Here is a 144,179-nt window from a genome sequence, read left to right as displayed (position 1 = left end):
TGTCAACACATGGACACCTACAACTTTTTAGAAATTGTCAATAGTAGAGAGAATAAAAAACGACACAAAATACAATCATCTCCATAATTTTCTAGAGTACCAACTCCCAAGCACACATGTTGCACCAACTAATGATGAGATCTGAATATAAGAGGTGGTGGTATACAACTCGCACCTTCTATTGGGTCCTGCTCAGATTTGATTTTGGGGTGCCTCGCTCGACGAGAGATCCCAATATGTTTGTGCAGAGACAAAGATTAGAGAATAGACGAGCGAGCGATCCATCCGATCTGAGATCTGTCAGTCAAATCTTTACTCTCAGTGCACACAGCTGCCGGATGACCAGGATCGATGAGGATGGTCTTTGACTCTTTGTCACAAAGGGAAGTAGAGCTGCAGAGGAACGACAGGGAGTAGCTTTCAACATCCTCGGGCCTCGGCGGCCGCAGACGTTTCTTTTTAACAAAAGTTATGCTAAGTGTTAACCGAGTCGCATTACACTACATTCTTCTCGATTTAGTAACCAGCGCACTAGCAGCTAGCGTCCAGCTAAATTGGAGTATAGGGCAGACCAACAAATAAACATTTCGATGATGGCGTGAAAAGGCAGAGAAAATATCTACAAAGTTAAAAGCACTAGTTTAGTTTTACATAATTAATGAAACCTATATACTAACCTTGCAATCTAAGTGATGTGTGAGATAGATTGGTACACCTAAGTTGTGGAGCATGATGGCACTCAAGTGATGGTGATGATCACATGAAATGAAGAGATGGCCACATGTGATGATGATCAAGTGCTCAAACTTGAAAAAGAAGAAAAGAGAAAAACAAAATTCTATGGAGATCAAGGCAAAGGTATAATAGGGATTTTATTTTGGTAATCAAGACATTATAGAGAGTGTAATCACATTTAGGATAGATGGCCGTACTATTAAGAGGGGATCTCTACTAGACAATTCGGTATCTAGTGTCACTAGGTGTTGGACTTCATGCATTGCATTTAGGCCTAGTGCGCAATCGTAGAGCAAGCGAAAAATATTTATTGAAAATGTATTTTGAGAAATGCTAACTTGGATCTAACATGTTTTGAGAAAACACTTTGAGAGTTAGCATCGTTTGCGAAAAGCTGTTCGAGTTGTCGTGGTTCGAAACGTGACAAAGTTTACAACTTGGAGAGCAAGTGGTGGTGACTAGGTGGCACCGCCACCCCCTGTCCATTGCACCGCCACCCCTAGGGCGGTGCCCAGCTGGACTTGGTTTGGAGCAGCGAGTAGTGGGGTGGTCACCGGACGTGACTGTGTTTACCGACCCTGACATGGCGGTGCACCGCCGGGGGCTGTCCGGTGCCACCACCTGATTTATCCGGAGACCAGCGAAAACCTGAGTTGGGCCGAGAGGGCACCGCCTGTGGGGGGGGGGGGGGGGTATAACCCTCGTCGTCAGCTAAGCTGGGTGAAAGGATCAAGATGCCCAAGAGGGGGGGTGAATTGGGCTAATTCGAAATTCTCTTGCAATAAACAAATCCTACGGATGGCCCAATTAACCCCTTGTGCCTAGAAAAGTGTTTCTATCAAACTAATGCACAACGAACTCACAACCTATATTCAAGCAAGCAATTCTACGGATGTAAAGCAAGTATTGAATTGCTCAAAGTAAATACTCAAAGTAAGTGCTCAAAGTAAATAGGGAGAGAGAGGAACGCGGCGATGTTTTGCCGAGGTATCGAAGAGTCGCCACTCCCCACTAGTCCTCGTTGGAGCACCCGCGCAAGGGTGTAGCTCCCCCTTGATCCGCGCAAGGATCAAGTGCTCTCTATGGGTTGATTCTTCGACACTCCGTCACGGCGAATCACCCAAAGCCGCTCACAACTTGAGTTGGGTCACCCACAAGCTTCACCGGGTGAACACCAAACTCCCAATCACCACCAAGCCGTTTAGGTGATGGCGATCACCAAGAGTAACAAGCACGAACTCTCACTTGACCACGCGAAGCCTAATGAGAAGATGGATGCACACTTTGCTACTCTTGATTTGCTAGTGAGGCTACTCTCTTGGATTCTCAAATCACAAACACCTCACTAGGACCTTGCTCTTCTTGGCACTCACAAACGTGTTTCTCAGCTGTTGGAATGAGCAAAAGTTACTCCACTCACGAGTGGAGCTTCTATTTATAAGGCAGCCTGAAAAACTAACCGTTATGAGCTTCTGCGGGGTGACCGGACGCTCCGGTCGTGATGACCGGACGCTCCGGTCAGTTCAACCCGCGAACCAGTTTTCAAGTGATGACCGGACGCTGCCAGGGTCCGGTCAGTACCGACCGGACGCGTCCGGTCGCTCTTGGATGCTTACTGTAAACGACCGGACGCTGGATACATAGGGTCCGGTCACACTGACCGGACGCGTCCGGTCACTCTTTTCCAAGTCTGGACCCTTACTGGAGTCGACCGGACGCTAGCCCTCAGCGTCCGGTCACACGACCTTCCAGAGTCCGGTCACAACAGACTTAACCACCTCAGTCAAACGAACTGACCGGACCCTGCGGCCAGCGTCCGGTCGCACCGGAGCCAGCGTCCGGTCAGTGTTTGACCCTCCATTCACTTCCAACTTTCGAACATATGTGAATGAAGTTCGCTCCAAAGGATCTTAGGCATTCATAGGAGCTACCTCGAGCTAGTTTTAACAAGTGTGCACCACACCTAACTCACTAGACTCAACTATGTCAAGCTACCCGTTCATACCCCCCTTCATAGTACGGCCAAAGGAAAAACAAAGTCCTAAACTACTCTAAGTGTCTCTCCAACTCCAATTGACACTTAGAACTAGTTATCCTTAACCTTGTCGTCCGTCCTTTGAAAACCGAAACGATATCCATCGTAGGGGCATGATAACCTCGATTGCCCAATCGATCTCCATTACCATGACCTAACTTAATTTGCCTCTGCAAAACACACGTTAGTCACAGTAATCTTGTATTGACATTAATCACCGAAATCCAACTAGGGGCCTAGATGCTTTCAATCTCCCCCTTTTTGGTGATTGATGACAATACCACCTCGAGTATATTATGGAGTGAGGTTTTTGACGGGCTTGGTTCATATAAGCTTTTGTCAGTAAGAACAAAAGAGTTAGTCAAGCTTATATGACCCAAGCCAACACAATGTACTCAAAGGATATGAATTAAGCATGAGTACAAATAACAAAGCTCATTTGCTTCGAAGTATAAGCGCGGAAGCAAAAGCAAATGAGCATAACACATGTGATATGACATATAGATAAAGCAAAGTTGAAGTCACACATGTCAAATATCACAGCCACATAGATAGCACTATCACATATATATATATAATAGTATGCATGAAAGTAAACACACGAATGCATGAGTAATAGTGTATCACACAAATAAAACTCCAAATGAATATAATAAGCTAATACTAGATAACTAGCTCCCCCTAAAGCTCGCTCCCCCTGAGTCTACATACTCAAACCCTCTCCCCCTTTGGCGTCAAACACCAAAACCTAAGGGTCGGTCGGCGGTGCTGCAGCGGATGAGTCGGGCGCTGAAGTGCGTGGAGCAAGATGGAACTGGGCAGCATCATCATCTGACCCTGAGCTCTGAACTGACTGACCCTCTGAAGCAGGAAGAGTCGCTGATACGGTCTGGGTCTGAGCTGGGGCTGGTGCTGCCTGTGAAGCTGCAAGTATGTCTGTCGTAGGATCTGACGAGGCGACAGACGAAGGGAGCCTCTGAGTAGTCATGATAGCAGGAGCTGCTATAGATGGACCGGCAGTATGCATGTGTGGCGGAGTAGGCATGCTGGTCAACTCGCTGAAGGATGCTCCAAGACTCCTGGAAACTGACGTCTTAGGCACGTATAGCGAGGAAGTCTGCTCTGGTGAGAATCCCGTGTGGTAAGGAGTGAACTGCGGGGCTACACCAGGTGAAGCTAACCACTGGGACACCTGTATAGGAGGTGAAGTAAACTGAACTGGAGGCTGTCCCTGACTCTGAAGCCCGATGGGCTGTACTGCTGGAGTCGTCGAAGTGGTAGGAGGCTGTGCAAGCTGAGGCGAAGTCTGTGGCAGTGGGATCCCAATGGCTGTCACTACATGCTGCATGAATCCCATGAGCTGCTGCTGCATAAGTAACTGCTGGTGCTGAAGGAGCTGCTGCTGCCGCTGAAACTCGTCCTGACGAGCCTAAAACTGAGCGAAGTTTGTAGCTGTCTCCTGTGCCTGTCGTGTCTGATCCTGCTGCATCCGCTCAAGAATAGCAATGAGAGCGGGGTCTGTCTATGGAGCAGGTGGAGCAGAACTGGAGCTACCTGCCTCTGCATCGTGTCTGCGTGGAGGCATCTGAGGTATAGGCTGGTAGTCGTCGTCAGAGCTGTCACTGTACTCACTCACTTCCTGCTGTGCCTCTAGCTCCTCCTCCTCAGTGGCTGCAATCCCTCTGATGATCTCGTCCTACTGAGCTGCAGACTCTGGCACGTCGGGGCGATGGCTAGGCTGACTGGGTGCCTGAGGAGTGGCGTGTCTGATCCTCTGTGACAGGTTGTAAGCTCTGAACTCTGTAGTGGCACCTGTATACTCATCCATCATGCTAGGGGGCTTATCCATCACAACTCTGCGAATGAGGAACGTGATCCAGTGAGCATAGGGAAGCTGCCTGCGACCCTTGAATCCCTTAGCTATAGTATCCTCCATCTCAGAAAGAAGGAGATCCCAGATGTCAAACACTGTCATCTGCATGATGGCATTGAGAAGCCAGAGCTGTAAGCGAGTCAGACCTTCCTTGTATCCCAACCTGGGAAGCAGTGTCCTCCTGATGATGGCCTCTAGTATCCTCGCTGTAGGAGTCAAGTCACTGGGGTTCCTGCTCGACCCCTCTCCAAACGGCTCCTTGAAGCAATGCCGCACTAAGTCTGTAGGGGGCACTTGCCCTCCATGAGGACGCCTGGGAGGCCCCTGCTGACCATAGCAAACCTCATGCATCTTTACAGGCTGCTCCTGTAGTCTCAGTATCTCCCTGGCTCTGCCACTGGTCACTCTGTGGTCTTTGCCGTTGAAAGCAAAGTGAATGAATCTGTGATGAGGATCGATGTAGAGCGAGGCATAAAACTAACGGACCCAAGAAGGTACATATATCCCTGTCCGTCCAATCAGATCTGACAGTCCTGGCAAATATGACAAGTGTTGCCGAATGCCCTCTCCGGCTGCTGCCACAATGGACTCTATCTGACAGACCCTCTGTGATCTGAACACTGCCCCACTGTTAAGATATGCATTGTAGAAATCCTCATGCAGTGGCGTGTAGAACCCCTCAGCTGCTCTCTCATCCCTCCTCGGAGGAAACCATACCTCAAACTCAACAAACCGCAGCTGCTGAACCTACCTGGCTGTAGCGGCCCTCAAGTCGAGGTGAACCACTGGAGGCGGACCCTGAGGTCTGGGTGGAGGACGTGAACCCCTGCGCCGTGTAACTGGCCTCGGTGGAACTGCAGCACTGGTACGACTCGAGCGACGTAGCTGAGGTGCCGGCTCGGTCTCCTGACTCTCCTGAGTCTCCTAGGCTGGCTGAGGCTCTGCTAGTGGGAGCTGCTGCTGTGCTGACGGACCCTCCTCAATGGCAACCCGTCGTCCTGCCAACGTGGCAGTCCCAGCTAGACTACCATGACAACGCTCAGCCTCCTCAATCGCAGCTCTAACTGCGGGTGAAACTGGCTGATCTGCAATGACAACTCCGCTGCGGGTACCACCTCTCTCGGCACGCTCTGCGGCCTCTGCAACAGCTGCTGCTCTCGCTGTCTCGGTGTCAGGGTACTTGCGCTTCTTGGATGTCAGCTGCTTGGTTGACTTGCCTTTGGATCCGGCTGGCTAACGAGGCGGGGGTCTCCGATCATCATCGCCTGGGCCACCACCAACATTCTTGGTGCGAGCCATCTGAGCTGACAAGATGGTGAACTGTCGCTGAAGAAGATCAACTGTCAAACTGCCGCTTTCGAGGCTTGGCCTCGATCCTTACTCGCGAGCTTGGCTCCGAGTTGACTGCCAACTGCCAGACGAAACACAACGGAACTGACTCGCTGCACGATAGAATAGATGGATATACAAATAAATACCATATTGCTAATAGATGCGAAACCCTAGCAGAGAAAGCAATGGAGATGCGAAATTGAATCGAATGGCTTTCTACCTGACGATCAGCGAACCGAGAAGAGATGAGATGTCACGCGGGGGATTCTCGGAACCGGGCTAGGGTTAGGTCAAACGCCCTGAATGCAATGGGGAATCAGTGCGATTAGAATTTGATCTAGGTCACAATTTGAGATTAAGATTGAAATACAAAGATTGCCATACCAATCAATGGGAGGATAGCCCTGGGCAACGATTGGGCAGCGAGCTTGGGCGCGAGGTGACCGGCGAGGTGCAGCAGAGGCGAGCTGGCGCGGTGGCTCGGCTGGAGCGCGACAGGCGAGCGGGGGCCGAGCGAGGAGGCGCGGCTAGGCGAAGGCACGACGGCGTGGCTAGGCAGGCGCACGGAGGCGCGGGCGCAGGCTGACCGGAGTAGGTGTCGCGCGGCTGGGCTGCGACGGTGGCTCGGGCTAGGGCACGGCGGCGCGGGCGCGAGGTGAGGCGCGAGGAGGCGGCGGCGCAACGATGCGGTGGCGACTTGGGCGCGGGTCACGGGTTAGGTCAGGGAAAAAAAACTTGAAGGCCCGTTAATATAATCCCCCAAACCGTGACAGAGAAGGAAATCGAAATAGAGACTTGAAGTCGCGCGAGATCCACTGACCGGACGCTCCGGTGGTAGCGACCGGACGCTACCACCCAGCGTCCGGTCGATTCCAGAGAGGTCCAAATCCTCTGGAATCGCGACCGGACGCGTCCGGTGGTCCATGACCGGACGCAGGCAGGGTCCGGTCAGTACAGCTTGGTCATCCTTCGATCGACCGGACGCTGAACCCTTCCTGACCGGACGCACAGACGCAGCGTCCGGTCACTCCTTCAACAGCAGTTCACCTCCTGTGAACTGACCGGACGCTGGACAGCAGCGTCCGGTGCAGCGTCCGGTGCACCTTTTCCAGCAATCCTTCAACCTTCTTTGCGCTGCCTGTTCCCAATCAAGTCCCAACTTGAATAAGATCCAAATAAACACCAATTGGGACTGATGTGAGTGACCTCTCTCAAACCCTCATATTTTTCAAAATATTTTGCCTTAGGCTATAATTCTTTTTGATAAAATAGGCAACAAGAGGGCAAATGGAACAAAAACGACAAAACAACATTCATGCATATGTAACACTTGTAAGTAAATCTAGATGCTTGTCAAGTTTGAACCAAGGTTAAGCTTCTTCACACGCTTTTCGGCGGTTATCTTAACCATGTTAGACAAGCCCTATATGCATTGCCATAATTTAAACATGTTGTATATTACAATGAATGCAAGGGACAACACAAGCTCAATTTTTAGTGAAGTTACTAAAATCAAGTACATTGAGCTCATTCCGCAATCTACAAAATATAGCTTCATCTAGCGGTTTAGTGAAGATATCCGCTAATTGATCTTCGGATCTTACACCTTCTAGTGATATATCATTTTTAGCTACATGATCTCTTAGAAAGTGATGGCGGATATCTATATGCTTGGTGCGAGAGTGTTGAACCGGATTATTTGCAAGTTTTACCGCACTTTCATTGTCGCACAAAAGAGGTACTTTCTCTAGAGCTACTCCATAGTCTAGTAAAGTTTGTTTCATGTATAATATTTGTGCACAACAAGCACCCGCGGCAATGTATTCCGCTTCGGCGGTGGACAAAGCCACACTATTTTGTTTCTTGGAGGACCAAGACACAAGTGATCTACCAAGCAAATGGCACCCTCCGGATGTGCTCTTTCTATCAACTTTGCATCCGGCGTAGTCCGAATCGGAATAGCCAATTAATTCACATAAAGCTCCTTTGGGATACCAAAGACCAATGCTTGGTGTGTGCTTAAGATACCTAAGGATTCTTTTTACGGCAATTAAATGTGTTTCCTTAGGACTAGCTTGAAATCTAGCACACATACACACACTAAACATGATGTCAGGCCTAGATGCGGTTAAATATAACAAGCTACCAATTATAGAACGGTAGAGAGTTTGATCAACCGAGTTACCTCCCTCATCTAGGTCGAGATGTCCATTTGTAGGCATTGGGGTCTTGATTGGCTTACATTCATCCATCTTGAATCTCTTGAGAAGATCTTTTGTGTATTTCTCTTGAGAGATGAAGATGCCTTCTTTCATTTGCTTGACTTGAAAGCCAAGAAAGAATGTAAGCTCACCAATCATTGACATCTCGAACTCCTTAGACATCAATTCACCAAATTCTTTGCATGAGTCTTCATTTGATGATCCAAAGATGATATCATCAACACATACTTGACAAATGAAGATATGCCCATCAAGCTTCTTGGTGAATAGTGTGGTGTCGATCTTCCCAATGGTGAAGCCCTTCTCAATAAGGAAACCCCGAAGGCGCTCATACCAAGCTCTTGGGGCTTGCTTAAGCCCATATAGTGCCTTGGACAACCTATAAACATGATTAGGATATCTAGGGTCTTCAAACCCGGGAGGTTGATCAACATAGACTAGTTCATTAATAAAGCCATTTAAGAATGCACTTTTCACATCCATTTGATATAGTTTCATTTCATGATGTGATGCATATGCAAGAAGGATACGGATGGCTTCTAGTCTTGCAACCGGTGCAAAGGTTTCTCCAAAATCTAAACCTTCAACTTGAGAGAACCCCTTTGCAACTAGTCTTGCCTTGTTCCTCACAACAACACCTTGATCATCTTGCTTGTTGCGGAACACCCACTTTGTTCCAATGACTCTTGCATCTTTTGGTCGCTCTTCAAGATTCCAAACTTCATTGCGAGTGAAGTTGTTCAACTCTTCATGCATGGCATTGATCCAATCCGGATCTTTAAGAGCATCTTCTACCTTGGTAGGCTCATAGCAAGAGACAAAAGAGTGATGAGCAATAAATGAAGTAAGTTTTTGAGATCGAGTCATCACCCCCTTTGTTGGACTCCCTATGATGAGATCTTGTGGATGATCTTGTAGGAGAGGTGTATTTCTTCTATTGACCACTTGAGGAGGGGGTTGTGGAGCATCAACATCTTGTGCTTGTACCACCATTTGCTCATGGGAGATATGAGTATCTTCATTTTCTACTCTCCCAACTTTTTCACCATCTTGTGGTACATTTGATGAAGAGGGTTGATTAATGACTTGTACATCATCTTCATCATCTTTTGGCTTGATGTCTCCCACCAGAATATTCTTCATAGCCTCCCTCAATGGTTCATCACCTACATCATCAAGATTCTCATGTGCTCCTTGGGAGCCGTTAGATTCATCAAATTCCACATCATATGTTTCTTCAACCAAGCCGGTGGCATGATTAAATACTCTATATGCTTTGGACTTCAATGAGTAACCAACAAGAAAACCTATATCACAACGCCTTTGAAACTTCCCTAGGTGTTGCCGCTTCTTGTAGATGTAGCACTTGCAACCAAACACCCTAAAGAAGGAGACGTCCGGCTTCTTCCCATTGAGCAACTCATATGGTGTCTTGACAAGGAACTTTTGAAGAAATAGGCGGTTGGATGCATAACATGCGGTGTTGATTGCTTCCGCCCATAGAGCTTCGGGAGTGTTGTACTCATCTAGCATTGTCCTTGCAAGAGTGATCAAAGTCTGGTTCTTCCTCTCAACTACACCATTTTGTTGAGGAGTATAGGTTGCGGAGACTTCATGTTTGATTCCAACTTCATCACAATAAGCTTCTATATTTGTGTTGTCAAACTCTTTGCCATTGTCACTTCTTATCTTCTTTAGCTTCACTTCAAATTCATTTTGAGCTCTCTTGGCAAACTTCTTGAAACATGATGCAACTTCGGATTTGTCATGAAGGAAGAACACCCATGTATATCTTGAATAGTCATCCACGATCACAAGACAATAGAGATTTCCTCCCAAACTCTTGTATGTTGTTGGTCCAAATAAATCCATGTGTAGGAGTTCTAGCACTCTTGTGGTTGACATGAAAGCTTTGGTTGGATGAGTGTTTGCAACTTGCTTGCCGGCTTGACATGCACTACAAAGCTTGTCCTTCTCAAACTTCACATCCTTCAATCCTCTCACCAAATCATTCTTCATAAGCTTCTTGAGTGAGCTCATCCCAACATGAGCAAGCCTTCTATGCCATAGCCACCCAAGTGTTATTTTGGTGAATAGGCAAGTCTTCAAGTTTGCATCTTCGGAGGTGAAGTCTACTAGATATAAGTTGTTGTATCTAAATCCATTGAATATCACTTGCTTGTCATCTACCTTGGATACAACAACCTCCTTCTCGGTGAATAAACATTGAAAGCCAAGATCACACAATTGCCCAACGGATAGCAAGTTGAAGCTCAATGAAGCAACATAGAGCACATTGGAGATGGAATGATCATTTGATATTGCCACTTTGCCCAATCCTTTGACCTTGCCCTTTGAGGTATCTCCAAAAGTTATTTTCTCTTGACCATCTACCTCTTCATCTAGTGAGGTGAACATACGAGGATCACCGGTCATATGTTGAGTGCAACCACTATCAATAACCCAATGACTTCCACCGGTCTTGTAGTTCACCTACACACAATAGATTCAAGCTTTAGGAATCCAAGCTTGTTGAGGGCCCTTCACCTTCTCAACAAGTGACTTAGCCACCCAAATTTTCTTAGGCCTACTCTTGTTGGGGGGACCTAAGAACATGACTTTCATCTTTCCACTCGAATCTTTTCTAAGCATGTAGTGAGCATTGAAAGCAAAGGGTCTAGCATGCTTGGGCAAGGGTTGTGGTGGTGGAGTTTGACACTCATGAGCAAAGTGGCCTTCTTGTCCACACTCAAAACATCTCTTTGGCTTTGGCTTTGGCTTTGATTGTTGGTGTTGAGCTTGAGCCTTCTTCTTCTCTACACTTGCCATATATCCAATGCCACTTCTATCCATCTTCATGACGGTATTCATGAGTAGCTCACTTTGGAGATGCTTGCCTCTAGCAAACTTGCTCAATCCCACCTTGAGATGCTCTTTCTCCATCTTGAGCTTCTTGTTCTCTTCCTTGAGAATATCATTGTTCTTCTCCTCCTTGAGTTTCATGATTTCTTCTTTTAGCTTCTCATTCTCAAGGATCACTTCTTTGTCATGATCAAGAGTTTCTAGCACAATGGTGTTGTGACTTTTCATCTCTTCAAGATCTTTCATGAGCTTCTCATTGTCACTCTTGAGCTTTACATACTCATCATAGTCATTGCACTCAACCACTTGCTTGCCCTTGCTACTAGATCCATGCTCAATGCTCTCATCAATTAAATCATCACATGAGGTAGCTATATCAATCTTAACAACATGGTTAGTAGCATCATGTGGCTCATTTGGTAAGAATTCTTGTGCAATAATAAGAGTATCATAATTGATCTTTAGAGTTGTATATTCATCTTTTAGCTTATTGTGACTAGTGATAAGCTCATTGTGCACCCACTCAAGTTTATCATTTTTATCTTTAAGCTCTTTCTTAGAAGATTTGAGCTCCTTGAGTTTGGATGATATAGAATCATTTGTTTCTTTGAGCTCATCATTAGCCTTTTCTAATGTATCACACTTAGCTAAGAGTGAATCATTTTTAGCATCAAGTTTTTCATTTGTAGCTCTACTCTTTCTAATGATCTTAGTATATTTTCTTAGTATTTTGACAAGATCATCATATGTAGGTGAGTCATCATCATCGCTATCACTATCATCATCACTAGCATGTTCATCATCACTACTATCATCACTCTTAGTTACCTTGCGTTCACCTTTGGCCATAAGGCATAGGTGTGTAGAGGATGATGGCGATGGTGGCGGTGAAGATGCAAGATCAATAGCAATGGCGGCCACCTTTTCATCGTCACTATCATCATCGGATGATCCACTTGATGAATCAATGTCCGTGAGCCAATCACTGACAATGTAGGCCTTGCCACTCTTCTTCTTCTTGTAGAAGTCCCTCTTTTTGCCATCTCTCTTCTTGTATGGCTTGTTCTTCTTCTTTTCATCTTCATCACTTGAATCATCTTTCTTGCCCTTGTTCTTGAACTTGTCTTTCTTGGGCTTTGTGCATTGATGAGCTAGATGGCCAAGTTCGCCACAATTGTAGCAATCCATCTCGGAGATTGGCTTTCTTCTTGAGCTTGTGAAGAACTTCTTCTTCTTGCCATCAAACTTGATGCCACTCTTATTTAGCCTTTTTAGCATCTTGGTGGTCTTCTTCACCATGAGGGCAAGGCTTTCTTCATCATCTTCATCACTTGAGTTCTCATACTCAAGTCTTGCTTTGCCCTTGTCTTGGCTAGCTTTGAATGCTAAGTCCTTCTCTTTCTTCTTTGTAGAGGATGAGCCATCTTGTGGTGTGATGTGCATGTACATCTCATGAGCATTGATCTTTCCCAAGATTTGTGTCGGTGTAGCGGTGGAAAGATCACCTTGATGTAGCACGGTCACAATGTGCCCATATTTATCAATGGGGAGGACACTCAAGATTTTTCTCACAACATCGGATGGTGACATTTGAGTAAGTCCAAGCCCATTGACTTCCTCTACAAGAACATTTAATCGAGAATACATCTCATTAGCACTTTCTTTGGGAAACATCTCAAAAGAATTTAGCTTTTTAATCACAAGATGATAGCGTTCCTCACGCTCACTCTTGGTTCCCTCATGGAGCGCACAAACGTCCGACCATAGAGCATGGGCGTCTTTGTGGTTCCTTACACGATTGAACACCTCTTTGCAAAGGCCTCTAAAAATGGTGTTGCGCGCCTTTGCATTCCATTTTTCATAATTCACTTCATCGCCTTGAAGTTGTGCGGCATTCCTAGGTGCGGGGAACCCTTGAGAGGCGGCTCTGAGAATTCCAACATCTAGAGCTTCTAAGTATGCCTCCATGCGGATTTTCCAATATGGAAAATCATCTCCCTCAAAGATAGGAGGAGGTCCATCCCCGTGAGACATCTTGCTCTAAGCGATTAAGCTTATAAACGTGAGCACGAGGCTCTGATACCAATTGAAAGGATCAAGATGCCCAAGAGGGGGGGTGAATTGGGCTAATTCGAAATTCTCTTGCAATAAACAAATCCTACGGATGGCCCAATTAACCCCTTGTGCCTAGAAAAGTGTTTCTATCAAACTAATGCACAACGAACTCACAACCTATATTCAAGCAAGCAATTCTACGGATGTAAAGCAAGTATTGAATTGCTCAAAGTAAATACTCAAAGTAAGTGCTCAAAGTAAATAGGGAGAGAGAGGAACGCGGCGATGTTTTGCCGAGGTATCGAAGAGTCGCCACTCCCCACTAGTCCTCGTTGGAGCACCCGCGCAAGGGTGTAGCTCCCCCTTGATCCGCGCAAGGATCAAGTGCTCTCTATGGGTTGATTCTTCGACACTCCGTCACGGCGAATCACCCAAAGCCGCTCACAACTTGAGTTGGGTCACCCACAAGCTTCACCGGGTGAACACCAAACTCCCAATCACCACCAAGCCGTCTAGGTGATGGCGATCACCAAGAGTAACAAGCACGAACTCTCACTTGACCACGCGAAGCCTAATGAGAAGATGGATGCACACTTTGCTACTCTTGATTTGCTAGTGAGGCTACTCTCTTGGATTCTCAAATCACAAACACCTCACTAGGACCTTGCTCTTCTTGGCACTCACAAACGTGTTTCTCAGCTGTTGGAATGAGCAAAAGTTACTCCACTCACGAGTGGAGCTTCTATTTATAAGGCAGCCTGAAAAACTAACCGTTATGAGCTTCTGCGGGGTGACCGGACGCTCCGGTCGTGATGACCGGACGCTCCGGTCAGTTCAACCCGCGAACCAGTTTTCAAGTGATGACCGGACGCTGCCAGGGTCCGGTCAGTACCGACCGGACGCGTCCGGTCGCTCTTGGATGCTTACTGTAAACGACCGGACGCTGGATACATAGGGTCCGGTCACACTGACCGGACGCGTCCGGTCACTCTTTTCCAAGTCTGGACCCTTACTGGAGTCGACCGGACGCTAGCCCTCAGCGTCCGGTCACACGACCTTCCAGAGTCCGGTCACAACAGACTTAACCACCTCAGTCAAACGAACTGACCGGACCCTGCGGCCAGCGTCCGGTCGCACCGGAGCCAGCGTCCGGTCAGTGTTTGACCCTCCATTCACTTCCAACTTTCGAACATATGTGAATGAAGTTCGCTCCAAAGGATCTTAGGCATTCATAGGAGCTACCTCGAGCTAGTTTTAACAAGTATGCACCACACCTAACTCACTAGACTCAACTATGTCAAGCTACCCGTTCATACCCCCCTTCATAGTACGGCCAAAGAAAAAACAAAGTCCTAAACTACTCTAAGTGTCTCTCCAACTCCAATTGACACTTAGAACTAGTTATCCTTAACCTTGTCGTCCGTCCTTTGAAAACCGAAACGATATCCATCGTAGGGGCATGATAACCTCGATTGCCCAATCGATCTCCATTACCATGACCTAACTTAATTTGCCTCTGCAAAACACACGTTAGTCATAGTAATCTTGTATTGACATTAATCACCGAAATCCAACTAGGGGCCTAGATGCTTTCACTGGGGACTCCTCTGCGTTCAGATTCTTCGTGCAAGCATCGTCAGCTAAGCTGGAAACTCTTCGGCGTTCAGATTCTTTGTGCAAGCGTCGTCAGGTAAGCTGGGGACCCCTCGGCGTTCGGATTCTTCGTGTAAGAGTTGCCAGCTAAGCTGGAGACTTCCTTGGCGGTTGGATTTTGCTACATCTCATCGGTGTGCTATCAAGTTGCTCCATGCTATTCGGATCAGGGTGCTGATATTGGGCAACACATCCGGGGCCTTGATAAGTGCATGGCATATGATGTTGGCAAGCTTTGATTAACTTTGACCCTACTGCAAGATTTATTTTTTTTTATCTTCTAGCAGGCTTGGGGACTACAACATATACACTGCATCTTGCGGTGCATGTACTAATTTTTCTTGTTAATAGTTTTCAGCTAAGCTAGGGACGGGCTGTGATCGGCTACTATACGGAGTCTTCTCTTTTTTGACCCTGGCACTACGTGAATTATTCACCTACCACCATGGTCAGGGACTAAGTGGCTGCACTTCACCTGACGGTGAATGCAGTGTTTTTTTCTGATTTATCCTTCTTATTGACTAAGTCATGGATGATAATCATCTAGCCTCGTAAACGGAGTCAAGTGACTATACTTCTCTTAAGGGGAAGAATTTTCAAAATTAATCTTAAGCCCCTTATATTATTTTGGCAAGTCTAACTTTGCTAAATTCAAGATTTGTTAACCGGTTGAACTGGTCGGCATTCATTTTCATTATCTGATAACCATTTCGAGGGATGACCGAGCAAGCTGCTGTGGCCGATATTTCTTTCTGACCTATCGTTTCGAGGTTCCGTGCATCTGAATCGGAGACACCGTTTACCTATTCTTGTACACTTGCCGTTGGCAACAAAGTACATGCTGTCATGTCTATACGACCACATACACACGTATGTATAGGGCTAAAAGTATGTCAATAGACTTTCTAAATCTTACTCTGTAAATTATCATTTAAAGAGTCATTTACATAAAAATCATTTTCTATATCTTTAGACTCTCCAATAGTTTTTTTTATATCTTATGCACACTCTATAGAGTCATTCTCGTCTTCTATTTTTTACTAATGAAAAATCTAGTGTATTTAGATGATCATTTAGAAAAGCTGTTGGAGGATAGTTTTTCACTAAAACCTTTACTCCTGGCATTTAGGAAGTATATAGAGCATCTCTTGCTCTGATGTACATTAGTATGCTGGCTGAGTGGTATATGGGCCAGCGACGATCTTGGCCCATTTTGTGTATAATATTCATCAATCAGGTACAATATTATATTATCTAAATTGTGTCCAAATATTTAGCCATTGTTACTTGTAAATCTCCTCAACCAAGGATCAATTTCCCTTTTGTCCTTACATACGTGCTCACTATAACTAGCTAGCAAAAGGAAAACATGTATAACACTTTATGGAGCCCAAGCTATGCCAATAATTTTGATTCCGGCCAGCTCATAATACACACCTCTTTATTATTTATTAATTGACACAACTGATTTATGGGGTAATCATCAGAACACTTGTATCCTAGCCGCACCTATGAATCATCAAACCAGCTCAACCATGAATAAATACACCACTTAGTACGCAAGCATTAGTCTAGGTAATGCAAGTTTTATAGACGGGCATAAATATTAATGTCACGTGTAAAATGTTATAAAATCTCGTATTACAGTGTTATTGAGTTACCCTCACTTTGGGTATGTTCTTGTGGCGCCCTAATGAGGGCTTGGTATGGTGCCAATTAGCTCGCGAACCAACAAGTGCGTGGTCGACACAACGGAGACTAGCGTGCCGGCAAGCACATGAACTCAAGATAAAAATCGTGTGTCATTTGTCCCTTGACATTCACTTGGATTTCATTGATTGATTGATCATCTCACTTGCCACGTGCAGTACTCTTGCATTTACATTTCTAGTGATATCTTGTGTAGAGATAGTTAAGTAGCTAGTGTAGTTTAGTTGGTGATCTAGTTGTTTTTAGCTTGCTCACTAGTTAGTGAAGTAGAGACATAGCCTTGTGTGTGCTTAGTGATCATAGTAACTAGAATTGTTGGTATACGTGGCTTGCAACTCTTGTAGAGCTAGGACAAAATTGTATTTCACCATTTAGGTTACTAACCATTTGCTCTAGTGAATTTGTAGATAATTTTTATAGGCTATTTATCCCCTAGCCGTTTAGGACCTTTCAAGAGTGTAGTGACGTAGGAGTGTAGAGTGATGGATTGGATCGGATAACAGCTTGGCATAGTCAAACGCCAAATAAACAGCTTTAGCACGACTGCGTAGTGAATATCGGGGACGACTACAGTGGGAGGTGGCTGGTGCGATGTAGGTCGGGGAACCGGCGGCGCGACGCAGACGGCGTGCGTCTAAATGAATATGAGTCACGACTCAAGACTCAAGAGACATAGGCACACAGTTGCGTAGTGAATCTTTGGGGACGAATGTAGTGGGAGGTGGCCGACACGATAGGTCAGGACACTGGTGGCACGCGCGATGAAGACACCATGCATCTAGGTGAATATGAGTCACAACTCAAGACTCAAGAGTGAGTACCGGTGGCTAGAGAAGTAGGGGACTTTTTTTTCCCCGGGCAAGCCCCTTCCCTCGCCTAGCTCGACAAGAATTGCTGTTTGGTAGGGCAAGAAACCCTTGCTTCGCTGTGCAAGGCAAGGATATCCTTGAGTTTGGCTCTCCCGCTCAAGCAATCTTTGCTCATCCACTTGAGCACAGACTCCTAGTCCCAGTCCTCCACTAGAAAATAGAAAATAGAGAGAGGAAAAGATGGCAAGGCAATTGAATAAGAGAACCAAACAACTTCCTCTTTTCTTGCTACGCCTATCTTTGCTAGGTGAGTTTTTTTAAGACTCATCTTTACTAGGTGAATTGAGGCAGACAAGGCTATGCGAGCCTAGCAAAAGATCCAAGCAAACCCGTAGAAACAGGGCATGTTTGGTTGTCGGGCGAGCACTCGCCTTGCCATGCTTGGCAAGGAGACAACTATTTGGTTCTCCAGTCAACTTTTTCTTTCTTGAGTGAGCCAATTCAGCTCTCCTCTGCTGGCAAGGCTAGCCATATCTAGCGAAGCAAAGCAAGGCGATGGAGCGAGCCATCTAAGGCCCCCTTTGGCTCACGAGTGAAGCCTAGGAAAAATGTAGGAATCCAAAAACATAGGTAAGGAAGCATCATGGTCGTTTGGAATGGAGGAAACTTTCATCGGGAATACTGCAGTGAGATGCCGATTTGACAGGACAAAATATCATTCTGCAGCACTTTCTCTTTCCATAGTTTAGTTGTCGATGAAATACGTCCAACAGTCTACCGAGGGGTATGCCCACAGTAGTAGATGAATTGGTGGAGGTGCGCATGAGGGAACCAGATGGTGACACAAAATGCAAGAGACAACAATTAGGCAGGTTCAGGCCATCAGCTTGACATAATACCCTATGTCATGTGTCTTTGTGGATTGTATTATGAGAGATTCAATGAAAACGAGGGGGTCCCTACCCGCCTTATATAGGCCGGGGTAGGGTCATAGGTCAGTTGTTTCTATCCTGATCGGTTTACAAGATAGGAATTACAGAGATTGCGGAATCTAGCATACCCGAATAGATCATCCTTGATCGCTAATGATCTTCATGCAGTCTTGCGGGTCTCACCGACCTGTACCATGCTCCGCGCGGCATAGTCTTATGGGTTGGGCCTCCCCTGGCGGCTCAGTCCATGTACAGTGAAGCACCCCTGATTATCCAGGAACTCAAATGTGATATAAATACTAATCCCAGGAGGCTAGTAACACATTTATTACATCAGATAAGTCTCAGTGCAGTAGTTTCGACAAACATGAACAATGAAGACATGCCATGATTAGAAGTAACCATAACATAATATAGGTCCAACAGATCTAGAAATAAAAGGAATCGTCGAACATCTAGCAAATCCTAATGCCACGGGCTTAGTTGGGTGCAGACACGAACTTATTCGTACGCCACGTCAGGGTTGAATTCCAGATCTTCCTCTGTTCAACAAAGCAAGGGTGAGTACAAGGTACTCAACAAATCTGATCTTACCCTACGAATTGGGATAACAATATCTCTACTATAAGGGACCAATCAAAACTATATTAGGTCTCCCCAAAAAAAAGTCCCCTACTGAGAGACCACAACCATTGTGCACCAACGAAATTGTACCCAGAATTACCGTATCATTAAAATCTATGGCTCCTAATCCTTTCTCATAGGCTTCAACTTGATCCGATGACCAGCGTTATTTGGATCTCCCCCACCTAGGCTTCAATGCTTGCCTCACACATCCCGCAGGCTACGGTAAAATGGAAACGAATAGAAGTCAATCAAGGCAAATAGGAAGGAGGGATCTGTGACTCCGATCAAGGCAATTTCTAGAATTGTCATTATAATGGAAAAACCCACGCCGAGCCTGGCCCCATCTGACGCGCCCCTTCCAAAACTCTCTATGTTGTTCTGGTATTGTGTCAATAAGGAATGGCGACAGACCTGCCAACATACCCACTCGTATGTTTCCGTCAAGAACACGTGGGACCTGGTTTGGTGACCCCACGCGTCAGTAGGAGCAGTGGAGCGTCTGCAGCGTGGCTAAACCTAGAAAGGTCTACCCCTTTCTTCTCATAAAATACCAACGACGACACCCTAGACAAGGAAGCAAAATGGGTCACTTACAGTCCGGGACCATAGAGAGGAGATCGATGAAGAGGTTTAGCACATTTGGTTTTGCCTATTTAAAAAAATAGAAGAAATATCTGGTTTCATCCTCCAAAGAGAGGAGTTAGACCACTGTGTTACAAAAGTAACACACTACACGCCCCGACTGAGTTTACAAAATAAACAAACCGACTTGACATGTGATTATGCAAATATAAGGCCATTATGAAATAGAACACACAAGCTAGAGACAATTAGTTTTGTTCTAATTTTTAGATATATAGCTTTTGCTATGCACCTAAATATACATTATGTCTATATACATAGTAAAAACTACTTCCTACATTCCAAATTATAAGTCGCTTTGATTTTTTTGGTACATCCATTTTGTTATGCATCTAGATATAATAATATATCTAGATACATAGCAAAATGGATGAACCAAAAAAATTAAAGCGATTTATAATTTGGAATGGAGGGAGTATGTATCTAGAAAAGCTAGAACAATTTACAATTTAAAACAGATGGAGTACCTAAAACTTACTTGATAAATCAGTTGATTATGCCAAGAAGAAATGCTTTTTTTTCTTTTGTCCAATAATTTTCATTAGTTAGCTTTCTAATACTCGAAAATCATCTGAATAACGAAAAACAGGACGGAAGAGAGGGAGAAACCGAGGAACGACCAGATAAATATTAATGTAGACTAGGCCCGATCTTCCAAAAGGTATGATAGCGTCGATTGGTAGAGACTCAACGTTCACGATCTAGGCTTCAAACCAAGAATGATTCGGACCCCCACAACTATTACACCACTGCTCTGTTGGTTATCAAACACGCGAACGCAATTGACCTCGCCAAGAAGGCTTTTCTGCAAGCGAATCGAGAACACAAGCAAGAACGGGATGAACGGAATCTAAAATTTCAAATAAATATGAGGCTTATGATAACAAGAAGGAGTCCAAGTCTTTATTCGAAAGGACTAATCGCCACAGGCGAACAAGATCAAGAACTGGGGCCCTAGTTCACAGCAAGCAGCCTTGGCGGTACAGTTGCAGCAAAACGATGTCTGTTTCACGAGGAAATTAAAAACTAAACAAAACCCAAACCCTAAGTATAGAGTGACAGCTGCTATTTATAGAGTCTTGGGCGTCACCCCCCTGGACGTGCCTCCTAATGGGCCCAAACATGATACACGGTCCTACGGACCAAAAGACGGTGTTGTAGCACCCTAACAGATTTTGGATGTTGACTTATTTCGACGATTCCCATTGATTCCGAAGGTATTTTGACATGAGACCACTTGGATTGGTTCCGTATCAAATTAGCTTTCCAACCATATGTGGATCATCGAAAACGGAGTCCAGATGCGTCCTGGGTGACTAGTTTAAGGCAGACTGGTCCTGGAACTCGAGATGGGCTCCAACTTCAGTTAGACTGGGCCTCCACCATGAGAAAGATGAATTGGACGCACATGCTGGTCCTCCTCCTCTCTTTGGCTTGTATATGATGAAGAAGTGATGTCCTCATCATCCTCCCTTTCTTGAATTGAAGTCATCCTCGACTGAAGTAGATCGTCTCCTCTATTAGATGACATCAACGATGGCTCTGGAAGAAGACGTTCATCTTGGCGCCCAATCCTTCGCAAAGGCGGCTGCCATGGTGGCTTCCCTGCTGGGAATTCATCCTCCTCCTGCAAAAAGTTAGTACCAACAAGAGGCATAGCACTAGAAGCAGGACCAAGTGGACATATAGGCGATGTACAAGTTAAAGCATAACAAGGTTCATCATGATCAGCAAGAACATATTTAAAAGCAAATAAAACTTCTTTCATGTTACTTGATGGTTCATTTGTTGGTTTGCTAAAGTCTTTATCATGGCCTTTCTTTTTCTTTTCAGCAAGTTCCTTTTCATATTGCACAATTTCAGCAGGAGTTAAAGGAAGTAAAGCAATGATCTTTCCCTTAAATATAAAAGTATATCTATTTTGCCTACCATGATGTAGAACATTATTATCATATTGCCAAGGGTGGCCTAACAAAAGTGAACAAGCTTGCATAAGCACGACATCAAAATCAGCATAAGCATGGTATGATCCGATAGAAAAATGCATACGAGCAGATTGTGTTACCTTTGCCTTACCACTATTGTTGAACCACTAAACATGGTATGAATATAAAAGAGCACGTGTAGATAAACCAAGGGTCTTGACAAGCTCAGAACTTACCAAGTTATTGCTGCTCCCTCCATCAATTATAGCACGAACACGAAAATTATTGACAATAAGGAACATTTGAAACAAATTATGGTATTATAGCTTGTCTACTGGCTCAACTTGTGTACTCAAAACACGCTGAACAAGGATTGATTTATAGTTTGCAGTGCATGTCACACTATCAATTACCTCGTCAGGATCTTCAGCACTATCCATAAATTTATCTGCATAAAGATCAGTTGCAAGTACAAATTCATTCTCTTCATCACTAGTACTAGCATACCCACCATCATTAGTAGCAATATAGGCACGTTTGCTAGGGCATTCTTTAGCAATATGTCCCATGCCCTTGCAGTGGTGGCAAACAATTTTAGAAGAGTTGCTAGAGGAAGGTGTAGCAGATCTACTGAAAGAAGGTGTGATAGAAGAACTCTTCTTTACAAACGCTGGTGATGTCTGCACATCAAAAAATTTACTCACCTTAGTTGGATGTGAAGGAGTTGACAGAGTCATGAAACGCCTAGGTTGTCATCCCTGTACTTCCCTTTTAGCTTTAAGAGCATAATGATATAATTAGGAAAATCTAGTCCATTCTTTATAGTCAAGAACATCTTGTATTTCACGACGCAAACCTCCAAAAAAATCTAGAACACTTATCTATTTCATCCTCTTGTATGTTACTATGTGCTAGACCAATTAAAAGTTCCTGATAATATTCCTCAACAGTCTTACTACCTTGATTTAAACGTTGTAGTTTTAATCGTAGATCACGCTGATAGTATGGAGGAACAAATCTCGATTTCATTCATCGTTTAAGTACAGTCCAGGTTTGAGGTATTTGAGCATTAGCATTAGCATTAACATTATTGCAAATATCATTCCACTAGAAAAGAGCAAAACTAGTAAACTCACTAGTAGCAAGTCCAACTCTATATTCTTCAGGGACTTGATGGGAGCTAAATTTTTGATCTACAGCCATCTCCCAATCTAAATATGCTTTAGGATCAGCAGAACCAGAAAAAGGAGGTATCTTAAACTTGGTTTTAGAGAAAAGATCATTATTAACTTGGTTATTACCTCATATACCATGTCAGTTAAAGTTCAACCGATTACGATTACGTGCATCCTCAGCACGTCGTTGAGCTTTGGCTTCAGCCTCCGCGTCGCCATCATCCTCCTTAGAGAGATCATCATCATCATCATCTTCAGGACGTGGTCTAGGATGTCATTGTTCAACATCTTCAATCCTCTTGGCCAAGTTGGTGATTTGTTGAAGGATCTCATTGAACTTGTCATAAAGAACGACACGAAGCTCATTCTTAGAAACACAGTCATTGAAATCTGTAGGTGTGTCCCCGTTTCCTTTGTCGTTGCCTTCCGCTTTTCCTGACATGGTTAGTAGAAAGAAGACAACACAAATAGTATTATCCCTACCAACTACTTAGGTTGTGGACAAGGAAAAATAAGGCACTTAACTCTCAAGCGTCTTACCACGATCTTACAAGTGTTCTTACCAAAGCAATAGGCGGTGCAATCGGTCAGTGACTGTGATACCGTTATAGCTTGAGTGTAACAGTTGCAAGGCGAACCTGTACTTGATTAGAAGAAAGTGGAGCTTGGATAGGCACAATATAGTAGCAAGAAATAGCAAAATTAGCAACTAAATAGCAAAGCTGAATAAGTATCCCAAGTACTTGTCTTAGTTGCTGGCCTACTACGTTCCAAGTATCAGATGTATTAAGTGATGTGAATAGCAGGAATATGATTAGAAACAAGGCAGAAATCAGCACACACAAATACAGCTCAAATGGCGCTCTCTATGTGCTCATCTAGATATTATTCTACTTTTGTCCCTCTCTTTTTTCTCTATTTTGGGTTGTTGTTTTTTTGGGATTCTTTGACTTTTTATTTTTATTTATTTTTTATATTTTTTCTTCACTTAGGAGCACAAAAGAAGTAACCACAGAAAATATGAGCTTAAACAAGTAAAAGACGTGGCCTGTGGAAATTTCAGAAGACGTACTCAAAATCGATAAAAAGCTTGTGACCACGAAAAGAGGATCTTGTGACCAGTTTTTGACCAAAATAAAAATCTCCGACCCCCACAAAGTAGGGGATGGACGGATCCGATTTTTTTTCTAATCAATTTTAATATATGGAACGTCGAAATCCGAGTTCGTATGCGAAAACTAGACCAGTTTTACGAACTGACTCCGAATTAGAGGACAAAACAGGAACAATGCATGCAAAATTAGTCACGACAGTAAGGATTTGATGAAAACAGTGAAGACAAGTATAACAAATTAGATGACGTAGACTAGGGTTTGATGGATACAAAGGAAACACAGCAAGACTTGAAGGTGTTCACGGATTATAATGAAAAACAAAGGAAAAAAACACAAACTGAACTAAAAAACGATCTAAAACCAGCAACCAAAGCTTGACCTAGGGCACAAACTCAACCACGCGACATAGAGACGAAATTGCATGACACAACGAGGCTATAGGATAGGGAATATGTGACAGTGTATATTTTTTGGCTTTTTGTGAACTATAGGTAATACAAAAACAGTAACAATCTAAAGAGAAAAACAAAGTTATACCTAACGGGCAACAAGGGCTCTGATACCACTTGATGTAGACTAAGCTCGATCTTTCAAAAGGTATGATAGCGTTGATTGGTGGAGGCTTGATATTCACAATCTAGGCTTCGAACCAAGACTAATTTGGATCCCCGCAACCGTTACACCACTGCTCCGTTGGTTATCAACCGCGCGAACGCGATTGACCTCGCCGAGAAGGCTTTCCTACAAACGAGTCGAGAACACAAGCAAGAATGGGGTGAACACAATATGAAATTATAAATAAATATAAGGCTTATGATAACAAGAAGGAGTTCAAGTCTTTATTCGAAAGGACTAATCGCCACAGGCGAACAAGATCAAGAACTGAGGCCCTGGTTCACAGCAAGCAGCTTTGGCGGCACAGTTACAGCAAAACGATGTCTGTTTTATGAGAAAATCAAGAACTAAACAAAAACCCAAACCGTAAGGAGAGCGACGACTGCTATTTATAGAGTCTTGGGCGTCACCCCTAGACACACCCCCTAATAGGCCCAAACACGATACACGGTACAACGGACCAAAAGGCGGTGTCGTAGCACCCTAGCAGATTCTGGATGCTAACTTGTTTCAATGATTCCCATTGATTCTGAAGGTATTTTTATGTGAGACCACTTGGATTGGCTTCGTTATCAAATTAGCTTTCTAACCATATGTGGATCATCGAAAACGGAGTCCAGATACGTCCTGGGTGACCAGTTTAAGATAGACTGGTCCTAGAACCTGAGATGGGCTCCAACTTCAGCTGGACTGAGCCTCCACCATGAGAAAGATGAATTGGATGCACATGCTGGTCCTCCTCCTCTCCTTGGCTTGTATGTGATAAAGAAGTGATGTCCTCATCAAATATCCATCGCAGTTGCACACATATATTTACAACTATATCTCCTACAACTAAAAAGAATAAAGTGTGGATATTTTTTGGTGCGACATTTATTTTGGTTCGTTCGTCTGCCCACGCCTGCGATCCTACGACATCTTAATTACTGATTAAGGACTTAGACAGAATATAACTTAAATGGTTATATAAGAAAAAACTTTACTATGACTTCTTAGTTTCCTGAATTGTATACGTGCTCAAAGATATTGTGTAAAAGTTGAATTATAGAAAAAAAAACATTGGTTGTTTTTATGTGCGTCTCCAAGATAAATCCATAGCGTTAGCACGGGCACTATAGAGGAATCATGACAAAATAGGAAGTAGAAAATTATTGTGCTGTCTATATACACATTGCATGTTTGCATGCACCAGCATACATGGCAACGAGCAAAAGGAAAGAGAACTAACACAAAAGGAAAGAGAATTAAGACAAAAGGAACATCTTTGCATTTCTGAGAACCTTGCCAAATCTGGCTACATTTAATTACTTCCCCTCTTAGATTTGCAAATGGGACAACTTTTTCCTCCATTCATTTGGTTTCACGCTCACGTGTTTCATCGCCCTCGCTTGTTGTTTCTTGCCTGAACCATAGTTGATGTCATCTGTCTTCCATGGCTCAGCCTCCTAGTCCCAAGAGAAGGTCCCTACCTCTCCCTGACTGGAGATCCGGCCTACCAGAGGATCTCCTTGAGTCCATCGGGCAGCGTCTTGTGTCAGGCCATGACGTGGCGTCCTTCCAATCTGCTTGCTCCCCATGGCGCGCCACCGTCCCATTTGCGACCTTCGAGCCACTCCTGCTGCTCCCGTTTGACCCTAACTCAGACCGCGTCAGCTTCTACTATGTCCTAGAAAAGAAGGTATTGTCCAAGACGCTGCCCGACGTGCGCGGAAAGGTGGCATGCGGCTCCTCGTGTGGGTGGCTGGCGCTCATGGACGAGGCGGCGTCCGTGATGCTGCTGAATCCATTCGCCAGTGCCCGTGCCCGTGCTCCCCGCGTTGAGCTCCCGCCAGCAGGCGAACATGTCGCGGCGGTGTCCTCATCGGAACATGTGTCTAGGGTCCATGGTCGGTGGGTCCTCCATCCCACCAACGGCTACGGGGACACGAATGCCGTAGGCAGAGCCATCAAGCTAAAAGACATGAGGGACATGTTCTTCTGTGAGATCGTGCTCTCGGCGCCGCCTGACGCCATTGACCGCGAGTGCGTGCCATGGCCATGCTTAGATGCTCCACGGAGGTCGCGTTCTGCCGGGTTAGAGTCGACAGCGCATGGACACTGCTCGACACCAAACTAGAGTTCTCCATGGCGATCGATTGCACTGGAGAAATCTCCGTTTGCAGCAGCAACACCGCCGATGCTACTCCAACCGTGATGCTACTGCCATCGCTGTTGCCACCTGTGGAGCTCTACCACCGTAGCTACCTAGAATCAAATGGTGAGCTGCACATTGTGGGTGCCATGGTGAGCATGCTCCACGAGACATAGAGCTTAACCTACAACGGTGTGATCTACAAGTGCAACCTCCACAACCATATGCTGGAGTGGTCCAGGGTGAGGAACATCGGTGATCAGACACTGTTCGTGTCTAAACATTTCAATAAAAACTTTAGTGGAACAAGTGTATCCAAGTAAAAGGAGAATAAAATCTACATGTCTGAGCCATTATATGAGGATCCATACGACTTGGTCCATCGACTGGAGATCATTGATATTGCTACCGGCGCATCCAAAGTGAAGCCCGTCCAAGAAAAGATGTAGGATTTTGAGGCTCTAGGTTGGATTCGACCCAATCTCTAGAAGCTCTAGAGTTTGTGAGCCTACGACGCCGCTCACTTTGTGACTGTGTTAAATTCATAAACTTTGCTTTTTGGATTAAATGTCACTTTAACGTTGGTATTTAATTTAATAGTACTATTATCTTATCGTGCGATCCGTGTGTTTTTAGTATAAATTGTTAGTTATCCCATAGCAACGCACGGGCACACTACCTATCTACTATTTAATTTTAAAAAAAGATCAAATATAATTTTTTCTTTCATTTATCAAAAGTGAATTATAGAATTACTTTAAGAAGATATATCTATTTTAAGAAGCTTGGTACGTCATCTTTGATTATTTGGGACGAAGTTTGCATGAAGTGACCATGAAGATCTCCAAGACATGTTTAAGGAGTTAGGTAGATTGTAAATTATATGGTTAATACGAGAAATAACTTTATTATGCGTTGTTACGTGTAAATGTTTCCCGAATTGTATATACATGGTCATATATAATTGTGTGAAAGTTAAACTCTGAAAACAAATCGTTGTTTGGTTGTTTTCATGTACATCCCTAAAATGAAGCCGTAGCGTTAGCACGGGCACTATACTAGTATGCATATTGATAAATCAAGGATAAGGCTTAGTTTTATTTGCATAAAGCTATCTTTTTGACACATGCATTGTTTTATTTCACAAATACCTTTGCAAAAAGACATATTTTCTATATATAAGAGCAATTATGAAAAAGGGAGTTTATCACAATTTTAAGTGCTGCTGAACACTCTGTTCCCACAACACATGGTCGGTAACCACTTGTTTCCAAAATCACACACGCACATGTTTTCACTCATCCCAACCCATCTAGTTGTTGAAACCAAACCATAACCCGTCCCAGACCATGGACACAGCTATCCGGATAAATTTTACACTCTGTAGAGGTTATACACTTTCACCACAAGTAGAATACCGTAACTTAACACCGTCCTAAAAAGCACAGATCCATTAGAGCCATTACCCTCCATAGCTGAATACTGGCGCTCACCACGGCACAGTAAGGCAACAATATCATAATACAACAATTTGCAGAGCTCATTACATTTCATGCAATTCCTCAGTTTCCACAGACATCTCTTAGTGTCCCGTTGCACACCTACCTCCAAGTGATTACCATACCAACTAGGAGGATTTAGACTAAGCCCTGCCACATACAAGGTCGAGTGGTTGTACGATAAAATGAGTTAGGTGAGATGAATTATTAACTCAGTCCTTAATCGAGACAAGACGGATATCTTCATGCTTAACCACAAAAGGTACAAGCCACAACACCACGACATCCCACAAAAGGGATCCGATCCGCTCTATCTCTAGGGTAATCCCCATCTATAAGTTGTTCATTAATCCTTTCACAATACCCATAACTTATCCTCACCACTCACACAGTTTTCATTTAAAATCATTGTATTTCAGAAATCATAGTGATGAGTATACATGATGGGTACCAAGTCCTAAGCATACTCAATAACGATATTTCATCATATCATATTATTTATTCTTAGGTTTGAACAAGATATTTATTGGTAATATTGATTCAAGGATGGCTATTCAAACGGATTTAGCTAAACAACGAAAATATCTCGTGCGTATATTGTACATGCAGTATTTAAAATGGCTTCCACGGGTTTGTTTAAAAATGAGATCAATATGCATCAAGGGGATTAGATTGGACTTACCTCCATCGGTGTCCTCGAGAAACTCCTGCTAGTAGTTCGGGTCCTCGGCGTCGAACTCGCGGTACTCGTCTCCGACGTCCTTGTTCTCCGGCCCTCGTTCACTTCGTCAGCTAGAACGCGCAAACAAACACAATCAAATATAGACACTTATTCAAATGAACTCTAAAATCATAAAATTTATATGGAGGATAGAGTTTGGATAAATTTAGAAAGAAGAAACGATGGAATCGGAGTTTGGATGGTGGGGATATGGATTTTAGAATATGGTTGGTTGTTTGATGAAAAGTGATTATTTGTATGCACGTGATTGGCCAGGGTGGTGGGTTCGTGCACGTGGCTGCTGGAGAAGTGATCCTTGTGCTTGCTGGTTCTAATAAATGGGCTTCGGCCCTTTGGTTTTAGGCCCACATGTGAGAGGACTTCGTTCTGGCTGAAAAAATAAGCCAGTCGGCCAATATGAGAGAGAGGGGGTGGCTACGGAGAACAGAAGGGGGTACGGGTCCGGCTTTGTCTTCCTCGCTCTCGTCCGCCATGAGCGAGTTCTGAAGCTCGGTAGCAGCTCGGCACAGGCAAAGGCAAGGAGGGCTGCGACTTTGGGGAGGTGGAGGAGGGTCTGGAGGTGCTCACCGTGGAAGAAATCGGGGGAAGACTGCCGGGCGTCGGAGATTGACAAAGCGAGCTGGGGCTCGGGAAAAACAGGGAGGGCTCGATTTGAGGAGGGAGCAGGTGAGCGGCGGAGCGGGACGGCTCGGAATCTCGGCGTGGTGGAGGAGAGCAGCTCGGCGTCGCCTTTTATAGGCTAGAGGAGGTCGTTGTACCACCCGGGCTCAGCTCGACGTCCAGCGCCCCGGCATGGCCATGGCAGTGTGGGTTCTCGGAAGGACGGCCACGATGTGCGGCAGCAGCTCTTGCAGGGCGACGGGACAAGGTGAGTAGTGGGCGGCTATGGCGCTGAGGCGACGACACAGTTGACGCCGGGCAGCACGACGTGCGGCAGCGGCGTCTAGCGAGGGCAGTGGCCGGTCGGCACGCAAGCGGCTACGAGCATGGGTTCTGCAGCTTGTGTACGTGATGCTGGGCAACGTGTGTGCTTGATAAATGCTAGTGTACTGCCTGTGCGCGTTTACTTGCTGTATGAGGGCTCTGAGCTGCTTGCGTCGTAACTGCTGGTGCTGCTCCAGTGCGATGAAGAAGGGAGGGAGTGGGAGGAAGGGCCCACGATGTCACGGTGGTGCACAGGCACTGTGGTCGGCGAGGGGGTCTAGGCGTGGGTGCGCCGCGGCCGTAGTGGCAGGGCCAGTGCACGTGGGTGCTGTCGTGCCACGGTGAGCGGAGCGCGCATGAGTGAGAGAGGTGGGAGACGGCACGAGATATTCTGGGGCCACGTGCAGAATGTATATTTGGACGAAGGGACAGAAAGTTATACATGAGGTGGATTCATGTAGTAAGAAAATTTAAATAGAGTTCAAATGATTTTAGTTTTTGAAATAGGTTTTGAAAATATTTTACGAGTGATTTTAAGATTTGAATTCTCCGACGTTACAAACCTACCTCACTTAAAAGAAATCTCATCCCCGAGATTAGACTGCCTCCTAAACATGTGGGGGAACTCTTTCTTCAGGACATCTTTTCTTTCCTAGGTAGCCTCTACTTTGGTATGTCTGCTACACTGAACACGACAAATTCAAAATGTTTTCATCCTGGCTTGCTTGGTGACTATGTCTAGGATTTTGATTGAAACTTCTTGATATCTGAGATCATATTGTAAATCGACAGCATCTGGTGATATTTGTTCCTCCGGTACTCTAAGGCATTTCTTCAATTGAGAGACATGAAATACATTGTGTATATCTGACATTTCTTCAGGTAGTTGAATATGGTAGGCTACTGGCTCCAATCCTTTGCAACACTTGGTATCATCAGATATACCGAGGTGCTTGTTTACCTCTGATTTGGAACCTTCGAGTCCCTCGAATATGAGAAACTTTGAGATACACAAAATCTCCAACTACAAAACTTAACTCCCATCTTATTTTATTAGAATAGCTCTTCTGCCGTGATTGTGCTTCCTTCAAATTTTTTCCTGATCTCAGCCACACGATCTTCTGCTTGCTTTATGAAGGCAGGTCCAAGTAAGGTTCGTTCTTCAACTTTTGACCACATCAATGGGGTCCTACATTTCCTTCCATATAGGGCTTCAAAAGGTGACATACCTAAGCTTGCTTGGTAGCTATTGTTGTATGAGAACTGTGCATAAGATAGGCTTTTCTCCCAATCTTTACCATAGGTGAGTACACATGTGAAAGGTCCTAATATGGCTAGAGGGGGGTGAATAGCCTATTTAAGATCTACAAGTCAACTAGAGCAATTTGATTAGTATGACAAATAGCGAAATGCAAACTTGCTCTAGCTCTACAAGGGTTGCGAGCCACCTATCCAATAATTCTAGTTGCAATGATTACTAGACACACAACTTGCAATGTTACTACTCACTAAGAGCTCTCAATCTTGCTACTCTAAAGAGCTCCACTGGATGAACTTAAAATAACAAAGCAAGCTCTCAATTCTAATTACACTAAAGAGCTAGCCACAACTAGTTTACAAGAATATAAATGAGTGAGTAGGGTGATTATACCACCGTGTAGGGGAGTGAACCAATCATAAGATGAATACCAAATCAATCACCAGGAGAATATCAAAGAGCAAGAGACAATCAATTTTTCTCCCGAGGTTCACGTGCTTGCCGACACGCTAGTCCCCGTTGTGTCGACCAACACTTGGTGGTTCGGCGGCTAAGAGGTGTTGCACGAATCTCGTCCATACAATTGGACACCGCAAGAACCTACCCTCAAGTGAGGTAACTCAATAACACGAGCAATCCACTAGAGTTATTTTTTGGCTCTCCACCGGGGAAGGCATAAGACCCCTCATAATCACCACAATCGAAGCCAGAGACAATCACCAACCTCCGCTCAACAATCCTCGCTGCTCCAAGTTGTCTAGGTGGCGGCAACCACCAAAAGTAACAAGTGAATCCCATAGCGAAACACGAATGCCAAGTGCCTCTAGATGCAATCACTCAAGCAATGCACTTGGATTCTCTCCCAATCTCACAATGATGATGAAACAATGATGGAGATGAGTGGGAGGGCTTTGGCTAAGCTCACAAGGTTTCTATGTCAATGCAAATACCAAGAGAGTGAGCTTGAGACGGCCATAGGGCTTAAATAGAAGCCCCCACGAAATAGAGCCGTTGTACCCCTTCACTGGGCACAACTCGAGGTGATCGGATGCTCTGGTCAGTTCGACCAGACGTAGGACCCCAGCGTCTAGTCACCCGATGCTTGCCACGTGTCATCGGCTTCAAACGTCGATCGCCCGATCTTAATGGTCAAGTGATGACCGAACGCACTGCGGTGAAGTGACCGGATGCTGGACCCCCAGCGTTCGATCGTTTCCAGTAAGCATTCATTCATGGAAATCCACAACCAGACGCGTCCAGTCATGCATGACTGGACTCACCCGGCGTCCGGTCACTCAACGTTTTCTCTATGCGCCTCATGTCAGCATACGTCAGCACTGACCGGATGCACCCAGCCAGCGTCTGGTCACTCTTCACGCCAGCGTCTGGTCATAAGACCGAGATGCGTGTTCACTATTGCTACTGTCCAGACTCTAAACCCAGCGTCTGGTCACTACACCACCAGTGTCCGGTCACTCTGTGAACCTCTGTCTTTTCTGTCTAGGGCGCCGGTGGCACCGTCGGACTGTCCACACTCTACAGGCGGACACTCCGCTAGTGAAGTTTCTAACCCTTGCTCAAATGTGCCGACCACCAAGTGTATCACCTTGTGCACATATGTTGGCATATTTTCACAAACATTTTCAAGGGTGTTAGCACTCCACTAGATCCTAAATGCATATGCAATGAGTTAGAGCATCTAGTGGCACTTTGATAACCGCATTTCAATATGAGTTTCACCCCTCTTAATAGTACGACTATCTAACCAAAATGTGATCACACTCGCTAAGTGTCTTGATCACCGAAACAAAATGGCTCCTCTAACCGCATTCCGCGTCGCAATATTGATCGCCGTGAAGAACGGTGCTATGACGACCACGACCGTCGCCATGATGACAGGCTAAAAAGCTCGAGGGTCAGGCAATTTTGTTGATGCCGACCAGATAATGTCATACGCCGCCGATCAGACATTTTGACTAAAGCTAAGTACATCTACTATATTTGCATTTAATACAGCTTTCTCCAATTATTTTCTCTGAGTTTTCGCCATGCTCCTCTAATTATTATTTCTCCGGTTATTTTCCATAATTAAATGTCTCCATGTTTAATATCTCTGTGTTTAAGATATTCCATAATGCAATAACCGACTAGTTGATTAGACTATTCGGCGCTGACTTAGTCATCAACCAGTTGGTTGGGCTACTCGGTGCTCAATTCTTTGCCAACCAACTGGTCAGATTGCCTATCGCTTCATCGTCAGCTACACTTAGGGAGAACCAGATGGGAATTTTCTATCATCATCACCATCTACGCGATGACTCGGCTCTGTGAGACGGTGATCTCAACTCAAGGCTCCAAGGCACATCGCTCTTTGTAAGAGTTCTCTAGATGTCCAACGCTGCGCTTCGTTGGCACCAATCATGTAGGCAGCTACATGTGGCAAGACAGCAGCATGTAGGTCAACTTCAAGAATTTGGCTACATCACCCGACATTGACTCGTCATCATCCTTCGGCGGTGCTCGTCGGCCCTCATCAACGGCTCGTGTGGTCCTCGCTATTGACTCAACATTACAAGGCAACTCACGACGATGCATTGTGATTTTCACAAAGATCAACATCAAAAAGCAAAGGATGACCCTCGAGCATGCATGCAAGAAATAAATTCCCTTGCTATCGATCTACACTCACAAAACGCAACCCCAACGTCATCAATCCAAATGAGCTAAGTCATGGTTTTTTCCATTGTATATTCTAACATATATATAACTTTATCTACCTTGATAACTGCAACAGCAACGGTGGCCCTATGCTTTCTCTATTTATTTTCCATATTTTTTCTCAAATTACCTATTTCTCCATGCTAAACATCTTTAAGATGGTGTATACTATCGCCATTCAAATCGGACTACGCCCTCGCCTCGATCGGACACGCTCAAGGGCTTAGCCTCCCCACACGAATTGACTCCACCAGGCTCCGATTACGCCAATTTGCCTATGACTCTATGTAGTCGTTGAGCCGATGAACCGCCGTGTCGTCATGTCACCGAGCCGCTCATGCCACCGTGCCACTGACCTACCAAGTCACTTGAGCCATCGTGCCCCCATGCCGCCGTGCCATCGAGCTACTCGAGCCGCCAAGCAAGCTGCTAAGTGAGCCACCTAAGTCGTAAGCAAGCCGCGCCCTGTGCCACGATGATGATAGCCACGAAGAACGGTGTTGTGACAACAACGACCGCCATCATAACAATAGGCCAGAAAAGCTTGAGGGCTGGGCAATTTCATCACCGTCGACCAGTCATGCTTTCATTTGTGTTATCCAGAAACAGCCATGTCCTTGACTTAGCACCTAAATGTGCACGAGCAATAGCACCCTACGTCATGAGCAGGCGGCAGTGGCTCCTTGGTGATGCCCATATTCCTTAGAGTGCACAAGAATCTTGGGATAGAATGCCCCACATGTCTCGTCGGTATAGTGCTAAGCACTCTCCATGTTCTCCAATTTCACCACGGTTAAATGCTAAGCACTCTCCAATGATCTTCATGTTCTCCAATGATCTCCATGTTCTCCAATATTCTCCATGTTCTTCAATTTCGCCATGGTATAGTGCTAAGCACTCTCCATGTTCTCCAATTTTGCCATGGTATAGTGCTAAGCACTCTCCATTTTCTCCATGGTAAAAGTGCTAAGCACTCCCCATTTTCTCCACGGTTTAAGTGCTAAGCACTCTCCAAATTTCATCACGGTTAAGTGCTAAGCACTCTCCAAATTTTGTCATGGTTAAGTGCTAAGCACTCTCCATGTTTGCCATGGTATAGTGCTAAGCACTCTCCATGTTCTCCAATGGTAAAAGTGCTAAGTGCTCTCCATGTTCTCCATGGTAAAAGTGCTAAGCACTCTCTATTTTCTCTATGGTTTAAGTGCTAAGCACTCTCCATGTTCTCCAACGGTAAAAGTGCTAAGCACTCTTCATTTTTTCTTTATTTTTAAGTGCTCGGCACTCCAAATTTTACTCCAATATCCAGTGCTAAGTATGGGGATTTTGTCCTTTTCACTTGTTTCTTTGATCCTGCTACAAGATACTACTCTATCTTATAGCAGGCTCGGGGACTAAGTGTGTACACTTTACCTAGCCATGAGTGTATTGTTTTTTCTCTTACTGGTCTTCAGCTAAGCTAGGGGCTCGCTATGTGCTCGGCTAAGCTGGGGACTCAGTTATTCTGATTAATTAATCATAGTACTTCTTTGATCCTGACACCAGGTGCATTGTTCACCTACTGTTAGGCTCGAGGACTACAATGTATACATTACACCTTGCGGTAGATGTATCAATACTAACATCCTCTTTGACTAAGTCATGGATGATGATCATCTAACTTCGTCAACGAAGCCTAAGTGTGTACACTTCACCTAAGGTTGATGTCTCCGGCAAGCTTCGACGTTGTTTTCTCCGCCGATCAACTGGTCGGACCGCTAGGTTCATGACCTTCATCGCCAACTAGCTGGTCGGACTGTTCTGCACTCACTTCTACTTGGCGCTCACTTCACCGCTGACCAGTTGGTTGGGCTGCTTGGTGCTCGATTCTTCGCCAACCAACTGGTTGGATTGTTCATCGCTTCATCGCCAGCTAAGCTAGGGACTCAGCATTCGGATTCTTTGTGCAAGAGTCACCAGCTAAGCTGGGGACTCCCTTGGCGGTCGAATCTTGCTATGTCTCATCGGTGTGCTATCAGCTTGCTCCATGCTGTTTGGATCAAGGTGCTGATCTTGGTCAGCACGTCTGGGGTCTTGATACGCACATGACAGATGACATTGGTAATCTTTTAGACTTATTTTCTTTAACTGATGTGCACATGTCTATGCAGCACGTGTAGCAAGTTGTTGTGGCCCGATTTTCTCATAGGATCTGCGAACTTGATAAATTGTCGTTGCGCAACCTGGTGAAGAGGCAATGCACTGCGAGGCTATCCACGCGATGAACTACCGAGACAATCACCCTTCCACGTACCGACGAACAGCCCATGCAATCATGCCGTATAGACATGAAGGCACAAACTAGGTGAACCGCAGTTCGGCGTTCTACAACTCCCTCAGGAATCAAAAGAACAAGTTTGCAAGCCTCTCAAGACTCATGCTGGAACAAGAATTCCAAGAGTTAGTATTTCTGAAATTGCAATAGTTCCTGTTCACGTCATCCATTACAGGGATATATAGCACTAGTGGAGTTTTAGTTTGGTGGAAAATAATTGAGAACATGTAGTGGGAAGTTGTAGCACTACTTTTATTAATAACCAAGCCTACTAGGGCGCCTAGCTAGTTGGTATTCTCTGCATGCATGCTGGAGCATGTGTGGACAGCAACCCAGTTGCTAGTTGCATGCATTCCTAACTCCCAAATTATTTGCTTGCACTTCAACGGCTGATATTCATGGTAGTTGAATGGCCTTTCCTCTCTCATGCACGTCCAGGTTCCATGCATATATTTGGCGGGTAGAATCCATCATCATCCCATGCTTGTTCGTGCACTCCATCATTCGTAAAAACATTGAAACAAGTACTCAAAAGCATAGGTTCATTCAATGTAATCTGATTATTAAGCATAAGGTTAGCGTTCACCTGAGAATGAATTTCCTTCTCCAATTGTTTAGCTCTACTCCTTGTAATTGGACCAGCTATATCAAGTGTAGCTTCATTTGGAGATGAGTGAATGCTAGGAATGTCTTCATTAGCCTCCCCCTCTTGGGAAGGAGTCGTCCTCGACTCAGGCTCACCAGGAAATGGAAGCAAGTCTTTGACATTGAATGTGGTACTTACATTGGAATATTCAGGTGGCAGCTTAAGTTTGTAAGCATTATCATTTATCTATTGGAGAACCTTGAACGGACCATCACCCCTAGGGGATAACTTACTCTTACGCTGTTGGGGAAAGCGATCGTTGCGTAGATGCAACCATACAATATCTCCTGGCTGGAATGTAACCTTCTTCTTACCTTTGTTTGCTTGCTTTGCATATTGTGCTGATTTCTTCTCAATATTCTTTCTTGTCTCCACATGTAACCGCTTGATAAAGTTTGATCTTTTCGTAGCATCCAAGTTAACTTGTTCCTATAATGGTAAAGGCAAAAGATCCATGGGAGTATGCGGTTTAAACCCATAAACAATTTCAAGGACAAGAGTTTGTTGTAGAATGGACTGCCCTGTTATAAGCAAATTCAACATGTGGAAGGCAGTCTTCCCAAAGCTTCAAATTCTTTTTCAACACAGCACGCAACATGGTTGACAAGGTACGGTTGACAACTTCTATTTGCCCATCCGTTTGTGGATGACAAGTGGTTGAAAATAACAACTTTGTGCCAAGCTTAGCCCACAATGTCTTCCAAAAGTAGCTGAGAAATTTTGTATCCTAGTCTGAAACAATAGTCTTTGGAACTCCATGTAAACGAATGATCTCCCTGAAAAACAAATCAGCAATGTGTGAAGCATCATCGCTCTTATGACATGGGATAAAATGTGCCATTTTAGAAAAGCGATCTACAACAACATAAATAGAATCCCTCCCCCTCTGAGACCGAGGTAACCCCAGAACAAAGTCCATAGATATATCTTCCCAAGGTACATGTGGAATAGGTAATGGAGTATATAAACCATGGGGATTGAGGCAGGACTTAGCTTTCAAGCAAACGATGCAGCACCCAATGTGCCGCTGGACATCACGTCGCATATGTGGCCAAAAGAAATGATCAGAGAGCATGTCCAATGTCTTTTTGACACCAAAATGACCAGCCAGTCCACCTGCATGTGCTTCCTACAAAAGAACTTGATGAATCGAACAAGCTGGAATGCATATTTTGTTAGTCCAAAACAAGAAGCCATCATGCACATAATATTTATCCCAACCTTTTCCATCAATGCAACAAGAGAAAGGTTCGTTAAAATCAGCATCAACAGCATAAAGTGTTTTAATGGATTCCAAACCAAGCACTTTTGTATCTAGTTGTGTAATCAATGCACATCTTCTAGACAAGGCATCGGCAACAATGTTATCTTTACCACGCTTATGTTTGACAACATAGGGAAATGTTTCAATGAACTCAATCCATTTAGCATGTCGACGGTTTAGCTTGCCTTGGCTTTTAAGATATTTCAATGCTTCATGATCAGAATGAATTACAAATTCTTTAGGTAACAAGTAATGGTGCCAAACTTCCAAAACACGAACTAAGGCATAAAGCTCTTTGTCATAAACCGAGTAATTCAGATGTGGGCCATTTAGCTTTTCAGAAAAGTAGGCAACAGGTTTACCTTCTTGCAGCAATACACCTCCTATGCCAATACCACTTGCATCACATTCGATCTCAAATGTCTTACCAAAATTAGGAAGTTGTAGCAGTGGTGCTTCACAAAGCTGTGTTTTTAGTGTGTGAAATGCTTGGTCTTTGTCATGGCCCCACGTGAATGGAACATCCTTCTTTATGAGATTGTTAAGGGGTGCAGCGAGGGTGCTGAAATTTTTGACAAAACGCCTATAGAAACTTGCAAGACCATGAAAGCTTTGAACTTAGCTCACATTTACCGGTGTAGGCCAATCCTGTATTGCTTTAACCTTCTCTTCATCAACCTGAATACCATCTGCGGAAACAACAAAGCCAAGGAAAACAACACGGTCTGTGCAAAAGGTGCACTTAGCAATGTTGCCATACAATTTCTCTTCCCTCAAAACAGTAAGTACTTGACGGATATGATCAAGATGTTCAACAAATGATTTGCTATAGATCAGAATATCATCAAAATAAACAACTACAAACTTGCCAATGAAAGCTCGTAAAACATGGTTCATTAAGCGCATAAAAGTTGAAGGAGCATTTGTCAAGCCAAATGGCATTACAAGCCATTCATAGAGACCAATTTTAGTTTTAAACGCTGTTTTCCATTCATCACCAAGTTTCATGCGGATTTGATGATAGCCACTACGCAAATCAATCTTGGTGAAAATGATGGAACCACTCAATTCATCTAACATGTCATCAAGTCATGGAATGGGATGGCGATATCAAACAGTTATAGCATTGATAGCACGACAATCAACACACATGCGCCAAGAGCCATCTTTCTTTGGAACTAAAAGAACGGGAACATCACATAGTGATAAGGATTCACGAACATACCCTTTGTCCAAAAGCTCTTTTACCTATCGCTGAATTTCCTTTATCTCTATGGGATTGGTGCGGTAGGCTGGACAATTTGGAAGAGAAGCACCTAGTACCAAATCAATTTGATGCTCAATTCCACGAAGTGGAGGAAGTCCAGCTGGTATCTCATCGGGAAAAACATCTTCGAAGTCCTGTAAGAGATCAAGAACAACACTAGGCAGCGATGAAGGTAAATCGTTAGTTGAAAGTAGGACCTCCTTGTGCAAGAGCACAAAGAATGGGGTTGTGGTGTTTCTCACTTCTCTCATATCACTCTTGCTCAAAAAGAGACACTCAGTGTGGCGTGGCTGTTTAGGATTGGCATGAGTCTTTATGTGGCTAGATGGGTTAGAACTCTCTCCCTTACTTGTGTTGGGGATCTCACTCAATTTTCTTTTGTCAGATTCCTCTCTTTTCTTGCGAGCCATATCTGAAGCATGTATCTCCTCTAGAGATAATGGAATAAGAACCACCTTCTTGTCATTGTGAATGAAAGTGTGTTTGTTAGATCATCCAAAATGCACCGAGTCCACATCAAATTGCCAGGGCCGACCAAGCAGCAAATGGCATGCTTGCATGGGGACAATATCACAATCCACCTCTCCATGATAATCACCAATGGAAAATGACAAACGAATTATGGCTGAAACCTTAACTGTCCCAGAATTATTCAACCATTGCATATGGTATGGATGTGGATGGTGACGTGGCTGCAAGCCAAGCTTCTCAACAAGCAAAGCACTAACAATATTATTGCAGCTCCCACCATCTATGATGAAACGACACACTTGTCCTTTCACTTTGCATCTGGATTGAAACAAATTATGGCGTTGTCCTTGTTCAGCAGCAACAAATTGAGTGGAAATAACTCGCCTCACCACCAAAGAAGGAGATGGTGTGTTCATTATAGAACGCGTCAAATCAGGAAAATCAGCAAGCAACTCATCAAAATCATCACTAGTAATCTCATCGAAAGATGGAGAAACAACATCTTGTAATAGGTCATTGTGAGCAAAAGTTGGAATAGGTTGAATGGCTAAACAATTTAGACCTAGTTCAAATGTACCATCCTCTGCTGAATACTCACAAGTGTCAAGATTAAGATATGCAAATACATTGTTAAACTCATCCTCCTCTTCACTTTGGGAATCATAAGAACCATCAGCAAGTGCAATAATAGTACGACGATTGGGACATTCAGCTTGCTTATGCCCATGACCACCACACTTAAAACACTCAATCTTGCTTGTCTTGCGTTGGGTGGCTGCAGTAGAAGAAGTGGGCTAACTTGAACTCATAGCTTTACCTTTCACATCCAATTGTTTGGAAGAAGTTGGAAGATATCTATTTGCTCCACGAGATGAAGATTTGGGCGTTGTAGCTCCTTGCTGTTGGAATTGAGGCATGACATCCCCTTGCTGTTGGGAATGATGCCATGAAGCATTGTATTTGTAAGACGTAGCAATTTGCCTTTCAGCCCTCTTTGCAAAATGAACCAACTCGGTGAGACATGTGTAGGTTGTCATATCCACTTTATCAGCAATGGGTTTATTGAGGCCAACTAGAAACCGAGCCATTGTGGATTCCTCATCTTCAGTTATCCCTGTACGAAGTACACACATTTCCAATTCTTGAAAATATTCATCAACAGTACGAGTACCTTGCATAAGATGTTTCAGCTTCAAATGTAGATCATGAGAGTAATATGCTGGAACAAAACAACGTCGCATTTCTCTCTTCATGTCTTCCCAAGTTATACGAACATGCCCAACTCTCTGATATTCAGTATAGACCTTATTCCACCAAGTTATGGCATAGCCTTTAAACTCAATGGCTGCAAGCTTTGCCTTCTTTTCAGCAGAGTATTCATACAAATCAAATATTTGTTACACCTTGGTCTCCCATTCAAAATAAGCATCAGCATTCTCCTATCCACTGAAAGGGGGAATAGACACTTTCACGTTTCTTAAACCATCATCATTACGACGACGATGGCGGTCACGATAACCATGATGGACACCACCATGTCGATGATCATCCATGTCGGACAACATATCATCATTGTCGACGAAATATGGTCGGCAGTCTACCTAGGGGTATGCCCAAGGTAGTAGATTATCGGCAGACGGTGCGCGTGATCTGGAACCAGATGGTGACACAAGGCGTAGAGACAGCGATTTAGACAGGTTCGGGCCGTCTGATCGACGTAATACCCTACGTCCTATGTCTTTGGTGTATTGTATTGAGATGTATACTGTATGATCTGTCCCTGAGGGGGACCCCTGCCTCTCCTTATATACTCTGGAGGAGGAGGGTTACAATTAAAGTATCCTATTTGGTACTATTACAATATATAGTACAACTTGTAATCTTGCTATGCATGCCTTGATCTTACGGGCCAGGCCACCTCGGATGGTGCGGCCCATGTACCATCTTGTGGTACCCGAGGGTATATCCCCCATAGCTAGTCCCCGAGCGCCATGTATTCTGATGCGACACGCCATTTCAACCTTCTCCGAATAGTGAGGCTTGAGTTCTTGACATCTCCGACCACCGTTGTCGCCGGAGAAGGAGGTTGTCCGAAGAATGTATGGTGCTCTTAAGAAAAAAGAAATAGATTTCCGTCCCAGGAAGTGTGCCCACTTGTATTTCTGAAAAGAAATGTAAGTGCGTCTTGAAGCGTAGCATCTTTGATCATCAGAGGCGTAGTGGTCGAAAAACAAGCACATTCACCGCAAGGTGAAGTGTGCCCACTTAGTCCCTGAGCCTGGTAGTAGGTGACTTAGGCACGTGGTGCCAGGGTCTAAAAAGAATTCCCAGTTAAATTGAGAACCCAATCGTCGTACAGGCGATACGAGATGCACCGACAGGTGCATCGTACCGATGTAGTCCCCGAGCTTGCTGGAAGGCGAGGTATGAGCCTTGTAGCAAGGTCTAAGTGAGAAAAAATATCCCAACTATATGCGAGTCGCCAGTCGCATGTAGTCGAGATGCAAAGTCCCCGAGCCATGGTCGGAGAGTGGTCGAGCAGTCCCCGAGCACAGGTCGAGGAGCGAGCGACGAAGTCCCCGAGCCGTGGTCGAGGCAGTCCCCGAGCACAGGTCGAGGAGCGAGCGACGAAGTCCCCGAGCCATGGTCGAGGCAGTCCCCGAGCACAGGTCGAGGAGCGACCGACGAAGTCCCCGAGCCGTGGTCGAGGCAGTCCCCGAGCACAGGTCGAGGAGCGACCGACGAAGTCCTCAAGACGTGGTCGGAGCTCAGCGGAGCTGCTCAAGATGTGGTCGACGTGGTCGGAGCTCGGAGTGATCTGGCGAGAAGTCCCAGAGCACGGAGTGGTCTGGCGAGTCCCCGAGCATGAGCGTGGTCTGGCCAGAGTCCCCGAGCACGAGCGTGGTCTGGCCAGAGTCCTCGAGCACCGTAGTGGTCTTGGCGAACCCTGAAGCATGAGCTCGCTGATCGAACTGTGTTCCTGAAAAATAAACACCGAGAGCGGTAATACATGATGGTGTACGAATTATATTGACCTCTCTATAGGAGGTGAAGTAAACACTTGGTGTTCGGTTGGCGATGAATTATACTTGGTGTAATATTCGAAAAATAACATTAGCTGTTTTTAGCCCTTTTGTTATGTAGAGGCGTAGCGCGATGTATTAACCTATCCTGAAGAATGCGCCAGCCCTGGGCTGACCAACATCTCGTAGCGGCAGGTACAGAACGTTGCCGCGCGTAGAGTGCCAGTGTTACCAGGGAGCGACTGCCGACTACCCGTAGCGCAGAGGGCGGACTCTCATGCACGCGTGGGGTGGAGCCGGAGACAGTGCCGGCTCTGGGATTCTCAAGCAGGAAGGAAAACATATCGGCGAACCGTTGTAAAAACTTATACATGTTTTGGATTGTATGTATGGAGAAAATTCGACGCAGAGCGCACCCTAAGGGTGGTCGGCGGAGGTATATGATGATCGAAGAAAATTTCAATTAAAAATAATACTTAGCTTTATTGACGACCGGTGGGTGTAGTTGGTGTGTTGCGATGTTCGAGAGATGGCTTGACGTGTCGTTGGCGATGAAGTTGTCCAGTCCTCGAGCTGTCGTCATGACTGTGGTCGTGATTGTCGTAGCGCCGTTCTTCGCGGCGATCATCATTGCGACGTAGTCTTGTGGTCGAGGTGTCGACGTGGTCGGAGCTCGACGGAGCTGCTCGGGACGTGGTCGACGTGGTCGTGGTCGGAGCTCGATCAGTTCGGTGGTCAGAGTAAGTAGTGTGTATGCTCGGAGTCGGCCCTTGCATGCTCCGGGAGATGGTGCGTACGTGCATGCGCGCATGCAAGTGCCTTGGAAATCTGTAGTCGGCTTGCATGTCTTTGATTAATCTGTACGTGCATGTGCTAAAGCCTTGCATGCATCGTCTTCATGATTGATGCTGTAGTAGATAACTTCCTTGGCTGACAGCACTATTAATCCTTGGCTCCCAGATCAGGAACAGCGGCGTAGCATCGGGTGGACAAAGCCTTCTTGCCTCTGATCCTTGGCTGACAGCACGAACGGCTTTACGTAGATAAGAAATTGCGTCGTCGAGGCGCAGCTGAGGGCATCGAATCGGATCTGGTGGCAGCAACACGAAAACCGACTCCGTCTTCAACTCGATAGCAATAAATTGATGAGATCGGCGGAAAATAGCAGATCCCGTTGACGACAACAGCGGCGTGAAGAACAGTGATCTGATCTCTTGCCCGACGCCGAGTTGCCGATGGATGATGTTGATCTTGAGGTCCATCTGGCTCGCCATGGATCAGCGCACACACCCCCTACCTGGCGCGCCACTGTCGACGAAATATGGTCGGCAGTCTACCTAGGGGTATGCCCAAGGTAGTAGATTATCGGCAGACGGTGCGCGTGATCTGGAACCAGATGGTGACACAAGGCGTAGAGACAGCGATTTAGACAGGTTCGGGCCGTCTGATCGACGTAATACCCTACGTCCTGTGTCTTTGGTGTATTGTATTGAGATGTATACTGTATGATCTGTCCCTGAGGGGGACCCCTGCCTCTCCTTATATACTCTGGAGGAGGAGGGTTACAATTAAAGTATCCTATTTGGTACTATTACAATATATAGTACAACTTGTAATCTTGCTATGCACGCCTTGATCTTACGGGCCAGGCCACCTCGGATGGTGCGGCCCATGTACCATCTTGTGGTACCCGAGGGTATATCCCCCACAATCATCACCATCATAATCTCTACCTCCAACTAGAACGCACCGAGCACGACCAAAACCATGGCCAAACCCACCACGTCCATGTCCATGACTAGCGGCACGATGTGGTGCCTCGTTATCCTCATTGTCATCATCCTCATTTGGTGGTGGTTCTCTATGAGGAATGTTCAATTGGAGAGTTTGTAGTTGTTGCATCAAATCATTCATTTGTGTACGTAGCTCCTGGAATTCCTCCACTGAAACAGCGGCACCATCTCCACGTCCTGCCATATTAGTAGAGGGGAAAAAGGACAGTATATATGTGGAATATATGTGGAATCACTCCCTCACCACTTGCTAAACAAGTTCTTTCTCTTCCTGGAAAGGGCAAGAACCGGGGATGCAATCTGTAGTGGAAGAGTGAAGAGACTACGGTGCAACAGCTCATGGTGCTTTTAAGTGGAGCTTGGTGGGGTAATATGTGAATGGAATGCACTGAAATGTAGTAATGCAAAACCGAATAATAATCCAAGAACTCAAGTCTAAGTTGCTAAATATAAAGGAAAAGATGCTCAAAGAAAGGAACAAGATGTAGTAAGTGGATAGATGAACACCAATTGCACCAACCGAAACTTGTTGTTGCCCAAACCCCTTTGTGGTGTGCTGAACACAATTCTCTTTTATTTCTTTTCTTTCCTTTTTTTGAACAAGAACTCGTTGTTTTCAGTCCTTCTTTTGACCCATATACATCTTTTCTTTTAACCTTTGTGAGAAACGCAGCACAACTTTCAACTAAAGGGGCACATAAGGATCAACTAAGATGGACGGCGCAGCACAAAAACAAGAAACTCAGGTGGGGAATTTGTGGCGGGTAGAAAACAAGGGTGGAACGGGTGGTTTTTTTAGTTATATATATGCAGCAAGCAATGACGATTAGAACAAGGGTGGGATGGGTGGGTACATGCAGCAAGTGATTTGATGATTAGAACAATGATAACAACTAGAATGATGTGGAAAAGAAAAATTCAGCAACTAGACAAATCTTAAAGGATTAAAACTCGATAAAGCAAACTACAAAATCAGTAGCACGTATGAATTTGGGCTGTAGGTTTTCTTTTTTGGCTATTAGTGGACAGTAGGTATATAAACTCTATCCTACCAAAAATAAGAACAATCCTAACGAGTAAACAGAGGCTCTGGTACCAGATGATGTGCACACGTCTATGCAGCATGTGTAGCAAGTTGTTGTGGCCCGATCTTCTCGTAGGATCTGCGAACTTGATAAATTGTCGTTGCGCGACCTGGTGCAGAGGCAATGCACCGTGAGGCTGTCCATGCGATGAACTACCAAGACAATCACCCTTCCACGTACCGACGAACAGCCCACGCAATCACGCCGTATAGACGTGAAGGCACAAACTGGGTGAACCGTAGTTCGGCATTCTACAACTCCCTCAGGAATCGAAAGATCAAGTTTGCAAGCCTCTCAAGACTCACGTTGGAACAAGAATTCCAAGAGTTGGTATTTCTGAAATTGCAATCACGAGTTCCTGTTCACATCATTCATTACAGGGATATATAGCACTAGTGGAGTTTCAGTTTGGTGGAAAATAATTGAGAACATGTAGTGGGAAGTTGCAGCACTACTTTTATTAATAACCAAGCCTACTAGGGCACCTAGCTTGTTGGTATTCTCTGCATGCATGCTGGAGCGTGTGTGGACAGCAACCCAGTTACTGGTTGCATGCATTCCTAACTCCCAAATTATTTGCTTGCACTTCAACGGCTGATATTCATGGTAGCTGAATGGCCTTTCCTCTCTCATGCACGTCCAGGTTCCATGCATATATTTGGCGGGCAGAATCCATCATCATCCCATGCTTGTTCGTGCACTCCATCATTCCTAAGAACATTGAAACAAGTACTCAAAAGCATAGGTTCATTCAATGTAATCTGATTATTAAGCATAAGGTTAGTGTTCACCTGAGAATGAATTTCCTTCTCCAATTGTTTAGCTCTACTCCTTGTAATTGGACCAGCTATATCAAGTGTAGCTTCATTTGGAGATGAGTGAATGCTAGGAATGTCTTCATTATTAACCCTACTACAAGATTTATTTCTTCATCTTCTAGCAGGCTCGGGGACTAAATGGGTACACTTCACCTAGCGGTGAATGTAGTGCTTTCTTCTTACCCTCCTTATTGACTAAATCATGAATGATTCCTCGCAAATGGAGTCTAAGTGGCTATAGTTCGCCTAAGGTGGAGAATTTTCAAATTTTATCTTGAGCCCCTTACATCCTTCTAGAAAGCCTTACTTGGCTAAGTCCGAGATCTAGGCACCAGTTAAACTGGTCGGCTTTGACTTTCATCGCTTAGTGCACCAGTTAAACCAATCGAATTCGACTTTCACCGCTCAGTTCACCAGTTAAACCGGTCGGCTTCGACTTTCACCGCTCAGTTCACCAGTTAAACCAGTTGGCTTCAACTTTCACCGCTCAGTTCACCAGTTAAACTAATCGGCTTCACATCAAACTACTCGGACTTGTTCAAGACAACATTACTCAAAGGATACAAGGTGCTCAGGGAGTAGCTGTGGGGGTATGGCCCCCAGTACCCACAAGACAAGATATAGGCCTAGCCCATAAGATCAAGGCGTGCACCGCAAGACTATATGAAGATATGATTTATTGTATAATACCAAATATGATATTTTTCTTATAACCCTACCCCTCCAGAGTATATAAGGAGAGGTAGGGGTCCCCTAGATGATATATCAAATCTAATATGCAATCAATACAAAATAACAGAGCACATGATGTAGGGTGTTACATCAAGCTAACGGCCTAAACCTATATAAATCTTGTGTCTTGTGTGTCTGTTACCATCTAGTTTGTATCATACGCACCTCCACCGATTCATCTACTACCATAGGTATACCCCTTGGTAGACTGCCGACCAAATTTCGTCGACATGGGGTGATCATGGCAACAAATTTCACTTTTTGGCGAGTCCAGCCTAGCAAGGAAAGGGCACATCCCGAATATGAATTCCAGGGGGAGACCGATAGGACCCATGAGGTGCCCAAGGAGATCAGTTGGGATGAAGTTAAATGGGGCATCCCAATGATGTTCAACCTTGTGGGGCATCTTAGGATCGACGACCAGCAGAGGCCCTTCCATGTAGGGAGCCTCCCACCATGGGTAAGAGTTTTATTTTTTGTTTCATTTGTTCCTTTGTCTGTTGAAACATACTCATTTGTGTTCTTGAAGATTCATGGGTAGGACCAAGCGGTGTACTTCTTGGTGGTGCCATCAGCAGACTTGCCAAGGGGGTTGATGCCTAGCCGAGCAGCCCTTGACGTCGGGCCAGCTTGGAGACAGGCGGGGATAGCTCGGCCAACCTTGATGACATAGATGAAGATGAACGGTCGTCGTATGTCCACGAGAAGCTCTAGGGGAAGCGGCCTACTAACAAGGAGCTATCTCCAAAGAGAAGGAAAACAATGGGGTTGTCTCATCATGAAGAGAAGCCTGTCAGCATTGGAGCTACTGTCTAGCCCTGAAGATGGTAGATGTATGTGTCGATCTCATCGGACGATGATGAGACAGTGGCGCCTCCTTCCCCGAGGGCCATTATGCCTCCACTGTCTGCATCGGTAGGGAAGGCAATGCGTGAAAGGCGGCGGACATGGGAGACCACAATGCTGGTGCCCGACAGTACTCGGGTGGTACCCATAGTGGTAGCTTAGATGGTACCAACAACGATAGCTAGGACAACTACCATAGTCCCTAAGACTACATGGACAACTCGAGTGGCGGCAGCATAGGTGGCCACCAAAGTCCTTGGGACTACGCGGGTTACTCTAGTGTTGTTCGTGGAGGTGCCGAGCAGCTCAGATGCTAGAGTAGGTGGTTTTGGGCAACGCACCAGTTCCGTACAACACGGTGGGAGTCCCAATTGTAAGTTCCCCTCTTTATGCATAATTCTTTTTTGAGCGCGGTGTGCTCATTCCTAATGAGTTGTTTGTGTTCTGAAGTACGGAGTTGAATGAGGACCTATAGGTTGCTGCTGCTGATGGCGTGGAGCATGTGGTGAAACCAGAAACTTTGTACGCCTAGTAGGGACAAAGGGGAGCGGATCCAGTTGCCTCTGAGGTAGAAAAGCTAGCGGTTGTGAAACCAGCTGCCCCTGCCATGGAGGAGCTACTAGTTACCGGCCTGACGTAGCCTAGAGGTGGGGCGCACGACGAGGGTGATCCAAGCAATAAGGGTTGTGGGGTGTAGTGGCAATGTTAGTTGATCCTATCGGAGCAGGAATAGAGGTCGTAGGGGATGCGTCGAGCAACGCAGCGTGGGATCCACCCATGATTGCTGAGCAAACGATGGCACCAGTAGCGTCAACAGCAGAGGCAAGGCTCAGACATCCCATCCGAGCATAGCAGCATCCAAGGAGGGCACCTCTGTGGGTGACTACTATCGAAGTTGAAGAAATCATGTGGGAGCCCTTTTTTCCTCCCTAGCTCCTTCGCACAGTTATCTAGCGCGGTGAGGAGTTTGAGATGATTGACAAGGGGGAGGCAAGCACAGAAACTAAGAGGTTGAGAACTGACCTGACAACAATGATTGGCCGTATTGAGGTAAGCTTGAAACAAATCCTTCTATTGTGTCCCTTAATGATCGCAATCTTTTTAACCCCTTGCTCATTGTAGAACGTCATGAAAGTTTCTGAGCAGTGCCGGCAGCAACTAGAGGAGATGGTCCTAGTGCTAGAGGAGAACAAGAGTCTACATGCATTAGTGGATGACCTCTAGGCACGCCTACTCCAAGAATGCACCATAGAGAAGATCTAGAGGTGAAAGTCCAAGCATTGGAGACGGAGCATCGGTAGAAGAAGGCGAAGAACCAGTAGCTGGCCAAGCAGCTTAGTTGTAGTACCAACTAGCAGAAATGTATGACTTTTGATCTTGTCTTGTTAATGCTCAGCGTTGTGAGACGTCTGGCTATGATATGTAGCATTGGAAATGGAGCTCGACCTTTCCTGGGAGGCCATTGTGCAGCTTACTGCAACAAAGGAGGAGGTAGACGAAAAGGCCGAGAAGATAGCTAAAGATCTTCAACATGAGTGCTTGGCATTTTATTTTTACCTGTGTAGTGTTGAACGCATGCTTAGCATACAATCACTTTTTTGCAGAGTATCAGCACCTAGCGCTCGCTAAATTCTAGGTCTTTGGAGACCAAGTGAAAGCGTGGGATGAAGAGAAAGAAGCGATGAAGGCAGGGAACAAGCCTGTGTTTGACTGCATTGGCTTTGAACCATCCAAAGGGAGAGAGTTGTTGCTTGGCAACCCATGACCTCGGTCGATCCTGGACCGGTGCCATACAGCATGGTCTGACTTCAAGGAGTTCGCATGCAGCGCCACCCATGGATCCATCGTCCATGCACTTGCCTAGCTGTGGTCACACTACCCTACGGTGGATCTCCAGCGTATGGTGACCAGCTATGCTCATGGAATAGATGCGATGAAGATTGCCAGGCTAGAGGACAAGGTGGAAGAGACAATGAAGAGGTTAGCTAGAGATGTCGACTCGTTCGGTGAAGGAGGGAGCAGTACCCAATAGATTAGGAAAAACTTATGTTGCAACCTTGTGTATAAACGCTCAGTAGCTTTTGATCAACACTTAGTGTTATGGCTAGCTTTGTGTTTATATTTAATATAAACCATCTGAGCAGTTTGTGTGTAGCCAAGCCTCCAGCCTTAGTTAGCCCATTATCTGTAATGCGGAGCGTGGAGCCCGTGTGTGTGTAGGAAGAACAAAGCATCACCGAGGGGCCACTGCTAGCCACCCATAATGCAGAGGGAAAATGCTCATGCACGTGTAGGGAGAAACCAGAGAGAGGGTTGTCTCTAGAAACATCCAAGCATCAATGTGACTGTTCAAGGATTTGCCTTAGGCAAAGTTTGTAGATCATCTTTAAGATGTTATACGCAGAAAAAGATTCGCTTAGCAAAAAATCATGGAGAAAACAATATGGAGAAACATTAGGGGAAAAGCTTTATTAAATACGCAAATATGAAAGGTACATATCTTTGAAATGAATGCTTCAAGGTTAGAAACGCCTAAGTAGGTCGATGTGCCAAGAGTTTAGGACATCTCTCTCATTCATGTCACATAATCTATAGGATCCTAGATGGGTGATTGCCTTGATGATAAAGGGCCCCTCCCAGGGTGAGGAAAGCTTGTGCATCCTATCAGTCTTCTGCTTCTTGTGGAGCACTAAGTCTCTGACCACAAAAAATAAAACATTGACATTGCGGTTATAGTATCTTCGCATGCTATCTAGGTACTTTGCCGTCCGAACACATGAGACCAGGCACTCCTCTTCTAAGCTATCCACTTCAATGAATTAAGCTTGGTCAGAGTTCTCCTTATTATAGTTCTTCACCCTGGGTGCTCAAAAGGCTATGTTAGTAGGTAGAACGGCCTTAGAGCCGAAGACCATGAAGTACAGAGAGACACTGGTGTTGCGACTGGGCTAGGTCCTTAGTCCCCAGACCATAGCTGGCAGTTCCTTGAGCCATTTGCCCAAGTGTTTCTGCTCCCTCTCATAGAGCCTCTTCTTCAACGCATCTAAGATCATGCCATTGGCGCACTCGACCTAGCCATTAGCCCTAGGGTGTGCCACCGAGACGTACTTGATCAAGATGCAATGTTCATTGTAGAAGTCCTAGAAATCAGAGCTGGTGAACGTAGACCCTAGGTCGGTGATGATGCTATTTGGTAGGCCAAATCGATGAATAATGTCATCGAGCAGCTCAGCTGCCTTCTTTGCTGTAGCTTAGACCAGGGGTTTGTACTTGATCCACTTGGAAAATTTGTCGATGTAGACATAGACCCAATGGAATCCTCTTGGGTGGGATTAAAAGGCTCAATCATATCTAGCCCCAGCATGAGAAGGGCTAAGATGCAGGAATTGTTAGAAGAATCAAGGCTAGGATGTGGATTTGCTTAGCAAAAAACTAACAGTTCTCACACCAGCGAACGAGTTCCTTCGCATCGGCGACCGCGGAAGGCCAATAGAAACTAGCTCAGAAAGCTTTATCAACTAGAGTTCTAGGAGTTGCGTGGTTGCCGCAAGTGCTGGCGTGGATCTCCCTGAGGATCCTCTTGCCCTCTTCCATGGAAACACACTTCTAGAGTAGCTCCTCCTTGGTGTTCTTGCGATATAACTTTCCTTCAACTAGGACATAATGCTTGCTATGACAGGTGAGACATTCTCTCTCTATGTTGTTAGCCAGGACATCGGTAGTGGTGAGATACTTGATGAAGGGTTCCCTCTAATCACTGCTCGGCCTAGGGACTGTTGCGACTAATTGCTCGACAAGCGGCTTTTTTTCAATGCCTTCTTGCCCCTGCTTGATAGATGGTGCCACAAGGTCCTAGACAAACACTCTGGTTGGAACTTCAACCTAGGTCGACCCTAACTTTAACAGCTCATCGGCTGCTTAATTGTCAACTCGAACCATGTGGTGGTACTAGATGCCATAGAACTTCTCTTCTAACTTTCTCGTATCACAGCATAGTAAGCGTCCATCTTTTCTTTGGTGCAATTCCAATCCTTGTTGAGCTGATTGGTAATGAGCGCAGAGTCACCATTCACCTAGAGGTGTTTTACTCTGAGCTCAACATCTAAACGGAGACCATGAAGGGCCGCCTCATATTTAGTGGTGTTATTGGATGCTCGGAAGTGTAGGCTGAGGATGTAGCGAAGTTTGTCCCTGTTGGTATTTATTAACTTGTCACTTATTTTAAGTAGTCACCTATAATATGCCTACATCTCCTAGCATCACTTGTACTATGTTGTCATTCCTAATGATGGTGTCAGAAATGCTTGTTTGTACTACATAGTATTACTACTAGAATAATACTAAGCAGTTCTTTATTAATTTATGTGACTAGAAAGAATAGATATGAATATATATATGAAGGAAATCTGCAAGCGCATAGGTAATTATACCATTGCAGCACTTCACCCAAAATTATTCTAGGTATCGTTATTTATATTTTTACCACAGGGAAGGTCTGGCATGGACATGTATTGATAACTTATACTATTGATGGAGAAATAAACCATAACCAATGTTCTACTCATAACAGGGGTAAGTCATAGGATAAGATATATGATAAGTATTGATCAATGATAATAACAAATCACTTAGAGTACTCCTTTCTATAGCATTAGCATGGTCAGGTGGAATATTAGAGGAATAATTCCTAAGTCATTCTTAATTACAAGTCAAAGTATACATTGATTAGTGCAATTATACCTAGTAGTCATTGCTAAGATCATCTTCATATCTACACATAAGGGATATTACTAAGGAAGATTAAGAACAAAGCTTGTTCTTCCTTCGCAACCGGACCCTACATGCGCCTACATTCAGGGAGTGGACTACAAAGGACTCAACGAGAGTGTCACATCTGCGACCTACCACATGACCTAGAATTACCTTCAACCATGGGGCTTTTTAGCCTTCACTTGGGTCTTGAGAAATTGAAAGATAGAACAATCAAGTCAAGCACTATGTCTCAATTTCTTTGCTCAACCATTATTCTAGAGTTTTTATAAATTTTTAAAATAAAACTCAGAGATTCCATTGTATGACACTCTCAAGTCTCTCAATATATATAGTATTTGTGGATCCTCACCAAGGCAAACATGATGTTATGCCTTTCTTTCTTCCTACAACTAAGGCTTATGTGGAGCTCATAGGAGTGGAGAAAGCATGAAAGAGCATACTTGCAATACATATATCGTAAAGTCAAACCTCCGATCTAAAGAGAGTTGAGTCATACAATCAAATCAAGATGTACATGTGTGTGGATGTATGGTGGATATATTTGGTGGCTAACCTATTTTTACTATGCTCCTTGAAAACATATCTCTCTCTTGAAACTTGAAAACAACTTTGCAAGAACAACATGGGCTATCTTATTCATCTTTTCTTTTTTTTGGGCGGGCATCTAGTACCCATTGTTTTAAATATCTCGGACACTTGTCCATTTTTTCTCATCTCTTTTTTCTCTCTTTTTTATGAATAACTTTTGCATAGCCACATGCTTCTTTTATGCAACAAAACTTTTGAGAGATAACAACAAAAACTTAGAGCATTTATTTGGTGGATATCCTATCAAGAATATTTTTTGTGTTTACTCCCAGTGTAGGAGTAAAATATTTTTGGGTTGATCTAGATGGAATGGCATGTTGTTGCGCCTACCCCCAGTGTAAGAGTAGTGTATATGTAAGTGGTGTGTACGAGATCTTGATTTTAAGAGCATGACAAAACTCTCATAAGGTATCAACAAAGCTTGACTAAACTCAATGCAGTGCAAGTAGCATATATGTGGAAGTTTTCCTAATCTAAATATCATATATGGTTCTGGTATGAATTCAAGCTGTCATACAGGAGCTCATCATGTAATATTTTTATGTTTTTCAAAAGATAAATCTCCAGAACTTTAGTGTCACTTGGAACAAGATAAACAACAGCTCAGACCTTCTCATATCATATCCGTCAATTACCTAGACTTAGATCAAGCATATGCAACCCATGAGTTTCAAGTTCAGAGTAAATTCTTATATGAAAACAGTCATATCCAAAACTCGGGAGAATTCAAGGTTGAAAGGAATTGCACTAGAGCAACTATTCATCATTTCCATTTCAAGAGATATTCCTTAGAGTTTATTTATTCAGCTCCAAAAAACAGAAAACTAGACAAACACTTTTTTATTTTGTTTTCAAAATTTAAGATCACACCTTAATATATTTAACTAGCTAAGATAAATTTTCATTTTGCTTTTAGTTTGTTATGCACCTTTTTATTTATTTTAGCAAATATGAAGCAAACTTAAAAATAGTAAAAACCAAAAGAGAATGAAATACTTAGCTAGATATATGGGGGATGCTCCTCCCATAGGCTGGATGTTATCGTGGTCTTTCTTAGATTGATTCTACCAGTAGAAGTCTTTCTCATCCATCCAGAAGTTGGGTTCCTCGTGCAGCGGGTGTAGCGATAGTTTGGAAAATGTACTTCGAATGGATGGTTTTACTCTTGATCATCTTAAAAATGCTCCAACAAGAACACCAAAACTCGTGGCACAGATTAAGATAAGGGTTAGCAGTCAGCTATTCAGAGATTTGTTGTCCTTAGGGGTTTAGATAGATTTCTTAATTTGTAAAGTTCTAGTAGGATGTCTATTTAATATTTTTGGGTTTTCTTATTTACAGACAGAAAATATGCATGCATGGTATATATATATTATGCCACCACAATGACTATTCCCGTGGGTGATTACACACCATAAAATTACTCATTGGGGCATAGGCTTTATGATGCAATGATGTAATGCAGAAAAATGAAACTTTTTATCTTCCTTTTCTAAATGCAATGCTAGAAAGTAAATATGGATAACTACCGATGTTACCTCACGGTCAGGGTTTGGATTTTTGAGTCCTCTGAGTCCTTTACTCTTCTAGTGCATCATCTGGTCTTAACAATGGAGACCCAGATGGCTGCATATCTTGTGACGGTGTCTTTGATGGTGGTGTTACCTTCTCTTTCCATACCTGCTTGGTCTGTGGTCTTGACTTAAGCGGAGTAGGTTCATGTTTCATAGGTTCTTCAGGTTCCTCATCTTTCTCCCAACTTTTTTGGGATTAATTCTTTTGGTTTTGGGAAGATCGATGTCTCCACCTAGAGCAGGACTTCTTCGGCTACTCATAAGTGGTATAACAATTGAAATAACAGCGTACCTTCTCTCTAGGGAATTGGAAGTGGACTTGTCCAGATCCGACATAAATGATTGCGTTGGTAGTGTTGAGGAACGACCTTTCAAGGATGATGGGCATATCGTCTTCTTCTTCTCCCATGTCTAGAACCATGAAATCGACAGAGGCAAACTAATCGTGTATTCTTACCATAACATCTTTCAAGATTTTCTTCGGGAATTGGATTGATTGGTCCGTCATCTGCAATTGCGTATATGTAGGGAACAAAGGTTCATCACCAAATAAGTATTCATATGTTACCTTGGACATTATATTGACACCCAACCCAATGACGTAGAAGGTCTTATGGAATATTCTTTGTCTAATGGTACACTCGATCATGGGAATGCATGTATCATCCTTCTTAGCAAGGAATGGTGAAGCGAGGAGGTGGTCATACTCTGATTGGAGTATGTTGATCATATTAACTGATTCTTCTTGAAACTACCTGGCTTTATTCTTCCTCCTCATGTTGATATTTTTTCTTGGTTACTGTTGTCTCTTTAGGCAGGTATGGCATTTGTGGACGTTCAGGAGATCGCAAGATATGATTCTTGAAAGAAAACTTCTCCTTCCTATCCTTGACTATGAAGCAAATCTTGGCACTGTCCGCATAGATGATGGCTTTTGCGGTGCTTAGGAAAGGTCGGCCCAAAATAATGGGTACCCTTACATCTCCACCTGTTTCTAAAACCGCAAAGTCTACAGGAACATATGATTGTCCCACTCGAACAACGGCATCTTTAAGAACTCCCTTGGGGTAGCAGAGTGACTGATCTATAAGCTGCAAACACATATTTATATATAACAAAGTATCTCCATTAATTTGATCATAAATTACCTTAGGCATGATGTTGACACTTGCTCCGAAGTCATAGATAGCTTCTTTAAAAATGTGAGGTCCAATGGCGATGGGGATGACAGGTCTTCCTGGATCGCTCTTCTTTTCCAACAAGATATAATCTATCCACCTTCCCATCGATGGTTGTAGACAATAACATGTTGCATTGTGAATATCGACAAGATTTGTAGTTTCTAGATCTTCTGGTTGCCCTGGAGTCTTACCTTTGTCAGATGGAGGAACAGCAGCAGTCAGCTGAGCTATTTGTGATTCTATCATTTTATTAAAGATATGCTGGTTCTTAATGACAGAAGCAAAGTTACTTGTTGGGTTCATAAATCCAGGGTCCCTCATGGATCTGCTTCCCAGTAAAGGCTCGGCTCAGTAGACAACATTATGAACCAACACGCAACTCTTGGGCTAGCCCAAGTACCTAAACGATAGGCTAGAAAGATGATCCAATCTCTGATCGGAAGGCCTAGCCGAGGAGGAACGACGCCCGCTTCCGACTTCAGTCTGCCTCGCTTACCAGAGTGCTCGCTTTGGTCTCCAGCCCACCTTTGGATAGCCTCTCCAACCAGAAGGCCTGGCTAAAACACCACTTTCGACTCCAACCCGCTTCTCTGACCAAGAAAACGCCAAACCCCTACTTACAACTCCTCTTCGACTGGCGCAATCAGAACCGACTGGGACCAACCGACCGGGGACACCCGCTCGGTAAGGACCAGAAAACAGACAGAGAAAGTAGGGCAGGGCACACAAGTCAAACCGCAATACTAGGGATCATACCCTGTGCACCTGCTAGATAGTACCCTGCTACCCTCATGGCACGACATAATCACATAACCCAAGCAATGTTGTAGGCGCCGATATTTTCCGTAACAGTGTTGTGGGGGCCATCAACTCCCATACTAGACAAATACGGTAAGGCTCCCCCACATGCCTCTAGGCATTAATAGTGTTGTGGGCGCCGGCATTTACCTTACCAGGCGAACAAGGTAAAAACCCCTCACATGCCTCTGGGCATCAACAGTATAGGAGGCACCGACATCTGCCATGCCAGAAGAAGATGACGCAACCTCCCACATGCATCTGATATTAAACAGTTACATTAACAGTATTGTGGGCGCCTACCATCATCTTGTACCCACCGGCATGGGCAACAAGGCTTAGTAGCATGCGTACTCTCTCCCTCTTACTTGTAAGGCCATCCCTTCATCTATAAAAGGGGATAAGCTCTCTCCCAACAGGGGGAATGATTAGTTCACTTACATTGATTCACCCACTGTAACTTTAAACACTCTAAAGTTATACCAAGCACACACTCAAACACTTAGCATGTAGTGGGACTCTCGTCACTCTCGGTCCTTCAGTCCAGAGTCCGACCAAACCTCTTGTACCCCCTATCTTTCTTCTTCTCGTTTGTAACCCCACTGCAAACTTTGAGCACCTAGGCTCAGGAATAAAGTCACTGACCAACTCAAACTAGAGGTAGGGCACGTTGCCTGAACCAGTATAAACCCTATGTCATTGAGTGCTAGGCCACCTCCGATCACAACGTACAGCAAAACTATAAATATTTACGTGTTGGTCACTTTCTGCACCGACACTACCCATTCTATTATTTATGTTCTCTAGAATTTTATCATTGGTAGCTACCTTTCTAGATAATCCCTCCATAAGTTTGGATTGGCCAACAATTAATTCTATCAAGGGTGGTTGATTGAAGTTATTAAAATTATTATCTTGAGGGTTGCTTTGATAATTACCTTGGTAGTTCAGTCTCTATTGCTGATTTCATCCTTGATTCTACTGAGGACAAAAGTAGTTGTTGTTGACAAAGTTCACATCCTCTTTGGTTTTAGGACAGTTGCTCCCAGAATGCCTAGTGTTTCCACACACTTCACATGTCATGTGAGAATCATGAATGTGCATGACATCATGCTTCTCATTGGCTTGATCTTCAAGCTTCTTCATCAGTAGGTCCATCTTAGGCGACAACATGTCTACCTCCTTGAGTTGATGCATACCTCCACCCCTCTTGTGGGTCTAAAGACGTTCTTCATTCCAACTTGGTTGGAGGCCATCTTCTCCACAAGAGCTATTGTAGCTGGTATGGTGAGTGATAGGAATGCACCTCCAGCAGCAGCATCCATAGTCTCACGGGTACTATTGGTCAACCCATGGTAGAAAGTCTGCATGAGTAGCCAATTCTCCATCCCATGATGAGGACATTCCGTAATGTAATCTTAAAAGCATTTCCATGCCTCAGGGACATATTCATCATGTTGTTGCTGAAAGCTTGAGATTCTCTCACGTAGAGCATTGGTCTTACCTGTGGGAAACAACTTTGCTAGGAAGGCAGCAGAGCAATTATCCCATGTAGTATTTCTATCTTTGTCGGTGTAGAACCATTGCTTTGCCTTCCCCAACAGTGACAATGGGAAGAGGCAAAGTAATATGGCGTCTTGGGTTACTCCTTTGATGGTGAAAGTGCTACAGATCTCTATGAAGTGTTGGAGATGTGCACTCACATCTTCATATGCCTTTCCACTAAACTAGTTTGCTTGCACCATGTTAATAAGGGCTAGCTTGAGCTCGAATCCATTGTCTCTGACATTGACTATCGGTCCAATACTGATGTTGGCCATAGTTGGAGCAGAGAATTCACGGAGAGTCCTGTTAGCCATAGCTTTAAATTTAGGTGTTAAGCTTCGCCTTATATGGTTGTCTTTCGACTTTAAAGGTGAAACTTTTTTGAGTTTAGCTCTAGTCCTCCTGATTAATACTTCTGGATCTTCAACGTAGTTTGTCGGAAGGTCAAAACCGGTCATATATTACCCTACATAAGATACACAAGTAGACAAAATAAGGGTAAGCCTGTTTGAGCAGAGGTAAATGGTTTTCCTCGATCACATCAATAAATATAAGTTTATCAATACTTCCTTTGCCTAGCTACCTTCTCCGGCAACGGCGCAAGAAATGCTTGTTGGTATTTATTAACTTGTCACTTGTTTTAAGTAGTCACGTGTAATATGCCTAGATCTTCTAGCATCACTTGTACTAGGTTGTCATCCCTAAGGATGGTGCCAGAAATGCTTGTTTGTACTATGTAGCATTACTACTAAAATAATAATAAGCAATTCTTTATTAGTTTATGTGACTAGGAAGAATAGATATGAATATATATATATATACACACTACCCTATAGCTGGCTACAAAATAACTTATTCTATAGTCACTTTGAGTTATGATAATTACTATGTTAATTTACGAGATTATAGTAACTCCTTACTAAGTGGTTTACTATAACATTACGGTAAATATCCCCGTGTGTTGGGTTACTATAATACATGGGGATATTTACCATAACGTTATAGTAAACCACTTGGTAAGGAGTTGCTATAATCTCATAAATTAACATAGTAATTATCGTAACTCAAAATGACTACAAAATAAGTTATTTTGTAGCCAGCTACAGAGTAGTAGTTCTATATATATATAAAGGGAATCTGCAAGCGCATGGATAATTAAACCATTGTAGTACTTCTCCCAAAAGTATTCTAGGTATCGTTATTTATATTTTTACCATAAGAAAGGTCTGGCATGGACATGTATTGATAACTTATACTATTGATGGAGAAATAAACCATAACCAATGTTCTACTCATAACAGGAGTAAGTCATAGGATAAGATATATGATAAGTATTGATTAATGATAATGACAAATCACTCAGAGTACTCCTTTCTATGACATTAGCATGGTTCGGTAGAATATTAGAGGAATAATTCCTAAGTTATTCTTAATTATAAGTCAAAGTATACATTGATTAGTGCAATTATACCTAGTAGTCATTGCTAAGATCATCTTCATATCTACACATAAGGGATATTACTAAGAAAGATTAAGAACAGAGTTTTTTCTTCCTTCACAACCGGACCCTACGGGCGCCTATATTCGGGGAGTCGACTACAAAGAATTCAACGGGAGTGTCACATCCGCGACCTACCACATGACCTAGAATATAGGGTGTATCCATAGGTAAACAACGTATATACACCATGCTTACACAATATCGACCACTCACCCATGGTACCTTAGAGTGAGCGCTATACGAACCTATGCATGAACATGATGATAATCTAACTATACTAAGCATACAATCAAAGTAGACGATGAACATTATAACAAAGAACATGAATAAGATGAATACTAATATTGTCATAACAATTATATCTATCATATAAAAGTAATAGAGGTACAAAAGAGAGAGGGTACAAAGATTATACCAAACCATGCTCTTGACAAGATCGAGAATCCAAGCGAAGCCTGCTTGCCTCCCTCTAGACCTAGCCTAACTAGCTATGCCCTAGAATATGGTGGAGCTCTGAGGATGATTAGGGTTTCTATCTTCTCAAATAACTTGATGACTAGAGTTATGATAATGATGTCTGGGGGTGGCAGGGGCTGGTATAAATAGCCTAGAGCATCCCATGTGAGCCCTTGGATCAAACCGACTTAAAGGATGATATAGATATAACCTAGGAGGCGGTGGAGAACCGACATTTGAAGGAGAGGCTAACATGTGGGCCCAAGGGGTCAGGCAGCCTATAGGTGGGGCCAACTGACCCTACCTAGCAGTCTCTGCCTCTCTGCCTCGATGCAGAGTCCTCTCGAGTCTTCTGGTGTTTGATTCGCTGCGGATAAGCGTGATTAAATCTGACATATAGGTCTACCTTAACGATTTTCTGAATAAACCCTGTAGAAAATACAGACTCACCAAAACTCATAGAATTTGTTAGTTTAAACCCCTAAACCCCAAAGCCTGCTTGAGCTCGGCGAATGCCTTGTCAGCATCTTCTGACCAGACAAACTTCTATTGAGCCTTGAGTAGCTTGAATAAGGGGAGTCCTTTTTCGCCTAGACATGATATGAAACGACTTAAAGCCGCCATGCACCCCGTTAGCTTCTAGACGTCCATAACGTAGGTCGACGGCTTCATGTTGGTCACCGCCGATATCTTCTAGGGGTTGGCTTCGATGCTGCGATGGCTAATGATGTTGCCTAGCAGGATATAGGATGGAACACCAAAAATGCACATAGTGGGATTTAGCTTCCATCGGTATACTTCTAGGGCTTTGAAAACTTCGATGAGATCGATGATGAGGGTGTCGGTAGTCTTAGACTTGATCACCATGTCATAGACATAAGCCTCGACATTCTTCCCGATCTGGTCCTTCAGGCAGCGCTGGATGGCTCTTTGATAAGTCATAGCCTCATTCTTGAGCTCAAAGGATTTGGTCGTGTAGCAGTAGGCACCGAAGGGTGTGATGAACGATGTCTTGATCTAGTCTTTTTCCTTTTAATGCGATCTGGTGATAACCAGAGTAGCAATCTAAAAAGCATAGGAGCTCGTAGCCGACCGTGGAGTCTATGACCTCGTCAATGTGAGGTAAGCCAAAGGGGTCTTTTGGGCAGTGTTTGTTGAGATCAGTGTAATCAGCGCATATTCTCCATTCTTTATTTTTTTCTTACAAGAACCGGGTTGGCTAACCACTCTGGATGATACACCACTTTTATAAAATCGGCAGCTAAGAGCCGGGTTATTTCTACTCTAATGGCCTCCTTTTTGTCCTGCGTGAATCATCGAAGCTTTTACTTGATGGGCTTGGTGGTCACTGAGACATTCAAGGAGTGTTTGATCAGCTCCCGAGGCACACCGAGCATGTTTGTAGGTTTTCACATGAACACGTCGACATGCTCCCTTAGGAAGCTGACGAGCGTGTCTTTCTATTTGGGATCGAGGTTGGCCTAGATTTGAGCAGTCTTAGACTGGTCGCCGAGGACGAGGACCACTTCCTTCACCTCCTTAGACTTGGTTGATGCTCGGGCGGCCTCCATAGTTGGGATCTCCAGGTCTTCTAGGAAATTTGCTACGCAGTAGTGAGGCAGTCCTCCATGCGGATGGAGATGTCTGTAGCCTCGATGCGCGTGAAGCTTTCCTTCTCACAGAAGTAGGCGACATCGAGGTTGGCACATAGGGAGAGGACCTCTTGCTCCGTTGGCATCTTCAACACTAGGTACATGTGGTGTGGCACAACCATAAACTTCGCGAGAGATGGTCGGCCTAGGATGGCATGGTACACCATGTTGAAATCGGCAACCAAGAAGTTGACGTGGTCGACGCGGAAGTACTTGGGGGTGCCAAACTATACCAGTAATGTAATCTATCCCAAAGGTAGGGACGCTTTTCTAGGAACAATCCCCTAGAATGGAGAATCCATGGGAGTGAGATCTTCCTTTTTGATCCCCAACTCCTTTAGGGACCTAGCAAATAGGATGTTGAGGGCGCTCCCACCATCGACGAAGACCTTCTGGAATCGCACGTCCTTGATGATGGGATCTACGATGAACGAAAAACACCCTGGATATGGGATGTCCGACCACTAGTTGGCCCTAGAGAAGGTGATTGGGTGCTCTGACCAGTCGAGGTACTTGGGATCAGCAATAGGGTCGTCGTATGTAGGGATAGAAAAGACGTGTTGCGCTACAAGCTTCTGCTCATGCTTGTCCTCAAAGATGGTTCTCCCTCCAAAGATAGTGGTGATAGTCTTGGTGGCATCCTAGGAGGAAGGGCCCTTGCTCTTGTCCTAATCTCCGCCTTGCTCGTCTTCAGTCTTGTCATCATTGCACTGTTGCCTTTTTGTTGGTTTGCCATGGAATGCTTTGTTGAGGCCTCTGCACTCCCCCATGGTGTGATTGGCATCCTTGTGGATAGGACATGAGCCATCCATGAGCTTGGCATAGTCAGCGTCATAGGTGTGCTTAGCACGGGTGTTGACGGTGTTGATGGAATTGTGAGGTCGGCGGTGGTGGCCTTGTCTACATCTCAAGCTCTCTAGGCATTCCTCACGTTGGTGTTCGAGATCATCATGGCAGCATGCACAATCATCATGGCGATGGTCGCGATCATCATGGCGACGCTCACAATCGTCATAGCATCTCTCCTCATGGTGATCATCATCACGGCATGAGTGACGATCGGGACGGGCAACCCATTCGGCTTTCTCGGTGTCAGTGTAGCCATTTGTAATTTGTATCAGCTCATCGATGATTGTGGGCCTCTTGCGATACAACTTCCCATGGAGCTGTTCATGCTGTAGACCTTTGGTGAATGCAGCGATGGCCTCGGCATCGCTGATGTTGGGTATGGAGTTCCTCATCTTTGAGAAGAGCCTGATGAAGTTACGTAGGGACTCCTTGGAGGTTTGGTGAAGCTTCTCCAGATCATACTTGGTGCTAGGCTGCTCGCACGTAGCCATGTAGTTCTCGGTGAAGACCCTTTTGAGGTCGTCCCAATATCAGATGGGGTTCTCCCATAGGCTGAGAAGCTAGTTGTTCATAGACTGGTTGAGCATAATAAGCAAATAGTTTGCCATTATGTCTTCACTTCCGCCCGTAGCTCACACGGTGATCTCGTAAAGAATTAGCCATTGGGTGGGGTTTGCCTTGCCGTCTTAGGTGCTCACCCTGATGATCTTGAAACTCGTAGGCCATCGAACGGCTTGGAGCCTCGCTGTGAAAGGTGGCGATGAGTGGTGCTCAGGGTGTGATAGGTGCTCCATGCTCTTCATCAAACTACCACTAGCATTCCATCTCAGCCTTATATCATGCGGACCTGTTGTTCTCGATGCGACCTCGTGCATTGAGATTGGCATTGATGAGCTCACAGGCGTCACATGGGGGTTGATTGACCTCCTGATTGGCATCACAGTTGCCGCCCTAGCCTCTCAGAGGGCGCAGAGGGCATTCGTCTTGGTGTGAATGTGCTTTGTAGTTGCCCCTGGAGCCTCTATAGAGGTAGGGGCCACCGCCTTGGTGCCGAGGTGCTCAGTACCTTGATGTTGACTTCCGCCGTCACGGCGGGAGCGGTGGCTATGTGCCAATGTGGTCGAATAAGATAGGTCAGGGTTTTGGAACTCGTTGACCTAAACTTGAGCTGCTATGATATGCGCTTAGACCTTCTCGACCTCTGGAGTTTGAGGAAGTTTCTCGAGCTCATTGAAAGCAACGGCGAGATTGGCACTTGGGGTCTGGTGGACCGGCTGGTCACCCACCATGTTGAACTCCTCCAAATTACGCCCCTAGCATGGTGGGTCGTGTCCTTCCATGTCGCCCCCATGGGCTGCATCTGTCTCGGTGACATTAGCGATCGACATTCTTTGCCAGGCGAGCGTTGCGCTCATCGGAGGTTTCGCCGTCCCTGGAGGCGCTGTCATGGCTGACGTGGAAAATCATGCCCCCAAACCCTAGAGGGAAAGTAGGGCAGGTCGACATAGTCTTGGTTGAGCCCTTAGAGTAATCGCTGGGCTTTCCTACAGAACATCATGGAGGGAGTCATCCGTAAGCTGGCGAATGGCCACCTTATTGACCACAGGCGCGGGTTGATCAGACTTAGCCAGATCAATCATGTAGAGGTCAGTGACGCAATCGTGCTCGATGTGGTAGACAAAGAGGTGGTGGATGGCATTCTAGTATGCGGATCCCACACCCTCCAGCCTGAAGGGATAGGGCTTCGGTGGGTTCACCATCAGGGCCTCGTAATCGGCCAAGCATAGGCCGGTAGTAGGAAGTGGTCAGCGCTGCATCATGCGTCCCTCTAGAGTGGTCGTGATCACCAGATCGGAATCTGGTCACCATGAACGATGTGACCGAGCAGGTCGCTCGGTTGTGATGGCTTGGTGATCTTGGAGTGCAAAAAATTCATCACTCGCTCTAAATTGATCTAAGACCGAATCCACGAGGAGCTAGCATTCCGCTAAGCGGTTTGTGACCCAATCGATGGATGCGATCAGGTCATCATTGCTGATGGATCTGCTAACCCAGCAGTGGGGCGCTGGTGTTGGCGCAATCAGCGTAGGGTGATCCTGCACCACCTACATGATCTCCTCGCTGCCATCGGGGCCGATGACCTAGGTCATGGATCCAATCGTGAAGATCTGGCCTGGCTCGAGAGGGGCCATGGAGCTCGGAAAGTAGACCATCTGGCTCGCCATGGATTTAGCACGCACACCCTCTACCTGGTGCGCCACTGTCAATGAAATATGTCCAGTAGTCTATCGAGGGGTATGCCCATGGTAGTAGATAAATCGGTGAAGATGCGCATGAAGGAACCGGATGGTGACATAGAACACAAGAGACAACAATTAGGCAGGTTCATGCCATCAGCTTAACGTAATACCCTACGTCATGTGTCTTTGTGGATTGTATTATGAGAGATTCGATGAAAACGAGGGGTCTCTACCCGCCTTATATAGGTCGGGGTAGGGTTACATGTCGGTTGTTTCTATCCTGATCGGTTTACAAGATAGGAACTACAGGGATCGCAGAATCTAGCATATCCGAACATATCATCCTTGATCGCCAAGAATCTTCATACAGTCTTGCAATGCACACCGACTTGTACCTTGCTCCGCACGGCATAGTCTTACGGGCTGAGTCTCCCCTAACGGCTCGGCCCATATACAGCCCCATGGGTATCGGGGGGTTATACCCCTAGTGATTTGTGCAAATCATTCATCAACTTTTGCATAGTGTGTTGGATTTATTATGGGCTAGGCCCATTTATATATCTAATAAATCAATAACTCTATGGCTTGTAATTGTGTGTATTATTATTTGTACTGGATTGGAAGTTAAAAGGATGTTGACTTAACTTAAATGATTGGAATGGATCCTTCTAATTTGAGAGGTTGAGAAATGGACAAGGGCGTGCCACATGCGCGCGCGTCACCACCGGCCGGGCCAGGCTCGGGCTTGGGCCGAGCCGTGGCATGGCGTGGCGTGGCGAGGCAGGCAGGCAGGCAGGCGTGGCATGGCGTGGCATGGTGTAGCATGTTAATTTTTAGCACCCACACGACCTGACGCTTGATCTCCCTGAGTCTCTTGGTTTTCCCGGCGCATGCCTCCATGCCTTCGAGGCTTCTTGGCTTCTCGGCTTCCCTGGCTATTCTTCCAACTCCAGTTAAAAGAGAGAACACATTCCAGAAACTAGTTCAGTTGTTCGATAGCTTTCCTCATCTCGTAACTCTGCGTGCATAGAGGAGCGAGAGGGTAGATGCCTCTGAAGCCCTTGTCGTTCGAGACCTTGCATGGGGGATTGGCAATTAGGTTTTTGGGGAGCGTCTACGCGACTGCCCAAGAGTCTTCGTCTTCTTCCCGATCATCGGCGTCTTCTTCGTCGAGGGTCTTCGTCTAATTCGTCGAGGATTCTTCTCCTACAGCATGTTGACTTTAGAATCACGGACGGGAGGGTATGATCGTTTCATCCTCTCTCAGTTTGTTCCCTATGTTTAGTTTTACCAGTTTGTTTCTATCAAATATATGCTCCATGTATGTGCTTTATCATTACAGTCATGTTGCTTCATATGTAGCCTTATGCTTGTTGAATATTTGAGATGTATATCATGCCAATTTCTCTTAGTTATGATTTATGAATCAAGTTCACATGTTTCTGTTCTTTATATGTTCCACATGATACATGATCTAGCATGTATTTTCACCATGGAGATAATCGATATCATGATTTCAATGATTAATATTTCTTTACATATCATCATCATGCTGTTAAATTATGGAATTAAAATGACATGGAAATTGCCTATTATTCTAACAATCCAAAAACCTAATTATAGGCATTTTTCTATCAGAGGTTTTGCTGCTGTGTTAAAGCCTGATCCTTTTGATGGTAAAAACTTCTTGGTTTGGAAAGCTAAGATGGAATTGTGGCTCACTGCAATATCATGTTATCACATCTCTGATGGCAAACCTGCTAACTTGCCTCCTGAGGATGAGGCTAAGTTTAAGGCTGATGACAATCTCTTTCGAGGTGCAGTGATTAGCGCACTTGATCCAAAATTCCAGAAAAGCTATATCATCCTTCCTATAGGGAAAGAGCTGTGGGATGCACTTGTGGGAAAGTTTGGAGTTACCGATGCTGGTAGCGAGCTGTATCTCATGGAGCAGCTATATGACTACAAGATGGTTGAGAACCGATCTGTAGTGGAATAGGCTCATGAGATTCAGGCACTAGCTAAGGAACTTGAGCTCTTTCCATGTGTCTTACCTGACAAGTTTGTGGCTGGCGGTATAATCGCTAAGTTACCACCTTCTTGGAAGGACTTTGCTACCTCACTCAAACATAAGAGACAGGAGTTCAATGTTGAAGAGCTCATTGGTACTCTTGATGTTAAGGAGAGAGCGAGAGCAAAAGACAATGGAAAGAGTGTTGAGATCTCTACTACTAATGTGGTACAGAAGAGAAACTCTGGATTCTGCAAGTATAAAAAGAAGAAAAACTAGAACAAGCAAGAGAACACAACTAAGCCTGTTCAAACAGCACAGTTTAAAAAGAAGAACAACAATAAGAGAGATGGAGGCTGCTTTGTTTGTGGCAGTGAACAGCACTGGGCAAGTGAGTGTCCTGAGCGTAAGTTCAAGCAGGAAAAGAAATCAGCAAATGTTGTCACTACTGATACTGGAGAAGGAGCAACTGGGTATGGTAATTCTTTACCATTTGTTCTTTCAGTATGTAATTCACCTGAGTGGTGGATGGATAGTGGTGCAAATATTCATGTGTGTGCCGATGTTTCTCTGTTTTCTTCCTACCAGGTCAAGAGGTCTGGCACCTTATTGATGGGAAATGGGTCGTGTGCTCATGTTCTTGGTGTTGGTACGATCATTCTAAAGTTTACTTCGGGAAAGACGGTGCCATTGAAGAGCGTGCAACATGTGCCATCCATCAAGAAGAATCTTGTTAGTGCGTCTATGCTATGTCGAGATGGCTACAAAATTGTTCTAGAGTCAAATAAATGTGTTGTGTCGAAACATGGTTCCTTTGTTGGTAAAGGATATGATTGCGGAGGCTTATTCTGCTTATCAATGCATGATATGTGTAATAAAATGGTGAATTATGTTAATATTTCTGATGAGTCAGATTTATGGCATTCACGTTTCTGTCATGCAAGTTTTGGCTGTCTTATGCTGTTAGCAAATCTAAATTTAATTCCTAAATTCAATTTGGTCAAAAAGTCTAAGTGTCATGTATGTGTTGAATCAAAACAACTCCGCAAGCCTCACAAGGCTGCTGAGGCGAGGGATTTAGCACCTCTAGAACTTGTCCATTCTGATTTGTGCGAAATGAATGGAATTTTGACTAAAGGCAATAAAAGATACTTCATCACGTTTATAGATGACTCCACTAGGTTTTGCTATGTGTATCTCTTAAAAACAAAAGATGAAGCGTTTAATTATTTTAAGACCTATAAAGCTGAAGTTGAGAACCAACTTGAGAGGAAAATAAAGCGGTTATGGTCCGATAGAGGTGGAGAATATTTCTCTAATGTCTTCGATGAGTTTTGTGTGGAACATGGTATTGTTCATGAGAGGACACCGCCATTCTCACCACAATCCAATGGAATTGCTGAAAGGAAAAATCGCACTCTAACAAAGTTAGTGAATGCCATGTTGAGTACAGCAGGATTATCCAAGGAATGGTGGGGTGAGGCGATTTTGATAGCATGTCATGTCCTAAACAGAGTTCCAACAAAGAATAAAGAGATCACACCATTTGAGGAATGGGAAAAGAGAAGATTAAATCTCTCATATTTGCGCACTTGGGGTTGCTTGGCCAAAGTAAACGTGCCAATCAACAAAAAGCATAAACTTGGGCCTAAAATTGTTGATTGTATTTTCCTTGGTTATGCATTTCACAGCGTTGGTTATAGGTTCTTAATTATAAAATCTGAAGTTCCTGATATGTATGTTGATACAATCATAGAATCTAGAGACGCTACATTCTTTGAGAATGAATTTCCAATGAAGAATACACCTAGTGAAACAAGTCATGAGACTATAATTCCCCATGAACATGAACTGTCTATTCCAACAGATCATGCTGAAGATTCTCATGTGCACATCCCTGAGGAAGATGACACTATAGTCACTCGAAAGAGCAAGAGACAGAGGGTTGCAAAATCCTTTGGTGATGACTATTTAGTGTACCTTGTGGAAGACATACCAACCACCATTAGAGATGCATATTCTTCTCCTGATGCTGACTTGTGGAAGGAAGCAGTAAGGAGTGAGATGGATTCTATTATGTCTAATGGAACTTGGGAGGTCATTGACCGTCCTTATGGTTGTCAACCTATAGGTTGCAAATGGATTTTCAAGAAAAAGCTTAGGCCTGATGGTACAATTGAGAGGTACAAGGCAAGGCTTGTGGCCAAAGGATATACTCAAAAAGAGGGTGAAGATTTCTTTAACACCTATTCACCAGTTGCTCGATTGACTACAATTCACACCTTAATTGCCATGGCTGCCTCTTATGGTCTTATCATTCATCAGATGGATGTTAAGACAGCTTTCCTGAATGGAGAGTTAGAAGAGGAGATCTATATGGATCAGCCAGAAGGGTTCATTGCGAATGGTCAAGAGAACAAGGTGTGCAGGTTGTTAAAATCATTATATGGCCTAAAACAAGCACCTAAGCAATGGCATGAAAGGTTTGATAATACTTTAACATCTAATGGTTTCTCTGTGAATGAAGCTGACACGTGTGTGTATTATCGGTATGGTGGGGGTGAAGCTGTTATGCTGTGCCTATATATTGATGACATCCTGATCTTTGGATCAAATCTCAATGTGATTATAGAAGTAAAGAAACTTCTGTCGAGCAATTTTGAAATGAAAGATTTGGGAGAAGCTAATGTTATTTTAAACATCAAGCTTATTAGAGAAGGTGATGGTGGGGTAACTCTGTTACAGTCCCACTATGTGGAAAAGGTATTAAGTCGCTTTGGTTTTAGTGACTGTGATCCTGCTCCCACGCCTTATGATCCTAGCGTGCTATTGAGGAAAAATTGAAGAATAGCAAGGGATCAACTGACATACTCCCAGATCATTGGCTCACTCATGTACCTTGCGAGTGCGACAAGGCCTGACATCTCATATGCTGTGAGCAAGCTGAGTCGGTTTGTGTCAAACCCGGGAGTTGATCACTGGCGTGCTCTTGAGAGAGTGCTGCGTTATCTAAAAGGTACTATGACTTATGGTTTCATTATACTGGACATCCAAAAGTGCTGGAAGGCTATTGTGATGCCAACTGGATTTCTGATGCTGATGAGCTGTATGCCATGAGCGGATATGTGTTTCTGCTTGCAGGTGGCGCTGTTTCCTAGAAGTCTTGCAAGCATACTATCTTAATGAAGTCTACAATGGAAGCAGAACTCACTGCATTGGACACTGCTGGAGCTGAGGCCGAGTGGCTTCGTGATTTCCTGTTGGATTTACCGGTAGTTGAAAAACCGATACCGGCTATTTCAATGAACTATGACAACCAGACTATGATTACAAAGGTCAACTATTCCAGGAATAACATGAAGTCCATAAGGCATGTTAAAAGAAGATTAAAGACTGTCAGAAAGTTGAAAACTTCCGGAGTTATAACGTTGGACTATGTCCACACATTGAATAATCTGGCAGATCAATTCACTAAGGGACTGTCACGAAATGTGATAGAAAGTGTATCGAGAGAGATGGGTATGAGACCCACGTGAAAGTCTACTGTAGTGGTAACCTGCTCTATGTGATCGGAGATCCCGTGAAGTAGAGTGGTGAAACAAGCTATAAGTAGATTGAGAGGAAAGTTTCCTATGAACCTATCTCTGATGCATATCTTTCTTTCTGTAAGGCAAGATGGTGTTTACCTTAATGTATTTCGAGAGTCTTATAAAGATGAGATGTCCTACAGAATATCTTTTGAGAAGTACACCTATATGAGTCAGACTGCTGGTCACAGTCTATGGGCCCTGGGTTATCCCTAAACACTCATGAAAGGCATAGAAGTGTGACTTATATGCTTCAAACAGCAGGGATGCTTGTTGCAACCTAGTACCAGCAAAGGACTTGAGTGAATCTCACCTCACACAAAACTGTCAATTCAAGGCATAGTTCATTGTTCAGTTGTGACTGAGTGAAACTCTTGTTCTAGGTGGATGTTCAACTTAACAGTCTCCATCGAAACACTGGTATATCAAAGAATTGTGATTCTGGAACTATACAGTTACAAACCCTAGAGTTTGGTGAGGATATTGTTGGATTTATTATGGGCTAGGCCCATTTATATATATAATAAATCAATAACTCTATGGCTTGTAATTGTGTGTATTATTATTTGTATCGGATTGGAAGTTAAAAGGACGTTGACTCAACTTAAATGATTGGAATGGATCCTTCTAATTTGAGAGGTTGAGAAACGGACAAGGGCGTGCCACACGCGCGTGCGCGCCGCCGCCGCCGGCCGGGCCGGGCTCGGGCTCGGGCTCGGGCCGGGCCGTGGCAGGCAGGCGGGCGTGGCGTGTTAATTTTTAGCACCCACACGACCTGATGCTTGATCTCCCTGAGTCTTTTGGTTTTCCCGGCGCATGCCTCCATGCCTCCGAGGCTTCTCGGCTTCCCTGGCTATTCTTCCAACTCCAGTTAAAAGAGAGAACATATTCCAGAAACCCTTCTCGTTCGGGACCTTGCACGGGGGATCGGCAATTAGGTTTTTGGGGAGCGTCTACGCGACTGCCCAAGAGTCTTCGTCTTCTTCCCGATCACCGGCGTCTTCTTCGTCGAGGGTCTTCGTCTTCTTCGTCGAGGATTCTTCTCCTACAGCATGTCGACTTCGGAATCACGGACGGGAGGGTATGATCGTTTCATCCTCTCTCAGTTTGTTCCCTATGTTCAGTTTTATCAGTTTGTTTCTGTCAAATATATGCTCCATGTATGTGCTTTATCGTTACAGTCATGTTGCTTCATATGTAGCCTTATGCTTGTTGAATATCTGAGATGTATATCATGCCAATTTCTCTCAGTTATGATTTATGAATCAAGTTCACATGTTTCTGTTCTTTATAGTTCTTTATATGTTCCACATGATATATGATCTAGTATGTATTTTCACCATGGAGATAATCGATATCATGATTTCAATGATTAATATTTCTTTACATGTCATCATCATGCTGTTAAATTATGGAATTAAAATGACATGAAAATTATCTATTATTCTAACATAGTGCAGTACAGTTTAACTAGTTAGGTTGATCATTTGCCTCAGACTTCCCAAAACATGAGCTCCACTCGGATGTTTTATTTCCTGCGTTCTTGTGAGTGAACGTATCCTTCCCTCTGAAATCGGCACTGTGCTTTGCTCCGTTCCAAACACCATGTAACGTCAGCAAATCCAGACGAAGTGAAGCCTACGCTTCACCCGTGAACCAAAGGGGGCATAAACGTGTGCCCATAGTGTCGTGGTGCGTGCGGACTGCGGACGGTGGAGTATTGGGCTGGGCTTTTTTTTGGCATTTAGGTACCGGGCTGGAGTCAGTACCCAAATTAAGGCCATCTGTCCAAGGAAACAAGTCTGGATTTAGGCCCAGACCGCCGCCACCGCCATCACCAGAGCGGAGAGCTAGCCAGTTGGTCACTTCCTCGCGACTAGGCGCGGCTCCTGGCCCGCCGAGCATTTTCCCGGCTGCGCTGACGGCCGCGGTCCGCCGGCCGCCGTGCCTTCTCCAGGCCGCGCCGACGCCCCGCGAAGAAGAAGACCCCGGTTGTGCTGGCGCCCATCGCGAAGCCCCTCTCCGGCAAGAAGCTCTGAAAGCGGGCGGCGGACCCTCAAGCTCGTGCGCCGAGGTTCATTCGACTTCTATCTTCGCCCTATTTGATTCTTTTATTCTTATCCGGTTTTGATTTGATTCTCGCCGTATTTGCAGCCTCGGAAGCCAAGGAGGTTGTAAGAGCGTCTGCGTGGGAACAAAGGGTTAGTACTTTTCAATCCTTTGCCAAAGGGTCTCTGGCATAGTGGTTAGAGCACCTAGGCAGGCCTGGCTTCGACTCCCGTGAGAGCGAATTTAAACAGGTCTGGAATAAAAAAAATATAAAAAAATAGGTTAGGGTTCCCCTACTGACTTCGGTCAAAAACTTTTCAATCCTTTGTCTGTCTATTCAGTGCTTGGTAACTTGTATCGTCTATTTGGTGATGTTATAAAGTCCCAATGACCATAAGAGTAGTTGGGCTCGTTGTAGTAATCAGCAAATTTCCTAGTAAGCTTTTTTATGTATCTTCTTTCAGGAAATGCTTTATGTACCATAGATCAGCAAATTATCTTAGAACTATTTATACAGCAAATTCTGCAAGTTTTGAACTTATATTTGTTGAATTTATTGAGATATTATTAGACCTTTTAAATATATACATGTAACATACTTTTCATTATTTTATATATATTTGTATACTGAATTTCTTGGCAAATTTTTAACTTGTATAATACTATTGTGTATTGGATCATACTGCATTGCACATTGTAGAAATTGGCTAGGACTATCTGGGGTCCGCCAGTGGCCATGGCGTGTGCTGCTTACAGTATCAGAGGCCCTCTCAAGCTCGCTGCAAAGCACGGCTCGGATGTGTTGACTAGTAACAACTCGTGCAATGGCTCCAAGTCTTCGGTGTCTTACCCCGTTGCTCAGTGGTGGAGCAGCAACTGCTCGTCCATCACAATGCGGCATGTTGCCTCCCATCATCACTTGATTGTTAAGGCTTCAGCAATGTGGCACTCAAACGCTTCAGCAACTGATGCAGCCACTGTTTCCGGTACATAAGATACTGGTTTATTTTGATTTGTTGTCTTAAACTCAGCTCGAAAATGAAATGTTTTAATGTAAATGCAAATCCAAGAGCAAGTTGGCTTGACACCTGTTTGTTGCCTTTTCTCAGATGATAGGATAACTGTACTGGTCATTGGTGGTGGAGTCAGGGAGCATGCTCTTTGTTATGCCTTGAACCGTTCCCCATCATGTGCTGCAGTTCTATGTGCCCCTGGTAATGCTGGTATAGCTCAGTCCGGGGATGCAACATGTATTTCAGATTTGGACATCTCCAGTAGTGATGATGTTATCTTGTTCTGCCACAAGAGGGGAGTGGGAATGGTTGTAGCGGGTCCTGAAGCCCCTCTAGTCACGGGTCTTGCAAATGACCTTGTCAAAGTTGGGATACCAATGTTTGGCCCTTCATCAGAGGCTGCAGCATTAGAAGGATCAAAGGACTTCATGAAGAAGCTGTGTGATAAGTACAATATCCCTACAGCCAAGGTACTTCCTTTTACATTTATGTGTTCTAAGCCCTATAAGTTAGTCTTGGCATGAATATAGGGTTATGTTTAGGAAATGCCCGCAAATAGGAGATGGCATCTGTAGGTTAAGATACGAACCAAACAACTATTTTATTTTTCATGGCATTCTGGTTAAGAACTATTTGTAATTCTAAAAAATCCCTACGTATTACTTTTAAAGTAAAGTCATTGTGTTGCTTTAGAAAAGAGAAAATGTAAGATCAGTATGCAACAAAAAATAAAAACACAGTCCATTCATTTGTAGGTATTGATAATTTCAGATGTTAAGCCATTCAAACCATTCTAATATGAGCACTTATTTCTCCCTAGTATCGCACATTCACGGATGCTGTGGAAGCTAAAAAATATGTAAAAAATGAAGGAGCCCCTATTGTTGTTAAAGCTGATGGACTGGCTGCTGGAAAGGGTGTGGTTGTTGCAATGACTTTGGATGAGGCGTTGGTGTTAGATTACTGTGCTGCTAATTCCTTTGGTCTTTGTGCTAGTCTATTACTGCTATTTAAGTCAGCTGTACGCCACCCTATGTGGCTATGTGAACAGGCCCCTTGGGCCTCTATATATTGTAATCCCCTGTGTAAACATAATCTATAATGCTAAGCCTATTGGCTTTACTGTCTATCATGGTATCAGAAGACTAATCTGGTCCTGTACCCTTTCCCCTGCTTCCGCTTTTCCACCGCACGCACCCGCCTCGCACCCCGCGCCCGCCTCGCGTTGTGCGCGCGCCTCGCGCTCCGCGCCCCGCGCCGCCGCGTGCCCCCTCGACGGACGGCCGTCGCGCGCCCCTCGTCGGCCGCTGCGCGCGCCCCGTCCCCTCTCCTCTCCATGGCTGCTCCTCCATCCGGCGGTTCGAGCTCCAGCGCCCCGGCGGCCGCCGCCGCGGCAAAGCTTCGCGACGAAGCCCTCGCCGCCGTCAAGAAGCTGGAAGACGAGGCCGCCTCCCTGCGGGACTCCAACGCCGAGCGGTCCCAGCAGCTCCAGGAGGAGGCGGCCCTCCTCAAGTCCGCCGCCGATGCTCAGGAACGCGTCCGCGCCGCCGCCGCCGCCCTCGATGCGGAGCGCGAGCAGGCCGACGCTCTGGAGCGGCAGGCCTTCGCCCTCCGCGAACGGCTCCGCACTGAATCGCTCCGCGACGACGCTTCCGACGACGACGACTTGCGTTCTGTCACCTCTGAAGCCGTGGCCATTGCTCGCCTCCATAGCCAGGCTGCTGCTGTGCAGAACATCAAAAATTTGATTCCCATCGTCCTCGACCTGCAGTCCTCCAACTACTCCAAGTGGCGTGGCTACATTCTGCTCGCCCTCGGTCGCTTCGCCCTGAAGGACCATGTCCTCAGCGATGTCGTTCATGCCCACGATGCGGCGTGGTCTCGCATGGACTGCGTCGCCGTCTCGTGGATCTTCAACACCATCTCCCCCGACCTCCTCGACGTCGTCCACGAGCGCGACGGTATCACTGCTCGGGCGGCGTGGCTCGGCCTCGAACAGCAGTTCTTCAACAACCGCGAGTCACGCGCCATGCTGCTCGACGCCGAGTTTCGCACCCTCTGCCAGGGCGCCCTCTCCATCGACGAATACTGTCGCAAGATGAAGAATATGGCGGATGCCCTTGCCGACCTTGGCGAGCCCATTCTGGACCGTACGTTGGTGCTAAACGTTCTGCGTGGACTCAATGAACGCTTCCAGTTCATGTCGCAGCTCGTCACTCGACAGAAGCCTTTTCCCTCTTTCACTGATGTCCGTGCTGATCTCCGCCTGGCCGAGCTCAACATGGCGCCACCTTCAGCACCGCCTTCGGCCCTCGTCGCCTCATCCTCCAGCAAGCCGCCGGCTCCTCCTCCGCCCTCTGCTCCTCCGCGCTCTCATCAGATTGCCGGGGGGCAGCAGCCAGGCAACGGCAACAGCCGCAGTCGACGCCGCCGCGGCGGACGTGGCCAAGGCGGCTCACAGGGTGGCTCTTCAAGCAACCAGCACCAGCAGTCTCAAGGTGGCCAGCAGTGGCCCTCTGTCCTCAACCCCTGGACAGGGTCCATTCATATGTGGCCCGGGTCCACTCCTGGCAGTCCTCGTGCTCCACCGCCTCGCGTCGTCCAGTCTCCATTACCACAGCAAGCTCTGGTTGCTGGTATGCCCCCGGGATACTTCACTCCATCGCCATCCCCCGGGGCATACTACCAGGCGCCTCAGCAGGCTCCCACCTCCACTTGGTCGCCATGGACTGCTGAGAATCTCGCCAACGCCTTCAGCACCGTCACCCTGTCACCACCACCAAGCTCCTCGGAATGGGTGATTGACTCTGGTGCTTCCTCTCATATTGCCTCCAACCCTGGTATGATCACAGCTTCGCCATCTTCCTCTTTTCCATCTTCTATTGTTGTTGGCAACGGTGCCATTCTTCCAGTGGTTGGCACTGGTTTTTCCACTCTTCCCGGCCCGTTTCGCCTCAACAATGTCCTTCTAGCTCCTGATATTATTAAAAATCTTATTTCTGTTCGCAAATTCACCACTGACAATTCTGTTTCAGTTGAATTTGACCCTCTTGGTGTTTCTGTGAAGGATCTCCATTCCAAAAACACCCTCCTTCGGTGTAACAGCTCGGGACCCCTCTACACCTTGCAGCTTCCTGCATCTCCATCCAGTCCCTGCGCCTTGGTGGTAACTCCCTCCCCGACTACCTGGCATCGTCGTCTCGGTCATCCCGGCGCAGCTACCCTTCAGAGTCTTGCTCAGTCTTCTTCCATAGTCTGCAGCAAGCCTGCTGATGATTCCCTCTGTCATGCGTGTCAGCTTGGACGCCATGTTCGTTTACCATTTCATAGTTCTTCCTCTAGAGCAGCTAAGAATTTTGATTTGGTGCATTGTGATCTGTGGACATCACCTATTACCAGTGTATCCGGTTTCAAATATTACTTAGTTATCCTCGATGACTGCTCCCATTTTCTTTGGACCTTTCCACTGCGCCTCAAGTCCGATACTTTTTCTGTGCTCTCTAATTTTTTTGCCTATGTGCATACTCAGTTTGGTTGCACCATCAAATCCGTGCAATGTGACAATGGGCGTGAGTTTGACAACTCTACTGCCCGTGCCTTCTTTCTCGCTAAAGGTGTTGTGCTTCGCATGTCCTGCCCCTACACCTCACAGCAGAATGGCAAAGCCGAGCGCATGATTCGCACCACCAACAATGTCACCCGCACTCTACTATTTCAAGCCTCCATGCCCCCTTCTTATTGGGCTGATGCCCTTGCTACAGCCACCCACCTCCTGAATCGCCTTCCCACTAAGACTCTAGACATGAGCACACCCTACTTTGCTCTCCACGGCACCCAGCCCGCCTATCATGATCTTCGTACTTTCGGTTGCACCTGCTACCCCAACCTCACCGCAACCACCCCTCATAAACTTGCCCCTCGCTCTTCCCTGTGCGCCTTCATTGGCTACTCTCCTGATCACAAAGGATACCGGTGCCTCGATCTCAACACTAACCGTGTCATCATCTCTCGTCATGTCATCTTTGATGAGACGACCTTTCCCTTCTCTCGACACCGGACCTCCACTCCTCACGAGCTTGATTTTCTAACTAACAATGAGCTGCTAGCTCCTTCTTCGTCTGCAGGTACAACTTCCGGTGCCCCTGCTCAGTTCCCTCTGCAGGCTGCACCAGAGGTATCTGAGGATGCTCCTGTTCCGCTCTGGCCCCCCGTTCTGGCCAGGCCAGCACCCCGGCGCCCTCCCCCAGGCTTCCACACACCGCCAGCAGCTCGCCCTGCCCAGGTGCTGCCTCAGGCTGCAGCCCCGGTGCCTGCTGCAGCCCCGGCGCCTGCTGCTCCGGCGCCTGCTGCTCCTCCGGTACTGCCCATGGCTGAAGCTCTACCGAGACCGCCGGTCACCCACGTGTACTCCAGGCGCCATCCATCCCCTGCAGATCCTATGGCAGCAACTTTTCAGAAGCCGCCTGTCACCCAAGTGTACACTCGGCGCCCTCCACCATCACCATCATCACCGGCTGCTGCTCCTCCTCGCCGCTCCAGCATCATACCTTCCCCCCCACGGTATGTTAAAGATGGTCCTCCGGTTGGTGCTGTACCCGTCACACCGGTTGACAACAACCATGGTATGATGACTCGTGGGAAGACTGGATACATTCAGCCTCGTATTCTTCATGCTGAGGGTCTGTCTCCCATTCCCCGGTCATGCCGCGATGCCCTCGCTGATCCTCACTGGCGTCGCGCCATGGAAGAAGAATATGCCGCCTTCATGGACAATAACACTTGGGAGCTTGTCCCTCGGCCCGCCAATGCCAACGTGGTCACCGGAAAATGGGTTTTCAAACATAAATTCCATGCTGATGGTTCGCTGGAGAGATACAAAGCTCGTTGGGTTCTTCGTGGCTTCACTCAACGCCCCGGTATTGACTACGATGAAACCTTCAGTCCTGTTGTCAAACCGGCCACTGTCCGCTCTGTCCTCACTATAGCTCACTCCCGGGATTGGCCGATTCATCAACTTGACGTCAAGAATGCCTTCCTTCAAGGGACCCTCTCAGAGACTGTGTACTGCTTCCAGCCAACCGGATTCACCAACTCTGCTCTCCCTCAGCATGTTTGCAGACTCAACAAATCCGTTTATGGCCTGAAGCAAGCTCCCCGTGCATGGTACAGCCGCTTTGCATCATTCCTGCTCTCCCTGGGGTTCACTGAAGCTCGCTCAGACACCTCTCTCTTTGTTTACCGCCATGGTTCAGAGACTGTCTATCTGCTGCTTTACGTGGACGATATTATTCTCACTGCCTCCTCCCAGCAGCTTCTCCGCCGAGTTATTGATGCTCTGATGAAGGAGTTCGCCATGAAGGACCTTGGCCCTCTTCATCATTTTCTTGGCATGGCAGTTCAGCGACGAGGTGACTCTTTATTCCTCTCTCAACGTCAGTATGCACTGGACATTTTGACTCGTCATGGCATGGCTGATTGCAAACCATGCTCCACTCCCGTTGACACCTGTGCCAAAGTATCTGCCACTGCTGGTCCCTCTGTTGCTGATCCCACAGCTTATCGCAGCCTCGCGGGTGCTCTTCAGTACTTGACATTCACCAGGCCCGACATTGCATATGCTGTCCAACAAGTTTGCCTTCACATGCACGATCCTCGGGAGAGTCATCTTGTTGCTGCCAAACGGATCCTGCGGTATCTCCAGGGGACTCTTGATCATGGCCTCGCCATTCCTCGGACTTCCCCAACACAACTTGTTGTTTACACTGATGCTGATTGGGCTGGTTGCCCGGACACACGCCGTTCCACCTCCGGCTATGCTGTATTCCTCGGAGGCAGCCTTGTCTCCTGGTCTTCTAAGCGGCAGCCCACTGTCTCTCGCTCTAGCGCTGAGGCCGAGTACCGGGCTGTTGCTAACGGCGTCGCTGAAGCTTCTTGGCTGCGGCAGCTTCTCCAGGAACTCCATCATCCTCTTGACAAGGCCTGCCTCGTCTACTGCGACAATGTGAGCGCCGTCTACCTCTCCACCAACCCTGTGCAACATCAGCGCACCAAACATGTGGAGATCGACCTCCATTTCGTCCGGGAACGTGTTGCTATTGGTGCTGTCCGTGTACTTCATGTACCCACTACTTCTCAGTTTGCTGATGTCTTCACCAAGGGGCTGCCTACCTCAGTTTTTCAAGACTTTCGCTCCAGTCTGAATGTCCGCTGCTGCGACGTTCCGACTGCGGGGGGGTGTTAGATTACTGTGCTGCTAATTCCTTTGGTCTTTGTGCTAGTCTATTACTGCTATTTAAGTCAGCTGTACGCCACCCTATGTGGCTATGTGAACAGGCCCCTTGGGCCTCTATATATTGTAATCCCCTGTGTAAACATAATCTATAATGCTAAGCCTATTGGCTTTACTGTCTATCAGTTGGAAGACATAGACTCTATGTTGGTTGAAGGTTTCGGTTCTACTGGTTCACGGGTTGTCATCGAAGAATTTCTAGACGGTGAAGAAGCCTCTTTCTTTAACTCTGCCTATATTGTCTCAACATAGCAGGTCCCAAGCCCTAGTAAAGGAGGAGGGTTGTGATAGGCGTGGCGAGCCAACGTTAAATCTAGCCATTCTAATGGAGATGAAACCTGAAAGAAAACTGTTGGGGCGTAACCCTCTTAGTGACACGCCATATCGGAACCCGGGTATGGTGTTAAATGGCCGGGCCGGGTCGGCACCCCCTTGGTGACGCGCCGTGTCGCGATCTGGGCATGGTGTCAAGTGAGTAAGGATCGGGTTGTCGCTTCCTTAGTGGCGCGCTACATCGACGCCCGGGTGTAGTGAAAAATGAGCAAGGGTCTTCACATCTGAGTCGACGGGTGCGAAGGGTAAGGAAACTAGTCGAATCAATTAGGATCCGTTTAGGTAGTTGGAATGTAGGGTCGCTTACAGGTAAGTTAAGAGAATTAGTTGATACTGCGACTAGGATGCGTGTAAATATATTATGCGTTCAAGAGACTAAATGGAAGTGTCAGAAGGCGAAGGAGGTGGACAATACATGTTTTAAGCTTTGGTACACAGGAACAGTCGCAAATAGAAATGGAGTAGGAGTTTTGATCGATAAGAGCCTCAAGAATGGTGTGGTGGGAGTGAGAATGCAAGGAGATAGGATTATCTTAGTCAAGCTTGTCGTTAGTGATATGGTCTTGAACGTAATTAGTGCGTATGCCCCCTAAGTAGGCCTCGACGAGAGTGCTAAGAGACAGTTCTAAGAAGACTTAGATGATCTGATTAGAGTTGTACCTTGTAGTGAGAAGCTTTTTATAAGAGGAGATCTTAATGGGCATGTAGGTACTACAACCGCAGGTTTCGAGGCAGTTCATGGAGGTTTTGGGTATGGTAGTAGGAATCAGGAGGGGGAGAAAGTTCTGGACTTCGTGGTAGCTTTTAATCTGATGATAGCCAACACTTTCTTTAGAAAGAGAGAATCTCATCTAGTGACTTTCAGTAGCGGACAACACTCTAGCCAGATTGACTTTGTCCTCGCAAGAAGAAAGGACAAACGAGCATGCTTGGGTTGTAAGGTGATACCAGAGGAGTGTGTTGTTTCTCAACATAAGCTTTTGGTGGCAGACTTTCGTTTTTAGGTGCATGCCCGTAGGGATAAACAAGCTAAGACTGAAAGAATAAAGTGGTGGAAACTGAAAGGGGAGACATCAGAGGTATTCAGGGAAAGAGTTATTAAAGAGGGCTCTTGGAAGGAAGAAGAGGACATAAACAACATGTGGGAGAAGATGGCAACCAACATTCGGAAGGTGGCCTCAGAGGTGTGTGGAGTAACCAAAGGAAGTGGAGGCAAGGCTAAAGATACTTGGTGGTGGAACGAGAAAGTCTAAAGGGCTATTAAGGGGAAGAAAGAATGCTATAGACGTTTGTACCATGACAGGAGTGTGGACAACATAGAGAAGTACAAGGTGGCAAAGAAGACTGCAAAGCGAGCTGTAAGTGTGGCAAATGGTAGAGCGTATGAGGATTTTTACCAACATTTGAGTACGAAGGAAGGAGAGAAGGATATTTATAGGATGGCTAGGGTTCGTGAGAGAAAGACAAGGGACTTCAACCAAGTTAAGTGCATTAAGGATGAAAGGGAGCATCTCTTGGTGAAGGAGGATGAGATCCGACATTGATGTCAAGAGTATTTTGATAAATTATTCAATGGTGAGAATATGGACACAACCTTTTAGTTGGATGACTCTTTTGATGACACCAATAGACGCTTTGTGCGGAAAATCCAAGAATCTGAGGTCAGAGAGGCGTTGAAAAGGATGAAAGAAGGTAAGGCGATAGGACCGGATGGTATCCCAATCGAGGTGTGGAGATGCTTCGGGGACATAGCTATAGTATGGCTAACCAAGTTGTTCAACCATATTTTTCGATCGAACAAGATGCCTGACGAGTGGAGGAGAAGTATATTGGTACCGATCTACAAAAATAAATGGGATATTCAAAATTGTACTAATTACCGGGGAATTAAATTGATGAGCCATACTATGAAGCTATGGAAGAGAGTTATCGAGCATTGCTTGAGAGCAATAACGCGGGTTTGTATGAACCAATTTGGTTTCATGCCCGGAAGGCCAACCATGTAAGCCATTTTCTTAATAAGACCAGTTATGGAGCGGTATAGGGAGAAGAAGAAGGACCTACACATGGTTTTTATTGACTTGGAGAAGGCTTATGATAAAATACCAAGGAATGTTATGTGGTGGACTTTGGACAAACATAAAGTCCCAACGAAGTATGTCGGGCTCATTAAAGACATGTACAATAATGTTGTGACTAGTGTTCGAACAAGTGATGGAGACGCGGATGACTTTCCGATTAGGATAGGATTACATCATGGGTCAGCTTTGAGCCCTTATCTGTTTGCCTTAGTGATGGATAAGGTCACAAGGGACATACAAAGGGACATCCCTTGGTGTATGCTTTTCACGGATGATGTAGTGCTAGCTGATGAAAGCCGGACAGGAGTGAATCAGAAACTGGAGTTATGGCGGGAGACTTTTGAGTCCAAAGGTTTTAGACTCAGTAGAACTAAAACTGAGTATATGAGATGTGACTTCGGCACTACTACTCGGGAGGAGGAAGATATTAGTTTGGAAGGTCAAGTAGTGCTTAGGAAGGATACCTTTCGATATTTATGATCAATGCTACAGAGAGACGGGGATATTGATAAAGATGTTAGCTATAGAATCAAAGCAGGGTGGATGAAGTGGCGCCAAGCATCTGATGTCCTATGTGACAAAAGGGTACCATAGAAGCTAAAAGGCAAGCTTTATAGGACGGCGATTAGACCTACTATGTTGTATGATGCAGAATGTTGGCCTACGAAAAGATGATATGTTCAACAGATAAGTGTCGCGGAAATACGTATGTTGCATTGGATTTACGGTCATACAAGAAGTGATCGAGTTCGGAACGATGATATACGTGATAGATTAGGGGTAGCACCAATTGAAGAAAAGCTTGTCCAACTCCAGAGGCATCGGTGCGTAGTGGAATCCTAAGCCAGGATAGTAAGGTGAAGAGAGGCAGATGAAGACCGAAATTGACTTGGGTAGAGGCAATAAAAGGAGACTTGAAAGGATAGAATATACCCAAAGACTTAGCCTTAGATAGGAGTGCTTGGAAAACAGCTATTCACGTGTCTGAACCTTGATTGCTTCAGCTAGGTTTTAACTCTAGCTTACCCTAACTTGTTTGGGACTTAAATGCTTTGTTGTTGTTGTTGTTGAAGAAGAAGCCTCTTTCTTTGCATTGGTAGACGGCGAAAATGCTTTGCCTCTTGAATCAGCACAGGATCACAAAAGAGTTGGGGATGGTGATGTTGGCCCAAATACTGGTGGTATGGGTGCATACTCCCCTGCTCCAATAGTGACAGATGAGCTCAAACGCATTGTAATGGAAAGTATAATTATCCCTACTGTTAAAGGCATGGCAGCTGAAGGTTGCAAGTTTGTTGGCTCATTATACGCTGGGCTTATGATCGAGAAGAAATCTGGGCTGTATAAGCTTATTGAGTACAATGTCAGATTTGGTGACCCAGAATGCCAGGTTAGTTTCCCATCTCTAACATCCAGTATTCATTTTTGTAGATTAACAGGCAAGAAGTTCCACAAAATTAATTGTCAGAAACAAGAGCTAAACAGAAGATTCACACAATGTAAGTGCTGTATAGGGGACGGAATTCATCCAACAAGAATCCAGTACAAACAAAAAGTTTAGAACAGGATCTTTTGGAAGAGACTCATCCAATTGCTTAGTAAACTTTCAATTTAGCAGAACAATGCATTAGAGTATATGTACATGTCTAAATTTGATCGTTCCAATTTGGGTTTTGGTTAATATGATCACTATATGGTCAATGTATTTTCGTTGGACAACAGAATGCAATGGATCTGCATATCTTAATAACAGAGTCTGTGCTTGCGCTGCACTTCCTCCCTGAAATTTGCTGTCTTGGTCTGCCACTGATAGTTCACTCTATTTTGTTCCAGTGAATGAGTTGAATAAACTCAATTCCTATAGTGCTACAGGAATGGTGCATTTCTGTGTTGTATAGCAGTGGATTTAGCCTAGGTGATCAGATATATGATGTACAATCTGAAAAAGGAGATATGATGTATAACGAAGTGAAAAATTGCAATCCATGCCTTTTTAAGATCTATATAACCTATTCAGGACCAATCTGGTAGCCATTATACTGTTCCTTGCTATCTATTTAATCAATATCAGACACCATAAAGTTCCTCTGGTTCATGTAATTTTGGAAATTCCCCTAAAAAAATGTAATTTTGGAAGGTCACATTTCTTGACCACTGTGGAATCTCCAATTTTTTACTCTAGCTGCTGCAAAAACCTCACTTTTATTTTATACCAACGACAGTTTTACATTTCTAACTTGGACCAGTTAATTTTTCAGTAATATCTAGGCCTATATTAGTGTCATGGGCATACTTTAGATGGCCCTGAACCCAAGCAGTGTTACTATGCTGTTGCCCAGCAGTCGCACCAGAAGGTCAAGAACATATGAGATGCTAGAAACTAAGACAGATTTCTTGCTTAACGAGAGGAGATACAATAAAAGCCATCCTTATATAGATGTGACAACTTGACCTTAAGGAACTAATATCTGAGATTAAAGAAACAAACCAATATAATCTTATTTCTAAATAAAAACAAATCATAAGGCTACTGGAACAATAAACACGCAGTACCAGTAGAAGTACTACCATGTCAAAACTAAATCTGAAAAACTGTCACTAGAAAAGTATGATTGCTTTTTTTTCAGGAGTAGCTGTTTGCCTAAGTACATATGAATCCAAATTGCAGGCCACCATCAGTTCAAACTGCTGCTGTTGTAAAAATCCTAATGGATTACTACATTGTAATATATGTTTGAACTTTATGGAGAATTTCCTTTGCTGCATCTTCATTGTGCTTGTCTAGTACATCTCAGAACTACACTGCACAAATTTCAGATGAAATGTTTTAGCTGAAATCATTTGCTTGACCTGTGAAATATTTTTGCCATGATATTCCGACTATCCTTTTCTCAACTGATCTATTTTCATGTCATTATGGGTTCTGATGATGCGATTAGAATCTGATTTGGCACAAGTTCTGTTATCCGCTTGCCACGGAGAACTAGGCAATGTTTCACTAACCTGGTCACCTGAAATGGCAATGGTGGTTGTGATGGCAAGCCAGGGCACCGTTTGGATGCCGGTTTTTTTTAGCAAAATGCTACTGTAGCATTTTCGTTGTTATTTGGCAAATAGTGTCCGATCATAGTCTAATTAGGCTTAAAAGATTCGTCTCGTGGATTTCGTTTAAACTGTGTAATTAGTTTTATTTTTTATTTATATTTAATGCTTCATGCATGTGTTCAAAGATTCGATGTGACGAAGAATCTTGAAAAATTTGGTGTTTTGGAGGGGAACTAAACAGGCCCAGAGATACCCCGGCTCTTATAAGAAGGGGGCTGTAATAAAAAACGTGGACAAGGCTGAGCAGGTGTCTCCAGCTGTCAAGATATTCCATGCTGGGACAGCACTAGATGGAGATGGCAATCTTGTAGCCGTTGGAGGGCGAGTTCTTGGTGTCACTGCCAAGAGCAAGGACATCGAAGAAGCAAGGGCAAGAGCATATGATGCAGTGGGCGCTGTCGAGTAGCCAGAAGGCTTCTTCAGGCGCGACATTGGTTGGAGAGCACTGAGGCAGAAGCATGTGGCTAACTAGCAGTTACCCATGAGCATGAGATTTTCCTAGAGAACCACAAGTATGGTGAGCTTGTAGTGTTTACAAGTAATAAAAGGGAAACGGTGTGGCATTCACTGTTTTTGGTTGTGGAAAGACAAAAGTATTGCTGGTCAAACAGCAGGTTGTTCAAAATTTAACACCCGCCGATTTCAGCATGATTTGGTAGATGTTTGCACTGAGACGAGTACAACAACGTAGAAACGAGATACAAAGTAAAAAAAAGGTACATTGAACGAAGAACAGACAATCGTTACGGCAAGCAAGCTAGAACATATTTGCACAACATGTGACGAAGGGACGCGTCGTGGGCCGTGGCGCGGCACTGCCGCGCCAAGATGTGCGGCGCGGTAGCTCTTACCACGTCAGCAGCCATGGCGCGTGGAAGTGCCACGTCATCGTCACTGCCGCGCCGCTATGCATGGCGGCGCAGCGTTGTTTGCCCGTGCCATAGCAATAGGCGCGGCTAAAAGTGTTATAGTTGAAGAAAAAAAAACAGTGTTAGAATTAAAAATAGTTTAAAAAAAATCGCACGAGCCAGGAGATAAGTGAAAAACGGAACTGACCGGGACAGGCGTGTCACGTCGCGGATGGCGGTTTCTTGGCGAGGATTGCGTCTGGTCTGGATCCACGGCCGGCTGTGCACTCGCTGGGGCAGCCGGTGACGCGATCCGTGCTCGTGGCTGCGCTGCGCTGCGCACCTGTGTGTGTAGTGTAGGCGGTCGACGGCGATGTATCCATTCTGTTGCTGAATTGAATTCAGAACAGTGGCTGGCCGCTGCTAATCCGGCCTTGTAGTGGCAGCACACCATGGGCAGTGGCGTAACATGGATGGGTCAGTGGAGTAGTTGGATTGGAGGGTCGTCGATGGCGATCCATCCATCCATTAATTCCGGAGAGCCGCTTCTTGCGTCCGACGAGTTCACATTCTTCACAAAGACTGACAGGCAGATGAGATCGATGCATGTACAGTCGTACTCCCTCCAGTAAAAAAAACAATTATGGGATTCGTATCGATCAAAGTAGTAGTTTAAATTTGATCAAGATTATAGTAAACAATATTAATATTTATGTCTCTAAATAAATTTATTATGAAAATATATTTTATGACTAATTTAATGATATTAATTTTGTTAATATTTTTTATATAATTTTGATCAAAATTTAGACTAATTTTTTATGACTAATTAAATTTTGACCAAGTTTATAGCACACTGTTCTGTTTAGCCGGCTAGAAAAACGGCTGATCTTTACGACGAACAGGGCTGTCGAGGAGGGAGTACTAGTACCTTCAATTTCATTAGCGTCGAAATGCGTAGCACTGCAGAGTGCAGACGACGAGGCTACAGGAGCACAGGCTGTTGCATCAGCGGACAGCGGGTCCAGAAAGCCACTGCTAGTAGTACGTCCATGGCGGTGGACGACACGACGTGCACTGCATCCAGGGCGAATGCTAGAGCATTGCATCTGGAGCATCTGAGGGGTTGTTTAAATTGAGGGCCTAAATTTTTAGTGTCACATCCTATATCACGGGAAAGTATTCAGCCTGTTTGCTTATCGTATTTAGCTTATAAGTCATAGTTTATCAGCCAATAAATAATATTTTTCTCAAACACCAAACCAATCAACAATACTTTCAGTCATGGCTTATAAATCAAACTAGCCCAAACGAACAGGACGATTGTACGAGGTGTTCGGATACTAACGAAAAAATAAATTACAGAATCCGTCAGTAATCGGCGAGACTAATTTATTAAGCCTAATTAATCAGTCATTAGCACATGTGTACTGTAGCACCATATTGTCAAATCATGGACTAATTAGGCTTAAAAGATTCGTCTCGTAAATTAGTCGCAAACTATACAATTAGCCCTTGTTTAGTTCCCACCGAAAACTTTACACCCCACATTGAATGTTTGGACATGCATGGAGTATTAAATATAAACTAAAAAAATAACTAATTACACAGTTTACGATTAATTTACGAGACAAATCTTTTAAGCCTAATTAGTTTATAAGTTGATAATAAAAGTGCTACAGTACACACCTGTGCTAATGCCAGTTTAATTAGGCTTAATAAATTCATCTCGTAGTTTACCGACGTATTCTATAATTTATTTTTTTTATTAGTATCTGAATACCCCATACGACACCTGATGTGATACTCTAAAACCTTACAGGTCAGATCAACACAAGCATATAGTTATTTTTTAGTCTATTATATGCATGCTAAAGGAAAAAGTCTACAACACCCCCCAAGGTTTAGCACCCTGGTTAATCCACTCCTGAGGTTTAAAACCGTCTAATCTACACCCTAAACTTTCTTAAACCGTTTAACTAACCCCCTATGTGGTATTTTGGGTGGTTTTGGGGGTTGTTGTGCTCAGCTGGCAATCCACCGTGGCAGAGGACCCCTGTAGCAAAAAAAAAATCCAATCCCCCTCTCTTGCCCTCTCCGCCCGCACGCAAACAGGCCGCGGCCTTCACGTCGCGTCGGGCTCCGCTCGAAGTCGAGCGCCGCCTCGCCACCAGGCGCGCCGCGCTTCACCTCCACGCCGCGCCGGCCTCCGCTCCAAGTCGCCGCCTCGCCTCCAAGCCGCGACGGGCTCCGCTTCCAAGCCGGGTGCCGCCACGTCGGCCTCGCGTCCAGTCCGTGCCGGTGCCACCTCGCCTCCAGTCCGCGCCGTTGCCACCTCGTCTGCAGTCTGCGCCAGTGCCGCCTCGCCTCCAGTCAGCGCCGGTGCCGCATCGCCTCCAGGCCGCGCGGGGCGCAGCCTCCGCCTCCACATCGGGCCGCATCAAGCCAGGCGCCACCTTCACCTCGTTGGTCAGGTGAGGCCACTCATACTCCTCCCTAATCAATAAGAAAGATTTTCAGTTCCAATCCTGGAGCTTTAAGTATCTTGCGATGATTCAAAGATACACACATTTGTTCATATTGACAACATATCTTAGTTCTGAGTTTAATGCATGCGTGCCCATGTTGGTGTGGTGGTACTGGCACCAACTGATGAGAAGCAATGCAATGAAAGAAAGAGTAGAGCGTTTCAACAAATTAATTTTGTGCGTTTGAGCGTATGGATGGCCTTGCGCTAGGTAGTGGAACTTCTAAACCATCCAGGCTGCTTGTTACTGAAACTAAATGTCTACAATTCTATGTTGCAACTGGATTGTTTTTCTACTGCCTTTTTTTAAGAAATAGCAATTGTATTGCTCAAAGATGTCACGTTGCTGTTCATCAGAACTACAAAGTAACACTAGCATTAGAAATTGGCAACCTAAACATTTTCTGCAAGCAAAAGATGGTGATACATTTCCAAAAAAAAACACCAGAAGATGATAATGTTGTTTGCAAGCAGTACTTGAGCCAAAGATGATACAATCCTCCTGAAAGGTCCTAATGGCTAGAGGGGGTGAATAGCCTAATAAAGATTTCTACAACAACACTTAACCAAATGGTTAGACAATTATGAGGCGAAGCAAGTGTTGCGCTAGCCTACTTAAAATGCAAGCCACCTATCACTATTCTAGTTTAGATAGTGTCAATTCACACAAGAGCAATGACACTACCCTATGTTAGTGTGCTCTCAAAGGCTAACTAAAGAGCCACACCAATCAAGCATGCAAGCTCTCACAACTAGCTACACTAAAGAGCTTGTCAACTAGTTTGCGGTAAAATAAAGAGAGTGATCAAGAGGGTTATACCGCCATGTAGATGAATGAACCAATCAATCACGAAGATGAATAACAATGATGACTAATCACCTCGGAATCAATGATGAACACAATGATTTTTACCGAGGTTCACTTGCTTGCTGGCAAGCTAGTCCTCGTTGTGGCGATTCACTCACTTGGAGGTTCACGCGCTAATTGGCTTCACACGCCAAACCCTCAATAGGATGCCGCACAACCAACACGAGATGAGGATCACACAAGCCACGAGCAATCCACTAGAGTACCTTTTGGCGCTCCGTCGGGGAATGGTCAAGAACCCCTCACAATCACCACGATCGGAGTCAGAGACAATCACCACCCTCCGCTCAATGATCCTCGCTGCTCCAAGCCGTCTAGGTGGTGGCAACCACCAAGAGTAACAAGCGAAATTCGTAGCGAAACACGAACACCAAGTGCCTCTAGATGCAATCACTCAAGCAATGCACTTGGATCACTCCCAATCTTACTAAGATGATGAATCAATGATGGAAATGAGTGGGAGAGCTTTTGCTAAGCTCACAAGGTTGCCATGTCAATGAAAATGTGCAAGAGAGTGAGCTTGAGCCGACCATGGGGCTTAAATAGAAGCCCCGACAAAATAGAGCCGTTGTACCCCTTCACAGGGCATAGCACGGGGTGACCGGACGCTCTGGTCCGATCGACCGGACGCTCCGGTCCGATCGACCAGACGCTGGCCCTCAGCGTCCGGTCACGTGATTCACGCCACGTGTCCTCTGCTTCAAATATTGTTCGTCAGATTTCAACAGTCGTCTGCTGACCGGACACTCCGGCAAAACTGACCAGACGCTGAACCACCAGCGTCCGGTCGTTTACAGTAAGGGTCGAAACCTAGTTTTCCTCGACCAGACGCGTCCGGTCCACCTCGACCGGACACAGCCCAGCGTCCGGTGGTAAACCCTAGCCACTGTACCAACAGTCAACGTGACCGAACGCAGGCAGTCAGCGTCCGGTGCTTCTGGATCCAGCGTCCGGTCACTGGACCAACGCTGGCATCAGCTCTGTTCTCACTTCTATCTTTTCCACCCTTGCTCCAATGTGTCAACCACCGAGAATTTGCATCCGGCGCAATAGAAAATAGGCATTCTATTTTCCCAAAAGCGCCAAATCTAGTGCACATGTGTTAGCATATTTTCACAAATATTATCAAGGGTGTTAGCACTCCACTAGATCCTAAATGCATATGCAATGAGTTAGAGCATCTAGTGGCACTTTGATAACCGCATTCCGATACGAGTTTCACCCCTCTTAATAGTACGGCTATCAAACCTAAATGTGATCACACTCTCTAAGTGTCTTGATCATCAAAACAAAATAGCTCCTATGGTTTATACCTTTGCCTTGAGCTTTTTGTTTTTCTCTTTCTTTATTTCAAGTTTAAGCTCTTGATCATCGCCATGCCATCACCATTGTCATGCTATGATCTTCATAAGCTTCTCTACTTGAAGTGTGCTACCTATCTCATAATCATCTTGATAAACTAGGTTAGCACTTAGGGTTTCATCAATTAACCAAAACCAAACTAGAGCTTTCATCTTCGGATGACCACATCTTGCCTATGCTGCCTTATATGCTAACAAACAGTATGGTACATTGAAGCACTGCTATTTTTTTAATTTGTTGATTCTAAACAGCAATTATACTATATTTATTGTGAGTTTTGTTCATTGTCATTAATCGATGTGTTGTAGGATGGACAACAGTGATACTCTTGCTGTTCGGTTCCACTTTGGTGGGTCTTTCCAGAGCATTGATGGGCTCATCTTGTACGTTGGCGGAGACATTGGTATGAGTTACATAGAGCTCAACAAGATTTCGCTACCTGAGATCAAAGGGCACCTAGAGGATCACTTCAAAATTGATAATGTTGTCAGGATGCATTGGCTGAAACCGGGCAAAGAGCTGTCAAATGGGCTAGTGCTACTAGTTGATGATGCGTCATGTCAGTTGATGGCGGATGGCACAAGCTATGCTAAAATTGCAGATATTTATGCTGAGGAATTAGGAGTTCAGAAAATGCAGCAGTGGTCTGTTGATGAAGAAGAGCAATGTGCTCATGGTGATGAAGAGTGGTTGTATAATTCTCATGAAATTACAGCAGTAGAAGAAGATGGCAGTGATCGGGAACAAGAAGAAGCAGGAAAGGAAGAATGTTACAGTATTGAAGAAGAATACAATGTAGTTGAATCAGATGACTCCTCAGATGAAGATTACTTGCAATTACATTCCTGGGCACATTCTCATTTGTCAACCTTTATGTTACCTGAGTGGTACAACAGCCTGCAGAAAATACATCAACTAGCCAAGCTAGACCAAGTCAAGCAACATCAAGCCAGGCTCAAACAAGGGGAACAAGGGGAGGAAGCCAGGCTCCAATAAGGGGAAGGGGCAGAACCTAGGCTGCATCAAGGGGAGGAACCCATGCAGGTACAAGCCAAACAAGAGGGCGCCTGCAACACCTGCTGTTTGGGGACAACTACTGAAAGCCTTGACTCATGTTAGGTTGTGAATATGTAGGCCAAGCTTTTGTGCATACAAATGCCAAGCTTTTGTGCATAGGAATGACCGCAGTGGTTACAAATGCAAGCTTTTGTGTACGGCTGCTCAAACATGCCTTCTTTTGTGTATAGCTGCTTAGGCATGTAAGTCTTAATCTAGCTGGAATCATGTACAAATGCCTCTGGATATGCTAAGTCGGACATGCCTTCTTTTGTGTATAGCTGCTCAGGCATGCAAGTCTTTAGTAATCTAGCTAAAATCATGTACAAATGCCTCTGTATATGCTATCCAAAATTATCTCTAGATATATTGTCAAAAATTGCCTCCAAAATGCTATTGTGTCTTCTATCTATTTGGTGCCAAAATGGGCAGACAATGAAACTCCTGGAGGGAAATACCCATCCCTTGCCACCAAAACGAATGGCCTAGCGCCACCATGTCGTTCTCTGCCACGGTGGATTGCCACCTGAGCAAAACAACCCCTCAAAACCACCCTAAAACCAACCATGGGTCAGTTAAACGGTTTAGGAAAATTTAAGGTGTAGATTAGACGGTTTTAAACCTCAGAGGATGGATTAACCAGAGTGCCAAACCTTAGGGGGTGATCTAGACTTTTTCCCATGCTAAACAAGGCCTGAGCATTTCTGAGGTTCCGATGCAGAGTTCCATCCAGACACGAGTATGGGACGTCACAGCGCGTCCCACGCGAGAGACTGGTGCAGAGAATCCAAGCTCACTTGTTCTGCCGTTTTCAATCAACCCTGCAAGCAAGAAGGCGCCATCGTTGCATGGGCCACCATGCGAACCGAGAAGACCCATGATCCTATGAAACTTGCTTGCTCCAGCTCTACCCTTGGCGCCATCGTTGCATGGGCCACCATGCGAACCGAGAAGACCCATGATCCTATGAAACTTGCTTGCTCCAGCTCTACCCTTGTAAGCCCTTGTTTAGTTCCACCCCAAAATTCAAAAAGTTGCTATAGTACCTGTCACATCGAATGTTTGCGGCTCGTGCATGGAGCATTAAATGTAGACGAAAAGAAAAACTAATTGCACAGTTTGATGGGAAATTGCGAGACGAACGTTTTAAGTCTAATTAGTCAATGTTTGAATACTATTTGCCAAATAAAAACGAAGGTGCTACAGTAGCCCTAAAATCTAAAATTCGCGAACTAAACAAGGGCTAATTAATTCATTCTCGAGGTCAAGATCAACGGGTAGGGTACCAGCAGAAAGATCTGGAGGCAGAGGGACGCTACTCTGACGTCCGAACCACCACAAACGCCACTCCACTATCACTGTTCACTCAACATTTCATCAACGCCTTACGTCTTGTACCTTGGCGATGACGGACGTATGAAGGATGATGATGAACCATAGCAGGATGCCAGGAACACAGACCAATTGACCATTTTCAGGTGACTCGAAACTAACAAGCTGAAAAACTAGCAATTCTTACAGGTAGTAATTAGTACCAGTCCAAAAAGAACAGCACTGTATAATCCACACTCTAGTGGTTGACCAAACATTGATTTTTTTAGTAGGGTTTGAGATTTGGATCCTAATCTAGCTAGCCAATTCCTGCATGCAACCTTTCTCCGCCGTGCACGCACAGATGACTGATCATGCGGCGACGCTAGGCTACTACTGCTTGCCGCCGCCGCCGCCGCCGTTGAGCATCTCCTTGTAGTTGAGCAGCGAGTTGAGCCGCTGCAGCTGCAGCTGCTGCCTGAACTTGTTGATGAAGTCGTCCGCGCGCGCGTCCACGCACTGCTCCGTCTCCGCCTCCTCCACGACGCCGCTCGAGCTCGACTTGCTCATCCTCGCCTCCTGCTTCTTCTTGCCCTGCTCCCGCGCCGGCTCCGACCGGCTCCGCCCGTGGTGCGCTGCCTCCTGCTTCTCCTTCTCGTCCGTCTTGGCGGCGGCGGGGAGGTCGGGGCCCAAGTCGCCGGAGCGGAAGCGGTACAGGCCGAAGGAGCGGAGGCGGTCCAGGACGGACGACGTGCGCGACAGCGGCGGCGCGGGCGCCGGAGGCGGGACGTACTCCTCCTCCTGGTAGTGGTGCACCACCTGCTGCTGCTGCTGCCTGAAGCTGTCGATGAATGCCTCCGCCCTCGCGTCCACGCACTCGCCGCCGGCCTCCACCGGGCTCTGAGCGGGCGTCTTCCTCGCCTCCGAGCTCGACTTTGCCATTCTTGACTTCGCCTCCGACTTCTTCTCCTTCTTGCCCTGCTCCGGTGCCGGCTCGGACCGGCTCCTGTCGTAGTGCGCGTGCCTCTTCTCGTCCGCCGGGGTGGCGAAGCCATCGCTTGCTGGAACTGACGCGGCGGCGGGTTGGTCGGGAGCGAGGAAGCCGTAGAGCCCCAGCGAGCGGAGCCGGTCCAGGAAGGACGACGTGCGCTGCAGCGGGGCGGGTGCCGCCGGCGCCCGCACCCGCGCCGGAGGAGGAACGTATTCTTCCTGGTAGTTGTACTCTTGCTGGAGCGGCGACGGTCCCCGCCTGAAACCGCCGACGGGTTCCTGCGCCCTCGCTTCCTCCACGGAGTCGTCGTTCTCGGCGACCGCCTCGACGACCCTGGGCACCGCCCGCGCCACCTGCGACTTCCTCACCTCCGAGCCCGACTTCTTCACCCTGGGCGGCGCCGGCGCCAGCCTCCTCTCATCCTCCAGCCCCGCAGCAGGCGCCGGCTCCGACCGGCTTCTGGCGTAGTGCGCCGTCGCGGTCGTCTCTTCCTCCTCCACCGGAGCGGACACATCCTGAGCGTAGTTCGGCGCTGCCGCCGCCGCAGCAGCGCCGTACTCGGGCGGGAAGTCGCCGGAGCGGAAGCGGTAGAGGCCGAGCGACCTGAGCCGGTCGAGAACAGAGGACGTGCGCGCGAGCGGCGCGGGCGCGGGCGGAGGCGCGTACAGCGTCTGCTCCGGGTGGTAGTAGTGGCCGTACCCCTGCTGCTCCATCTGCGGGTGCAGCGGTTCTTCTTGGAGGTGGTGGCCGTGGGCGTCGTCGTGGTAGTAGTGCTCCCTGCGTCGGCGCTGCTGGGTGGCGCGGGAGGTGAGCGCGATGGTGCCGATGACGAGGTTGACGACGAGGAAGAGCGTGGCCGGGGAGAAGTAGCCCCGGATCCACGCCCACGCGCCGAGCGGCGTCGCCGCGTTGGCGCTGTCCATCTTGCCGCTGAGTCCGAGTGCACGGGAACAGAGACGTGACGGGCTTGGGGTGGGGGGACGGAGGGGAGATTGGGATGCGGCGGTGGTGGTGGTGGTGGGGATTGGCGTCTGGTTGGTGACCACGGCGTCGTCAGGCGTTAAATGGTCGTGGGGCTGCGGGGAACCACGCGGCGCGCCGCGGATGGGGATGATGGGTCTGCTGCTGCTGACTTGGTGGGTGGAAAACGTGGGAATCCAAGTGCCGCCCCTCGTGCCCGGGCGAGCCGACCCGCGGATTCCGGATTGCAGGCAACTGATGCCCATTCCTTTCTTCATGGCATCTTCCCGCTCCGCAACGACGTACTTACGACGCGGGCGGTATAACTGCCACGCGGCCTCCTACAGTCATCGGCAACAGTACAGTCAATCAGTCATATACTAGTACTAGCAACAGCGAAGCGTTTGGATCTTTCGTTCAAAGAAAAAACAGTGAACTGCCTTGTAGGTTGTCCACTGACTGGTCCACATTGCTTGATGCTATGCCTTTTTTCCCCCTAGTTCCATCAATTCACACCTCATAGATTTCATTTAAACGACTGAAATCTAGGACTAAGACGCTGAGGCAACAGCAATGGCCCAATGGCAGCTGAAGTTAAGCGAGTGGGGCTGGCAATGGACCGAAATTCCCCCAAGGTTTCGGTCGTTTGTCAAACAAAGAGAGGCGTAGCCTACATCTGAATAGGACTGCATGGTGATTTCCCGTCACCACTTGGCGAGTTTGGATCATATTATAAAAAAAACCACGACCATAATACCGTCAGCAGCAGAAAGAAAATGCATGCAAGGCAACCTGGAGACTCAGAGGTCGGAGCGTATGGAATGGATCCGACAAAATACAAACTGATGTGTGTACTAGTACTCTAGTAGTAGTAGCGACAAAATAAGAACAGGCGGCACGTACTGAGGCTTGTACAAGATGGGCGCATCGCATGGTTGGACCGTCCAAAGCCCGACACACACATGGGCTCGCTCCGCTCGAGCGCGCTCGGTGAATTGGATTGATTTGAGAGTCGCTCACCCGACACGTGCCGTCACGTGCGCTACCCGCTTAGTCTGGACTCCCCGGCCTTCAGGTCAACGAGCAATGCGCGCGCCAAATCATCACGTCCAACGCTATCAAGCCACCTAATGTGAGCAGATAAGCGCGGTCGCTAGACGCTAGCTAACCCGCAGTTCTTTTTTTCCCCCTCTCCTCCTGCTCCTGATGCATGGTCGCTGTCTGTCATTGTCACAGGCACCGTAACGTATCGAGTCCGATCTCGTCTGTCAATCTGTCATCGCTTTGCCACGAAACGAGACGCGCCGGGATAGGAATAGCATAGCATAGCATAGCACGTCATGTAGCCAGCCAGCAATGGACCACACCTTAGCCTTTGCGTCGTGCTCGCGATCGATGCATATGCACGCAGCTCAGCAGCTGGGACGGTTAGCCGTCTCGGCGCGGTGGTGTAGTATATACTCCTATTCCGCGTGCAATCAGAACGTCCCGAGCCAAGGCCCTCGTCCCTCGAGCCCTCGACTCAAAGGCCAGAAGCTCCGGTTTCGATCAGGGATCCGTTGCACGCAACTGGGGAGCCTGACGCGCGATTCCTGGCACCGGCCGCCGCCCTTGGTCCCCTGACCTGTAATTTAGGCCAAGGGACAAGCTTCAGCCGCGCGCGCTGGCGTGATGGTGGTGCAGTAACGTGGGCGACGATCATGGGTTCATGGCTGGAGTCGTCACCGGGACGTCATGATGCGCTTACGGGCTTGTGCGCTGGCGAGCCTAGCATATATGTGGACATGAATGAAAAAGGGTACAAACTAGAAACTCCATTCAATTACGAAGGATACAGAGTAAAGCAGAGAAGGTATGTTCTAGAATATTAAAAAAAACTAACAGTCAATTCAACAGATTTACTAAATTATCCAGCTCTATCATAATGAAAAAAAAAACAAAAAGTTCTTTAAATGGTTTTGCATCTACATTATCGAGCACAAGTCTGGCCGAACAAGCAAGGAGTGGTGACAGGAAGCTACAAGCACGTGGTGCCAAGGCCGACCACGCAGGGCCGCCGTGGTGGCTGGAACTTTAGAAAATGACGTATTAGGAAGACAGATGCAATTCTTGAGGACTTAGGATAGTAAACGGTGCTCAAAAGATCTAACACATCCTATGAGAGACATAAAGAACACAGCAAATGCGGTTGGGTTAAGATTTTAGATCTTACTCCGTATAGTGCTACTTCAGACATGTCCGGTTGTTCTGAACTTCGAAATTTTGGTCATGACTCGGAAGTTTTTTTTTTGACTAAGATTTGTGAGTTGACCGTGTCAGAAACATTGGTATAGGGAGAGGGGATCGATTTGTTTTCAATCTCGTAGAGATGCTTTTAGACCTGATTAGAGTTCCGTTGAGTTGCGGTGCGTGGTGTCATTTCTCAGCTCCGGATACGACTTTCCTCGAGATCACCGTCGTGTCGTGTCAGCCCCGTCGTCGGGACCGGCACACGAGAACTCACCAGTCACCAAACCATCGCAGGCCTGGACCACTCAACTCCCTCACGCACGGGCCCATTTTATTGTGGACCTACTGTACACGGCAGTCAGGCATCTTGGGCCCGTGTCCCCAGAAAGCCCCCTCCTTTCTCGAAGCCCAACGCGCGGAAAGCCAACCAGCGAGCCCGTGAGCCGCCAAGGTCGCCGTTCTCCTCGCCGACAACCACAAGGCCGCAACCACAAGTCCACGACTCTCCAACCGTTCCTCTGGCTGAATGACATGTGGGCCCAGGGCTCCTCGTACCGCACGTCAGTTGGGAGCGCCGCGGATCCCGCGGCCCGGCCGCCACCTTTGCCGGTTGCTGCTCGCCGCCGTTCGAAATTTGAATCCCCGCTACACGATCGGCGAACGGTTTGTTTGCTCCTCCCGCACCGTCGTGGCCGAAAAGGACAACGGCTACCTCCTCCACCATCCCCACTACTTCACTGGTTGCTTCTCCTTCCATTTTGTCGCGTCCCGTCTCGCCTCGGCTTCTCCTCCTCCATATCCCAGTGCCGACTGGCGAGTGCCCCCACACAACCAAGCGGAAGCTTTGGCCGAGCAGAGGAAGTAAGCAGTCGCGTCTCGCATTGCGCGGCGCCAATGGGGGCGTCGGGGAAGTGGATCAAGTCGCTGGTGGCCCTGAAGGCGCCCGAGAAGGCGGCGGGGCACAAGGGCGGCCGCAAGTGGCGTCTGTGGCGGAGCTCGTCGGCCGCTTCCAGGGCCAGCGCCGGCGAGGGCAGCGCGCTGGCGTCCGAGGCTTCTTCGGCGTCGGCCGACTCGTTCAGCTCCGTCCTCGCCGCCGTGGTCCGCGCGCCGCCCAGGGATTTCATGCTCATCAAGCAGGAATGGGCCGCCGTCCGCATCCAGACCGCCTTCCGCGCGTTCTTGGTATCGCCCGAATTACTTCTCCGTTTCCGTTTGGCACTGTGTCACTGCTACTTCCATAGTTCCATGTTCTGTGATCTTGACCCTTGCTTTTATGTGGCGGCGCGTGAGCAGGCGAGACGGGCGTTGAAGGCGCTGAGGGGCATCGTCCGGCTGCAGGCGCTGGTGCGCGGCCGGCTCGTGCGCAAACAACTGGCCGTCACGCTCAAGTGCATGCACGCGCTGCTGCGGGTGCAGGAACGCGCCCGGGAGCGCCGGGCGCGCTCGTCCGCTGACGGCCACGGTTCCCGGGGCCAGGACGCGCTCATCGGCCGTGCCAGTTCTACCAAAGACGCTATGGTATATGGAACACCAACACCGAACACGCAAAACATATCGTGTTTTTCTGCTTTCAGAATGTGCAATATTACACTTACACCCAACCATTTGTTGATTAGCTGCTAAGTTGCCTATGAAATTCCGCCCTTACCGAGTAGACAGCTAAATGTCATCTGCCATTCAGGAAAATTTGAGGGAACAACCAAATTTCTGACGACGGATTTCGGTTGACAGTGATGTCACATGGACCATGTGGTTCAGTTCCTTGGTTGCCTTCCACTGAGATTTTTTTACAAATTTGTTCACAATAAAGGTAGTTGATTATATTAAAACTTCCCTCTAACGTTAATTTCAATTTGGTGTTTTAAAGCTAATGATCACACACTTTGAATTTTTTTAGAACCGTAGAGTTCTGAGATCATTAGGAAGTCAGAAACTGGTAAAAGTTTGAATTTTGAATTTACATTGTGCTCGTGTTGATATCTTGACTATTTAAAATTTTCCATGTGTTCTTACACTGGATTCCTTATTGGAAACTGATGTGAGAGTTGATATGGTGGGTTACTTTTATTTGAAAGGGACTTGTATCAGTAAGAATGACATGGACAACTAAGCTTCCTTTATCTTTTGTAATGATTGAGTCCATTAAGATTGTTTCTCGCTCTTTCACATTGACAATGTGTGTTTGAATCAATATTGTAGTGACGCTGTTAGGTAAGAAAAGCCTATGGTGATAACACCAATAATGTCTTTTACAATTAGGTGAAGGGCGGGCCTGGTGCAAGCGGTAGTGTCTTACCGCCTGTGACCGGAAGGTCCCGGGTTCGAGTCGCGGTCTCCTCGCATTGCATAGGCGAGGGTAAGGCTTGCCACTGACACCCTTCCCCAGACCCCGCACAGAGCGGGAGCTCTCTGCTCTGGGTATGCCCTTTTTTACAATTAGGTATTGCCAACCCAACTTTCATGTTCAGACTACAGTTGAATAGAAATAAAATAGAATGAGTTCACACTACAGTTTGCTGTTTCTGTTGATACCTGCTCGGCTGCTTTCACTAGAATAGTAATATTTCAGGAACAATGGTGTGACCATCACGGATCTGTTGATGAAGTAAGATCAAAGATACACATGAAGCATGAAGGTGCAGCAAAGAGAGAAAGGGCTATTGCCTATGCTCTGTCTCACCAGGTACATGTTGTAGCACATCTTTGCCATGCTGTAGTAACACTAGGTAATACCACATCCATAGTTTCATTTTGATAACATGTCGATCATATGTTCCTTTCAGCCTCGGGGTGCAAAACACAAGGGAAGACCAAGTTCTCCTGCTAGCTGTGTTAGAAGCCATGAGCCTAATAGGTGCAATCACGACTTGAGTTACTTGGAAGGATGGATGGCAACAAAGCCATGGGAGACCAGAATTATGGAGGGAAACCATACCGACTCGCAGCTCGCGAAGAACTGCGAGGAGGCGAACTTGCCTGCCTCCAAGCTTTCTGATGCTAGCTCAGTCAAAATCAGAAGAAACAATGTCACAACCAGGGTAGCAGCAGCCAAGCCGCCTCCTCCTTCGGTGCTGTCAGCTGCTTCTTCCGACTCTGTGTGCGACGAGAGCTCTCCGTCGAGATCATCAGTGACCTTGACGTCTGCTACCAACACTGTTTTAGCATCAGAAGCAAGATCAGACAGTTGCAACGCCGGAGGACCGAACTACATGAGCTTGACCAAGTCTGCCAAAGCGAGGCTGAGTGGCTGCAGCAGCAGCCACCGAGGGTCGTCGTTCCAGCGGCAACGGTCCAGGGACATGTCAAGGGTGGCTCTGTCTTCAATCGACACCCAGAGCAACGCAGGCTCAGAGATTTCAGTCACCTCCAAGAGACTGAACAGCATGTCCCTGAAAGGAAGCCGGAGCATGACGAGAAGCTTGGACCAGGAGAATGACTATTGATTGATCGATCAAGATCAATGGATAAACAAATCCTTAACAATATATATTAATTAGTTGCAGTTATCATCATCCTAGTTTAGGTGGTGTTTGGATCCAGTGACTAAAATTTAGGAGGTGTGTCGGGAGGACGTTGCATGGGGTGTTCGGATACTAATAAAAAAAACAAATTACATAATCCGTCAGTACTCCACGGGACAAATTTTTTAAGCCTAATTAATCCGTCATTAACACATGTTTACTGTAACACAACATTATCAAATCATAGACTAATTAGACTTAAAAGATTCGTATCATAAATTAATCGCAAACATGTAATTAGTTTCGTAATTAGTCTATATTTAATACTCCATGCATGTGTTCAAACATTCGATGTGACAACGACTAAAATTTAGGAGGAGAAACCAAACATCAAGTTGTGTACACATCCAATCGATGTCCAGTTCCTAATTTCCTTGTCTCTAGTCTCCACCGATAAATTATGTAAGTACTTATTAGCATGCAAAGGGCAATTATCTCGCGTTCTATGTAACTAGAGTCGTGGTGGATGTTGCTGGTATCTTACGTTGGGGATTGGGGTCACCGAAGCCTGAATATGATACGCGAGGCTCATCTTGTCTGTTTCTGGCGCGAAACCGTGTGTCCTCTTCGCTGAAGATCCCATGACATGTCTCGGGCGATCGACCGGGCGCTCAAACAATTGCTCTGCGCATTCCGATTGGCCGTCGCATATATGATGGCCTCATCAGAATCGGCCCGGCAGACATTTGCAGCAGCTCTTTGGGTCGGTAGGGTGCCCTGTAATGGCTAGCGTCCTCGACTTGTTTAATCGCTCGCCATTTGTTTGACTAACGCCCGGTCTACGTTAGCCCTAACGACATTGCTTGTCTAAGGCGGTGTTGATCCGATGACTCAAATTTAGGAGGTGTGTTGGGAGGATATTATATGGTGTGTTCGAATACTAATAAAAAATTAAATTACATAATTCGTCAGCACTCCACGAGATAAATTTTTAAGCCTAATTAATTCATCATTAGCATATGTTTACTGTAGCACCACATTGTCAAATCATGAACTAATTAGGCTTAAAAGATCCGTCTCGCAAATTAGTCGGAAACTATGCAATTAGTTTCGTAATTAGTCTATATTTAATACTCCATAATTTTGTGAAACATTTAATGGGATAACGACTAAATTAGGAGGGACAACCTAACACCACCTAAGTCTTGCCTTTTTGTTGTTGCAATAAAAAGTAATTTATATGCCGGTAGCGAACTAGCGATCGATGGAGTGATAGAATAGGGGGAGAAAATCTGTGGCCGATGGGCGATGGGATTTTGCTGCGCCGCTGCGGCCTAGTGCTGTACCAGTGCACAGGCGGCGGACAGGGACGTGCCGAAAACTACGCCTTTCGGCGGAACCGAACAACACTATCAGTTTATCACTGCGCCCTGAAACAGGTCTGAAGCTACTCGTGTTTACAGTTACCGCCGCTGGTGGCGCCCCTGATGGCAACCCTTGGTGGAAAAGGTCTGGTCTGGTTGGGCACGGCTCTGAATGGCTCCATGCGGCGCAGCCGGAGAGGGCGGGGTTTGGACGGCCGGGATGGGTCGGCGGCGCCTGGGCAGCCCGGGGAGACAGAGACACGGACTGATGGTCCAGACGCGGGGAACAGTGCCGGTGCCATGCATGCCGTCGCCGGCAGGCAGGCACAGTGGAGAGTGGAAGCGGACTGGGCGGTGCAAAAAGAGTCTCGGCGATCGACACGGTGAGGGGGACAGACAATGCAGAGTTACGGGAGGGCCCCCCGGGCGGGGTGGTGACTGCTCACCGGACCGCCCGCGAAAATGACAGCGGCGGGGGAGGTGTTTGACCCACCGGAATTAAAAGGGGAGGGCGATCGATTACACCACTCGCCTTCCTTAATGCCGCCATCACTTGGGAGCTCTGCCGAGACGCGCTGCTGGAGATAACGCACGCGCAGCCAAACACGGCACCACCATCCTTCCCTCCTCGAAGCTCCCGCTCCTCGCCGGCTAGGCAGCGCCAGGAGAGGCGGGGCCCGGCGCTAGGCTAGGCAGCCGCACGCGTGGCCGCCGATCGGCATGGGCGACGGGGCGCCGGCGGTGCCGAGCAGGTTCCGTACGATCTGCGTCTTCTGTGGCAGCAACGCCGGCCGCCGCAAGGTGTACGCCGACGCCGCCCTCGAGCTCGGCCACGAGCTGGTGAGTGTGCACGTGCAGGCAGTGGGAGCCAGGGAGCTCACCACGCCCGCCATGCGCTAGAGCACTGCCACCAGCGTCCTTTCTCTTGGATGTTTTGAGTTCTTGCTTGGTAGCTGACCGCCGTCGTGTCCGCGCCTAGCTTCTGTAACCGCAACGTACCAACGTGCAGGTGCGGAGGGGCATCAACCTGGTCTACGGCGGGGGCAGCATCGGCCTGATGGGCGTGATTGCACGGACGGTTCGCGACGGCGGCTGCCATGTCCTTGGGTACCCTGACGCGCTTGCAGCTTCACCTTTTTCTTTCTTTCTTTTGATGTGTGTGTCACCTGCACCCTTCTTTGAATACACCCTATCTGATGTTTTGGAGCTGTTTTTCTTGTTTGCTTTTGATTTGTTCATTCGTTCACAGGGTGATTCCCAAAGCGCTCATGCCTATTGAGGTATGTGAATTTCTTTGGTCCTAGATCTGTTCATGGTGTGGTAGTAGTAGAGAAGAACTGCTGTTCAGCTAGCCCAGCGTTTAGCTAGCAATGATTCTCGTTGGGTCAAATTTAAGCATGTCCCATTCACATCATGCATAATTCAGCTTCAGCTACAACTACGATAGGATTCAATGAATGACTGCTGAGCTTCTTGTCTGTCTAGTCGTTCCATTTACGTATTTCTTCTCCATTTCCAGTTGTCCTTTCTACTATTGATGAAAGAATTGGCCAAGCAAGGACTACTATTATTTCTACTAGCAGAAGGTTCCTCCTATCTAGTCGACAATTTGGAGTCGAGACCTAGGTGCCGTCTGAATTCAGTACTACACGTGCCTAGTAGACTCACGTAGAGGATGCTTTTCTAGTCCTTTTCCTTTGTTGTGAACAATTTGTTGTTTTCATCTCATTTTCCTTTTCCTTTTCCTTTTCCATCGTTAATCGCGGCAAAACTCTTGTTGCTGCTCTTTTCGGGGAAAAGAAAAGTCTGTAAGTGGCAAGTGAATTTTATCTGATGTGAACCTGAACAGTGTGTCCCCTGTCATTCAGAAAATCCATATCTCACAGTTATGTATGTACGCTTGGACGATGGAGATTTGCAATGACATTTGCTCACGTACGTCTCTCTTGTGCTTATGGGTTATGGCAGATATCAGGTGAGAGCGTGGGAAACGTGAAGGTCGTCGACGACATGCATCAGAGGAAAGCCGAGATGGCTCGCCAATCCGAAGCGTTCATCGCTCTTCCAGGTGCCAGATGCATGTTCTATGGTTTTCCTGCTACCATCATCGACAATAATTCAGTCGAACTTGCATTGCTTACATACAGTTTTGTTAATTTCTGTCAGGGGGGTACGGGACGATGGAGGAGTTGCTGGAGATGATCACCTGGTGCCAGCTTGGAATTCATGACAAACCAGTAAGTGAACTAACTGACAGGAAGATCACTACACGGATCGGCAATGCGTTCTTGTCAGTCAGACAAACTAAGGCCGGCGGCCTCTTCTCTCAGGTTGGGTTGCTGAACGTCGACGGCTACTACGACCCGCTGCTTGCCCTGTTCGAGAAAGGCGCCGCCGAGGGCTTCATCAACCCTGACTGCAGCCAAATATTCGTTTCTGCGCCGACCGCGAGCGAACTGCTGACAAAGATGGAGGTAGCAATCAGCTGACTGCACAGTCAGCACATCTTCAAGCTATGGCTGTTGTGGATGAGTTTTGAGCCATTCCTGTGTGGCTTATATATTGCTTTGCTTGTATTCTTCAGCAATACACCCGGTTGCACCAGGAGGTAACCCCAGCAACGAGCTGGGAGATCTCGGAGCTCGGCTACGGGAGAGGCGGCGGCGCGCCGTCAGAAGAAGAAGGCTCGTAGCACTACTCATCCATCTCCTGAAGCCGATCGGAGCTCTCCTTCTTCCACAGTTCCACTGCTGATGACGCATTTGTTTGGCCATTTAGTTCGTCAAGTCGATCTCTCCAAAGTCCAAACCGGTTGAACTAGTGCCCGGTCGGGAGAGGCGATATCTCTGTTTGAGTGCTCGATTATGTAAGCTAGCTGGTACTGTTAGCTGATCTCCACCAATAGGCTCAACGGTCTATTTGGTCCTAGGATCTGCGCCCTGATTGGAGACGTCCAACTCTAATATGGTTGGGGGGCCCTGTCGCACATCACTATAAAAAGAGAGGTGGGGATCAGGGCTCGGACTACGAGGTTGACCGGAGCCGTCGTGACCCACCAACAGAAAACCTAACCCGATCGAAAGAAGGGTGCTGCCAGCGACGGGAAGCCGCCACCAACCTCACCGTCGCCTCTGCATTGCCACTGGACCTCGTCTCCACCACGCTGGACTCCACCGCGCCGAGCTCTCTCAACACCAGCGTCAACGAGGCTGCGGCGCAACTACGCCAGGGCGAACTAGAGGAACCCTAAATAAGATGCTTACCCCGATCTACGGTTTAGAGGTACTGTTGTTTCTAACAATGGTATCAAAGCCAAGATTGTTAGTGTGTAGATCTAGTATGGGGTAAAGTATTGAAAAGAAATCAAAGAAAGAACAAGGGTTCAATCCGTTTTGGATTGAAACCCTAACCCTAACCGGGTAAAAAAAATTTAAAAAAAGACCGAGGGTGGCGGACGTCACTGAACTCCCGGTTACCACCGCCACTGCGCGGGGAAAGGTGCCGCACCACCGTCTTCGCCGGCGCACGGCAAGAAAAGAGCATACCTCCTTTTGAATCTGAGGAGACAGAAGGGGTTTCCTAATGAAAGCTCTAGTTTGGTTTTGGTTAATTGATGAAACTCTAAGTGCTAACCTAGTTTATCAAGATGATTATGAGATAGGTAGCACTACTCCGAGTGATGAAGCAATGGCGAAAATCATGACAATGGTGATGGTCAAATGCTTAAATTTGGAAAAGAAGAAAGAGAAAAACAAAAGGCTCAAGGCAAAGGTATAAAATGTAGGAGCTATTTTATTTTAGTGATCAAGACACTTAGTGAGTGTGATCACATTTAGGATAGATAGCCGTACTACTAAGAGGAGTGGAACTCGTATCGAAATGCGGTTATCAAAGTGCCACTAGATGCTCTAACTCATTACATATGCATTTAGGATCTAATGGAGTGCTAACACTCTTGAAAATGTTTGTGAAAATATGCTAACACTTGTGCACAAGGTGATACACTTGGTGGTGTTGGCACATCTACAAAGGAGGTGGTGTTTGCAGGGTTGAGATGGGTTTGGGGTCCCTCTCTATTTTCTATTGCGCCGAATGCAAATTCTTGTGGTTGGCACATTGGATCAAGGGTGAAGAAGTTAGAAATGAAAACGAGTTGATCGCGAAGACGCTGGCGTCGGTCAACTGACCGGACGCTGGGTCTGAAAGCACCGGACGCTGGTTTCTGCGTCCGGTCAAACTGACAGGTCTGCACAGTACCGAGGGTATTGCACCGGACGCTGGTCTGTGTCCGGTCAAGGTGGACCGGACACGTCCGGTTGAAAAAATATGCCTCGGGGAGCTTACTGGAAATGATCGGACGCTGGGGCTTCAGCGTCCGGTCAGTTTTACCGGAGCATTCGGTCAGCTTCGTAGCCGTTGAAATATGACGAACATCGTTTGAAGCTAGTGACACGTGGCATCCATCGGGCGACCGGACGCTGAGGGCCAGCGTCCGGTCAGTATGACCGGAGCGTCCGATCAGAGCGCGTTTTGCCCAGTGAAGGGGTATAACGGCTCTATTTGATGAGGGCTCTATTTATAGCCCCATGGCCGGCTCAAGGGAGTACTTTTGCATATTTTTATTGACATAACAACCTTGTGAGCTTAGCCAAAGTCCTCCCACTCATCTCCATCATTGATCTATCATCTTTGTGAGATTGGGAGAGAATCCAAGTGCATTACTTGAGTGATTGCATCTAGTGGCACTTGGTATTCGTGTTGCGCTACGGATTTTGCTTGTTTCTCTTAGTGGTTGCCACCACCTAGACGGTTGGAGCAGCGGTGGAGGATCGGCACGAGTTGGTGATTGTTCATGGCCGTCTCCAGTGATTGTGAGGGGAGTTGTACCTTTCCCGGCGGAGCGTCGAAAGGTAACTCTAGTAAATTGCTCGTGTCATTGAGTTACCTCACTTGTGGGTCAGTTCTTGTGGTGTCCAATCGTGTGGACGAGGTTTGTGAAACACCTCTTAACCGCCGAACCACCAAGTGTTGGTCGACACAACGGGGATGTAGCGTGTTGGCAAACACGTGAACCTCGGGAGAAAATCGATTGTCTCTTGTCTTTGGCATTCTCCCAGTGATTGGCTATATATTCATCTTGTGATTGGTTCATCTCCTACACGTTGGTATAATCACCTTACTCACTTATTTACATTCTTGCAAACTAGTTGACATAAGCTCTTTAGTGTAATTAGAATTGAGAGCTCACTTTATTATTTATATTCATCTAGTTAAGCTCTTTAGAGTAGCAAGGTTGAGAGCTCTTAGTGAGTAATTACATAGCAAGTTTGTGTGCCTAAGTAATCATTGCAACTAGAATTATTGGATAGGTGGCTTGCAACCCTTGTAGAGCTAGAGCAAGTTTGCTTACGCTATTTGTCATACTATTTAAATTGCTCTAGTTGATTTGTAGATTTTTAAATAGGCTATTCACCCCCCCTCTAGCCATATTAGGACCTTTCACCTAACCCTAACCCTAACTGGGTGAAGGAAAGAAAAAAAAAGAGGGATTCGGCCGAACAAAAGGAGAGGGATTCGGCCTAGAAGAGAATCAAAGCCAAACCCTAACCCACAAAGAACTCACTGGAGAAGAAGAACAGTGACTCAGTGAGTCAAACCCTAACCCTAACCCCAACCCCAAATCGGTTCAACTCCAAAAGAAAAGAAAGAAGATCCAAAAGAGAAGAAGGGAAGAGGGGAAGGGGCTTATCTCGCCGATCTTGAATCAAAACCAAGAGCAAAACCGAATTGGGTTCAATCGAACCCTAACCCTAACTCGCGACGAGGAAGGGGAAGAGAGCGATTCGGTACAAATAGAAAAGAAAAGAAATCAAATGAAAGAGATGAACCGAATCGAACGAATCGAATCGGGAAAAGAAACCCTAACCCTAATCCCCAATCGCATGACTCAGATCCAGAAGGGGAAGAAGAAAGGGAAGGGCAGAGGCTTACCCTCGCCGCTGCCGACACCGCCGTCGTGTGGAATGAACAGGTGCGCTGCCGTTTCGCCGGCGCGTGAAAAGACAGCGCCGCTGCCGCTCAAGCACAGCCTCCACGGGCGCGGTGGGGCACCGCCGCTAGTCTGCTCGACGATGGCGCGCTCACCCACGTGGGGAGCGCGCACGCCAGCGAAGGGGCCGGCAACGGCGCCATGTCGTTCAGTTGCTGCTGCTGCGTTTAGAGAGAAGGAGCGTGAGCGTAGAGAGAGAAGAAGGAGGGGTGAATGAAGCTAGGGTTTCAGCGGAGGCATTGAGGTCGGTGTTTTGATCCGTCGAGACGCACGCGTGTCCGTCCGATCTGCATCAACGGCGCAGATCAACCGAGCCAAAATCAGGCCCTGGCGGGCACGAGCGGGAGGCCGCTTTGCCAGCCCAGGCCCAGGTTGTGGCCTGGGTGTGGGCAGCGCGGGTGCATGGGCTGCTGTGGCAGGCCGGGCCACGCCCTGTTGCTACTAGGCCGATACTGTAGCTGCAAGCCGGTCCACAATGAACAGTAAATAAAGTTCCGAGTTTATTTAATTTTCAGAAGCAGATTTTGATGATATTTGTCTACTTTAAATATGTCTGTTAAAATCTGAACCAACGGGATAATTTTTCAGAGAATATTTGAGAAAAGTTTAATGCTTCTGAAAAATAGATAATGAATTTTTTATGTTTCCGCTGCTAAAGAAATAGTTGATTCTCTAGTTATTTTTGAACCAACATGATATTTAATTAGAGAAAAAAAGATTTTGACATGATTATGATGTTGTTATTTTCTGACCAACGTTGTTAATAACAATATCGTAATTTTAATGATTTTATGCATTAATTCTATTTCTGCCCAACGGTGATGTAGAATTAGTGTATAAGAACAGTTGTAAATTTTAATGATTTATGCATTAATTCTATTTCTGCCCAACGGTGATGTAGAATTAGTGTATAAGAACAGTTGTATGTTTTAATTTTGACCAACGTTGAAATCGAGGCATGCAATTGTTGTTATTTTTTATGTTAAGAAAAAGTTTGACCAGGCCTTCATCTTGGCTGAGGTGAACTGGGTAGTCACCTTACCGTGTTCCACTGAGCCTGTGGCACCGGTAAGGGAGACAAATGAGGCCGATGCCGCTTGGGCAACTAAAGAGAGGGATTTTGAATCCCAAAAGATGTCTTATAACCTTGAGCATAGGAAGCGGGTCACTACCAACAAGAAATGTTTGGCTATGATAAAGAACACGATTAAGCCTACAATTATGGGCTCAATCTCAGAGTGTGACACGGTCACTGAGTACCTCGATAGAATAAAGAGTCAGCTCATTGGCTCTTCAAAGACATATGCTACCCAGATGATAAAGCAGCTGGTGACAGAAAGTTAATCTAAAAATTGTGGCATAAGAGAGCTCACGATGCGTCGTCGAAATTATGGTATTGTCGTTTAAGCCATATTTTGAGAGAGAGAATAGAAAGACTAGTTAAGAATAATATTCTTCCTCTATTAGAGCTCTCAGATTTAGAACAATACAGAGAATGCATAAAAGAAAAGTATGTAAAGAAAATTAAGAAAGATGTCAAACGAAGCGTAGAAATTTTATAGATTATTCACACAGACATCTGTGATCAGTTTTCTGTAAAGAGTGTGGATGGTTATGATTCGTTCATAACATTCACAGATAATTACTCCTATTATGGCTATATTTATCTAATCAAAGAAAGAACATAAGCATTGGATAAATTATAAGATATTTAAGGCAGAAGTTGAAAACCAACACAATTTAAAGATTAAGATAGTCAGGTTCGACCATGGAGGAGAGTACTATGGTCGGCATACCCCATATGGCAAAGTTCTTGGACCTTTTACAAGGTTCTTATAGGAGAATAGCATAGCAGCCCAGTATTCTACAACGGGTGAACCTCAGCAGAATGGAGTAGCTAAAAGACGCAATTATACCCTGATGGATATGGTGCGCAGTATGATACGTTACTCCACCTTACCGTTGAGCCTGTGGATGTAGGCGTTAAAACCATCATTCATATTCTCAATAGAGTACCAAGTGAGTCAATGCCCAAAACACCATATGAGTTGTGGACAGGAAGAGTATCCTCACTAAACCACTTACGTGTGTGGGGGAGTCCTACTGAGGCTAAAGTATTTAACCCAAACATTGGGAAGCTAGATCCCAAAATAGTAAGTTGTCATTTCATTGGCTACCCAAAAAAGTCAAAAGGTTTTCATTTCTACTGTCCAGATAGACATACAAAGTTTGTAGAAACGAGACACGCTGTCTTCCTAGAGGATGAAATGATGAGGGGGAGTATAGTAGCTCAAGAAATTGATCTTGAAGAGAAGCGGGTGTATGCGCCCACTCCGATGATTCATGTGCTATTTTTCTCACTACCTGTTGTCGCTGCATCGACAGTGCAAGACACTATGGTGCCAGCACCTGTTGTTATTCTGCCTGTGGCAACAATGAATGACGATGAGGAACCTGTTCTTTAGGATCCTATAGAAACTATCGCCACACATGAGGGGGAGCAACAACAGCCTCAAACAAAAGATGTGCCAAAATGTGGAGGCCCCTAGAAAGTCTCAAAGAATTAGAAAATTAGCTATTCCTGCTGACTATGAAGTATACAATACCGAGGAATTTCAAATAGAGGATGATCCCACCTCATTTGAAGAAGCCACGAGAAGTGATCATTCATCAAAGTTAGGCTGTAAATGGGTCTAAAAAACAAAACTTGACTCTCAAGGGAATATAGAGAGATATAAAGCGCTGAAAGTGTATTTGCCCCTATGTGGGTTTTGGTGTATTGATGACATCCAAATTAGGGACTAATGTGATCTTAATGAGATATGTCGTAGCAATTAGTCCCATAAAAGAATCAAAGAGTTGATAAAGTTGAAATGCTATCCCTCAATTCTTGAAGTTGAAAAGGCGGACGATCTCAAAACGCTCTCCAAAGGTTTTAATTTTGTTTTTGAGTTTAGGATCCGCCGAACTATAAAGAGGGATGCAAATTTAGTTGATTTGAGGAAGATAGAGTGCTCAAGCATTAAAATAAAATCAAAAGAGAGACACTCTAGCTCTCCACGAGCACGTAGATTATTTTTCTGTGACTGTCGGTGTCGGAAGTCCCGACGTAAGCTAGAACTCCCGACAGTCGAAAGTCATGACTCTTGCTGGAAGTTCTGACTCCCAGTCACTTAGCCTGCGTGGTGACTGTGGACGTCAGAAGTCTTGACCCAAGCCGGGAGTCCTGACATCGGTGGTTCTGTTGGCCAGCTGTCTGCGTTGGTCGAAAGTCCCGACGTACGTCGGAAGTCCCGACCCAAGCTGGTTGTAGGCCATTGGTCGATCCTTGGTGTCTTGGAGCTCTAAGAAGAAAAATTCTATTGCTTTGTCCACCGCCGAAGCCGAGTATGTGGCGACCGGTGCTTGCTGTGCCCAACTACTTTGGATGAAGCAAACACTAAAGGACTTTGGATGTGAGTTAACCAAGATTCTACTTTTGTGTGACAACGAGAGTGCCATTAAGTTGGCAAACAACCCTGTAAACCACTCTCGAACAAAGCACATAGACATTCGGTATTATTTTTTTGAGAGACCACGAAGCCAAAGGAGATATCACCATTCATCATGTGAGCACTGAAAAGCAATTAGCCGATATCTTCACAAAGCCCCTAGATGAGTCAAGATTTTGTGCTTCTAGGAGTGAACTAAATATCATTGATTCTCATAACGTGGCTTGATCCCTTGCACACACATTTTGTTTGATCTAGTTAGGAGAAAAGAATTAAGAAAACATTGTGTGACACTTTCAAAATCTATTTTATAATTTTTATGAGTGACTATTGCTTTGTGTTGGTTGAATAAAATCTAGTCACTTGTGAAAATGTTAGTGTCCATCCTATTTTTGCCCCACATGGTAGAGTGAGTGCAGGTTGAGGTGTTTTTCTGTTTCCCTACGTCGGAAGTCCTGACGTATGCCAAAAGTCCCGACGGTCGGAAGTCCCGGCTCGCGTTGGAACTCCCGACCGCCGGAAGTCCTGACGTAAGCCGAGAGTTCCGATGCAGATCTGGATTTTTGACCGTCGTGTCATCCGTTTTGACTGCGCCACACCGTTTCATCGTCTCATTTACTCGGCCCGGTCCCTTCTCCTGCAGTTATTCTCTCCCTGCCCTACCTCTCGTCGCCCTCAATCTCTCTCCACACACTGTCATCGCCTCTCCTCGTGCCACCATGTCACGCCCTGCCCACACCTCTGCCCTATCGGGAGCTCTGGCCCTCATTCCTTCTCATTGCACTGCCGGAGGCCTTGCCGACAGTCTCGACCTCCCCACCCCCGTTCCACCACTCGTGCCCTTTTTTTCCTCGGATCATGGTGGACATTCAGTTTGTGTGGTGGAGATTCCATTGGTGGAGGTGTTCGTGTTCATTGATTTCTTCGTGGCCTACGGATTTAGTTCCTCTTCATCTCCTTCCTCTCTCGATTCAAGGTACTACCGTGGCGTCCAAACCCTAACTCCAATGTACCTTGTGTTTTGAATATATTCCTTCTTCCTTTCTACTCCTCTATCTCCCTTGTATGAATATATGTCATGATTTGAAGCCCCATGAATGGGATGGTCACCTTGATCGTCGGAGGTTCTGACCGTCGGAACTCCCGACGCCTAGCCAGAACTCTCGGCTGTCGGAAGTCCCGACTGTGGCCAGAACTCCCGACCCTAGGATGACCACTCCATTCCTGTTTCTTCACTTCTCGATGTTCATTCACATCTCCTTATATTATTTTTTAAGTTCCACTTCGTGTTCTTCATAGTCATGGACGGTGGAAGTCCTTCGCGTCATTAGGAGAAGCGTTCCAAGAAGAACCAGGACCATGCCACTATCCCCAGACTGTCTGGTTGCACCAAGGCATCATATCAGCGTGGTGGTGCTGGTGGTTCCCGTGCTGCCCGTCGTCGTGACGATCAAGGGTCATCGGCTACCGCTCCTCCTTCTGCCCTGGCCTTTGTTGGGGATGTGCCGATTGTTGATGAAGAAGATAAAGCTCTTGAGAGTGCCGGTTGCACCATTGCTGCTCCACCTGTTCGCACCCCGTCTACTAGGCCGGGCTTCATCTCTCAGCTTGTTCCCTTCCCGGGTGTGTCGCCAATCATGCGGGAGTCTGCCATGGCTCCTAATCTGGCAGGTGGTTGGACTCCTCCTCTACCAGTGGACTATCATCACCGGGTTAAGGACATTAGGTCCATGAGGGGCAGGAACCTTTATGCTAAGGACGAGAAGGATCTATGACTTGAGTATCGCTTCTGGCACTCCTTCCATTATGACTTTTATGATTCCATTCTATATCAGAAGTTTTTGAAGAAGAGGGAGCCACCGGTCCTTTAGATGAAGTGCATTGATGCATACTCTCTTGGCAAGTATAAGGAACCCGAGCTGGAGCAGATGGTTTAGGATATACAGTTAATGGGGCTGTCCTACCTGCTAGAGTTTAGGAAGCATTAGAACAACGAGCTAATCTATCAGTTTTATGCTTCTTATCATCATGAGAGAGACCCTACCGGTGCTGTTGACATTATTCATTGGACCACTGAAGGCAAGCATTATAAGGTGGACTTCATCACTTTCTCTCACCTTCTTGGTTTGAGTCACAGTGGCCGCACTGCTACTGAGTTGACGGAGTATGAGGATCTCACTTTGGAGGAGTACCAGCATATGTATCTTGATGGACACACAACTGATGGACAGACAGTGTTTCTAAAGCCCTACTATTATGTTCTGAACAACATCTTGCGACAGATCTTGTATCCGAAGGTAGGTGACTCCACCTACCTTTGTGATGATTCACAGAAGGTGTTTCAGCGATTTGGTGATGAGTTTCAGAAATTTTCCATCAGCAGATACATTTGGAACAAGATACATGATGCTACTAAGGATTCGATAAAGCATCTTCCCTATGCACCGTACATTATGCATGTCATTGAGCAAGTATCTGACATTCGATTTCCCTATGACACTCAGCAAAAGCTCCTCAAGATATCCAATAAGACCTCCATCATTGCTGCTAGAGAACTAAGGGAGAAAGCTGATGCAGCCAAAGCTAAAGGGAAAGGTGCTTCGGGTTCTTGCTCTCGCCGTGGTGCTTCAACACCTGCTGCTGCTGCTTGCTCTTCTAGTGCCGAGCCCCTCTCTTTATCCTCCTCTGGAAAGAAGCCCAATAGGTTCAAGTTCCTAATGACATACATGTTTGGACAGTGTTGTGCTAGTGCTCAACGTGAGCACGATATGCAAGAGAGGCTATATTGGCTGGAACAGCATGCAGGGATTGTCTCTTCTCCTCCTCCGCTGATTGTGCCTTCCCATGATCCGTTGTCTCTATATGATGAGGCTCGTGCGGCCTACGAAGATTATGCGATTTCTTGCCCTCATGGCAAGGGCAAGGCGACGGAAGAAGATGAGGATTACATCAAGGACGATGATGATGAAGACGACGACGATGATGATGATGGTGACCACGATGAGGATGATGACTACAAGGATGAGTAGTTGGTTTTTCATGCGGCCTACCCCTTTTGGCACTTGTTGACAAAGGGGGAGTGTTAGGCTTTGATATCTTGTAATAAGTTAGTTGGTTATTTTGTTTGGAAACTTTTTAAAACCCTTAGCTTGTAAGCACTTTATCGTGTGGTGGCCACTTTGTGATGGACAAATATCTATACATGTTTGTGATGAATGATTGTAGGACAAGTCATGATTATCTATCTAGCTTATAAACTTATGCTTGTCTCTACTTGTGATGGTGCATGTATTTTGATGGCCATGTGTTGCTTCAAATTTCTACTTTGAAATATTGGCCATCTTATTCTTTTTACTTGTTGTGTGAAATAACATGTCATATTGCAATTTCGTTTCATGGATATCCATTTGTTCACACACTTATTGCACCCCATGGATTGCAAAATTTAGGGGAGCTTTTGTCTTGAGGTATGCAAATCATGTATAGATGATTCTAATTGATATTCAAATTCATGCATACATCAAGGGGGAGCTCTTCATAAATTTTGGGGTTCAAAAGCTTTAAATTCTTTCATTCTTATAAAAGCCTAAGTTGGTTGTCATCAATTACCAAAAAGGGGGAGATTGAAAGTGTATTTGCCCCCTATGTGGATTTTGGTGCATTGATGATATCCAAATTAGGGACTAATATGATCTTAATGAGACATATCGTAGCTATGAGTCCTATGAAAGAATCAAAGAGTTGATAAAGATAAAATGGTATCCCTCAATTCTTGAAGTTGAAAAGGCGGATGAACTCAAAATGCTCTCCAAAGGCTTTAATTTTATTTTTTGAGTTTAGGATCTGCAGCACTATAAAGAGGGATACAAATTTAGTTGGTCTGAGGAAGATAGAGTGCTCAAGCATTAAAATAAAATCAAAAGAGAGACACTCTAGCAATCCACGAGCACGTAGATTATTTTTCTGTGACTGTCGGTGTCGAAAGTCCCGACGTAAGCCGGAACTCCCGACAGTCGGAAGTCATGACTCTTGCTGAAAGTTCTGACTCCCAGTCACTTAGCCTGCGCGATGATTGTGGACGCTGGAAGTCCCGACCCAATCCAGGAGTCCCAACATCGGTGGTTCTGCTGGCCGGCTGTCTACGCTCGTCGGAAGTCTCGACGTACGTCGGAAGTTCCGACTGTTGGAAGTCCTGACCCAGGCCAGAAGTCCCAGCATCTGCGGTGCTGGCTGGTTATTTAACTGCACACATCGGAAGTCCCGACGTACGTCGGAAGTTCTGACCGTCGGAAGTCCCGATGTTTGCTGGGAGTTCCGACATTGACTTGCACGCGCAGACTTCTGACCCTATGTGTACAGTGTTTTCTATTAACATCTGAAGTCTCGAGATCTGCGTCGGAACTTCCAACGTAGATCTGAACGGTTAGATTTTCACTTGGAGTATAAATACCACTCTCTTCACTTCTAATCGTTACTGACTCATTTACAGCTAACCCACTTCATGCTTAAGAGCTCCCAAGCAACTAAAGCACCCCTCCCCTTTCCTTTTGCTCTAATCTTCGATTCCCTTAGGGTTTTGAGTGAAAGGAGAGTGGATTAAGTGAGAGCATCACTTTGGCAAGCTTGAGCACTTGATTTCTTTGTCAAGCCGGTTGATTTTGTGTCTATTACTCTTGGAGCTTTGGCCCTAGCCGGCTAGGCATTGTCCAAGAGCTTCCATCTTGTGGAAGAGCCTTGGAAAGTTTGTATCACCCTTCGATTTCTTAGTAGAAAGCTCAAGTGACCTTTGTGGTCGCTTTGAGAGAGGCAAGGAGGTGGAAGAGACTCCGACCTTGGTGGTCACCTCAACAACGAGGACGTAGGAGCTCTTTTGTGGGGTTGCTGAACCTCGGGATAAATCCTTGTGTCCTGTGTGCTTATTGTTGTTGTTGTTGTTGTAATTGCTAGAGATTACTTGTATTTGTTTGTCTCTTTCTCTACTAAACTTCTATTTTAGGGTTTGGACTCGATCTACGGTTTGGAGGTATTACGGCGTTAAGAGAGTGACTCAACATCTTCACCAAACCACTAGGAAGTGACATTGTAAGATTATTTATCCGCAAAGTTAAATTTTGGCACTGCTTTTGTAGTTCACGTAGGTGTCGAAACTACTGACGTTTACGCCGGAACTTCTGACAACGTCAGGAGTTCTGACCCAAACATTGGGACTTCCAACATTGACTAACAGATTTGAACTTAGCATTTGCAGTAAATTTTAGATACGCCTATTCACCCGCCCTCTAGGCATTGTTAGATCCTTTCAAGTGCGACTTGTGGCAAAAGACTTTACACAAAGAGAAGTGATTGATTACAATGAGACCTTTTCTCTAGTCTCATATAAGGATTCATTCAGAATCATAATGGCATTAGTGGCACATTACGATTTAGAATTACATCAGATGGATGTAAAGACGACATTTCTCAACGGGGACTTAGAGGAAAATGTTTATATGGCACAATCGAAAGGTTTTGTCATGGAAGGAAAAGAACAAATGTGATGCCGCCTAAAGAAATCTATTTATGGATTAAAACAAGCTTCAAGACAGTGGTATTTTAAGTTTGATCAGACAATAAAGAATTTTGGGTTTAAAGAGAATGTTGAGGACAATTATGTCTATGCAAAGTTTAAGAATAGAAAGTTTATCTTCCTTATCCTGTATGTGGATGACACCTTACTTGCTAGTAGTGATGTCAGTCTACTACTGGAGACAAAGAAGTTTTTGTCCTCAAAATTTGATATGAAAGATCTTGGTGACGCCTCGTTCGTTCTAGGGATCAAGATTTACCAAGATAGAAGTAAAGGGGTATTAGGACTGTCACAAAAGGTATACATAGAAAGAATCTTAAAGAAATTCAGTATGCACAAATGCAGTCCCTCACCTGCTCTTATAGTCAAGGGCGACATATATGATGATTTTCATTGCCCCAGGAACCAATATAAGATCGATCAAATAAAAGCGGTTCCATATGCTTCAGCTGTCGAAAGCTTGTAATATGCTCAAGTATGTACATGCCCTGACTTGGCATTTGTTACCAGATTACTTGGCAGATTCTAGAACAATCCTAGAACAGAACACTAGAAATTAGTAAAGAAAGTCTTACGTTATTTGTAAGGAACGAAATGCCTTATGATGACGTATAGAAGATCTTATTCACTCCATATAGTGGGATATTTAGATTCTGATTATGCGGGAGATGATAGAAAATCCACGTCTGGATGTGTATTCACTCTCGCAAGGGGAGTTATTTCATGGAAAAGCTCAAAGCAAACCGTCACTACATCGTCCACAATGTATGCCGAGTTTGTAGCGTGCTATGAGGTAACGGGACAGGTGAACTGGCTAAAGAAGTTCATACCCGGTTTGAAGATGGTTGACGACATCTATAGACCACTTAAGTTACACTACGATAATAATCCGACAGTACAGTATGCTCACAACAATAAGTCAAGTGGTGCTGCCAAACACCTTGATATAAAGTATTATGTTGTGAAAGATAAAGTCCGAAATTATGTCATAAGTCTTGAGCATATAAGTACCAAAAAAATGCTCGTGGATCCGCTTACAAAAGGCTTACCACCCAACGTGTTCAGAGAACATGTATCTAGCATGGGTTTAAGGGAAAGCCTAAAATTCCTGGACAAAAGAAGACCCAAAGTTAAGTATCTATTTCAGAACAGAGTGGTGTGTTATAGCTGTTAAATCTATCGGTAATTGACCGTGATGATGAAACATGCTCTATGCGCTAATCTGTAATGGAATGAACAAAAGTAAATGATATAAAATTGAAAGATGGTAGTGAGATCAAAGGGAAGAATGTTAGTTGATCTCCACCAATAGGCCCAACGGTCTATTGGGTCCTTGATCTACGCACTGATCGGGGGCGTTCAATCCTAACATGGTTGGTGGGCCCTGTCGTACAACACTATAAAAAGAGAGGTGGGGATCAGGGCTCGAACTACGAGGTTAACCGGAGCCGCCGTGACCCACTAACAGAAAACCTAACCCAATCGAAAGAAGGGTGCTGCTGGCGACAGGAAGCCGCCACCAATCTCACCGTCGCCTCTGCATCAGCACTGTACCTCGTCTCCACCACGCTGGACTCCACCGCGCCGAGCTCTCTCGACACCAACGTCAACGAGGCTACGGCGCAACTGCGCAGGACGAACTAGAAGAACCCTAAGTAAGATGCTTATCTCGATCTACGGTTTAGAGGCGGTGTCGTTTCTAACAGGTACTCCTCCCTCCTTGCGGTGTGTTGTGCTTGTGGAAATGGAATCTGTGCTGTGCTGTGCAGCTACCCTACCCCCCAGTCCGCCAATCGGGACGGAGCAGCACGAAAGCAGCCGCAGCTGCTGCCCGGCCCCGGGGAGGCGACGACGTCACAGGTGAGAGCGGCCACTGATTGGGCTCGTACTCATTGCTGCCTCTTTGCCTTTTTGGGTGAAGGAGGCCGAGAGGGAAGGAGAAGGAGCGTACTACTTGGCTTCGCCGCTGGGAGCGAGTGTGTGTTTCGTCGTGTGGCGTCCGTCTCCTTTTCTGCTGTGCTGTGTCTGGGTGTGTGCCATGGCCGATCGCCATGGGCGCCGCCGCGTGTCTCGTCTTTGGGTGACGGCAACGTGCACGATTCCGCGAACGAAAGCGGAAAGGCAGCCCAGGCTCTGCAGCTTTTGTTCCGATTTTGGGACCCAGGGTGGGTTGCCGGCCGGGACGCCGGGGCGTGGCATTCATTCAGGACATCTGATTCTGACGTGAGGCCATCTATCTACCTACCTACAGGCTACACCTAGCGACGATATCTCGATATGCCTGGATATGGATTGGATGGAACTGGTGAATTATTGGTGCGAATCCGCCGTAGCTGACGACGGCCTGATCCGAAGCAGCACTGCACTGGCGCGTGTTCAAAACCGGCGGCGGGGCGGGGCAACTGCTGTTTCGCTCGGTTTGGGCCGTGGGGTTCCTCTTGCCGTGCCCATGGGTTCCAGATCGCTCGCCACTCGACAGAGCGCCAGACGCCAGAAGTTGGCACTTGGGATGGCGCAGCGCAGCGCAGCGCGCACCAATAGAATCGACGCGACAACTGCCACGGTCCACGGACGCGCACCCGGCCCATATCAATGTTACCATGGTCCACGGACGTTCTATCCTTCAGGGAATGAGATAGGAATTAATTTCTCGAAAAAAATCTCCCGACTTGTGTGAGAGAAAATGTTTTCATGAAAAAAACATGTAAATAAATAAAATACATGGGTCTTAGCAGTCGATTGGCCATGGGATGAAAAGAAAATTTTATTCACTACTACTACAGAATCATTTTAGATGCGTCCCCATTTTTTTTTGGCAAAGTCGGCTCTATGGAAAACCATCCATAAAAAATGCTTTCTAAATCGATTTTTAGAGGCTAGACTTTCGAGCCGCCTGTAGAAATGGATGGAAATTCGGCCCGCCTTATAAAATAAGTGCAACACGGTAAAATTGATAACTTTTTAAAATTAGGTTCGATGAAGACAACTTTTATATGAAACTTTTAACAGTTGAAAAGATCTATAACTCTATAATTGGCAACTTTTTTCATTTGAAATTATTTAAGACCCGAAAGTTTTGTTTTAAGTTTTCTTAGTTTGACATTCATTTTTTTTCAAATAACCTTAGATAGAGAAACATCCTAATAACGTCTACGAATAATGCTTCCCGTAGTAGTATCAGTGACTGCTAAGGCCCTATTCAGTATTTTTCTCTCATAATAAAACAGCTTCAACCGACTGTTATCAGCCGAACAGAGCCTTAATTATTATTCATTCGATTTGTTTTATTAGTACTAATAATACAAATTATAGTAGTTAAATTCTTTTGAGTCCCTAGAATTTTGAGGGTCCTGACCCCTTAGCAAATGCACACTCTGCTGTCTGCACATATGCTTGCCGTACAAGCCTGGGCGCCTGGCGGTGACACGAGTCTCGTGCTGTCGTCGTCGTGCGTGCTGTCGTGCTGAACTGCTGAGTAGAGTGTAGATTGGCGAGCCAGCTTAGCTTGGTGAACCAAAATCACAGTTCATGCTCGGCTACGGCCTACGGGTCTCCATGCATGGGTCACTGGTGCGACCACGGCCCACGGGGAACAGGACGCGGCGTGCACGACCACGACGAAGGGCCCGCGCCGGCCGGAGTCATATGGCAAGCATGCGATGCAGTGCATGCATCGACATCGACCTGCGGAGGGCGGCGGACCGGCCGGAGGCGCGTGCGTGCACGAGGGGGGCGAGCCCACACGCGGACATGCACTGTGTGATCTGCATGACGCACAGCAGCACAGGAGATGAGGCGTCCGGTGTCCGGCCGTCCATCGATCGGATCGGGACCAACGCAAATCCGGGGACCGTTCTTCTTCATGGATCGATCGCATCTCGCTACAGTGTACGACGGTGCCCATTAAATTCTTCGCTGAGACGCTGAGGCTCGCACAAGTACACAGAACATATGTAATGACGGTTCTAAACCTATTTTGACTGTGCCTTTGTCCACCGTTAGTGTGAAAAAATCACGAACTTCACAGGCGTCTTTTAGAGAACTGCCACTACAAATGATTTACACTGGCTGTTTTCTTAAGAAAACCGTCACTACAAATGATTTACACTGGTTGTTTTCTTTAGAAAACCGCCACTACAAATGATTTTCAAAAATTATAAATCGGGCTAAAAAAAAATTTATCTGAGGAGGCTCGCGCACAAGAAATCCATGCATATGCGATCCCCAGGAATCGAACTCAGCACCTCAAGTCTCACACCCCAAAGCCACTTATGACTAAATAGTAGAAATATACCCTTAGTATTTACTACCGCAGATTTTAAAATTGAGATTTAAAACCCTAAACGGATTCAAATGAAAACAGTTTCGGCTACAAACTTTTAGATCTCGTTGAGATCTATAACTTTGTTTTTGATCATTTTCCCATTGGAGGGCATTTGAGAAATTCAAAAAAATATAAATTTTAAAATCATTAATCTTAAAACATAATTTCTACGCCCTAAATTTTAAAAAGTTGTCAACTACAAAGTTGTAGATCTTTTTGAATCCTACAGCTTTTGTTCAGACCATTTCTCCACCCGAGATCATTTGAGAAACTCAAAAAATTAATTTTAAAGTATTTGTAGTGGCGCTAGATTATAAAAAACTACCACTATAAACATATTTTTACTTACTGTTTTCTTAAGGCTACCGTCAGTAGAAATCATGTATCCTTACTAACGATAAACTTAAGAAAATAACCAGTAAAAATAAATTTACATTGACGACTCATGGTCTGGCCCCATCGTTTTATCTCTAGTGCCGCCTATAGATTACGAACTGCCGCTATAGAAAATGGTCACCACCAACAGAAATCGTCGCTGTACTGGTGTCGATCTCAGCGTTCTCATTCTCTGATGAGGCCAACAAGAACCAAGCCGGGCAAGGCAGCCAGCTAGTGGTGCCGTTTTGCAGAGCCTGTCGATCTCTTTGCTCTACTGAGTACTGATGACACTTCGTCAGACGTATGAGATGCGTTTCAGGCTATCAGCACCAGAAACTATGGAAACCATACCGCCAGGAGGAATGGAGGATCGCACTTCAGTTGACGCTCGATCGTTTTACATTTTCTTTTAAGTATACCAGAACAGAACCAGGATTCAGTGTTATAGGCTCAGTACTAGCTAGCTACAGGTAAAGTGAACGTCGTCAGATAGAGTAAGTACGGCTAGCTTGTATTGTAGAGTCGTCTGCTTATCTGGCCACACCGTTCAATGTTCACTCTTCACTCTGCCAGGGTGGTATATATGTTTGGTTGGAGCAACCAAGTGGTCATCATTTTCTCGTTCCTTGTTTTTTATTTGGTCTCTGAAATGAAATGAGTTAATCGGTCGTCATGCATTTCACCTGACATAAGCTAATCATAACCATAATTTTAGACTTCTCCTAGTGACGTTGCTTTTTTCTATAATGTTTTAGCATTCAAAATTTAGTATAAACTTTTCCTACCAAATGTCTCGTAGTGAGGATTCATGTGTTATGACTAGCGGTAATGTTTTATTACTACTTAAAAACACTAGAAGAATTCTACCATTTTGATAGTGAATAATTAATATATGTAAGAGAAATGTCAAAATTTGTGGATAAACCAAAGAGTGTACTCCGGTGTGTACTCGCTGAGCATTAGTAAATACTCTGGAGTGTGCTCCAGACGATTTCAATCGAGGACAGGACTGGTACACGGTGGCAAGGAGGTTTGGGATGAAAAAACCCCTCACTACTAAAAAAAAACGGTTTTCACATGACACCCCTTTTACTGTACAGGTAGTAAAAAATGGTGATTACAGCTTCATGGCCAATGTCTCTATAAATAGATTTCTATAGACGGTCATATTAAAATGCTTGCCTTTAGATATAGCCATATTTTTAAATGCAGTTGTCTTAAGCTATGTCTCTTTTTTCATTGAAGCTTGCTTAAGCTGATAGCCTCTAAGAATACATTTTTAGAGACAACCGTCTCAAGCGTCATTTTTAGAAAAAAGAGGCCACATAGATAGATTAATATATATAATAGTTTTGTACGAATCCAGAAAAAAGATAAATTTTATAGAAAAATTATAGGTTAAGGAGGTCCAAAACTATGCAGTTGACAGCCTTTTTGTCTGACACCACCACATCTTTTTTTTTAGTTTTCAAGTGACCCTAGATGGAAACGTGCTCTAATCAAAGTTAGCATGCTCAATGAGATTTAAAAATTCATAGTTGACAAATTTCTTATTTAAGATCATTTAGAGTACAAATAAGCAATAAAAAGGTTCATAGAGGTAAAGTAAAAAAGAACAGCGTTACTCATCTGCTAGGGAGATAATTAGGAGGTGACAAGTGAAGAGAGAGGTCACATGTTCGAATTAGGTCCATGGTGGCCCATGTAATTGTTGATTTGAGATTGTGGGGGTTTAGTTTCATCTTAGTTATTACTCCCCTGTCTTGAAATATAGTGCATTGTGACTTTCCAAATTTATACTGAAATATAGTGCGTTCTACAGGTGTCAATGCCTAGATTTGGCAAAGTTTATTAAAAAAGAAACCATAATTTGAGGACAAATATCTTAATTGGTATTAATCTATGGGTACGTGCGTCATTTGAGCATTCCCTTAAGTTGTCATAAAATGTTTGGAATGCACTATATTACAGGACTGAGGGAGTAACTGTGGTAATGGCTCCCTATGTGAACTCTTTTACGTGAAGCAATAAGTCCATGTGTAAGTGGGTTGGTGGTAGCGTGTTTTTCACTTATTATGAGTGCACCTGAGCGGTTTAAATTTTAAGGCGTTACAAATGTATCAGAGCCGACCTTTGCAAACATGGTCGTGTGTGGATAAGGATATGGACATGGGGCGCATAATACATGTGCACATGGACCCTGTGATATCCATGTTACCATGAGAGAACGTCCTTGGTCATCATTTATCTGGTTATAAGTGTATTGTTCACTCAATGCGTAGAATAGATCGTTTGGACTCTAGGATATTATGTAACCTCTCGAAAAACTTAAACGCTAAGAAAACACCGATTAACATGCACAAGCTACACTTCTTATTATCTAAACACCTGACCAGCGTTTTAGACGACAAAGGTTAAAAGGAACAAATAAAACTCATGTTGCTACCAGCAATGAAGTACTGTATGTGTGTTCCTGCTAGTTTGGGGAGTAGCCTCTCCAAGATTTTTTTAGTAATATTTTTGTTCAGTTAACAGGCACGAATATTCCATTTTGCTGTATGCATAGTTACTCGTGGGTAATTGTCGGGGCCTAATACCGGGTACCCAATGAAGTGAAATTAATAACCATTGAACGTTGACGTTTTCGGTCAAATAAGAATACTACTACGCTTCTTGCACGAACAACGGAAGATTGGTTCCGCCTCGCCCGACCCCCGAGGGCTAGACTCCGTCTCGCCCGACGCCGAGGGCTGGCTCCGCCTCGCCCGACGCCGAGGGCGGGCTCCGCCTCGCCCAACGACTGAGGACAGGCTCCGCCTCGCCCAACGGCTCCGCCTCGCCCAACGGCTCCGCCTCGTCCAACGTCTGAGGGCTAGCTCCGCCTCGCCCGACGTCCGAGGGCTGGCTCCGCCTCGCCCGACGACTGCACCCTGCTCCTTCATGATGACGAGTAGGAAGTAAGACAGGACACTCAGGTCAACCGCAGTACCGAGGACCATGCCCTGCACGCCTGTAGGAAGGTACCGTCAGGATACGATGAGACGGGCGCTTTAAGCCCTTTTCGACCTAATAGAGCCCGAACAGTGTTGTAGGTGCCGTCATTAGCCCTCCGGTACAGATACTAACACAGGTATACGACAACCACTACAATCCAAGGAAGAACTCACATCATCTACAGTAATAGGCGTATAGTTATTTTCCCGTCTACTCTCCGCAGAGTCATGGCTCGACGTCCTGACACACCGCACCGTCCGCCGGGGGAGGAGGGGACATGACCACTCGCTGAGATGAAGTCAGAGCCCGGCCCTATCAGGATCAACGAAACATGCTATCCCTAGCGTGGTCTGCCATGTCAGCAGGGCATGCTCAAGGAAAAAGGAAGGCCCGGCACCCTCGAAGGACCTTCTCTACCTTGAGTTTTTTTTCTTTTTCTCCCATCTATAACCCCTGCTCCCCTCTTGGTCTATAAAAGGGAAGGCAGGACACCCCACTAGAGGGACGCATAAATTCCACACACAACATACAGCCGAGCAGCAACCGAGCTCTTGGCATTCTTTCGACCTTTCTATCAGAGACTTGAGACCTGTCCCTCTCTCGACCGTTTGTAACCCCTATTATAAACCTTTTTCAGTACTAATAACACGAGCAGCAGCAAACTAGACGTAGGGACATTCAGCCCGAACTAGTATAAACCTTGTATCCTTTGGTACACCATCCGAATTTAACGCACAACAAATATAAATTTACTGGTTGGTGTTTGTTCGAAACACCGACAGTAATCATGTCCTTTAAATAGTACGGACACGAAAACTTGCACGGCGGCACGAATGAGAGGAGTAGATGATGGCAGTGGCACGATGTTTAAATAGTACGGGCACGAAAACTTGCACGGCGGCACGGATGAGAGGAGTAGATGATGGCAGTGGCACGATGAGGTCTTTGGTCCCAAGTACTAACTCAAAGCAGCCTAGGTAATCAATATCAAAGCAGCCATGGCACATACTCACATAGCACCATGCTATAGTATAATTGTACAAATATACAAATACATGTGTATGTGTAGCATACACACCGGTACACCGTACGTACATATACCCAACTTACCTGTGGTGCGAGCTCTTTAGGAAACAGGATCTAAACCATGCTTACCTTTTTCCCTACTAAAAATATACCACGCCAGCTGTTCACCGTTTAACCTTTACCAGGATATTACAACTGACTACTTTTTAATAGAGGGCCTGTTCGGCAGGACTGAAAAATACTGTTCTGGCTGATTGTTGTGAGAGAAAAATACTATTCTGACGGGACGTAAATAGTGTTTTTGTGAGGTGGCTGGCCAGCCGGCAACCAGCCAGCCAGCCAGCCGAACACGGCCAGAATATGCAGGCATGCGTGATGAAACAAATATGTGGGTCTGTTTGACACAATTCACAACAGCTTCATGAGCTGTTGTAAGCTGTTTTTTTTTGTCAAACACTCCTTTTCTAAATAGCTTTATGGGTGAAGCTGTTTTTCTCCTCCTCTCACAAAGATATGAGTTGGAATGAAGCTGAAAAAAATAGCTTATCCCATCTTCATCTCCCATATTATAGTCATTATATTCATTGTTCCATCATGTAAAACTGTTTTGTCAAACACTTGTTCTAAAACAACCTAGCTTCAAAAAAAAAAGTTGCTCATAAAGCTATTAAAAAAAAGCTTATATGGTGAAGCTGAGCTTGGCCAAACGGGGTTATATTGTGTTACAAGTTCCAGGTCGTAGCAAATAATATACCGCAATGGGGGTGTTCGGCTGGTCAGGTCCCAGCTTGTTTCAGATTATTCTCTCTCACATAATACTATTATATGCGTATAGAGTCTGTATTATTTCTTTATCTACTCATCATGTTCTTTGTTTTTTTTTTTTGTTCTTTTCGGTAAGGGGACTCTTTATCTTGCAATCGGTTTGCACATCATCCTCAGCGTGTGGTCCTCTCAGCACAGCGTGCACATAGACTACTTCAGTGTGCAGTGTGCTCCACTGCTCCTTGCATTGCTTTGCTCGAATCAAAGAAAATCCATTAAATACAACATCATCTTCTTCTCATTTCTTTTCTTTCGTCATGCTGCTCTATCTTTATTTGCGCCCAGCTGACTTTTGTACACTTATCTATATACATCGCATCTACTTCAAAGATATGCCTCAGCGTAGGCTTGCCATTTTGTTCTTTTACGCTTAAAGAAAACAGGGGGGAAATCTATATATATCTTAATGGATTCGCTAAGATTTATAGTTTATCTTCCTCTGTGTGAAAATTGTAGAGTTGTATAAAAACTTAGGTCCATTGTTGGATATCCTACAAATCCTGCAGAGACGCTATATACATCAATACATTGTCCTATATCATCATTAGCCTTATCATGTGACGTAACCCTGCCACAAAACTCCAAAATTTCATGCGATGTACTTGTACCAACCAATACTGTCTAATACCATATACAAATGATAGAAGTTACCTCTGAATAGTGCCCAATACCATTGTTGGGGGCACCCAAGCCTATGGGCGCCCCACTAGGTTCATACGCCGTCGCCCAGCGTGCATCTGGCATTTCGCATCTGCGAAATGACTCGAAGCAACGACCCGCTTCTTGCGAGGACCGTCACCATTTCGCCAAGGCGAAATGTGGGCCTTATGTCCGGGTCTTAGGGCAACCCGGGCACAGGATCCGCCCTGTTCGCCCGGTCGAAAGGCGCGGGCAAGCCGGCACGCCATTCCATCGAGGCGAATAGCATCTTGGGGGACACCCTCGCGAATTGACCTTCGGCCTGGCGGATAGTTGGCTCGGTGCTCATGGGATCGAGCGGCAAGGTGCCGGCGAAAACGACAAAGCGGTCTGGGCTATTCGCCTGGACGAATAGTTAACTCTTGGTTGTGTAGTTGACTTTGCAGGTTTCGTATGGGGAAGAGACCGGCGAAAACAACAAGGCGGTCTGGGCTATTCACCTAGACGAATAGTTAACTCTTGATTGTGTAGCTGACTTTGTAGGTTTTGTCCGGGAAGAGCGCCGCCGAGGGACAGGATGGCGACAACCTCCTGTCCGTCGGGGCCCGCTCAATCGGCAAAGAGGCGGCACGGTCTGGGACCAAGCGGGGACCAGGGGGGCTGGCGCTATCCGAGGCGGGCAATACCTCCGGAATGGCGAGTATGCCCCAGGTAGGCGAGAATATACCTCGAATATGTAGTAGTTGTAGGGGTAGTATTGTCCATAGAAAGCCTACGGGCGTGTATAAATAGCCCCCGTGGCGGGAGTTGTAGAGGGAGGGAACATTCTTCATGGTGAATGTACCGATCCAGTTTTTTCCACTTTGTGTTCGCTAAAAGTACCTCTGCTGTATTTTCTCTAGAAGTACCTATGTTGTACAATTCATACATTTTGCAACTTTGTACTTCTAGGTTGTTCCAAGGGAGGTCTAAACCATTTCTCTACTAGAACCTTTTTTTTGTATATAATGAAGGTATAATATCCAGCCCTGTTGCACGCTGCCACTCTACTAGAACCAAACACATCATCATCTTTAAAATTTGAAAACAAAAGAAAACAATAAAAGATGTTAGTTGACCTATTGCATCAGCCTCACAGAGACAAAAATAAGTTACCATAGAATTCGGAGGCCCCTTTACCATTTGAGTGCAGGCAAAGGCAAACTGTCAGTTGCTAGTTATGAGCTGTGACACTGCTGACCCTTGTTGTCCCCCAACGGCAAGTGCCTCCACAAGATGCCTCTCTCCTACCGAAAAAGGAAACAAATTTGGCCAGCGCTACACCTCAAGGCGTCTATAAAAGTCTCCCATCTGCACAGGCATCCACAGGGAGTAGATCGAGGACCATCCTAGCTACCCTGCAATGCGCTGCAGCCTGCAGTCTTCAGAATTCGTCAGTCACAGATCGGTGCAGGCGGCCTGAACCTGCATCACCAAACCAATTCCTCAATCAATCTGCCTGCTATTGTGCGATTTGCGAGGCAGGTCAGTTACTGACGTATTGCCTAGCTGAAAGTCTGAAAGATGATCTTGTTTCTTCTGCTTTGCTCTGTGTTTTACTGCTGGAGAAGTATTGTAACTTTGTAATTGCATATCGTCTCACAAATTTGTAGCACTGACAAGACTTCATTTTGTTTGCACGAAGCTGCAATCTTTTTGCAGCAGTAAACCTGTATCAAGTCTTGTTGCCTGAGGTTCCTGCACGCCGGCGGTGTATAAATCATGGAGGACTTCGGCAGCTGGAGTATGCAGTATGCAGCAGCAGATCCATGCCTGCCAAGCCGAGAGGGCGACGACGACGGCCGCCTCCTCGGCGCTTTTCTAGGCGGCGGCTTCGACCTCCGCTCTGACCATGGCGGTCTCATCAGCAACCTGCCCTCGTCGCACCCGGTCCAGAACCTCATGCCCGGCCACGGCAGCGCGAGTCTTTCCGTTTCCGACGGATTCATGAGCCTGGACACGGCGGATATGCTCGCGATCGTCACCGGCGCACTGGACGACGGCGGCCTCCTTGACACGTTCGCTTACGGTTCGGACGTCGTGGTCGCCGAGGCCGAGGAGCCCGCGCAGCCCACCGCGTCGAGCAACGCCTTCTCCGGTTACAGCAGCACCACGGGCGGCAAATATGGCAACATCTCCTCCGGCGAGTCCAACACGTGCGGCGGCGGCGGCGGTGGATGCCATGACACGGAGGTTGCGTCGCCGTCCTGCGCCCTGTCGCGGTCGGCGCTGCCTCAGGCAACGGCCGCGCTCGCCTCGATGCGGAAGCTGGGCAAGTACCCTGCGATAGCCGCGACCACATCAACGGAGGCGCAGGTTGCAGCCCCGCGGCGTGGCGCAAAGCTCCCCGCGACGTCGTCGTCGTCAACCAGAATCACGTTCGCCGGGCATGGGCATGGCGACCACCAGGCGGCAGGAGGGTCCTCGCCGTCGGTTGGCGGCGGGTACGAGCCGGACTCGGAGGCGCTAGCGCAGGTGAAGGAGATGATCTACCGCGCGGCGGCGATGCGGCCGGTGCACCAGCTCGTGTGCGGGGCCGGCTCCGAGCCGGCGCCATCGTCACAGAGCAAGCCGCGGCGCAAGAACGTGCGGATCTCGAGCGACCCGCAGACGGTGGCGGCGCGGCTGCGGCGGGAGAGGGTGAGCGAGCGCCTGCGCGTGCTGCAGCGGCTCGTGCCGGGAGGAAGCCGGATGGACACGACGTCCATGCTCGACGAGGCGGCCAGCTACCTCAAGTTCCTCAAGTCGCAGGTCAAGGCACTGGAGAGGGCGAACCCTAGCAATGGTGGCTACCACGACGGCAGCTTGCTGCCGCAGAGTTACACGGGGAGCCTCGGTGTCAGTGGTGGTGGCACCGGTGTTGCCTTTGGAAGAGATGGCGCCGGCATTGGTGGCTACGTAAAATCCAACAGGAACACGCACTTCTAGCGAACTAGTGATGCATGTAACCATGGATGTGTGAGTGATATATGAGAGAACTACTCGGTTTTGAGGTTAACAAAGTCTTTACTTTATTTCTGAGGAATAATAATCAAAATAATTTAATTTACCCACCTCTCTGTGCTTTTTTTTGGATCGGTGAAAGGTGCAATCATGCTGCAGAAATGCTTTTAGGGATGCAAGGGGTATTTGCGGCGCTCATGGATAAAACCTTTATTTGCATTGTTCACATGCATGGTTTTTTTTGGAGCAACTTGTTCACATGCATGTGAGTTGTGACCATTTATGTAGCATCCTCTTTCGTCAATGGGCCTTCTAGATACGCCTAAAAATTCTTTAGCATCGTGCTCAATGTCGAGCACGAATCTCAAAGGCGAGGGTTGTGCACTGACAATGTTTTCCGTTCAACCTATGATCTCGTATTAGTAGGTTTGAGATGGATTATAGGATATCAATATTATGTTGGTTGTATTATTATAATCCAATCCATATAGTCTATGGTGCTTAGATCACCTAGAGATTATTTTATCTGATTTAATATAATATACAAAGATGATCCAAACAGCCCCCTATTTGGATAAAAGATGCTCATCGATCATCAGGATGACAACAATACAATTAATGCTTGCCTATTTAGCTAGCCTATGCCTCTCAAATCTCAATCAAGCACCAAGGTCGCATAAGTCTTTAATCTATACTTTGAGATAAAAATGTAAATACCACAGTACTTATATTATGGGATGGAAAGAGTATTCGAGTAGAGTAAAAATAATACTAACTAGAGAGTAGCAGGACAAATGTAGACTTATTTCTTTTTTTTATAATATAATATTGATGGCACACAAAAGGGGATATTGTCCACTAAACCCGTATACTCCTCTACCATTCTTTTACATGTCTTATTAATTAGGTTTATCCTAAGCTAAACATTCTTAGGTTTGACCTTTTTTTTAAATTCACGTAGTTTTACAACATGTAAATTATATATCATAATAATATTATGTTGCCGACCTATATATATTTTTTTAAAAATGATGGTCGAAGATTGAAATATTTGGTTTAGAACAAAGCTATGGCAGGAGGGAGTATATAGCAAAACACTTTGATGATAACCCTTGTGACCTTTTTCCTATGTATATGCACTATGAAGAGGAAACAATATGTTTTTTTAGAAAGGACGGCAAAAGCTTTGTCGTGATTTCTATTAGACGAAGAAAGGAAAAAAGGCAAATGCTCGCTCAGTTTTTTGAATGGAATCTAGGCCCAAAAACCATACAACTGAAGAGAGTGCTCCACTCATCCTATATAACTTTGAAACAGTAACCGGACAACTATCAAAACTCACGCCCCTACTTACTCCAACTTGGTCGAATCGACCTAACTAACAACTCAACTAACAACTAACAAGGACCGGAGAAAACACGACGACCTACCTGGCGACGTCGAACAGCACAGCTTAGGGCCAGACGACAAGGAGCAACCACGAACTGCAAAGCTTAGCAATGCCTCGAAGGAGGAAACGACGCTAAAAGCGCTGACAATGTAGCCCCCCAAGGGAAGCTTTTCACCTGCAACATCCAATAGGAGGAGAGGTAGTAAAGGACGCCTCCAAGAAGGTAACGGCGTCCGATCCGCAGATGTCGTTGTCCAAGCTTAAGCCCTGACCTCAAACAACCTCCACACTATCGCCGCCGGAGCCCCAACCCTACCATGGAGGCAGGGTGCGACGATGGTTCAGCAACAACCCACCCGGCCGCCGCCCATAGGGACACACCGGGTCAGGAGAAATGCCGGGAGAAGCCTGTCGGAGAGTCCGCCCCCTGCCGGAACAGGCAAAGCCGGCCAGCAGCATGCGTATCCGCCTAGCTTCGCCATGAAGCCAGCCCGAGGAAGGGGGAAGGCAGATGGTGGGGAGAAGAGGGTCGGGATCAGAAGAAGCCCCAGTCACCTAGCCCACCAACGTCCCAAACCCTACCGAGCAGGCTCCGCAACCACCACGCCGCGCAAGGCTTCAGTAGCCTCCGCACCAAACCGCGCTGCGCGCGGCCTCCGAGCCACCACCACTTGACACCCGCCTTCACTGCCAGAACTGCCACCACACATGGCCATCGTTGCCACCGTAGCCAGATCCACCCACGAAGACGACGGATCCAGCGAAGACAGCCCCCGATGCGGCCGCAGCAGCGCCAGAGCAGCTTCACCGGCGACAGCACAACAACGCGTCCGGAAACCACCACCCAAGCTGAAGCGGCCGAAAACGGACGTCGACCAACCGGATCCGGTGTCTTCTTGCGTATCGGGCTAGGGGGTGGCCAGATCCGCTCGTCGGAGGCCAGGGCCAGCCGCCGCCCGTCACCATGGCTGGAGCTTGAGATGGGTGCCAGACCTACCTCTCGAGCGCAAGATGGATGGAAGAGCCCTGCCACCGCCTTCCTTGCGGTCACACGGGCCTCCGGCGACCTGCTCGGGCGGCGGCGAGGCAGAAGAGGGAGGGGTCTGGGCGGCGGCGCTCAGGCCTGGAGTTTCGCCCGAGTCGCCCCCAAGAAGGAGCGACGCGGGGGTCGAGCTGGGTGTTTTTAGGACTATTCTACATTTCTACTAACTCTGTCACACCAACTTTATCGCGGAGTAGCTTAAAAAATTCTGGAGTTTCTAAGGGATTCCAGTATGTGCTTTATAAAATCCATCTTCTCTTTGTGAAGAAGCTGATAGAGCTGTTCGTCCCTGTTTGACTAGCAAACGTTAAAAACGGATGTGAAAAAGATCGAGTGGAGTACTCCGAATGGACAGGTAACACAAAACTATTTATCGTTTCTTTTGTGCAGCAGTGCAGGGCATTGTCCGATCCGCAGACGTCGTCGTCCAAGCTTAAGCCCTGACCTCAAGCAACCTCCACACTATCGCCGTCGGAGCCCCAACCCTATCATGGAGGCAGGGTGCGACGATGGTTCAGCAACAACCCACCCGGCCACCGCCCATAGGGACACCGGTTAGGAGAAACGCCGGAGAAGCTCGTCGGAGAGTCTGCCCCCTACCGGAACCGGCAAAGCCGGCTAGCAGCATGCGTATCCGCCTAGCTCCGCCATGAAGCTAGCTCGAGGAAGGGGGAAGGCAGATGGTGGGGAGAAGAGGGCCGAGATCAGAAGAAGCCCCAATCGCCCAGCCCACCAACGTCACAACCCCTACCGAGCCGGCCCCGCATCCACCACGTTGCGCAAGTCTTCAGCATCCTCCGCACCAAACCGCGCTGCGCGCGGCCTTCGAGCCATCACCACTCGACACCCGCCCTCACTGCCAGAACTGCCACCACACATGGCCATCGTTGTCGCCGTAGCCAGATCCACCCACGAAGACGACGGATCTAGCGAAGACAGCCCCCGATGCGGCCGCAGCAGCGCCGGAGCAGCTTCACCGGCGGCAGCACAACAACGCGTCCGAAAACCACCACCCAAGCTGATGCGGCAGGAAACGGACGTTGACCAACTGGATCTGGTGTCTTCTTGCGTATCTAGCTAGGGGATGGCCGGATCCGCTCGTCGGAGGCCAGGGCCATCCGCCGCCCGGCACCATGGCTAGAGCTTGAGATGGGTGTCAGACCTACCGCTCGAGCGCAAGATGGATGGAAGAGACCTGCCGCCGCCTTCCTTGCAGTCACACGGGCCTCCGGCAACCTGCTTGGGCGGCGGCGCTCAGGCCTGGAGTTCCGCCCGAGTCGCCCTCGAGAAGGAGCGACACGGGGGCGAGCTGGGTCTTTTTAGGACTATTCTACGTTTCTACTGACTTTGTCCCACCAACTTTACCGCAGAGTAGCTTAAAAAAATCTGGAGTTTCTAAGGGAATCTAGTATGTGCTTTATAAACTCCATCTTCTCTTTGTGAAAAGCTGATAGAGCTGTCCGTTCCTGTTTGACTAGCAAATGTTAAAAACGGATGTGAAAAAGATCGAGTGGAGTCCGAATGGACAGGTAACACAAAACTATTTATCGTTTCTTTTGTGCAGCAGCGCAGGGCATTGTCGCGTGCACGCTTTTTGCTTGCTCCTTTTGGTTTAGGGAGCAATGTCACGACTCAGTGCTCATTGGAACTATACGTACGTTGGGGTGCCGAAAGCCAATCATTCTCTATTTCCCTTGCACCTCCTCGGTGGGTGCCAACTGCCAAAGCGTGCTCTCTTCCCAAAGCTGCTGTGTGATTGCTCCTGCTCCTATCTCCTCACAGGCTCACAACACATGCATGCATCTCCTCTCAACGTTCACTGGCTGCTTCTGGTGCGAGCCAAGATCGCGCGCACGTAACAAACTCGTGGCGTCACCACATAAAGGCCGCCCCCCGCCATGGAAAAACCCGGGGGCGCGTCGCGCGCGGTTAATTGACTACATACCGAGATTCCAAGACGAGCTAGACGAGGCTGCAGCTAGCCAAGCCAGGGGCCGCGCCAAGCAAGCACATATCGTCGCGCGCGATGAGCCTATCATTCACCCGAGCAGGGCCGGTCCTAGGATTCTAGGGTCGTTCTGACGAGCTCTTCGCAACGACCTCTCTTAATCATATATAAAATTTTATAATATATAGGTGCTAATTTTACTCGTAAAACAAAAGCAAATTTAATAACATATTTTTAATTTAACATGTCTGATAATTATCGAAAAACAATGTAGATTAAGTAATATATTTATAGATATATGATAATTATTAAGGAACAATGTAGATTAAAAAAATAATATATTTATTTTCTTTTCTCATCCATGATAAATGTTTCTTAGGTAACATTCTAAAATTCTAACATATAAATTAGAAGAAAAATATGACTATATGGGTACAAAGGCCCCGTTCGGTTTATCCCATATTCGGCTTGTTCGGTTTCTTTTTTCAGCCGTAACAGTGTTTTTCTCTCACAACATTTCAGCCAGAACCGCGTTTTTCAGCCAAGATTCAGCAAGCCAAATGGGGCCTTATTAGAAGTCAGGAATATTGTATAAATAATTAATTTGGATTACAAATAAAAAGGGAAAAAATATCTTGGGCCTAAACAACTGATCGGTGATCGTAATTCATAAAAAGTCAAGAATTAAGATGTCGTCGTCGTGTAGCCCTGTCTGGTCGTCATTCTCGTGCGCCGTGTCTGTGTCTCCAGTAGTCTAGCTCTTCGCGGCGGCGCGGCTCACCAGCTCCGCGTGTGTAAGGCGCACGTCGCGAACTCACGATCAGAGTGTGCTGTGTGCAGCGTGACTCCTCGTCTCCTCTCTACCCGAGGACCGTGGGGAAAGAAAACTAGAAAATAAATGTCGATGTTGTTTTTCTGTACCGTCTGACCAGTTCTATATCTCTCTTCTCATTAGTTTGCTAATATCTAATGAACTATAGAACCTAAAAGTTTGTATATCTAGATTTAAGCTCCTCCTTCACTTAGGCCTCAGCCGTCGCACCTCGAGACCTATCCCAAGGGCCGGCACTGCACCGGAGCCGTGTAGCAGGGGGGCACTGACCGAGCAGGCACCACGCACCAGGCAGTTTGGTGATGCCAGCATGCCTGAAACCGAAACGGTTCGCCTATAAACTACTAGACGGCGTCGGCAACTGATTCAGGTGGTCATCGGGTGACACCAGCGTACGTGTAGCTCCCGTCCAGGATTAATGGCTCTGCTCACTTCGCTGAAAAAATAAACCGAAACATTGTTCCGACGGATTTGTTGTAAAAAAAAATACTATTTCAGCTAAAAAAACAAGCTGAAAAAACAGATAAAGTGCCGTGTCATCAGGCAGAGATGAATCATGGTGTATATATACTGACCTTTTTTTCCACCAAAGGAGAACCAAATTTCGTTACTCATCGAAAGCAATAAAAATATAAGGACCCGTTTGAATCATTGAAATTTGATTCATTCTAATAATTAAAATAATGAATTAGACTAGAGTAAAAAAAATAAAAAGGAAAAGAAATAGAAGAAAAAAAGAAAATAAAAAAATAATTAATTAGACTAGAGTAAAAAGAAATAAATGAAAGATAAAATAATATAAAGAAAACAAAGAGAATAATAAAAATCACAGAAAACAAAAAAGAAAAAGAAAAAAATGAAACAAGAAAAGAAAATAAGAAAGATTTTTTGTGTGAGGAAGGTAGGATATTAATTCACTTTTGAAGTGTTTACAACAAGTACAGGAGGGGACTCAAGCCATATATATCTTCTAGATCTAAGAGTACATGCACATTTTGCAAGCATACGAGCCTCCCTATTAAAATTCCTATGTTCAGGTGCAAACCGCACAAAACTAAAAGACTTTGATCTTTGATGGGTATCTTGGAGAATCATCATATAAGAACATCAAGGCATCTCCCTGATGTTTTTGACAACATTAAGACAATCTAAAGCAACAACGAAACTTCTGATTCCACAATCTTCAGCAAGCGCAAGTGCCTCTGAACAAGCCATTGCTTCTAGCGTTTTAGGATCAGTTATGTGGGGTATCACCATAGCACTTGCAGCAATAAAACCTCCCTGGTTAGTATGACATACAATTGCCACTACACCTTTAGTTCCTGTTCGGTCAATAAGGACATCTGTATTAATCTTGCTAAGACCATTTTAAGGAGCTATCCAGTTATGAGTTCTTGACTTTTCTTGATACAAGTCTTTCTCCTTGAAATCAATCCCCTGAACAAATTCAAATTCTTCTATTAAGCGATTGATGATTATCGTAATAGAGAAAGGACTTTTGAAGATTCCTTCGTGAATAGTCTTTCTCTTAGCATACCAGATGGCCCAGCAAGTAACCAGGATGCGAATAGCATCAGCTCGTGGAATATTGCAGCACATATATGAAACCTAATTTTTTGGGTCAGAGAAACGTAATGAAGCTAACAAATCCAACAGATCTTCATCCATTAGGGCCCACACACATTTTGATACATTACACTGCAACAATGAATGAATCCATGTATCTTCTTCTGCCCCACTGAAAGATTCTAATATGGCTAGAGGGGGATGAATAGCCTATTTAAAAACTCTACAAGGCACTAAAGTAATTTGTTAGTAAACTAAATGGCAAAATGCAAACTTGCTCTAACTCTATAAGGGTTGCAAGCCACCTATCCAACAATTCTAGTTGCTATGATCTCTAAGCACTCAAGATGCTAAGTCACTACTCAATAAGAGCTCTCAACAAGGCTACACTAAAGAGCTCCACTAGATGAAACTAAGCTACAAAGCAAGCGCTTAAAACTCGCTAAACTAAAGAGCTTGCCACAACTAGTTTGCAAGAAAGTAACATAGTGAGTAGGGTGATTATACCGCCGTGTCGAGGAATGAATCAATCACAAGATGAAGCCAATCAATCACAGGGAAAAATCCAATCACACAAGAGACAAGATTCCCCCCCCCCCGAGGTTCACGTGCTTACCGGCACGCTAGTTCACGTTGTGTCGACCAACACTTGGTGGTTCGGCGGCTAAGAGGTATTGCACAAACCTCATCCAACAAATAAACACTGCAAGAACCTACCCACAAGTGAGGTAACTCAAAAACACGAGCAATTTACTAGAGCTACCTTGTGGCTCTTCGCCGAGGAAGGTGTAAGACCCCTCACAATCACCGGAGCCAGCCACGAACAATCACCAACACGTGCCGAAGCTCCTCCGCTGGTCCAAGCCGTCTAGGTGGTGGCAACCACCAAGAGAAACAAGAAACCCACCACCACAATGATCCCCAATGTCGCAGAACCGACCAATTTATAAGAGCACAAGCACAATGGCAGCCCGCAAGCGGTCGCACTATCATACTTGAGCCTATATAAACCCGATAGTCCGTCGAGTACCACGACGGGTCTCGATTAACGACCCACATACAACCAAGATCGTACACGATTCAACATACATGTCACATGTTACATAAAGTTCACAAATACAATTCATTCATCAGAGTACGAAATAAGGTTATTACAAACTAAGTTCGGTAAATAGTAGCGGAAGTGTAACACCTATAGTGTTACGAGCTCGTTTAACACCGCGATTTAGGCCTAAGAATTTTTTTTGAAACGAGTTTCTTGGATTTTTTATTTAAAACGTACATGATATGATAAGTGAATCCTGTGTGACTTGGACTCAAATAACGCCCAAGTTAAATTACGCAGTGCGTAAAGACATTTAGGAATGTCGGACAACAATTCTAACAAATAGATAACGAACGGTTTGTTCTATTAGATTAAGCCTGAAAAGCAATTTTTATAAACAAAATAAAATATAACTTATATTTAGCACTTCAATAAATCTGGAGCACAAGTTTAATAGATGAAAATGCAACTCTTGTTTTGGTGAGTAAAAGTTGCCTAATAGTATATTTGATAGCTCCGAAATCGGATCCAAGATTTAAACTAGAACTTTTCGTTGAGTCAGTGAGAAATTGGATTTATGTTTGAAGGGTCGTAGTTGCGTTGGGAATGTGTCGTAGGCGCTCTGTTAGTGAACTGGCAACTATAGCGAACGATCTGGGCCGCTCACGTCAGCTACTTCGCCTCGCTCGCTCTCGGTCGTTCGTTCCATCTACCCGGGCTGCCGAAGCCACCAGCGCATAGCGCAAATATGCATCCAAGTAGCAAATATGCATGCATCACTAGCAGCGTTCAGCGAGAGTAGGCCTCAGTTGTTGCCGTCCCCGCTAAGCGCCACCGTCCAGCTGCCAATTTCGTCGTTTCACCCTGCAGGGCCTCTGCTCGTCCTTGTCTGCATCTGCTTGTCTCTGCTCCCTTTTTCCATCTACCAGACAAGTAGCTCAGAGCCATTACCACCACCGCTCAGTCACGTCGCATCAAGCAGGGTCAAGCCTAAGCCAGACTTGCTTCTTTCCCCTCCCCTTTTTCCTCTACTGCTGAGGCCGAGTTGCTACTGCCACTGCTGCTTTTCATGCTATCCACGCGCGCCCTGCACTCCGGCGTGGCCGCACCCTCGCTGCCTCTGCAGGCCGTAGCTCGACAACGCCCGCGCGTGACTCCCTCCCTTTGCTTGCCTCTGCTGAGCCAGCGCACACCATGCTCGTGCCCGTAGCACCACGCCGCCTCCTGCCCGTCCGTCGCCGGCCCTCGCGAGCGCGCTCGCGAGCCCCCATGGCTGTGCTAGACCGTAGCCCTGCCTCTCCCAAGCGCCAATGCCGACCCCGCCGTGGCCAGCCAGCTTCCTCGGCCGTGTCCGGCACGTCACCTCCACTGGTCCCCCGCTCCTCCGTGTGAGGCATCGGTGTCCCCTCCTTTTCCTTCCCACGGCGTCGCTCCACCTCTGTGCGCATGGCTTGCATTTCGGAGGTCATCACCGGTGAGCGCAACCACGACGCCTCCCCACGCACGCTCTACCACGTGGAGCTGTCCGGTCGCCATTGTCTGCATCGGCCCGCCCTTCTGCTGATGTCACCACGGGCTTCGTCTCCACAGCACCGCCCTAGCCGGGGGCGTGCTAGGTCCACCCGGTGCCGAGGAGACTACCCCACCAGCCACTGTGCTGCTGTCACCCCGCAGAGCACCTTGGCCACCGCTCCTGCTGCGGGCGTGCGTGGCCGCCGGGCCATGCCCCGCCCCAGCACGAGCAGCACCATGTCCTTCCGCGCCCCTTTCTGGCTCCGCTGCACCCGTCAGCGCCGTAGCCGCCATTACTGCCGCTAGCGCACGCAGCCTGGCCATGGTGGCCATCGTCGGTTCCTGGCTGCCTCAGCCTGAGGCCGCACGGGTCACCATGCAGCTCGCCGGTGGGTTGTCCGCTGCGACCGTGCCTTCCCTGGCCCCACCGCGCCATTGCCGCCGCCGCCTGCTGTTGCCTCTGTGCCGTGCTCTGCTTTTGAGATGGTAGAAAAGGGACTCAAGCGTAAATAGCACTTTTACCGTGTTCTTTTTACAAAAATGCTAGACTCGTAGGTTTACAAATAGGGTCTTAGTTGATTTAGAGAAAGATTAGGGGCATTTATGCAAGTTGCCACCGCGCCTAGGCCACACGTTCGTCTGGGCTAGACTGGTGTCGCCCGCACTGGGCCAACCTGCCACCATCCGCGACTGAGCCATTCGTGCTGGGCCAGCCTACGACCGCCGCGCCTGGGGCCAAGTCATGCAGCCGGTCGTGGTCCGCCTGTGCCTGGGCCACATCGTGCCTAGGCCAGCCGTGTGCCACTCTCGCCTGGGCCGCGCGCGTGTCTGCTGGCCGAGCCAAGCCGCTGGCCCTTTTAGTTTTCTAAAGTAATTGTTAATTTAGTTTTGTAAATAAACTTGTAAAATTCGTAGTAAATCATAAAAAAATCATAAAAATGCCAAACTAGTTTTGTTGAGTTTCTAAAATCATGACCTACCTAATAGTGTATTTTGTTCGCATAGGTTCAGTATGTTTTTAAGATTGCTCTAATTATTTTAAAATGTTTAATATTGTTAAAATGTGAATGTATAGGAATTTTCGTGATAAATAGGTGATAGTGTTGACTCTAAAATTTTTATTATAAATTACTAATATTATTAGCTGCTCACTGTAATTTTTGTAGCTCTAGAATAATTAGTTTGCTAGGTAGATAAGGATGTCATATTTCGAATAAAGATTAAATTGATAGAATGAAATATATAAAGAAATGCCTTAGGGTTTCATGACTAAACATTTGTTTGGAAATAACGTCTTATTTGACAACATGGATATGTAGCCTAAGTACGGTTGTCGTTAGGACTAGCTCGTTAACTTGAGAGGCATAAATCGTATATTACGAGTCACGATTGCAGTTGATTAATTACGTCTTTGCATTGCATCGCATTGCATATCATAATAGGGACATCGATGGATCACAGAGTCATCGGGAGTTACTGGAGAAATAGTACTATTGGAGATCGTGTCACCATGATGGAAAACTAACTTCTGATTAAATTTTACCCAGGCAAGCCCCGGTGCATAACCCCTACTTTTCTGCACTTTAAATTATATTTGTGCATTAAGTTTTAAGGAGTTGAATGAAACCCACTTGCATATATAAACCTTTATCCCATGAGTCTTACTAGTATTACAGGATCGTGTAGAATGCTATGCTACAGGACTCCGGTAGAAGTCGAGTGATTGCTTGTCACTCGCAAGAGATAGAAAATATATTACTGTATTATTATCACTTGGAAAATATAAATGGTGGAAAGAAAAAATGGTGACCAGGCAGGGATATAGTTTAGGTATTGGTGGGTGTAAGAGGTTGTGTCCTATGGCCAATGGGGCATAGCTTGGTTACACTGCTTTCCTTGTCTGTGTGAGTTAAGGACCGGTCGTTGCATAAGACTCTAGGCAAGTCACAGACTTATTATCCCGAGCACATACTTGGGTATGGGCGCTTAGAAGACTTGTTACTCTCTTGTCATGGGTTCTGGCTCTTTTCAGACCAACTATCAAGGTGGTTTTTGGGTTAGAAGGTCCTTGCACCGCACCGAGTCCAGGACTCAGGGGCGGAGGCTTGGAGTCCTAGTTTAGACAGGGACCTGGATCCTGTGATAGGAGGGTAGTGGGTTGGTCCTGCTTGTCCCTAGGGTACAAGCGGGCTAGCTGGGGACATGGATTCATGAATCGTTGGTGTTCCGGTACGACTTGTCTATGGCCTAGCACCGTAGTAAGAACTAGAAGATGAAAGATGGAAAAAGAAAATTTGATTGCTTACGACCTGCTTGAAAGTAGCATAGGTGCTTACATAGAATGATTGGTTAACGAACTAATGTGGCTGTTAATAAAAATTAAATATAAGGACGCATGCTTAGTAATGCTTCCGATAGATGCAATAAACCCACAAGCCAGATAGCCTTGCATATCCTTAGAGTCTTTTCTTTTCTCATATTGGGTAAGTCTTACTGAGTACAATTGAGTACTCAGGGTTTTATTTCCCCCTGTTGTAGGTGACAAGTGGAGGCAAGAGCTGACCTTTGTGTGTGGATTCCTCTTGTGGGCTTAGAGAGGATTTCCTTTACACTGCGATCATAGTTTTTATTTATAACTCTCACTAAATATTTTTATAAATGAAAGTTTATAATCTATTGTCATAGTTTACATATCAATGCTTCATCATGCCATGAATAGATAATTATTTCCGCTGTAATTCTGATCACCTGTTTATATTCCGCTGTTATATTAAATTGTTCATAACTCTGATAATATGATTATATTCCACTATAATAATAATAATAAATATTATACTCTGATGTTGTATTAGAAGTGATGTAAGAAATGATTAAGAATAATGTAAGCTTTATTCTCTCATTTGTAATCCTGATGGGAAAAATATGAATTTTCGGGTCCTCCTCTGGGGTGTGTTTGACGGGACCACGTAATTTGGTGTTCTCCCTTGAGTGCTTAGTGTCTAATGGAAGACGAGCACTCCTGGGAGGCATTAGATTAGGTGGTTCTACCACAAGAAGCAAATTAAAGTTTAAAGCTAACTTTTTGATACAATAGTTCAGATACAGTGCCAACTCATGATCACACTCCCACAAAAGCACATAAGGAGGATTAATAACTGTACCATCTGCAACAATGGGAATAAAACCCTGAGTACGAGAAGGTACTCAGCTAGACTTACCCGTCATAAACCAAAAATAAGGTGACTCCAAGGATTATGCAAGGCTTTATAAGTGGAGGTAGCTTCACAACATTTTGCATAAAAAGCGACTAACTCAATTGTACAATTATAATTTGGTCATCAAGTTAATTATAGCTATTCATCTCTAGATTAGCAACTAACATGTGCTAAACATGTGGTATATCATTTAGTAGCATACAATAGTAACCATAGCCAGTGTAGTAATTCTATGTTCATCCGAACCATTACATTCCATAACACAATTACTACGATGTTGGGACTAGCTAAGTTTCTCACTGTTCAGGAGAGACGACGATTTGAATCGTTTTCAACCAGCTAGGAATTTATTCCTAACACAAACCTAGGTTAACCAAATCAACAGTCACCTTAGGTCACCTTTGGTACAACTTAGGTACACATTTAGCGGGTTCGACCAGCACCGCACAATTTGGGACAACCAGCTGCCAGGACGATCAGGACTACCCTACCCTTGGGCTCATGGTTGGCTCCCTGCACATCCTTACTACCATCTAGAGTGCACACTTTTACAGAACAGGGCCTGGCTTGAGTTGAGCTACTCGACTTCGCGGCCAGAATGAGTTATCCGACCAGCTAAGTGATAGGCATGTGTTCAATCTTATCAGAAGCACCAACAACGGTACGGTCCTTAACCAGCACAGATGGAACTACATGAGTCAACCTACACATAGACTCCGCTCGGTCTCCATTTACATTATCCTATGGTTCTTTTCCACGATAGCAAATATAGCCAACTATGCTTCGGTATCCACCTATATCTCGTAGGTGATAGGAAATCACCCAACTTCTACCGGTCTATGCATGGCTAAGCATATATTAGATCCTAGACCTACATAGGGTTAAAGATTTATGTAACTGGACAAGGT

At 46.0% G+C, this 144,179-nt stretch overlaps 5 protein-coding genes, 1 non-coding gene and 2 pseudogenes across 6 annotated transcripts; 7 read left to right on the top strand and 1 right to left on the bottom strand.

Annotated features, from left to right (window-relative positions):
- The first annotated feature begins 25,749 nt into the window (after positions 1 to 25,749).
- Positions 25,750 to 26,433, top strand: LOC136511279 (uncharacterized). The gene has a single exon (XM_066505406.1). The coding sequence runs from the start codon at positions 25,750 to 25,752 to the stop codon at positions 26,431 to 26,433; it is 684 nt and encodes a 227-aa protein (XP_066361503.1).
- A 31,712-nt stretch (positions 26,434 to 58,145) lies between these two features.
- LOC136514514 (small nucleolar RNA R71) lies at positions 58,146 to 58,254 on the top strand. The gene has a single exon (XR_010773673.1). It is a non-coding gene; the product is annotated as a small nucleolar RNA R71 (small nucleolar RNA).
- Positions 58,255 to 72,438: 14,184 nt separating this feature from the next.
- LOC136511278 (phosphoribosylamine--glycine ligase-like) lies at positions 72,439 to 85,942 on the top strand (annotated as a pseudogene).
- A 2,271-nt stretch (positions 85,943 to 88,213) lies between these two features.
- LOC136511277 (uncharacterized) lies at positions 88,214 to 92,071 on the top strand. The gene is made up of 2 exons (XM_066505405.1): positions 88,214 to 88,792; positions 91,384 to 92,071. Exons 1-2 carry the CDS (start codon positions 88,308 to 88,310, stop codon positions 92,069 to 92,071), a joined length of 1,173 nt encoding a protein of 390 aa, XP_066361502.1. The 5' UTR covers positions 88,214 to 88,307.
- A 1,495-nt stretch (positions 92,072 to 93,566) lies between these two features.
- Positions 93,567 to 95,686, bottom strand: LOC136511821 (pathogen-associated molecular patterns-induced protein A70-like; annotated as a pseudogene).
- A 2,441-nt stretch (positions 95,687 to 98,127) lies between these two features.
- On the top strand, positions 98,128 to 101,248 carry LOC136512504 (protein IQ-DOMAIN 6-like). Its single transcript, XM_066506468.1, has 4 exons — positions 98,128 to 98,804; positions 98,916 to 99,140; positions 100,192 to 100,305; positions 100,406 to 101,248. The coding sequence occupies exons 1-4, from the start codon at positions 98,154 to 98,156 to the stop codon at positions 101,063 to 101,065; spliced, it is 1,650 nt and encodes a 549-aa protein (XP_066362565.1). The 5' UTR covers positions 98,128 to 98,153; the 3' UTR covers positions 101,066 to 101,248.
- Positions 101,249 to 102,995: 1,747 nt separating this feature from the next.
- Positions 102,996 to 105,334, top strand: LOC136512505 (probable cytokinin riboside 5'-monophosphate phosphoribohydrolase LOGL7). The gene is made up of 7 exons (XM_066506469.1): positions 102,996 to 103,287; positions 103,457 to 103,554; positions 103,697 to 103,727; positions 104,416 to 104,515; positions 104,614 to 104,684; positions 104,778 to 104,921; positions 105,032 to 105,334. Exons 1-7 carry the CDS (start codon positions 103,168 to 103,170, stop codon positions 105,137 to 105,139), a joined length of 672 nt encoding a protein of 223 aa, XP_066362566.1. The 5' UTR covers positions 102,996 to 103,167; the 3' UTR covers positions 105,140 to 105,334.
- A 23,810-nt stretch (positions 105,335 to 129,144) lies between these two features.
- Positions 129,145 to 130,706, top strand: LOC136511276 (transcription factor LATE FLOWERING-like). Its single transcript, XM_066505404.1, has 2 exons — positions 129,145 to 129,263; positions 129,424 to 130,706. The coding sequence occupies exon 2, from the start codon at positions 129,501 to 129,503 to the stop codon at positions 130,704 to 130,706; it is 1,206 nt and encodes a 401-aa protein (XP_066361501.1). The 5' UTR covers positions 129,145 to 129,263; positions 129,424 to 129,500.
- Positions 130,707 to 144,179: the final 13,473 nt, after the last annotated feature.

The sequence above is a fragment of the Miscanthus floridulus genome, chromosome 16 (genome assembly GCF_019320115.1).
Source record: "Miscanthus floridulus cultivar M001 chromosome 16, ASM1932011v1, whole genome shotgun sequence".
NCBI classification, from domain to species: domain Eukaryota; kingdom Viridiplantae; phylum Streptophyta; class Magnoliopsida; order Poales; family Poaceae; genus Miscanthus; species Miscanthus floridulus.
Note: the sequence above shows the minus strand (reverse complement) of the source record. Positions and strands in the feature narration are given on the sequence as shown.

Excerpts from the sequence above, each read along its gene's own strand:
- LOC136512504 (XM_066506468.1), top strand. The coding sequence starts at position 98,154 with ATGTGGGCCCAGGGCTCCTCGTACCGCACGTCAGTTGGGAGCGCCGCG. Across the intron at positions 98,805-98,915 it reads CCGCCTTCCGCGCGTTCTTG|GCGAGACGGGCGTTGAAGGC; the intron begins GTATCGCCCGAA and ends GCGCGTGAGCAG. Across the intron at positions 99,141-100,191 it reads GTTCTACCAAAGACGCTATG|GAACAATGGTGTGACCATCA; the intron begins GTATATGGAACA and ends GTAATATTTCAG.
- LOC136511276 (XM_066505404.1), top strand. The coding sequence starts at position 129,501 with ATGGAGGACTTCGGCAGCTGGAGTATGCAGTATGCAGCAGCAGATCCA.
- LOC136511279 (XM_066505406.1), top strand. The coding sequence starts at position 25,750 with ATGGCTCAGCCTCCTAGTCCCAAGAGAAGGTCCCTACCTCTCCCTGAC.
- LOC136512505 (XM_066506469.1), top strand. The coding sequence starts at position 103,168 with ATGGGCGACGGGGCGCCGGCGGTGCCGAGCAGGTTCCGTACGATCTGC. Across the intron at positions 104,516-104,613 it reads AGCGTTCATCGCTCTTCCAG|GGGGGTACGGGACGATGGAG; the intron begins GTGCCAGATGCA and ends AATTTCTGTCAG. Across the intron at positions 104,922-105,031 it reads AACTGCTGACAAAGATGGAG|CAATACACCCGGTTGCACCA; the intron begins GTAGCAATCAGC and ends TGTATTCTTCAG.
- LOC136511277 (XM_066505405.1), top strand. The coding sequence starts at position 88,308 with ATGTGGTATTTTGGGTGGTTTTGGGGGTTGTTGTGCTCAGCTGGCAAT. Across the intron at positions 88,793-91,383 it reads ACCTTCACCTCGTTGGTCAG|GATGGACAACAGTGATACTC; the intron begins GTGAGGCCACTC and ends GATGTGTTGTAG.